Source organism: Seriola lalandi, unplaced genomic scaffold (assembly GCF_002814215.2).
Source record: "Seriola lalandi dorsalis isolate HSWRI2012SDOR001 ecotype SW California unplaced genomic scaffold, Sedor1 jcf7180002054736, whole genome shotgun sequence".
Taxonomy (NCBI): domain Eukaryota; kingdom Metazoa; phylum Chordata; class Actinopteri; order Carangiformes; family Carangidae; genus Seriola; species Seriola lalandi.
Genome location: NW_019525289.1, coordinates 1,732,375 through 1,859,176, shown reverse-complemented (window position 1 = coordinate 1,859,176; position 126,802 = coordinate 1,732,375). Strand labels below are relative to the sequence as shown.

Sequence of the window (126,802 nt, the reverse complement as noted above, 5' to 3'; positions counted from 1 at the left end):
GGGGGGGGGGGCGGAGACGGCAGAAACAAAAAAGTCTTTTGGCAGCAAACAAAGCCGTTGCTGGCAAGTCTACACTTCTGTCGCTGTAAAGGATGTTGTTGTGTTGTCTTCTAAAATATTTATGTGCGGCTCCTTGAATGTGTAAAAAGATTCAAGCTTCAAGTTGAGGGTACACAAAATCAGGATTTCATTGAAGGAGAAGAGGGGAGGAGTTGCTCCGCTGCTGTGACTCCAACTTAAAGACTTATGCCAAATATCTCCTCAGCTCTTCAGCTGCTAAACGCGTCACCGTGTTCAACAGCGAGTCATTAACTGTGACTGCTGTTCGGTGCTGAGCAGGTAGTGTGCAGCGGGTTCATCAGAGCTTTTTCATAGAAACAGCTGCCTGATCTTGATGAGGATGATCAGAGTGAATCAAAGCAGCAAAAAAAAGCTGAAAGATGCTAAAACTTTTTTTTTGTAGCACTTGCGTCAAGATTGTTCCATGACAGTTTCATCAAGTGCAGCTAACCCTAACCCTTTTTTACAGGTTTCATGAATGTGACAGCCGACTATATGGAAGTTGGACAGCATATTTTCTTTTCACTGTGATGGCATGCTCAGATGTTAGTGTATAGTTTGTGCGTGTGAGAGTGTGTATGTTACAGAAATGCTGTCCCGGGAGCCATCGGGCCTGTACGTCCAGGAGAAGGTGACGTCCTCCGAGGTCCAGCGCCAGGAGAAAAAGGAACAGGACAGTCGGATGTCGGAGCCCACCAGGGCGTGGCGCTCCCAGCCGGTGTAAATCACTATGGCCTGGGACTGCTCAGGCACTGGGGGAGACACAAATCAGGTGGATGGAGTTAATGCAGTTAATAACACCCACCTTCTACTGTAGAAAATTAACTGCAAAAATGCAAATACACAAACACTTGTTTTACGATTTTGCTGTGAACGCATGTAACGACTTGCATTTTTCCTTAAATCACCACATTCCTGAATATTTTTCAATCCCTTCTGTAATCAGGAGATATACAAAGCAGCACACCATTCATTAGTTTTCTCCTTGAAATCCATAAAACAAATCCCAAATACTTAGATATGCACCCAGACACACATGTTAAACTGCACATTTAGTGGTGTCAGATCCACTATTGATTCAGACATGCACTCAGAAAATATTTGGTTTATTACTGGAATATTGGTGCTAGTCTCTAAAAGTCAAAGGGGAACATCATTTTCTCCATTAATATGGATTATGTTGGCTTAATCATGCGCACTGTTTATGCTTAAATAATATTAAATGATCAATGTTAATTTGGTTTTGGCTGCAAAATCAATATTTTACTTCCATAGAAAATGCACTCAGCATCTCAAACAACCCACCAAAGCCCCCGGGAGCTGCACACACCTGCCACTCTAACATTAGCCACAACGCAATTTTTTTGTATCGTTCAGTAGAACTTGAAGCATGTGAACAGATCATGACTCACAGTATTCTCAACTACATTAACACTTATGTCCTAAGTGTTCATGAGTTTTTTTTCTTTTTTTTTTGCCTCTGTTGCCACCCAGAGTGTAAAGTTCACAGCTTTCACTGCACGCGTCCTTGAGCGATTGGCGTTTGTGCAGCCACTGCAAAACGTGTCAATGAAATCACGCTTGGCATTTTTAATTAAAATTCAGACAGAAAACTGCAAATATCTGACAGGATTGGAAAAGGCAAAGCTACTGCATCTGCTCGAGAGTAAAAACTCTGCCAGCCCTCGGTTTAAAAGTCATAATAGTAGTGCTGTTAAACTAAAGATTGGAGACACCTGCTTTAGAAGAGGAGCACAGATGGACACAGCTGGGACACACAGCATCTGAAAAGGAACTATATTCTCCACAGGTGTCCTAATGGCAAATTTGGATGAAATCAAAACAGCAAAGACCATGACATCAATTTAAATGCTTTAGTTTAGTATTAATCCAGTGTAAAGGAAATGTTACATATCAGTGAAATTCACTACTTAACCTACTGATCCTTTTTATTAACATCAACTTCATTAATTTTCAGGTAAACATTGAAGAGGAAAACAGAAAAAGCTCCTCCTCTTCATCCTCATTTAACCTTTAACCTCCACCATCTCTGGAAAAATTATTTCTAAGTCTACACTTTCAACAAATGAAATTCAGTGTGGGCTTCTTTAACACTTCATCAAAAATAAAATAAAAGTTAAAAGAATATTTTGGAATTTTAATTAATTAATTTTTTTTTTTTTTTACCTATTCCCAGGAGGACGACCGACGCCAGCGCCAAAAACGTCAGCATGGTTTCAGGCTTCTACGGAGCTCCCAAAAGACTGATGCCGCAGACCTGACAGGAGTCTGTCGAGGAAGAGTCCCACTCTGGAGGGAGTGCGAGTGGAAGGAGGAGAAAGAAAGAAAGAGAGAAAAAGAGAGAAGAGGGGTGCAGGATGCCAGGGCAGAGGGCTTCAAAACAAGACAACAACAGAAAACCTACTGTCCCCTGGTTTATACCCAACCACACCCCTCGCCAAGGCCCGGCCCGGCCCATTCCTCCTCTCCACACATACCCCCCTCCCTCTCACCCCTCTCCATCCCCACCTCCACCCTTCCTGCCATTTCATCCCTCATTGAAACAAATTACACACATTATCTTTTGAAGTGGAGGAAAAACGCAGGCAAGGGGCACCTGCGCTGTACAGTAGCTGGTGAATTAATTGGGTAAACAATGGGCAACTTGGGGCGAATTTGCAAACTCTGAGCAGCATTACGCCATGATGAATGTAATGTGTTGGATTACACCCTCACCATGATGTGATTGAGTTGAGAGGGAGTGCTAATCAGCACTTAGCATGTAGGCACGAGCGAGGGCTGTGTGACAGGGACTCATGACCATCTGCAGTCGCTCCCTACGTGATGACTGCTCATATGTAAATATTACATGGGGAATGGTGGGAAGTTGCTCGGCCTGTGTCTGTTTACAGTGAGGGGGATGGGGGGGGGGGGACGTAGGGGATCCTGCAGCGAGGTCAGCCCAGTGCTCTCTCCACCATCCCCATCCCCTCTTTCTCCTCTGCCTGCACTTTCAACGGGTCTGAGGCCAGCCGCCCAAACAAAGCCGCGACTCTTCGCACTCTCTCTCTCTCTCTGTCCTCCCTCTCTTCAGATTCTTGTCATTTGCTGACGTCTAGCACTTAGAGACAATGGAGAGAGGGGGGGACAGGGGCTGACTGGTGTTTGCCCGTCTGTCAATGGCGCTTTCTTCCTCTCCGGCCTCTCCCTTTCTTTTCTCCTCCTGCCTTGGACAAAGCTGTGTATTCAAAGTGCAGCGCCCACTCCTCGCCTTTCCAGTAACAGAGACAGCGAGAGTGTGGGGAGAGACCTGCTATATATAGATGGGTTGATATGAGGACAGGGCAAGACAAGACGCACAGACGTGAGAGCAAGACAGCAGCAGATACAGAGGCAAATGCAGGGGGGGAGAGAAAACGAGCAAGAGAGGCAGCAGTGTGAATGAGCGGACACGCCGGAGTGGAATTTCTGCAAAAGCCTAATTTCTGCAGGCCTCATTCCATCATTTTGTCACACGTCATAAATATGCATTCATTTAGCCGCCGGCATTGTAATAGTGAATACATGCACAAATTAATGGTCTGCGGTACTCCTCCAGCTTCAGCAAACACACAGGCTGGATTCACTTATACTCAACGATGAAGTGTGAGCCATATCAATCATGAAGTGACTCCACCTACCCCCCAGGCAATTTATTTATATATATATATATGATGAGAGTGAGAAGAAGAGGAGGTACTCAACAAGGATGCCCACTTCATCCACTTCACGTTGTTATTTTATTGAGCCTACTTATCCAGGTTTCCTGTGCTACAAATCAAGGATCTCCTGTGCAATGGGGTTCTTGGCCAAGACAGCGGCGAAGCATTTAGCGATAGATCGACTTTTGCTTACATTTGAGACCGCAGCATAAATTTTTGCCACTTGTGACGAATCACAACTGCTCATTCTTCTTAACACCTCAAATACCCCGCTGACGGATCAGCTGAACAAAATGGACCATCTGCCAACTTGTTGGCGCCATCAACTGTCTAAGCTTTGGCTTGAACGTCTAAATCGCGACATCCTCAACAATTATGGCAGATCCTGCCTTCAGGCCCCAGAGAAACAGGGGGATTCTTTATGAGCCTGGCAGGTGCAGAATGTGGCAAGCGCCCAAACTCGTCAGCACCGAGTGACAGTGGCGGCAGCAGTGGCTGAGCTTGGCAGGCAGAAACTGTATCACATATAAAGCGAAGGCCTCCATTCCTTTAGCTGGCAGTGATATAGCACACTAATGTAGGAGAGGGAGCGCTTATCTGCTGCTAAATTATACAGAGAGGAGAGTTAGAGGAGAGGGGAGAAAGGTACCAGAGAGAAACAGACAGAGAAAACTCCATGTGTAGAGCCATTTAGAGATTTTTGCGAAATTATACATGAGTCCTCAGCTGTACTTTAGCGATATTGTGGTGGACAAGGCTTCATATCAATTGGTGTTATTAGAGATGACTGAATACGCAAAGTACCTCAGGCTCCAGACACTGTGTGAATGAAACCATCTCAAATGTCTGCCTGTATAACTCATCAAGCTTGTTTTCACGCGTTGAGACAGTGGCCTCAGTTGCATTTGGTGGGGGCATGTCATTAGACACCCGTAGAAATTAACAGAGCATATTTTCTTCTGATATTGTAATTTTCTTTGACGAAGAATTATTTCCAATGGGATGAAAAAAAACATATCAAGCATACAGTCAAAAGACCGTGGGATAATCACAGTCTGGGAAAGCATCCCGAACTGTAGATGTTAGGGGCTCTTGTCAACTCTATCCATGTCTAATTTTTCTGCAATGTTGAGTATGTTTGTCACAGTTGAGTGCAGCCCTGATCACAAGGCAGGCTGGCAGATGTGCAGAAGGGGAATGGCTTTCTCAAAATGTGGAGGGCTTCTGTGAATGGAGAGCGCCTTTGAGATGGGACTGCTGGAGGGATCCTCGTCGGTCAAGACGGGGAGAAACAGAAGAGATACACACCACAGAGGCTGGTTCACACAAAGGTCATAAGACTAATGACCGTCAACAATGACCCAATGGAGTGCACTGCAATCTTGCCCCCCTTAAGCACAAGTCTCTCAGTGTGGGCCCAAGTGAAGCACTTAGAAGTGGGGAACAACGACCACCGCCATCACAAACCAATCATAAAGTAGTCTCATAAACGACTAGATCGGCTCACAGTTTTGCTGCAGGGGTTGGATAATCAAGCGAAAAAATTTCCATAACCAAACAAGGCAAATGAACCATGGCAAGAAATTGGCCAGAAAACTGTCCAAAGTTAAATGCTAGAGGGCAGGATTAAATATAAATACAGCAGTGTTATACCAGTTAGGGTTCCTAATAGGACACAGGTTAGCACAGACTAAAGAAAACAACACAACTCGAGTAGGAAACTGCCACAAAAAAATATGACTGCAGAGCATCTGTATCCAGTTAATATCTTTTCAGCATTTAGAACAGTGATTCCCAACCAGGAGTACTTGAAAGAGGTACTTGGAAAGATTGTGGAGTAGCTCAAGTAATTTGAAAAGACAGAAGTAAAAATTTTAATAAAAAACAAAACAAAAAAAAAACAATATTCAGTCAGCTGTAACACCTGAACCCACTAGTTAGCAAGCGAGCAGAGAACTTGAAAGTAATGGATCAACACTTCAAATAGCTAAAGTTAATGGATAAACGGTTGAAATAAATGGTGGTGTCACTTAAGGGGTACTTGAGCTCCCCTGACGGGGCTCAATGGGGGTTTTCAACTGAGAACAAAGCGGTGGAAAACATGGCTGTTTATGAACATGGTAATATTCAACAAGTAATCACTCCTCTTTGGCATCCTGTGAAAAATGTCTTTTCACAAAGTCCAAAAATGAGACATTTAAGTTCAAGTGACATAGACCTCCAACAGCAACAGAAATTATGACTCTTGTCTGTTGGAAGGAAAAGAACATGTGGGATGTTGTTATAGAGCCGTAAAGTCACCAGAGAAAAGAGGGGTCATCAAAGCAACGTCCAACTTTGACATGAAGTTGTACTGTTCGTTTCCTGTCAACGTTGGGTTCTTTTAACTAAGACCATTACCGTTCGGTCTGTGTGGCTGGCTTAACCAAACCTTAACCACAGAAACCAACAAACCAACCAAGAAACGCTCTGGAAGTCAGTTACAAAGTATGTTGTCATGTAATTCGGAGGATTTGTTGGCACATCAAAATGCAACTTGTACTAGTTTAACTGAGCTGATGAAGTGCTCCGATGAGTCACACAGTGCATACAATTCTGTACTGTCTCTTGTGTTGAGGACCTAACACCCTGTTGGAGTGGTTACTGAAGGACGAGGGAAATCATATAAAGGGCCCGAAAAAGAGGGGGCCTGACATCATCAAATCTGAAAGGTTACTGGCCAACGCTCGGCGCTCCTGCTCAAGAAAAACACTATTGATATTCCGTGGGTTCGGCCGGGGACAATGCAGGGCCTGTCCCTCCCTCTCTCCCTCATGGCCTGGCATGGCAGAGATGTCACAGAGAGCACCAAACAAATGGATGGAGGGATAGAAAGGGATGGAGGGATGGGGAGGAGGAGGTGGAGGAGAACAAACGCATTGTTCTCAGGGTGGAGAAAGGGGTATTGTGAACAAGACAGATAGCTTATGTGGGAGAATGGGGTGGGGTGGGGAGAGGAACACAAAAGGACAGAGAAAGGTGAAACCTGGCTTTTTTTTTTTTTTTTATAGATGCCCCACTTTTTTCTTTGCAGTTGAAGGTAATCCATAACCCTGCTTTAGGGGACACCTCCTAAAACTTTAAAGGGAAACACAGTTGGAACAGTTTTAGCACCAAGGAGCCATAGTCATCTTGCCTCTCATCTGTCACAACACCACAGATCAGTTCTGGGGCATTTTTCTTTTTAAATCATGCCCCACACTCCAAAGCCCCCGGCCACTTTCTAACATGTAGCTAAGCAGAGTTCAGAGGTGGTGAGCAGGTAGGTTTGCAACTGCAACTTCCCCCTGCGGGACCCCGGTCTGAACGGGTGACTTGATGTGAACTAACAGCACAGCTGTTTGAACACGGGCTAGGACCTTGGTGGAGATGGAGGCCGCTGTGCTGCAATGCCCCGCAGGCGCGTGATGTGCGCCAGCTGCTCCCTTCGGTAAACATCAGTGACACATATATACATACACATGGACAGTTAACCAGGCACACGCAGTTTCACATGGAGACAATAAAAAAAAAACAAAAAAAAAAAACAACCCTATTTACACATGTACAAAAGAGGAAGCAAATAAAGAAACGTCTCAGCATGCAGGCACTTCACCCAACACAAAGGTACACAAAGATTCACAGACTTTCACGCTTCCGCTCCACTTACACAATCACACGTATACAAATTAAGCAGAGACGTTTGCCGCAGTCAACCTTCAGAGTAATTCACAACAAAAGCCTGGATCATACAGCACACAAAATATGGAATAGAATTCATTACATATTTGCATTTTCAATATTTCATGCTCTGTTGCTTGTTTGATTTCCATTAGGGCCTTTTCCATCCCTCACACTTGCCGTTTCAAGCCAACTTCTAAAACAATAGTGCAGCTGACAAATGCTATTTGAAATTCAGATTTAGTAATACCAGGAAGTCCCTTGCTTCTATTAAAAAAAAATAGACAAGATATGATGATGATATTCAAGATGAATGTCAGATGTAACAGATGTAAAGAAGTCTCATGTATTTAAAAAGACAAACGAGAGGAAAAAAAAAAAAATCTTCACGAGGGGGAAGGAAGTGGAAAAAGAAAAGATAAAGAGTACGGTACAGAAAAACACTGGTAGACGAGAAGGGCAGGCAAATTTGGATTTGGAATTTCCATGATTATTCTACCACAATGGTGTCCTTCTCAAACTCCCCTTCAGCAGTTACAGGACACAGCCCACACACACAAATAATAGGCAAACCACCAACCCTGCAGTATGCATACTTGCATACAGAGATGGCATAACAAATAGTGATCTCACAAGCTCTGGAGTATAGGAAATACAAACCTCTCTGCATGTGAAAACGGTGACAATGGTGTGCCACATGCTGTGTGAGTCACCACAGAACTGGCAACATTTTACATGTAAATATCCTGCAGCCAAGCCAGTGCTATAAAACTGCAGAATTGATATATGCCCCCTTGCAACCGCAGGAATTCCAACCTACCAATTCATACGATTTATTTCCTGGATCTCATTGTGTTTCAGCACAACTTCCTGCTGCTTCACTGGAGCAATGCATTACTGATCACCTGGTGCACACCCCCCCCCCCCCCCCCCCAAGAGATCAAAACAAGGCTGAGAGATCAGAGCCGTGCTAACAGCTGTGAGGCTGTACACAGCCTTGCTTTGAGCGAAATGTTAATGTCAGAAAGCTGATATGCTGATATTTAGCAGGTATGTTCAACCACGTTCATGATGCATCCAATAGTCGTTGAGAGAATTCTCCTGGTGGCACTACAGGAAAGGTCAGGGGATCACCAAGGCCACTGGGATTCCTCCTCTGGGGAGCACAAATATCTGAACTAAATTTCATGGCAATCGAGTAATAGAGATTAACAGTCTTGACCGAAATGACTGATGACCAACTGACTTCCTCGAGCCGATAGTGTGGCTCAGAATAAGTAAACACCACCACTACGGTGCTGAAAGATACAGTTTATGGGAGTTTATTTGCAGAGATAAGAGCAGTTTCCAGTCCAACAGTTCTTTGTGTGTTTAATGCAGATCTGTTGCTCTTGTATGATGTGTACCTGTGTGCAAGAGAAAAACTCTCAGTGAGTCAGTGTCTGTCAATGTCAACAAAATATTCCCTGCACATTCATGCTTGGCATTTAATGCGCTTTGTGAGTTGCTTACGGCTCACATCGCAAACACAAAGCGCTTCAATCTATGTTGCAAGCAGACTTGCATCCTCACATGGCATCACTGTAGAGGGAACTCACAATCCTCTTTGCTTCTTCGTGTAATAACCACCCGTCCTTGGCTCTTAAATTGACCCCCCCCCCCCCCCCCCCGCCACATCTCCAGCAGTCTCTGATAGATTCAGGCAGGACAGTTAGTGGATTTCCATCATCTAATGCAAGCTGTGAGTGCTTCTCTTTTGTCCTGCTGTTTGAGCAACTGTCAGTTCCTGCGTCTTTTTCTACTTATGTTTCAGGCAGCCGGCAATCTCCTTGGCTTGTCCTCTTATTACCACACACGATGAATACACTTTGCTGCCACCTTTTGAGTGGCCGGGCAGAAATCAGGGCAAGCTGGAAGTATTGGTATGCTGTGCATACATTTCATGTTTTGCTGGGTGGTTTTGCAAAGTGAATATTTGATAGAGATCTATTACCAGCAGGTTTGCTGTAACTGCTGAGTCGATCTGGGTTTTTTGGAATCTATGTGCATCGTATGCAGCGAGATATTTACGCAATTTCGGCTCTGAAATGAAAATCGTAGTCAGCAAAGGAGCAACTTCAATGAATCAATACAACAAATGATAGGATGCTTAAAATTGGCAGCAGCCTTTATTTTCATTCAACATTACAAAAAGAAAGAAGCTATTTACAATTACATTGAAATTGCCATTATTTATTATTCCCCTGCCGATGACTACAGATGATCAGTAGTAGTCCTCTGGGTCAGCTTTCTCCCCCTGATTCTGAATCTGCTGCTGCTTCTTGTACAAATCCGCAATCTGCAGAGAGCACATGAGATGGACAGAGATTGAGCAGAGAAGAGATATTGAGAGAGAAAGAGGGAGGAGAGAGGGAGAGCATGCATGAAAGAGAGAATGCAGGATGGGTGGATGGATGGATGGACGTAGGGGAGGAGGGAAGGAGATCATGAAGTCAGGTCAGTAACATGAGGAGGAAAAGCTAAAAATAACAGTTTGATTATTCATATCCCGGCCTTTGAAGTCGGTGACTCCCAGCTGCTGACTGGGAGTCGGAGGTTGTGTTCACTCGAGCTCACCAGGGTTTGGGGGCGAGGAGATGGAAGGCGGGACAATGAATAATGTGTGAACAGCAGGCATAACAGGAATCAGCAGTATCAGTACCAGTGCAGCAGGGTGGCACAGTGATGATGGAAACAATGAAACATCGCATCATTTCTCCTACACAGGATCCAGGTAAAGCTTTGATTCTCAGCTGCCTGGGTCCAAAATGTTCAGTCTCCACGTGTTCATAATTCCATCCGACGTGAATGAGGTCAAGTTTCATTTAAATTCTCTGCTAAATCGCACAATGTCAAACGATGTGTTATTCTAACAAGCGTGCGTGTGCATCCTCACAGGTAATAACCTACCCGACAGAAGTATCATTTAAATGCAGCCGATATCCTAAAGTGACTCTCAACTCTAACAACCACAAATCCAGACTCTGCAGTTAGCAGGTGGCTGTTGATTCATGTCAGTGAAAATCCACATTATAGAACGAGTCACATCTAATGAAGGAGACAATAGTTTGGGCTTTTTTGGGGTTTCGTTAAAATTCAAAATCCCTGCGAGAGCGATGCATGTGTGATACCTGGCTTTGATTTTAGAGGAAGGTGTTGGAAGTCAATCAGTCAGAAGCTCCAGGACAACTTCTTGATGCTGATGAGCACATATTATGTTGTTTTTTTGGGGGGGTTTTTGTAGAGAATCAAAATGGTAGCCTGTGGTCTGACAAAGCTCTAGAGAGTGCACATGTTTACAAAGCACAGCCAAACATTGCCAGCATTTGTCTGGCTGGAGGTGGTGGCTCGCTGATGGATTGATTTTTATTTTTGATTCACAGACAGACACAAAATCATCCTCAGATATTTAGTGATCGTGGACGAAAGCATGCTGTAATACTGATTGCCACTATAGACTTCTCTACAATGAAGGAAAGTGATTTCTCAGTATTAATGACTGAGAATGTCAGATTCAAGCTGAAACTATTTGTGGATTCACTAATGTTATTTATTAAGCCAACATGCCAAACATACTCAAGTGACAGCTTTTCAGTTGTGAGAGTGGGCTGCTTTGCTGAGATGGACTGAATCCCTCAGGGTCCTGGACTGTTGGTCGGACTAAAAAGGCAATCTGACGGCGTCACCTTGGACTTACTGTGATATGCATTTATGTTTTATGTGGCAATATGGAAGATTTCAGTCCTGGGTGATTTGGCGACATCTGTAGTAAATGGTTAATGCGGTTTTATACTCCAGGACAGAGAATTGTGGGGGCGGTTCAACAAACTGCTGTTTTAATAAAGAAGTCAGACAATAATTGGTCTTTTTCCGTGACCGAGTTTGATGCTGCACACAGCACGAGTCTGCAAACAGCAGGAGTTTGTTACATCGCTGAGAAGTTAGAGGTGTGCTGCAGCTCACTCTTACTGTTACTCTGGCAATATTTCAACCTGATCCGCTGTCCAAAAAAATGCAGAGAATGCCCTTCGTAGACGCGTTTTTGATGAGCGACAGCGTTAAGTGCTAAGTTGACTGACAAACACATGGCTCTTCCTGTGCCTACTTCATAATAAAAGTCAACTCATGTTTTGCCAGTTAAATGTCTTTAATGTGAAGCTGCAATAGTAGGAAACGCTTGGTTTGCATTAGTATCAACTTAATAGAGTCTTTCTTGGGGGGAATGTCGCCAGACTGAGTTTGTAATACTACAAATATATAAATATGGCAAAAAAATAAATACTGCAATACTTTCATGTTGTGTTAAGTCGTTTGAGTCATTATCCATCACCAGAGATTTTAATTTGAATAAATCTCAGTTAAGTCACATAACAGACCAAACAATGACTCCATTCGATGAGAAAATAAATTGGCAGATAAATCAATTATACGAAGCTCTATATCAGATTAAGGGAAGACACATTTTAAAATGCTGAAAAGCCCATGTACATGTTTTTCTCCACCTCCACCTGCAAGTAAAACTTTAAATGGAAAAACATTACTGATGCTGATTCCTACAAATACTTGAGGGTAGGCTGTCATTCAAGATTCATATTCAACATTTGATTCAGAAATGAAAAATCAAACTAGGCGTCTTGTGTAGAATGAAAGGACGTCCGTCTTCCTCCAGCTGTAAAACTATTTTGCAGTCAGCCTTCATGTCTATTCTTGACTATGGAGATATTCCCAGCAACACTACAGAGGTTCAGCCCTGTGTATCACAGAGCACTCGGCTTTATCACAAACGAATAATACTGTTCTCTGCATCACATGGTCGGTTGGGCCTCCATACAGTCAAGAAGAAATAGCCATACCATATAGCCTCTACCTTCACATCTCTTCTCTCATTTAAATCCAGTATCCACAGTAACTACTTAACCTTTGCTGTCTCTCATGTTCGCACTAACGTTGGCAGAACTGGTCTCAGGTACTATTTACCATTTCAGTGGAATGAGCTGCAAACTGCTCTCAAACTACAGTCTAACATTTCCCCTTGAGATTTTAAAGCTTTATTATTTGTAGTATGTTATGACCGTTCTGTTTTTCTTGACTCCTTGTTTCTTGGTTTCTTGAATTGTGTAGTTGTGATGTTTCTTGCTCTCAGATCTCTCTTAAAAGACATCTTAATGAGACTCCCTGATTAAATAAAGATAATAATAATAATAAATATGTGGCCACAGGTCATCACAGTGGCTTCCTGATTGCAAGTTCAGGAAAAATAAATTGTGCAGCCGTACAAGAAGTAACTTTGTGTGTTGAACAAGTTTGAACTTTCTTTTAATTAATCTACCGTTTTTACCCTTTGATTGATCATTTACTCGATCAACTATCAAAACAACATAAAATAAAATACCAGGACAAATTCCCATCACAACCTTCCAGAGCCCAAGGTGATATTAGCCTTTGCCAAAAGAAAAAAATCGAAATGCTAAAATAATTAATTTTTATTGATGTGGCTGGAACCAGCAAAAATGTTTTACTTCATAAATCAAAATATAACTGCGGATCATTTTCAGAGGTGGAATGATTAGCTGATTAATCGATTCACAGAAAACAAATCAGCAACCATTTTAATAATTTATCATTTTTCATACATTCTTTACAATTGTCGTTTTACAGACCAAATGCTTAACTGATAAATCAAGAAAATATTTTGAACATTACTAGAAAATGAAAATAATTGTTTGCTGCAGTCCTATTTTTTTCAGCACTATTAATATGTACAAAGAAAAAAGTGGAGAGCAGGGCGTATTCAGTCTTTCTATTCAAAGAGAAGAGGTGGTTCTTTTTATGTATTTGGTAAATGTTGCTGTCATCGAGGCAAGTGTGGTGTCGTCCATTCATACAGTGATCGAATAGAAACCCACTGATTAGATTTATGTGTTTATATTTAGTATGAACACAGGCTGGCTGGTGACTGGTGTTGGGTAGTTGAATGTGTGTATTCAGGTCAGGGCAGAGCTGACCTGCACATCTCTACTGTACAATACAACTCCCTGCTTGCTGCATGACATTATATTTCCCAGACTCCATCACTAAACTCGGAGGTGCTGCTGTACAGCTGTGTTCGACGTGCAGTGGGAGGACTCTACATAAACCAAAGCATAAAAAAAGAAAAAAAGAAAGACCGTCCTTGGAGAGCTACTCACCCTTGAAATTTTACAGGACAGCTATTGTGAAGTGACCGTGAAGATGATGATGATGCATCATCTCTACATGACACTGAGACATGGCCCAACAAACAAAAAGCCCACGTGTTTGACCTCACGCACACTCTAGAGATAATATTCTATAATTAAAAAGTGTATCTGACAATATTCTGTACTTTACTGCGCTGATGACTTCACACCCCTGCTATATTTTTCACTAGGCTTCTCCCAGTGCAGCAAATCTGACGTACCTGAGCTCCGGTCGTAGCGTCCTCGGGTTTTTTGTCGTCTCTGATCCGAAGGAAGCGGGGGAACCTCAGAGAAATGCCCTTCTCTGGATCCACCTGAAGGCAGGCATGTAGACAGAATCAGAATCAGTAAACAGAGAACTGCGATCGATCGGTATATGTGAACATTCGTCCTGAAAATGGTAGAGGTGTGTTGAATTAATTTTTTTCACTATCAGGCTTTGAAAGCTGTTAAAATCCCTTTAGTTCAAGGTTCTAAAACATCATTCCCTCTCAGCTTCCTGTTACGAATAACTGTACGTTTTTCCTACTTCAATGTATCTGCCTCTCGTAGTCGCTTATTGCACTTTTTCCTCCTGAATACCTGGGGTGGTTTAAAAAGGAATGACTGTATGTAAATAACTGTATGCAAGATTTTTAATGGATTATATGATATGTAGGATCAAATATAATAGCTCACTACATAAATGTAATCCATCTCAGTGAAATCTGAGGTTACTGGTCAACAACTATGGGTTTATAAGAGCCTCATAACCAATCAAACTTGGAAAAGTGCATCTCATGTGCTTAAAAATACAATTTAAGGATAATTGACACTGAAATGCAACAACTGCTAACTTTACATTCAGATTTTTATAACTTAAAATGGTCAAAACATTTAAAAACCTAAGCATTTCCTTCTATTACATTCATCATACATTTTAGACAGACATTACTTGTCCATCTCAGAGCCATTTTCCCTCCACGGTGATTAAAATGAGTCGTATACTCTTGATGTTATGGCAAACACTTTTATGTGCACTGTGGGACTCTGTGTCAAACATGCAGCCAATAAACAACTATCTGTTCCATTAAATCCAGCATCTTTTACAACATTTTTAATAACTCAATGAAGAGCCACTAATTGTGACTTCTCTTCATAGGCAACAGACTGTAACAGGCTGAATTTCAGTGGAAACACATGGGGGGGGGGCTGAACTGACCATTCCCATGGCAGCCTTGTAGATGGGCGACAGCGAAAGGTCGGCACACTTCACTTCCCAAACCTGCACGGCGTCGAGCCACATGTCGGGCTCTGCTGATTGGTCGACGCGGTAGTAGGCACGGGGCTTCGGCAGAATGTGGTCCTGGAGAAAATAAAAATAAATAATGACAAATAAAGGGAGTCATTTATTTCCCAGTGGTCCACTGGCAAAATAAAAAAAATGACACTACACTATATTTGATCAGTTCTCTGTAGCCGTTGTCTTGAGTTTGAATCCTACAAGATTGTATAAAGTTTTTTTTTGGTCTTGTATGGCCATGATGGTTGAAAGCCTGTCCTTCCATGCTCTCAGGATCAAGTTTGCCTGCCATCAGCAGCAGAGCCGCTGCCATCCTCATCACTGTCGCCAGATTGTGTGCATTTAAAAAAAAAAAAAAAAAAAAAAAATTGCTGATATTTTGTCCTGATGTTCAGATGCTTGAGGTCGACTTCTGCCCATCTTTGGTTTCAGAGGGATTTATAATGCTCGTTGAAAGGCTTTTATTGCACTTAATGTAACGAGTTCTCAACCTGTCTCTGCTCTCCTCCATGTGTGTGTCATAGTCTCTCCACACACACACACACACACACACACACACACACACACACACACACACACACACACGGTGCAACAGAAAGCAGAGGAGGAGAGAACACGACTGTAAATGACGGTAAAACGCAGTAAAGACTCTCACACTGAGCTGAAATGTAACAAGTTCACATAAATTAAGTAAATAACATGAAAGATTTTGTATTTTTTTTAATTTTACTTTGTACGTTTTTTTTCCCTCCTTTGGTTTCTTGGGGATCCCGTTGCAAAGTTTTCCCTGGGCAACGGTAGGGGGAAACACTGCTGTAGATACATACAGACATACACAATGTAAAAAAAAAAAAAACACAAAAGAAAAAATAGGGCAACGTATTCACAGAGAACCTGAATAAACAGACAGTGACAGAGTGGCTGTGGATGCCCTGATGGAGCCTGCTGCTGCCTTACAATCACGTCCCAAGAGACGGCACAGAGTTCGAATACTCTCATATTCAAATGACACCTTCTTGCCTGAGGGGCAACATGAGAGGGTGATTTCCAAACCACATTATCACACACCAACATGAAAGGTTTCATTCAGAAACACATTCATATACATGTTTTTGTTATCTGATTATCAACTCTTAGGATAAAAAAGAAAAAAAAAAAATATAAACTAAACCTAGCAGCTGAGCTCAGGACTCCACCAAACTCTCCTCTAAGCAAACTGTCAACTTCAGTATCTAATCGAGCCTTTTTTACTTTGACACGACCAATCATTCTGTCAGCGTAGGTGTCACACTTTTCACAAAATAATACCCATCCCCTTTTGGTGTAAAACCAGCATTTGAGCGAATGAGGCTCTGAAACAGTGTAATGTTAACTACACTGCTGCAGTGGCCACAGAACTGGGTCATAGTTAAGTAATGCTGGGGAAAGAGGGCTCCAGCAGTAGTGGTGCTGCTGGTTTTCTAACAGTATTTATTCTGTAGGCATTAAAGTGACACTCTTATACAGAGAGAATAACAATGAGCGAGCGGGTAGGCGTGTAGAGTCTTATAAAACACTGCTGCTGATACACGCAAGAGTTCTGTCAGAGCTCAAACTTGTGGCCACTCAGTTACACTAAGTGATGCTCTGATACTCTTACAGAGTTTATTAGACAGGTCAGGTATCAATCAGAGGGAACTGATCCACACTGTTTATTTGTCTTTATGGTTATAAAATGTACCAAACGCTAATTTAAATACAGTGGAAACCACTTACAGTGATCACGTCAGTCAAGTCAAATTGATTGCTATAAGTGGATGATTATTATAACCAAATTATTTTACTTTATCTCCATTTCTCTTGCAGATTACCATCTAATTGACATCTGTATATTCATTACATGAATGTAAAGTAATAAAACGGGCAGCTTTGACTGATATAAATATAAAATAATAAACTGCGCCGCGGCCCCCTCCTGCTCATGCTCAGTCTGAACGGTCAGGGTGAATGAATTACACTCCACTCACGTAACGTACCTGCTGCTGTGAGAGAACGGGGACGATAATTACGCACTGTGAAAGTCCCGAACGCGAGCAGAGCAGGACGGGGAGGGCAAAATAACTCACTGAGTCACAGTGGTGAAGATATCAGGTAGCGTACAGCGTGCGCGCTCACACACACTCCCTCGCACACACACAGACTCGCTCGCGCGCGCACACACACACTCGCTCACACACACACACACGAGTGAACTGGTGTTGGGACAATTGTTACACACTATGGCTTGAGTGAATAGTTAGTAAGAGGAGAGTCTAAGCATGTGAAAGATTGCAGTAACAGTTTTTAAGTTTTTGCTTTATATGTTGTCTCGTATAAAAACACCCATAATGAACAGTGTGAGTGGACTGCTTGATTACTATAAGCCAGTTATTTAAACAACATTTCTATAGGAAAGATTCTGCTTTGAGCTTTTTGAGCCATATGAGCGCTCCATCACTGTCACCATGATCACAGCAGTTTCCCTTAAAAACAATAATTAGACTTTACACAAACCTAAAAATGTGAATGTGTAGGAGCCATTTCAGTTATTTCCAACTATTTGTGTTATTTTGAATAGATTCACACCTCCAAGCACCAGGTGAATCTTGAGGGCAAATATAAAGAGACTTGGTAGAGTAATTACAATCAACGTACAGGTGTTGCTGGGAAAACACACTGTTTTTGTACCGGCTGTCAAAAATTTTTGGTTTATTTCAAATGAAATGGATCATTTGATTATGCAGCAATAATGGTGAGCAAAAAATAAATTCAACTTCTTGCTCAAAAGGAAACTGATAGTTAAAGGCCAATTCTAGTTTAGTACTTCTTGGGTCTTACTTTAAATTTTTTGATAAAAGAATTTTATCATAATGAAAGAATTTTTCACAAAGAAGCTTATATCATACAAATAACAGCAGAGAGCTGGCTTTTAAATGTGACCGAGAAAAGTTATATGCATAAAAGCTATTAGAAATCAGCAGTGATGAAAAGAGTAACGCCTGCACAATGACTATCGGTCGTGAGCCGACAGAAAAAGACCTGACTGGGATCAAAATGTTTTCTAGTTCAATAAATCCATGGTTTGGAGTCAGTGTACAGGTGTAAGAGAAGCATTATGGCACTCCAGAAATGACTAAATGAAGGCAAAGAGAGAAGAGGGGGGGCCATCACTCCAGCGTCTCACAGATGGAGAGAACTGTGATATCTGAATGCGTAGGTTGATTTCACATGAAAGCAGGTGATGAGTGGCCATGTTGAATGTTGCTAAAGGTTTAACCATCTGCTAATTGGAGCTAAAGGGGAAGTCTGTATTTTCAAATTCTGGGCTTTTTTCTAGATTTCTGGCCCAGCTTTAATGCTGTGGAGTAAATCTAATACTGAATTTATCATTTTTATCAATTACAGTAGCACTGTATTGTCCACTGTAGTGTAAGTTAATATCTGAGATATGGGGAAACCGGCAACTAGGCTGAAAAGAAACAAACAAGCGCAGCTAGCTAAACTGAAATGAACATTTTACTTAAAAACGTATTAGTTGGGAAATAGATTTTCTGTTAATCACCTAACTGATCAATCGCCTCAGCTGTTGAGTAGTTCCAGCCTTGTTACCAAACACATGCAGTAGAGGAATAATCCCCATAACATCCACACAATGAGCTAGATTTTGAACAGTGAAAGAAAATAGGAGCTCTGGTTTAAGAGCTGTACTTGCTGAGTTCAGCTACTGTATCAGAATCAACATCAGGACAGAAAAGAAAAGGGATCAGTGTGTCCCTTGTTAAAAGCACAGCACCTCAGCACCCAGAGGTGTGGGAACAGAGCCAATCGTCTCCCTGTCTGGAGCCCCGCTGCAACTAAAGCACCACGGCCACACCAGCAGCAAGCCTTAATTCACCATCCATCACTTTCAGATGGAGGGCTTCATTACAAAGCACTACAGTACAGGCTGTATTGGTCTGGGGAGGGAAAAAAAAAAAAAAGGTTACGCCGCCTTTTCAATCACTGTTTCACTGTGATTCTGTCCTGAGCAGCAGTTTGTACAACTGAGGGTATACCCTTCACCTTTAGAATACTTCTTTAACGTTATTTCATCCCAAAACACCACAGCGTACTACATGTACAGGTAGTGTTACTTAACACTTAGTCACTTTAATAAACTGATTTTAAAAGCCTGTGCTCTTATTTTGCTAAAAGTGGGTCTAAGTTTAGCAGATAAAGTCAACAATGTACTCAAATGAATCCTGGCTCCGACAACAGCTATGATTTTCAGAGAGCAGTTATCAATTTCTTCAAATGCTGCCACTCTGGAACAAACCTCTTCAGATGTAAATTGAAAAAGCAATTCATTACCTAATGTCAGAGCGCGCCTGTACAGTTACTCCAAAAGCCTGTTATTATTGGTGAAACAGAACTGGTTTATGATCTCAGCCCAGTGTTTCCAAAGCAGTGACTAAATTCACACATTCGCAAGCCAAGAAATTTATTTCAAAGCGTACTCTGTCGTATTTCTGTCATTTCTTTCCCGTGGCATATAGCACGTTGCCAGTAACAGACAATATGTGGACAAGCCTCAGGCGGGGGAAAAACATACCTGAGCTTATTTCTATGACTTCTCTCATTTTGTCAAGTTAAAAGTTCCCTGAGGCATCGCTTACAAACAACGGCATAATTTGAGTTGTATTTTTGGAGGATTTTTGCACACTGGTCATCCTATTTCAGTTTATAAATGTTTATTATATGTGAAAAGAGGGAATTAGCGAGTGATTATTTGTAGAATGAAGGGCCCCAAAGACCTCACACTCATTCTGGTTCTTAACCACAAAACTGAATCTGATTCTGTGTTAAATAAAAAAAAAATCAAGCTGTAGCTGCTGAATTTCAAAAGCCCAGACTATGATTTTACCTTTAAGAACTTGTAATGCTGCTCCAGATCTTCATCCTTGAAGCCTGTCCCGATCTGAAAGAGACGAAAGGAGATAAGAAAGACATACACTCAAGACATACACGTCCACATATTCCCTCATGGTGAGACAGCAGACATTTGGCAGCGAGAGGCAGAGCGCGGAACAGCAAGCAAATCCACCCCTACGCCATGAGCGCCTCGTCTGCCTGCTTTGCCTGAAGCGTCGTGTCACCTCTCAAAAGACCTGAACCCACCGAGACACAGGAATCACCTAATGGGCTGACATGCACTGAAAGGAAAAGAAAAAAAGGCTGGCATATCATGCAAATATAGAATTTTCCAGCTCACAGTATGTGTTCTAAAAAGGTGTATTCTGCAGGTGTCCACAAGGTCTTTATGTTTCAAGGCTGCATTCAACACAAGAAGGTTTAAAGTGGTTTCATTCAACTGTGGTACCTTCATGCATTTAGCTTTATCTATCTCGCCAGGCCAAGTCCTGTATCAAACTGACTTATATTCTTAGAATTTCTTGTTATTTGGTTTCTATTGTTTTTGAATGGATGCCTTTGAACACGTGTTTTTTCTGGAATAAGTTTCTTGATTTTTCTACTCTGAAGTAAAAACTCATAGAAGCGTTGCTCCGAGTCATTCCTGCCTCCCATAATATCAAGCCACAGATGTTCAATAAACCCCATCAAAGTACATAAGGAGACTCATCTACCAAGAGCCCAAGCTGTTAAGTCTGTTCTAAGGCGTCCCACTGAGCTCACCCAGAAAAAGCGTTTAACGAGATGGGTGCTGACATAATACTCTGTACTCGTGATAGAAAAACTAAGCATGAAAATAAAATAGAACAAGCAGTTGCCTTGATGCACAAGTGCTGAAGTGACAGGGATTTCATATCAGGGCGTGTCAGTGCCAGTGCCAATGATGACCAGATGTCCAGTGAATTAGCCTTTTGTGGGTCTATGGGAGTTTTCCAACTTCACCACTGTAAAATGGCAAAGCCAAATAAACAGAATACAATATTGTCCTGTAAAAGTTTAAGTAATGTCGTGACTCCAAACAACAAGTTGCTGCTGTGACTGTAACCTGCAGTAACTGTCCTTTCTGTTTCAGATTTACTCCTTTGTTTCTGGGAGGGAAGTCTGCGTGGACTTCGCAGCAGCAGCAGCAGCAGCAGCAGCACTGATCCTGGATCTGCTGAGAACTCGCTCAAGGACGTTTAAGCAGGACAGAGAGTTGAAATTACATTTGGGAAATGGAAACGTGACTTAAATTCTGCTTTCAGCTACAGAAGAGCCTCTCAAACCGAGGGTTCTTTAAGTTTACCATGTCAAGGACAAGATTGTTTTTTTTTTTTTTTTTATATAGATTTAAGCCTTTTTTTCATGGCTGACATTGAAGATTGAAGGAGAGATAGAAAGATGACATGCAGCTCGCAGGAAACGTGATTGCCGCAGTCATATGACACACACCTTTAACTGCTGTATTGCCATGATGCACCACAGTAAAGATGAACGTCACGTCTACACAGGACATGTTTCAGCTGCATTTCTCAGTCGTCCATCTCGCGCACGTCTGACAGAACAGCGACGCTTCTATTTTAAATCCATTTTACACACACGTAACTACAGTGCATGTGTACTGGGCAAAAGCACAGGTGACCTACACTCTACACTGTTCCTGAACACATCCCATGTTAGAGGACTTTGAGTTTCTGCTCATGTGACGCCTCCTGTGTAGACACAGTGTAATTGATAATTGATTCCTGTTATCTGGGAAGATTTTTGATTTTGTTTTGAGTGATGCTCATCTTAAAAAAATTCTACTACGGCATTTATCTAGAATATTCAATACATACAATCGTCCAGCAATCTTCGAGGTTTCTTTCCCCTGTACCATTTTTGATTGTCAATAAAGGCACACTAAAAAAAAACAACAACATTGCCTGCAATATCCACAATGTTTCATGCTGAGCAATATGAAAAACATAGCCCACTGACTGCCATTAAGTATGCCAAGTGCCGAAACATCAATCAGCCTGCTACTTAATTATGACATAAACTGATTCTGGCTCTGGTTTTTGAAGCCTGTGAGCCTCAGTGTGCTTTCTAAAATATTGCTAAAGTTGCTGTGCATGGGGGAGGAGATGCACCGACTCAACTTTAAGAAAGCACAAGATGTAACTGCCAAGATATCCACACACAGCTGAGATCAAAAACGGATGCCATCGAGGACACCTCAGAGTTTGAGACTTGATCTTAATGCGGCCAAGATCTGAAGCGAAAGTGTGAATAATAGATTTGATAAAACTTGGTGTGACTGGATGCACCGGGTCACATGCTGCGTTTGAATCCTGCCATTCTGCAGTTCAGTCTGCGTTTGATTAGAGCTGGAGACCTGAAAGTTTAAACAATGCTGACAGTATAAAATAAAACTCTTGTGTTGATAAAATATCTGGAACCTGAAGGACTCGGACACACTGGAGCTAGCAGCTATACAAGCGCAGAAACAGATTAACATGAAAATCAATAACAGACAAAAGACAGGAGTTATTCATCCGCTGTGTGTTCTGTTGTGTAATTTAAACTCACATCAAGACTAGCCACATTTTCCAGGTCAGTGTGACAACATTTTACATTGACATTTTCTTTATAGAAGAAGCAGTGCGAACATGAGAAAACCACTAGAGTGCCTGAAAAGTTAACAAGGTAATCTAATGGGTGCTTTAACCTCCATCGGCTCCACTGAAGCTGCTCAGCGGCCAACAGCAGAGCGCTGCGGTTCTACCCGCCAGATCCCAGGTGTGAATGTGTGTAAGTATATGAAAGTGAAGCGGGCGGTTCTGGGAAGGGAAAAAAAAGAAAAAAGGTATGTGCTCGCTGCTCACTAAATCCCTTTTCCATGGATAAAGACATAAAAGTTACAGAGGGGGAAAAAAAAATGCAGATAGAAGCTTTTTGCAGGACAGACAAGACAGAATTTATGCTCTTTGGTGAAGTCGTACTCTGACATGTTCACGCTCTGATTATCTCAAACACGTACACACACACAAATACACACACTCAGGTGGTCACGCATGCTCCAATACATGTTTACCACTTATTCTAAGATGCACCCAGTCACGCCTCCCCACACACACACACACACACACACACACACACACACACACACACACACACACACACACACACACACAAGCTACAAACAACCATAAACAGCAAACTCTCACACTCCATTAACACTCTATAGCACCTTAATACAAAGATCTAAAATACATATGGCACAGAAGAGAAACAAACAAGTTGAAAAACAAGTCGCTCGGGGTGTAACAATACATAAAATACAATAATCTGGCCGTTTATTAGGTACACCTACATAAAGCAATAGTCTAATACAGCGGTCCTAGAATAAATCTTACTGTCATGACGGTTATAATGTTTGGTAGAGAGGTTTATGATCGTTTTGGAGGATGTAGTTTGTGGTGCTGTTGATCTGTATTGTTTTTTATGGTCAGATGTTTGTATTATTTTTGATGAACCCGTTTATATGAATGAGGGTCAGCTGAATAACAGAAACACCTCTCTGGTCGCAGACAGTTACTCATAAATGAACATTATAACCATCATTTATTGCAGGACTGTTCTATTATTATGTTCTATTACTACTATTAGTTTTATCCAGGTGTAACTAGAACTGAATCTTGGAGCAGAAAATTGGGCGTATTATGAAGTTATTTTTTATCACTCTTGCCTCCCAGTGGTTACATGTTTATACACATGAAACACCAAAAGGGCAAATTAAATTACATCGATTTTTTGAATTCGACATGTAGGATTCAACTGCTGCCTGAAAATGTTGACATACGTGTCCAGTCCAGAAATATAAAATCATTTTCTCTGGGTTCTGTGGTTTAGGCCAACTCAAGAAATGCATTGGAGACACTGGACATTTAAAATGTGTTTTTGAGCACTACAGCTATGCTAGTAAGATGTGGTGAATATAAGGTAAAGAACAGCATATTGTGTGAGTGAACATTTATATTTCTTTTTTTTGCTGGACAACAATATGCAGCTAGATCAAAGCACACCTTCATCCAGAAGCTTCAGCAAAAGTATCATGCTTCAAATGAAATATAAATACAATAAATAACCATTTCTTCTAGGTGACACGTCTGTCTTAGTCGTTCTGTGGTTTTCACAGAATGAGAGAGGGGATTTGCGAAGCACACAAAGAGAAGAGAAAAAAGTCTGAAAACATAAAAACTCTGTAAACACTTGTAGGATTAACAACTTGTTGGACTGTTTCCAAACAATTAGAAATTAAGGATATTGACACTGAATCATTTTTTATTCTTCAATACATCTCTCCATATTGTGGAGGAGTATGTGTAAAAAATAAAATAAAATAAAGAAAAAAAGTTGATTGCTCTTATTATTTCACAGATTGTATTATGTGAATCTTGATCAAAATGATAAGATAAACTACTCCAAAGTCTAAGAAATGATTAAACTTGAAAACATCATTTGCGCATTTCATGCTTCAGGAGGAATAAAAGAAAAAAGGAATTTTCTGCTGTAATTTCTTCTCAGTGAAACAAACCAGTAGCCGTACGTTTTTTGTTTAGACATGTTTATACATGCACTGTACAGACACACACCTTGCAGATGGACTGGAACTCCTCGTTCTCATCATCATAGCACGCCAGCAGGAAGCCCCCGTAGGTGCCCGTCCTCTTGCCTTTCCCCATGTAGGCGCCAATCACACACAGGTCCACTGTGTCGCCCACCCCCTCCAGGTAGTCTTTCTTCAGCTGGGGGGAGAATAACGTTGTGTTAGTTAGTACTGTGTATTTTACGATCAGGGGTGTTATGCATAACTGGAGCTGAAAAATACAACAAAATCTCATCAGTTACAACTCCTAAAAAAGGTACTGGTTTTCTTTGCATAAGTTTAAAGCCAGAGGGCACAATTAAACGCCATTTATTAATAATGTGAACTGTCAGAGGTCTCTAATGCTGCCTGGAAATGATGACAAGCTAATAGTCTTGAAAATGTTATTGTCCTCCAGAAATCTGAAGCCAGTTTGGCTGTAAAGCTGAGACTCTAATCAATTGAGGTATGTGAAAAATGTTGTGTCTTTATGAGGACTCATCATTCTTTACACTTCAGAGCAGCTTTATGTAAATCAAATCCCTCTGCTACAATAAGCTGCTTTATTTTGGCATTTTAAATATTCTATTATTTGTATTTTGCAATAAACTGGAACATTTAAAAGAACAAGAAAACAGCGTTTGCATGTTATAGCAAGAAGTAACGAACTCCATGGTCTTGACTGTCACTTTATACTCGTATGTGTCTGTCATAAACAGACAAAGTGCTTTGAATTCTGTAACACACATGTTGGGGTCAGTGTGTCTCCACATTAACAAGTAGAGTGCGTAAAGTTTGGGCAAATTAACACTGTTCACAAGGCCAACCCCATCAACACCCACACCCACACCCACATACCCCCACCCCCACACACACCTTGAGCCAGTTATGAGAGCGCTTGGCAATTTCGTAGGTGGCATCTTTCTCCAGAGTCTTCACCATCAGGCCCTCACAGGAATCTACACACGCAAACAAACACACACAAACACATTAATATACCAAATCACGATTCTTCCTGTGCAGAAAGGAAATGAACAGATTATCTCTCAGATACACAGACGGTCTTTGTCTCCCACTGTGACACACACAAACAGACACACAAAGAGGTGCAGGACCGGGGCTCCAGACTTGAACTTGATGACCATGTCATTCTCCTCTGTTGAGTGATTACTCTCATCTAACCACTGAGAAGAAGCAGGGAGGGGCTCAGTGCTGTAGGTGATGCATCGCTCGCTCCAAGTTTTGTGTTTCTTACCGTCGTTGTGTGACTTGAAAATCCCAAGATTTAACTGTGTTGACCCGGTAACAAGTTTAGAGTTGCCTGCAATGGACAGGCCACATAACACACACACACACACACAGCATTCCCCATGTATCACCACCACAGGTACTGCGTCAGCCATTGTGGTTGAAAGTAGTACTTTTTCTTCGTCACAGGCTCAGTCAGTCTCTCCCTGCCGGCACCTGCGCTCTCATCAGTTGTGTCTTGAGTCAGGACCGTAGACTGTAAAGATAAAGATGGACGTTGCCTCCGTGACGTCACCCATAGGTTTCTGAAGAGCGGTTTTGAAGCTCAGAGTGGGCTGTTCCACCGTCGTCATCTTGCCAGTACCTGACTTCGCCGAACTCCCGGCTAGGGGAGAGTCGCGTGTCAAGCCAAGACTTGGTGTATGCCGAATGAGTGAGCTATCTAAAAATTCCCCTCCCGTACAGTTGTCATGAAGGAGGAAATTAGCTACAGAGACCAAAACTGATTTTGTAAACAGTTCTGTAAACTTGTTTATTTGTGCTGTAAAGTTGGGCGTTTTAACATGGGAGTCTATGGGGATTGACTCACTGTTGGAACATTCGAAGAAGTGCAGTTTTTGGTACTTCAGTGTTGGCTTCATTTTTTTTCAGCCTCGGAGGTTCCCGCTTCGTCGGGATCTCTCATTGGCTGTCCCCTCTCGACCAGCCTCTTCCCCCTCTCCTCATTGTGTTCTTTAAAATAATCAGCTACAGGCCACTTCATCTTTGGAACATGGTAAAAGCTAAATGGATTGTTTCCCGAGTTTCACTGATGCTAAAAGTGCAGGCAGGGGAAGAGCAACTGGCCAGCAAAGAAGAAAAAGTACTACTTTCAACCACAAGGGCGAACACAGTACCCGTGCTGGAGGGACACCAAACCATCCTCGTGATCATCATGTAACACGTGACCACATGAAATTTTAATTTGCACGCTCTCTAAATGGTTGCACATGTGACCGTTGAGATGTCTCAGTCTGGAGCCCCGAGGACACAAAGGCAGATAGTAGACAAGGACACAGGCTATATAGCTCATATACACAAGGGGATACACACACAGTCAGAAACACAGGAAAACTCAATTACACAACTCACAGGTTCCATCTCTGTGGCACACACACACACAAACACACAATAATCCAAACAACATCCAGGCCAAACAAAGAGTCAGAACAAGGACACAACTACTACACACATCTCTCACACAATCTACACATGAAGGCAGCAGGCAAATGCACAAATGAAATGAAGCTCACGCAACACACCCACACACAAAAAAGGTTCAAGATGCACAGGGACAGCAGGCGAGGAAACAACTACACAGTTAGTACACAGTTAGTACACATTCAAAGTTCAAGACACAAAAAGACAGGAAGAAGGAAAACAAGTAAGTAAGTCGCTCTTCATCTCACACGCACACCAACACACACCTCGGACAGACTGCTCCAGGAACTCAGCGATGGCGTCTGTGTTGTCAGAGTCAATGGATCGGGCGAACATAAACTCTCCCTCCACCTCTGAGAAGCTTTCTTTCAGCAGAGCCCGACGCCGACTCAACGGCTGTCGCACCAGGGACTACACAAACACACATACAAAAAAAAAAAAAAAAAAAAAAAAAAAAAAGCCACATGCATCATTACAAATGGCAAAACTGTGCATCATTACAACCATTTCCTCTTCGTAGCTTGGAGCCTTGCAATGACAAGGATGAAATGCCATCTCAACTAGCTACCCACACAAACACAATCACACAGTCTCAGAGTATACTCACAGAAACAGTCACGACAGCTCTGGACACACATACAAACACCCCCACGCGCATGCATGCACATACAGTCTCAAACCTGCAGCGCACACACAAAAAGACAATCACTATGAGCATGTTTCCAAACATCCACTGGAGTTTTTGGGGCATTTGTCCATTAAAAAAAGGCCACTAACTAACTCAAGTCTTTCAACACTTGGCTAAAATAGAAAAGCATCTACATAGAGAATTGATGACAGGGTGATGCACTAAAAGTCAAAAGCTGCAGATTTTTCCGCTGACACATTGCTGCGTTTTCTATACTAAAAACAGCAACGAATTAAAACAGCTTCTAACGCACACTACTGACCATATGCAAGTGTGGAAAGCCAGTGAGGGATCATATCTCAGTCCAAATTTCCCTCAGTGCCACCCCAAACCACTGAGAAAGTTTTTGACAAGATTTACATTTTGTGAGTATTTGATTCAAGGTTTTTTGTGCATTAAGTCATTTAACTTTCTGATTATATTTTATAACTTTGCTTGACAGTTTCAACTGCAGCACACACTGTTAATGTTGCAGAGTGTGATTTGACGTGTTACTGTCGATGCCCACAGCACGTATCAAATACATTATACAGACAGTCAAGATACAGCAGCCGGGAGAGGCCGATCCAGGGAGTGAATTTGATAAAAGCTGTGCTGTTCTGGAGAGTTGATGAGTGCCAGAGCTGGGAAATAGGACAGTGGCATATTCTGACACACTGACATGCATCAAGACACCACCGCTGTGCAGGCTTATATAAAAAAAAACACTGGCTGCATATGTTTTGACACATGTCATACAGATACATCAATGGTCATGTTGCCACAAAATCCCATTACTTCAATATAATTTCTTTGCATATGTGTAGCAAAGTCCTTCTTAGGTCATAAAACCTGCTGAATTCCAAAAAACAGCACCAAAGACATGACCTTGATGCCCTGAGTGGTAGCTACTGCAGCTCCTGCTGGTTGGTTTGGTCCTAAGCAGGAAAGTATGAGGCGGGGACAGCATGAACAAACCGTCTCAGGACACAGGGAGCTAGCAGTGACAAGTACTGCAGTGTACAGGGAATTGGACATTCCCAATTTGTAGGAAAGAGAAATAAACAATAAACAAATAAAGGGCAAGAGCTGATTTTTCTAAAAAAAAAAAATTAAAATAAATAAACAATAAAAAAGGACATAAAGCTTGTGCTTCCAGAGACAAATTAATTCATAAAATTTACATAAATGCCATATTAGGTGGGATACAGCAATGAAACGGTACAACTAAAGAGTCACTGTTGCTTTTTTAATTATGTATTTTTGTTGTCGTCCACTTGGGAAAAATTCACTTTGCAGCAGCTGATGGAAACATTCAGTTATTTGCATTTTGGCTGACTTTTATACATTTGCTTAAAAATGTGCATTATTTGGATGTGAAAATTCTCTCTCATATATACCCTTACTCGGAGACAGTCTCAGACAGACACACACTCAGACACACTCCACTGGAATTACAATGAGCGTTACAATCATTATCTAGTTACGGCCTCCAGTAGCACCATCATTGGCATTCAGGGACGTTGTTGGCATCTCAGCGGGGCGATGAGCATGCGAGCACACTCACAAACAATAAACACACGCACACACGCTGGTTTTAAATGACAACAGGGGCGTTGAGAACGATCTCTGGGTAATATTTTTCTCATCATCTCATCTTACCTCGCCATTGAGATAGAGGAGGTCAAAGGCGTACACGCACACTTGCACTTTGATCTCCGTGGCATCCACGTCCTGCAGAGAAACATCAACAAACACACACACACACACACACACACACACACACACATATATACATTTTAATATTTTTGCCTTGACAAAAATATGCAAATAGACGCATCTTATTCACAAATCGGTACAGCCAACCTTGGGAGTTGTTACAAAGAGCTCTTTGATTTCCCTCCCGTTCATCTTGAAAGTTAACCACCCCGCCTTCCCGTCTTCTCTCTTCTTTTTAACAGCATTGCACCTCCTCGCTGTATTTATCCCACTCTTCCAGCATATTACTTCCTGCTCCTCGACTCACTTCACTAACCTCTTCTACTCCTCCATTTCCTACTCTCACCTCTCCAACACCTTCTCCTGCTTATTCTACTCTTGTTTACTCCTGTCAGCCTCTACACCCTCTAGTTTGCCTTATTACCAGGTTTCCACCGTGGCCCTGATGTAAAATTTCATGACTTTTCAGTTACTGCGCAGAGGTGATATTGAATTCCTAGAATCGAGTTGCTCGTAAACCCACTGCGAGTTTGTGTGTTAAGTCTTTCCTCCCTAGCTACTAGTTAATTTCAAACTAATGATTTACTAAATTATGTGGCACCATTACAGCTTAAAGGTATCCTGCGGAGTCTCTGACCATCAGTAGCACCAGGGAGCAATGTTTTTTCTAGTGAGTGATGCGAGACACAGCCCTGCCAATGGTTTTACACTCTCCCACCAACCTACAGGAGGAGTTAACGCACAATGAAATGCAGCAATGCACCAACAAAGACAGAGAGGAAAAAGACTGCTAGCATGTAAACATGGATGTAAACAATGTAGTTCTCAAAATCATTTTTGTGAATGTTTTGTGACAAAGAAAGAATTTGTTCGGGGGTTGGTTTCTGTGTTTTGTGATTAACACTGAACGTAAACAGACACATTGTTTACAAGAAAACTCCACAGGGCACCTTTAATGTGTAAATCAGTTGCTAGGAAACAAAAGCTTTCAATTTAAAAGCAAATTATATGTTAAATTTTCCCTCCGATGGCTTATAAATGTAGGTGCCATTTCTTTTATTTGAATATGTATATACAGTAATGTGCAAAAGCTTTGGGCACTTCAGATGTTTAGACTCATGTCCATCACACAAAACCATCAGAGAGGCGTCCGATCGGTCCCAAATTGATTCTGCAGCAGGACAACCAGCCCAAACACACTGCCAGAGTCATGAAGAACCATCTTCAGAGACAAGAGGAACAAGGAGTCCTGCAGCAGATGGTCTGGCTCCCATAGGATCACTTTAAGAGACAGAAGACTGAGACAGCCTAAATACACAGAAGAACTGTGGGAAGTTCTCCAAGATGCTGGAACATCCAACCTGAGAACTGCTGCTGTTTTAAAGTCAAATGGTGGTTACAGAAAATATTGATTTGATTTAGTTTTTTTCTGTTAAATAATAAATAAAACTATTCATGAAGGCATTCTCACTTTATTTTTAATGCCCAAAACTTTTGCACAGCACTGTGTGTTTCAGAGTTAGTAGTATCAAGACAGTTGACATTTATTTGTGCTAAGCTAATGTTAGCTGATGTTATTATGTCATCTAACAAAACGTTATCGGCATAAAATATGGTAATTTGAGTTATAACATAATATTCTCCATTTCATATTCACAATTATTAAAGTTCATTTCATTAAACATTGTGTGAGATGTATTTTATTCTTCCTGATAAACACACAGAACTAGCTTGTGTGGTGTGACTTTTTTCATTAAGTGATGTGTACATCTCCACTTAGTACACAATTAAGTTATAATTAGGCTCAGTTTGATGTCACAAACAGCTGGTTTGATGATATTCCAAATCTTTTATGACCATAGGTAAAGGAATGTGATCAGGCAGACATGACAAGCCAGCGTTTAAAATAAAACCTCTGCAGTTCTCAAACCTGAAAGATTTTTCACCTGATTTATCCCTGTTCTCCTTCATTCTCCTCATTACTTTTCCCCTCCGCTCATTAATGATGTTTAATTAGTCCATATCTGGCTCCATCTCCTCGGCTGAAATATTTAATTTCTGCAAGAATGCTTGTGGTAGTGAAAACAGTGGAGATGTTGTTGCGAGATGCCAGAAGGGCAGTACAATCAGTTTGTGCATCAAACCATCATTACAACTAATCATGATTTCGTAGTGGCCGTAACAGTATCCAGCAAAAAAAATCATCAGGATAATCATTTTCATCCATTTTCATCATCACGTTCTCCACATTTGCACTCTCATTTCTCCTTTCCTAATTTACTTGGATGTCATCATGCATACAAAAAGACAGGGTAAGACAGGGAGCAGTTCCACCCTAATGTGATTGCTGTGGTGGAAAAAGGCCATTACTCTGATCAAAACACCTCGCTGACATTTTATTCTTTTTACACCTCCTCTCCACATCATACCTTTCTCTTACGAGTGGTGAGGACCTGGAAGGGCTGGATCTGTTTCTTCTCACGATCCCAGGCGACAGCCTCTGTGTCCAGGACGCAGGATACCACTGAGTCCTTCTTCACCTGTGGGAAAAAATGAAGAAGACACAACGAAAACCACAGAGATTATACTCAGAGAGAGATGAAGAGGGTTTTTCATGATTAAAAAAGCCACATGATGTTATTTGCCAATCTGCATATAAGCAACATCTGCTGTGGCAAACAGGAGATTGTCTGAAAGTTTCACTGAAGTAAATCCAACAAACTTAGATTCAAACTTGATATGAGACTTAACTCAGAGCTTTTAAAAAGACATGAATACAGGCATATAGACGTGTTCAGGCTGTTTCAGGACCTGCAGTTGCCCCCAATTTGTTGCCAAATGCTTTGGAAGTCAACACATTAACATTCTTTTTTTTTTCCTCCGCTACATTTATCGCTCCTCTTGAGTAGCCATGGCTGTTGCTGTTGTCTCTTATGCACAACCAGTTACCAAACTGTTCAACACACCCCCTCGCTTGGTCGGACGCCCACACTGTGCCAAAAGCTTGTTTGTTTTTTAATTCTGCACTCAGTAAAAGGCTTTGGCAGCTTTCAGTTGTTTCCCTGTGAAGGTAAAAAACACTGACAGGGTTTAGACTGTGGATAAACCGTCTGGGTCAGGGGCAGATTACATTGACCATCACCCCTGATTCTCAACATCACACTGAATGGCTGCTAATTATATAAGCCAACAAATCCTGTGTGTAAGGCTTAATCTCTTACTTCCTGGTCGATTCGGGGCCACCAGGATGCTTTAAACGTTTGAATTTACAACCTGAACCAGACAGAGATGATCAGAGAAGCAAAATCAGAAAGGTCATCAGAAGAAGCCAATCAGAGTTCAGGGTAGCAGACACATTAGAGGTAACAAGTTGTTTTGAAACAGTCTAATATATCAAACATAACCAGTTATCCCCATAAGGTCATTAGGCTAAGTAATGCATTAATTATGAATTAACGTATTTGAATTAATATTAATGCGATAATGTATTACTATTAATTCATAATTTAATGCATTAAGGCACTATGGTAGCTTCAGGAAAATTAGTTTTCCCTCATTAATATGCAAAATAATGCAGCAAGGTGCTGTAAAATCTAATCAGACCGTCTCCTCTATGCAGCGTGCGTGTGTGTTAGTGTGAAGTTTCACTCAGGCATTGTTCATTTATTGTGTTCACATGAATTTGTGATGCGCACAGCCACTGCCTTGACAACATAATGTCAGGCACGGGATGCAAATTTTCATCTTTTATCAACTGTCTGCCACATTAATGGTCAGTAATCGATATGTGAGATGAAAGCTTCATTTGAACAGCTGACATTGGCTGATTTCACAACACCAGTAAATTAAAAGTATTAAATTAAGAGTCATAAATTACATAAACACAGGAAAATTATTTCAGGCACAAATTAAATAAAATGAAATGAATGCCATAATGTAAAAATACTACATCTTTCTCGGAACAATCAAATTAAGCAAAAACACCCAAACTTTTCACACTGCTTATTTGTTTTTCTGTCTAAGCCCTTACAGTTTAGGCAGAGAAAATGACAAAAGAAAAGACAGAGACAGCAAAGGAGAGAGGTACAAAAAAAAGAAAAAGAAAGATGACAAGAAAAACAGGTTAACGGGTATAGAGAGAATGAGGGGAAGGGAGAGCAGCAAGGGAGAGAAGACAGCAAAAAAAAGTGAAAGAAAAGGTTTTAAAGAAGGAGAGAGATGTGAGGAAAAAGAGTGTGAAAGAGAAATGGTGAGAAGGGAGATGGGGATTTAGAGGAACTGAAAGCAAAAACAAAAAAGGTGAGAGAAGACAGCAGACAGGAGCATCGACAGACAACGAAGAAAAACAGCGAATATGTAAGGAGTGTAGAGGGAGAGAGAGAGGAGTGGTGAGAGGGGAAGGGTATAAGAGGCAGAGAGACAGACCAGAAAGGTGAAACTGCAGACAGGCTGTATCAAAGTGCTGAAAAAAAGATGAGAGGAAGAGACAGACAAGAATGAATAAGACAAGAGTGAGAAGAGAGGAGAAGTAAAGGTGAAAAGAGAGCAGCAAGTAGTGAGGAAACGAACAGGCATCATCAAGAAGTAATGACGAAGAAAGGAGAGGAATGATTAGACACAGCGACATGAGAAAGACAAGTGGACGGATGGAGCAATGAGGTGAGAGCGAAAGACAAAGAACCGTGTCGCTTTTAAAGTTATGAAAAGAAAAAAAAGAAGAAGAGATGAAAGTCTTTGTGAGAGGGCAGATGCCGTGTGAAATGATGAGACACAGGGTGTGAGAGAGAGAGAGAGAGAGAGAGAGAGAGAGAGAGAGAGAGAGGACGAGTCAAAAATGAGAGGAGGGGAGGGTGGTGGTGAAAAGTAAACTTTGTACTCATTTGCCGTCATGAAACTGAGCTGAGCCACGAGAAAACCACAACCATTCAAGTCTCGCTGTTTCTGGTTTTCCAGCAAGGCGAAGTAAAAGATGTTTTTCTGCCTTGATGACATGTTGGGAGTTGTGATGGGTCACACACACACACACACACACACACACACACATATACACACACACACACACACACACACACACACACACACAAACACACACACACACTACACACTGTCCGTCTGTTTCTTCTATTACCATTCCTCCCTGCAACATCTAAAACCAATCTACTTGAATGGTGCCAAATAAATCCATATCTCGTTGTGTAAACCTACTTTTGGTGCCACTAACAAAGATAACATCATGACAAATACACTGCATTTCCAATAGCTGCTTCAAAATAAAAGCCTGGTTTGCTGTTGGAAAGAGTTTTTTTTTTCAAAGTATTTTTGGGGTGTTTTTATGCTTTTAGTAGAGTAGAGTTAATGGTAGGTAAACATCAGGAAATGGAAAATACGCAACTTAAGTCCCTTATTGGACTTGACATTGCAGTTCATGCTCATTACCGAGGCCACCAGAAAGCTCCATCAGTGGAAAGTTTTTAATGTGAAGCAGCAGGAAGTGTCAGTTTGCAGTCACAGTAAAACTTAATACAGCTCTAACACAGCTGTACAAGCGATGGGGAAACAATTAGATGAGCCTGATATCTGAAAGAACGACCAGGAACATAGAAGTTAAGATGAACTTACAAGTCACAACAGCACTGAGAGTTGAAAACAGCGACTTTTAAAAACAGAACCAGCTGGACCACAACAGTGTGGGTAGGTGTTTATCCCCTGCTGTGAGACCACATGGGCCATAGTGAAAAAACAAAACAAAACAAACAAAAAAAAAACCCAAACTACTTAGACCCTCCATGTCAACCAGTAACAAAGTGGTCGCTTCGCTGCAGGTGTAGCCTCCCACCATCATCATTTCCTTCCTACCTGATTCTGAAAAGGACTAAACAGATTCACCAGCTAGATCATTGCCAATTTTTTCCCCAAATCTAATCTTTCTCTGGGATTAAACTCATGACACCCTTGACAGCAAAAAATACCATCCCCAAAAAGTCATTCAAAATCTGACTGCTGATTTCTGAGATAGAGATGCAGTCCAACTGATGTAGACCAGCAAACGTTCACATGCTGTACTGAAATGCACCATTTCTGCAAAAATGGAAAGATTGTGATGAATTAAAACACGGCGCTTTGTTCCCTATAACAGGAACAGTATTCCCCTTTGGTTTGTTTCTCAGCTCAGAAGAATTTTTAAGTAGCAGTAGTAGTAAGTAGTAATAAGTGTGATTCACTAAGGATTGGTTTGACCTGAAAAACTACATGCATTGTAGAAAAATTGAACTTTCTAATCATTATGTGAGACATGTTGCTAAGCAAACCTCAGCAGTTTTGTCAGCATATTACTTCAAAATAAAATTCACCAAAATGATCAAGACAGGAGGTGATTCTTTCACTTTCTTGTAAGCTCTGCTGTGCTGCCTTTTTCCTGCATTCATTTTCAGGAACAAATAATGTCTAGTCCTTTTTTTTTTGAAGCAGGCATCAACAGAAAATTCAGTGCAGGCAAAGCACACCTGTTTCCTCTTATTACCTATAAATTATGTCTTAATAAATTCCAGCAAAGGGACCCATTAATAACCTTCATTGACTGTGTTGAGAGTTTATCTGATTCAATAACCTGCCCTGATTAATACAGACCAGATGGGAATATCTTTTATTCCTATTATTGATGTTTTAATAACGCTTGTGTACTCAACAAAGTCTTGAAAACAGCAACTGTGAACGACGAAGGCAAGAGTAGAGAAAGCCAACTGATACAGCTTTATTTGCAGTTCCTCACTACAGCAGAAAAACACTCAGCAGGTGCCGAGCAGTGAGTGTGCTTAGATAACCCCAGGCCAACTGCCAAGGCACCAGGTACCGGTGATCGCCTGCTCTCTTCCTGTGCAAGCAGATCCTCGCTAATTTGGCGAGCCTACCCACAGCTCCAACTTTCAATTAAATGATTGGTGTTTTTCACATCTATTGGAGAGATGAAGTTTCATGACAAGCTGGTTTAACATTTCTGTCCTTAGAAAAAGGAAATTTAATGGCGAGCGGTGGCTCTCGACAACTGAAGGGGGACCAAAGGACAAGGGAGGGCAACAGATAACCAAAGATAACTAATAAGCTTTGAGGAGCGGGTTTCAAACTGAGACAGACTGAGACAAAGAGCAGAAGTGGGCGCATGAAAACCAGACAGATGATAGATAGGTTGAGAAAAAGCGGCAAAATGAAAGACAGAGTGAACGAGACGACTGTGTTGCAGTTGTTATTTGCACACTGTAAAAGCCGTCGGTTACCAATCACGGCTCACAGCGACTCGCCTCTCTCCCAGGGGCTGAGCTGCAGTGCTCTGCGTGTTCTGAGTGTTTTACCTTGGGAATGCGAGAGATGATATCGGGGTATTTGCTGGTGTTGTCTTCCTGGTTGCGGCTGAATATTCGAACCTCGCCGCTCTCCAAAATGTGAATCTGTGGGGAGAAATAAAGAACAATAAATAAATAAAAACAAACTAAAGCAGCCTGTTTGTATTACAAGTGAAACCTGATTGATCACAGATTGAGATTAGGAGATGATGGAGTCATATATATTCTCAGTTATGACAATCTTAAAAATATGTTATGCTGGGATCAAATTAGTGAAAACATTTGTCTTTTATAGATGCTCACTGTGTTAAATTAGCCTGTCAGAGTCATATATTCTTACTGTGACTTGGCTGAGAGACACCCTGACCAATCATATCTTGCCATCTTTTACGACTTCAGTGGCGTACATCTGTGATTGTTAAGATTATCGAAGTCACTGTTCCACCTGTAACTAATGAATATTTTCATTATAATTAATCTGGCAATTATTTTTGATTAGTCTATTAATCGTTTGGTCAAAAAGCAGTGGAAAAAGCAATCACAATATTTCATAGTTGTAATTTTCCACTGCCCAAGGTGACTTCTTCAGATTGCGTGTTTGGTCCAACCATCAGTCAAAACCAAAAGGTATTCAGATTAGTTTCACATTGAAGAAGCTGAAACCACAAAATGTTTTACTAATTTTGCTCGAAATGTTACTTAAATGATTACTCAACGGCAAAAATAGTTGCTGGTTTTTCTGTCAATTAACTAATTAATCGCCTGATCGTTGCCATTCTGCATGTATGTGGTCTTCGTGGTAGTGAGAAGGTCGTCTAGCTCCAGTCCTACCTGTCTTGGCGGTACTTGGAAGCTGCTCAACTGCTTGCCTTAACTCATATGTTTGTGATCCATCTACCCAATGTTGTTTCTCCGTAGCTCAATTTCACTATTGTTATTTGCGTCATTTTTGAATCCATTGCATGTCTGTCTGGTCCTGGAAGGATTCCTTCTTTGTTGCTCTTAATGTGGTTTCTTTCTTTTTTCCCCATTTAAGGGTTTTTGGGATTTTTTCCATATCTAAACTAAAGGTCCCTTATTGTTCTTTCAAACATGTGAAATATTGATTGTCTTTGATTTTGTCATCTTGATCAGTCCTCTGCTGTGACTTTTATTTTTTTAAACATTCATTGTTTTTTATCTATGCTCCCACACTGCCATGTGCTTTACAGCTGCGCTGTCCATACTATATTGTGCTGTCTTTTGCACATTATTTGTTATTATGTCCCTTTGTACACATTAACTACTTACAGTATTTTATGATGCCATTTGGCCAGGACAACAGATGACTGTCTCATTTAGAGGGTTTTTTCTACTAATCAATAGGCATCATTTCTGATAAACAGTCATATTAAATACACGCCCAATCATTTACTTGACCGATAGGATGGGACACACACTCCATGAATACATAGTTACTTTTGATTCATCAACTGACAGACACTTTCTTGTGGCTAGTCCCCAAATCTGAACAGCCACACTCATACACAATATACTGTACACACACGTACACACACACACACAGTGTTTAAGTGAGTGGTGTACCGTGAGTCCCTCTGCTGGCTGTTTGAGGTAAAGTCCACTGCAGTGAGTTGAGAGAGAGAGAACTGAGAAAGAAGAGGAGGACGTCATAGGGTTTGCTCTCTCTCTCCATCCTCTCTCTGTTTCTGTTTCTCCCTCCCTGCTCATCTCTCTTCTTCTCAATTCAACTCAGTTCAAAGGCACTTTATTGGCATGACTGTCCAAAATTAACAATACAGCTGGAGGGGTTTACATTACAGTCTCTCACTTGCTGTGTCCCTTTATGTCTCTCTCGAAATTTCCTCATCCCCACTACTGTCTCCCGTCGTGTCTTCGTTTTCATCTCCCTCTCCCTCTTATGTGTCTCGCCTTCACTGTCTCTAGCCGCTTTCCTCATTGCTCTCCATCACCAAGCCCCCCCCCCCCGGTCCACAATGACAGAGGTAGCTTGCTCTGCCTACAGGCCCAGGGCAAAAGCAGCACTACTGTTTATCTTAAAAGAATAGGCGCACGCACACACACATCATGCAGGAACGCCATGCATGTAGTCACACGGTAAGTGAACACACAGCGAGAGTCACAGAATGGCAATACCTCAACCTCAAAGAACATAGCCGAAAGGTATATGCATACAAAATTCAGCAGGCATATGTTCGCTGCCAAAAGCACGCAAAACAAACGGTCCCATTCTGTCACATTACCACCTACATGCACATAGACAAATACACACCTGTGCACGCTCGCCGTCGTACTTGTACTCGCAGGTGAACGCCGCCTCGTCAAACTTCTTCATCACCTCGCCGACACCCTTTGTGGGGTGTGCCAACATGGGTCTCAGCGGTATACCTGGGAGCGGAAAGGTGGCGAGAGAATAGCTGAAAACAGCAGGATATCGAGCAACCAATACAAAAAAAAATCGAATATATATAAAAAAAAAAAAAGGCTGCTATGAATTCATGAATTCTAAACAGTTAAGAAAACTAATTGTGAGTCAGCCCAGGAGAAGTTTCCTTCATTTGACACTTTCTGGTGCATGTGGAGAGGAGGAGGGGCCGGCGTGGCGCTAACAGGCCTCCAGGTTACGACAAAGAGGCAGATCTCGCATCCATTTGCAAGAAACCCAGAAGCTGTGAAATTAGCTTCAATGACACATTCCCCGCATGACACATCAGCATCACACCCACAACTGTTTTTGTGACAAAACCACAGTTGAAAAATTAGTTTGTTTGTATTTTCATTTGGCCCTAATACGAAAGCTCTCTGACTCGCATACCCTTGGGCTGCGCTGCTAAGTTAAGCTTCAAAAGCAGCAGAGGAGTGATATAAAGAAATATACCAAACAAATTCCTTTAATTGCAGCTTACAGAGCACCGAGCCAGATATGACAGGACAGTAATGTTTTGTCCAAACCAGCTGGTTTGATCCAAAAGAAAATTCACCGGCTCCTTTAACTATAATGCATTTCAGAACAAAAAGGGGTTCCGATTATTTACCTGCCAAAATAGCTGCTAGATTTGTCTAACTAACCAACAACGGCCAATTTAGTTTCCCAATTTAGTAGTGTTCAGATGGTGGCTGGTATTAATTTCCTGCCTTGGTGCCAAGGCTCCTTATCACAAATAGCTTGACAACAGTGTAATTGGGAGCTAATCCTTAGTTTAGTGGTATCTTATCTTTGTGTGATAAATGACTCAACTAAAATAACTGAGTCACCTCCACTGAACCGATCAATAAACACACACCAGTCACCATTTTGGATTGAATAACCTTTCTGCCTCCCGATTGGCCGCTTACCTGGAGTGAGCTTGCAGTGATTGGGTAGCTGGTCTATGCCCTCTTTTAGCAGAACAGGGATGAGGACGTCGTAATTGGGCATCTCGCTGGATGGGAGAGCGTGGGGAGTGAGTGGGAGACAAAGCCAAGTGTTTGGGAAGAAAAACAAAAAAAGAAAGAAAAAATCAATATCATCCAAAATGAAAGTGAGCAGTATGAGTGAGCGAGAATGAGGGACAGGGCTTAAGGGGAATGAGGCATTGTAGTGGCGCCGAGGAGAGACTGCAAAGTGAAACGAGGGGGTTTGTTTAGGTTTCAGTTACCAGTAAGTCTGTTTGAGAATGAGACTCTTCTCTTCGATCCAGGCCCGCTTGCTCTCAGCGCTCATCCCTTTCCCTGCGTCGATCACAGCAGGAGGGAAACCTATAAGGAAGGAGGGAAAGATGCATTTCAAACAGATCTGTGAGTGTAAGAACATTTGTACAACCGAGTATTTGTTGGATGGAAGTTCACAGGCTCTTCAAAGGCAATAAATGGGAATAAGAAAGGAAACATACAAAGGCTGGAGCAGTGCAATTACTTGTGTATACCTGCACCTCAGTGTTTTTCTACAACAGACAAAACCTAAAGAGCCCCACTGTGGTCGAAATGTTTAAGATAATATAAGCTTGAAGGCCAGATTAATTATTTTGCTTAAATTACAATGAATTATTAATTGTAACGATCCACTTGAGTCTTACAAAGGAATTTGCTTTTAGTTGACCTGCCTGATAAAATAATGGTTAAATAAATAAATAAAATTGCTAAGAAAAACATTTCCAGACCAGACCACAGATCAATGCAAATTTCCCCACAGAGCCTCTGGTCTAATTGACTCTTATTAAAGCATACCTCCAGTGGAGAATAAGGCACGAATACTAATAAGTCAGAGATGAATTTATTTAATTTGGCGTTGGTGGTGTGAGAACGGGTCAGATCAGAGCTGAAGGTAGATAGTGAGAGCTGTAAAACTTATTATTATATACTCAATCTTGCAACTTATTGAGAGGACGTTGCCAGTTTCAAACACTGTATTACATACTGCATAACTGCTGCTTTTGTTCATGCTTTTTTTAATTTTTATTTATGCAGGACACATTTGGCCATAAGTTGGTTTGTTCAACACATCTAATAAATCAAATTTCATCCATAACAGTTCTAATCAATGCAAAGAATATTTTAACACCATTTAACACCTTCTCTCTTTTAGTGAGACCTCCCAGTTGGGTTCTCAGTTGGGTTCTTAAATAAATTTTGTGAGAGATAACTGCATCCTACCACAAGTACAGAAGCATTTCATTAATAGGCGCATCAGAAAAAAAAGTCTACAAACTTAAATCTAGATACAGAAACTTGGTGAAAGGCCAGTTTTTCCACAGATGGGGAACAAAATTCACAGTCCCCGATCTGGGCAAAAGTATATTTGAAAGTTTATCGAAAGCTAATGCAAGGCTTCAGCAGTCTGCGTTGAGACAAATCAAGTGGATATCTTCCAAAGTTGAAGTATTTTTAGTACAATATTCTGTCCGTGTTTGCCTGGCTGAGCTGTGGTGGAGGCATTGTATAACAAACAGGGATTCTGTACTAAAAAAAAAAACTAACTTTGGAAGGTACTCACTTGTGTAACTCAGACTGTTGAAATCTCACATTAAATTCAGATCAACTTTTGAATCATTTACATTTAAATCGCTTTAGGAAGGGGTCTTTTATTGTCCAGTAGGAGAACAGGAGGAGTGATAACAGCAAGCAAAAACTGGTTCAGCGTACATACAGGCACTTTACTATTGGTTCAAGATGAATGTTTTTTTTGAATATCCTTTCAAATTCAGGGCTACCTTGTCCAGGTGGGGTCAAACACACAGCCTGGCTGAGTGCTGATAGGACACTCTGCTCGGCCAGGCCTATCCTCAGCTTCCCAGCAAGAGACCTGTCAATCAAAACCACAAGACCAACCGCAGTCAGTGTTGATACCTGCTGCCCATGACAGCAGCTACATGCTTGCTCATTCACACATGGAGGTAAGAAGGCACTGCAACATCCGTGTGTCTATACACATGCAGATGTGGATGCGTGCATGTGTGTGCAAGTGTGTGTGTGTGTGTGTGTGTGTGTGTGTGTGTGTGTGTGTGTGTCAGAGTGTTATTTTACCTGACTATGTAGCGGGCCTCGGAAAAGCGGCATGCCACAAAGAGGCCTTTGATGATGTCGATTTTCTTATTCATGGCCTGAGGCAGGCGGGAGGAAATTGAGATTCACAGAAGAAGAGCGAGAAGAGACAGAATGCAAAAAGACTGAGGTCACCAGCGAGTACAAACTCCATGTTCAATCCAGAGCATTAAAAAAAAAACAAAAAAAAAACACAGACCCAGTAGCAACGGGGAGGAAAAAGGACCTAATTGCTCGAGATATTCCAGCCAGGTGATGACTTATTCACAGCTGAGAAATTACTCCCCTTCCTCTGAGGTCCCCAAATAAACTAATAATTCCTTTTTCAATACACAATCACATTAACATTTCCTTTGTTTTCCCTCCTTGACCCCAATACTGAGAGGCAAATAGAGTGAAAACAATATTTTCTCAAGCTCGCTTTCCTCTAATGAAAATGTTATTCCGTGGCTCACCGAGTTTCCACTCATGCTGGCAATTTCCTTCAATTTCCTGAACACGCCCCCTGCTGTTAGACTGGCTGGTTGGAACATCATGCGCTGGTTGCTACGGGAACTCTCGGCCACTAGGCCCAAATCTCCTTTCTCCTGAGCCTCTGCTTTGATTTTGTCCAATTGTCGCCCTGGAAACAAGAGCGAGACGGTAAATAGCAGCCGGCTCGCTGGCTGATGAGCAGAAGGGTGGCACCAGCAGTTAGGCTGGGAATGCACAAGCAAGAGATTGGGTGCAACAGAGTGGTTATGCTTGTGTGTATGTGTTTATTTATGTGTGCGCCTATTACCAGTAGCTTGAGCAACAGCTTTCATCAGCACCGTCTCTCCAACGCCAAGCTCCATCCCCAGGTATGCAGGACCCAGCTGGTTCAAACACAGGTACACACAGCACAGCAGGTCGTCTGGAAAAAGAACATAAATAAAAGGTACACACACACACACTTTATTACACAAAATACATAAGCATGCACAAATACAAAGAGAAGCACAGTCACGCAAATAAAAACAGACTCCACACAGAACACACTTTCAGTTGTGACACACACATACTGACAAACACTCAAGACACAACCAAACATGCACACACACACACACGCGCACGCGCAAACACACACACACACACACACACACACACACAGAGAAGGAAACACACTCTCAAGACACCACCATACACACACGATGGATAGATACAAACATGGCCACATACACTCAGACAACAACAGACACAAAAACAGAAGCTCAGACACACAGACTCAAAAGACACACACATAGACACAGAGCAACACATCAACACAAATACATCATCGGAATCCCACAGGTACATGCTCATACACACGCACACCCACCTACAAACACACACACACACATCAATGAACTGACTTATCCTCCCACTTTTATGTGCAACCTGGCTTCATCATCATCTCCTGATAGAGTGGCTGGCTGCCAGATGCCTGTGTAGCTACATCAGCATGCATTATGGGAGAGATAAAACACCATTTACCTGGAGAGAGCAGCAGCACAGAGCGAAGCAGGTTCGACAGCGTCTCAATGTTTCTCAGCCTAGGAAATGACATTGGGATTGCTTTGAGACAAGGAAGACGAGTTAAACGAATTTTAAAGCCATTCTGTAAATACTGGGAGGCAGGAAATGAGATCTGTCTGGAGGTTTTAATCGGAAATGGAAGTTCAGGAGGCAGACGAGCAGTTCATTTATGAAACGCTATACATCAATTGCAGTGGGTGGGAAAAATACAAGTCATTACCAGGACGTTTGTCATTTAATATCCTCAAAAGATAAAAACACTGTCTGAAAAATGTGTTCTCAATTCCTTGGCAAGAGCTTTCAGTATCAAATCATCCTTTAAAATGTATGCATCTAGATTCCTGAAGCTAAGAATCAGATACGTTTCCTTCACCAAAATCTGTATTCGCTTCTCCTCTTGTTTAGCTCAAGTTGTAAAACAATTCATCATCCAGGTTTCCAAAACAATTGCAGAGAACAAAAATGTGTAAAAATGTGTTAAAATACATTCTTCAACATTCCTAGAAACTGACCTATTTGTAAAAATTTCTTCCTGTTCCCTGCCCCCTCCAGAAAATTAATCCAATTACCTTAGTTTCCCTGGCTGGAACACACTTCTCTAATTACACTCCAGATATTCCCAGCAGAAATCCTGAGTGCTAACGTTGTAAAAAATGCTTTGGTATATGTATATCCTTTGCATATTTAGCGATCGCTTTCTCCCAAATGGCATTTACCTCAGCCTGCGATTAAACACCTTTTCTCTCCATATGGAGCTCTTACCTGCCAGAGTCCTCTTCAATCTTCTCAAAAGTGCGAGCCACCGCCAAGTACGGCACTCTGGAGAGTGATGAGCATGTAGTTAGCAGGAGAAGCTGCCACACTGACAGATTTTTTCATTCACTGCGTTTAGCTGAACTCAGAACATCTAACAATTAGTACAAGTAGAGTGAGCTTTGATTCTGGGTTATCAAAACTCCATGAAAGCACCAGCGAGGAGAACAAAGGTCAGAGCTGCCACGGTGGGAAAACTGTGTCCTTACAGTGACTTTTGTTATGTAAAAAAAAAAAAAAAAAAATCTATTATGCTCCATATGGTGGAGAGTTTGTCTTTTTTTTAGAACAAAAGCCTCCAAAAGAGAACTGCAGCGCTTTGAGCAGAGGAACCATGAGATTTAAATGCATTTTTTATATTCTGAAAACTTAAGTCTATATAATATATTTAATAACTATCAACATTGTTTCTTATTTGTCTTTGGAGTAGCAGATGTTTTGTTTTGTTTTGTTCAGTTTTGTTTGCATAGAGTTGGGAGCCAGAATATTTATTTAATTATTTTTAAAATAAAAGTATTTGAAAGTCAACTCAGTGACTTTTCTGTGACAGACATGTTGTCGTCACACTGTTTAGATGCAATAAACTTCATCTGCTATTCAAAGCAGGTTAAAAACAAACCACACATAACTGTACACAGGACAGTAGTTGACTCAAGTCTAAGCCTGGTTTAAGCAGTATGATTTGCACCATGGCCTTGATGTAAAATTCAACAATTTTTTCATGACTTTCCATTTCTAAGTCAGAGCACTTCCCTGAGGTGAAATCTTTATTTCTTCAGAGTGTCTTGATGTTTAACTCAAGAAGGCTGCTCAGAGAAAAATCAGGATGGTTTTCACATCAGTTTGGCTCAGTGAGAAAAACAAAACACCACTAATACAATGGCGACTTGTCACCACTGTTGCATCTCAAATCTTAGCTGTTTGGTGGCTAGATTAGCTTTGGGCCTTTTTATCTTTATTTGACAGTCAGACACAAGGGGTGAAAACTAACACTGGCAGAGAAGAAAGACTGGAATTACATACTGCAATAGTCCCTGTCCACACCGGCATCTTTAGCTTTGTAATTACCGGAATTGTCATAATACATTATGATCAATCAGACGACATTCTGTCAAAATAAAGGTCTATGGCACGCAGACGAGCTGTGATGTATGTATTTACTTCAGGGTCTTATTCTCCTCTACAGGACTTACATTTAAGCCAATAAATAAGGTAATTTAGCACTCCCTATATAGAGCCATTTTGTTTCCTATGACAGTGACCTCTCTGTCATATTACAAAGGTCTTGGCTTTCACTACTTTACTGGCTCGACACCTTATCACCCTGAGATAGAAACATGTTTTCACCCCCTCAATTTGAAGGGTGGATCAAGGGAGCACTGACCTGCATCAAGCTTGAGCTTATTATATACAATGCTATGGGCTATCTACAAACATTTTACACACTCTGGCCTCTTCTGGAGCAAATAAAACACTATCTTCTCCCCCCCTCTTTTTTCGTTAATCTCTCATGTTCGAGAGGTTGGATTTGGTGGTAGATGGTGTTATCTGCATGGTTTTTGTTTTAATGTTTGTAAAAAGGAAAGCTTTTATTTTGGAGACATTTTGACAGCAGTAGCGACATGTAAAGTAAGTTTTATAAAATGTCCCTGAAGAAGATAGGTATGCGGTCAAGATATGTCTCTTTTTAAATTCTGCATCTTGACTGTGCCTTGACTTTTTTGTGAACACTGACTGAGTTCCCGCGCAACAAGAGCGCCTGTTTTGTGTCACATTGTTGTCAGATCCAAGAAGCGTTTCCTTAATTATTTTTGTCGTTGGTAAAAAAAAATTAATTTGAAAGATTTCTTTAAAGTGAGCACCTTCTAACATCCCCACATATTCTGTGTGGTGAGTAGGGCACGTAAAGAGAAGGCTTACTTTTGGCCCTGCTTCCAGCAGGCGTGGTCCACGGGATGATATCCTGGCCGGGACGGATTGTAGTCTGTTTGTCCTGAAGTTGGCTCGCTGAGGAAGAACACACCGAGAAAGAGAGCAAATTAGTCTCAAACTGAACAATGGTGACAGCTGTTACACTCACTGAAGCTGACTCAGAATTCTTTGTAGACAGAAAGTCGTGCACACTATTATCATAACAATGAGATAGTCTGAAATGTAATGAGTGTTTCTGAAGATATTTTAAAAGTTGTAGTTGAACTACGGCAAAGTTCGTCTGAAAAGAAGAATACCACTTCTTATTAAGAAAAGTTCAGCATATTTAATAGAGGTGAAATTCCCACAAGACCAATGTAAGAAAAGTAAATTTATTCTTGTAATATGTATAGTATATATGTAACATGCACAATATGTTAAGTGTTTCTTTGCCTCATGCAGGGCGCAGAAAACCAGAGTCAAACAAAATATCATTGCCTGAATTCATTACAGGGAGCTGTGAACTTTCCTTTTCATGTGATGCCTATCACTCCTACACTGACGCACACGAGGCAGTGATAAAAAAATAAATAGTTAGGAGGATGAAAAATGCATTTCCTCTCTTCTAGAGCTAAAAATAGCTTGTGGATGGAATAGTTAACATGACCTCAAAATGACAAAGCAGTAATATACTACTGCTGCTGCTGGTTTATTCACGTGTAATGAAAGCACTGCGCACACCATAAGCATTATGGTAATACTAATGAGTCATACATACAAAAATTGATTGCCTTAAAGCACTTATAGAATACATACAGAGAGACTCTGCAGAGACTGCACTTTTTTAATAACAAACCTTTTGATCTACATCCACATACACACAATCATGTGATGCACTGGCACTTCTGTGTGCAGCTACTTAACAACTGTCTACTGATGTGGACGCAATTTAGATGTGTAACTGTTGTAACTACAGAAAATAACCTGGGTTTCACTTTCCCTCATCACTCGGGACCAAAAGTATTTTTCAACCTGAAGGAATCACTGGATATACTTTATGTAGCAAAAATCAGGTGAAAATATTTCAAATTTGACAAAAAGGTTTAAAAATATCCTATTGTACAATCTGTACCAGAAAAAGATCACTTCTTCCTGGGCCCATAATCTTAACCTCCTGCAAAATTTAAGGAAACTCTATTAATGCTGAATTCAAACTAGATTTTCTTTTCTTATTTTATGATAACTTTGATATTTACTCCAATAATGGCCCGACCCGACAGCATTGAGCACTGGAAACCAAATTGAGCATCTGGAACAACAGTTGCTCGATTTACTCCGTGTAGTGTGTCACAGGAGAAGACAACCGATGCAGCATCTGGGACACCTCACAAGGTCCTGACAAAAAAAAAAATGGAATTCTTGCCTTTTGCCAAGTTTGACAATTACAACATGTTTTGTGATGTTGGCCCACAAGAGCACAGATTGGCCTTTGTGAGCAACTGTAAACATGGTGAAGTAAAAGAGGAATTGTGGTTTATTTCATTAAGGAATCTGTAACAATACAACCATCACCATCAGGTCAGGTCAGGAGCGTAAAACCAAGTTAAAAATCACACCTATGGTCATCGCAGAGTGAGGTTGAATGGTTCGAGGTTGACTTTTGCTCATTAAACCCTGGTTATGTCTGCAAACATACATTGTTGTTGCTGTCAAGTAGAACAGTAAAGTCCATCCCTATCGACTTGATGATCAAGTGTGTTCATCACACAAGACATGAAATTTTAATAAAGTGCTAATTGGTCTGCATTGTCTCTTAGCCAACTCTCAACAAGAATTTGTGACTCATGTGATTCACTTGTGATCATCTCAAAAAACTAGAGCTTCCTTGATGGAGGTAATTAATCAATGTGACCAAGTAAAAACATGGGAACAATGATGGATATAATCATTAGTGATAGCCCTACTTCAACATCACAGTTTCAAATTCATTTCTTCTCATGTTCCTTCCTGACAAGCAGTGCATGCACACAACATGAGGGGTCAGAGGTCAAGGTCAGCTGAACAGTGCACTATGAGGATGAGTTAAGTGTATCAGATGCTGCCACTGAGAATGAACGACATACCTGCTCAACAACCGTATGTAACCACCAGGTACATAGACGAGAAACAAAACAAAGGCTGAATCCAAATGTCTTACAGACTTTTGTCATACGTACAGTGACATGTTGACTGTGCTATGAGACAGGACTTAAAGACCTTGTGTGTTTCCATGGAGATAAATTGCAATCTCTGACGATGTAACAGATCTTATTGTATCGAATTGAAGGTATTGGTGTTGGCAACCTGTGCATGATATTTGCAAGGCCTTGCTAACGACCCTACATAGGCCAAGTACTGTACCAGGGTCTCCTGGCCGAGTGGTCAGAACTGAAGAAGCCTCTCAGATGAGAGGTGAAACATCTTCAAGTGTCTAAAACCAACTCCAGTTGCCCTCGACTCAACTTTTCTTGGAGATCCATATTGATGTACTTCAGAGCAAAGTACTGTGAAGCCTGCAACCACAGCAGACTCTCTCCACAGAGAGTCCACTTGAGGCCCTTTGTGGATTTGGACAACCCTCAGCACTCACGGACTTTCCGAGAACACGCCGGTTAAGTATGACGGTCTGCGAGTGCGGTGAAGTTCGGACATTCAGATTCAGCCAGACCAGAAAACAATATCAGGAGTCTGTGACCAACCCTAACCCAGTTGTAGTTTTTCCTTACCCTTTTGTGTCTTTACTCTCCTCCGCTGAACTCTTCCTCTCCGCACTTGTCTTTTTCTCCCCTTCATTCTTCTCTGGTTTCTCCGTCTTCACTGCAGCTTTTCTGGGAGCTGTTAAAAAAATAAAAAGAAAAAAAGAAAGGTGAGGGTGGAGCAGGGGTTGGGGCAGAGCAATATGTTGCCATCTTTCCTAACTGATAAAAGCATAAAACATTTACAGACATGTTTTCTTTTTTTTGTGCAAGCACAGAGCTATGCAAATTCTTCCTCACCAAAGAAACTGCTGATGGGGGATTTCTTGGCTGGCTCCTTATCTTTCTGCTCTTTTGCTTCTTTCTGTTTTTTCGCTGTTTGACTTTTTGGGCTCTTTTCTCCCTCTCGTGTGTCCTTTTCAACCACCTCCTTCTTGGCAACGGCAAGCCCTTTCTCATCATCTGTCTTCTCCTTTGCTTCATTTTTCTTTTCCGCCCCCTCAGCTTTCTTTTCTTTCTCATCAGAGCTCTTTTTCTCCACCTGCTCCTCCTCCATGGCCTCCTCTCCTTCTTCTTTCTTCTTGTTCTCCACCTCCTCATCTGGGCTGTTAGCCTCGGTCACTGCCTTTTCAACTCCTTCTTCCTTTGCTCCCTCCTCCATGGGTTCACCGGTGTTCCCTACACAGGGTGAGACAGAAAGGGAGTGGAGTCATTGAAGAGATAAATGCCAGCAAGTTTCCTGAGGGCGACCCAGTTTTTTTTTTTTTGTGAGCCAACGTTTGAAGATGATTTTTGAACATAACAGCCTTCTTCAATAAATGCCGCAGGTTATATTTTTGAGGTTTCCCTTTCACCCAAGAGAGTCAGGTAAGAGAGAAATTACTATTGACAAACTTGTAGCACCGAGTCCCTGCAGACAGAACAGGGGTCATGATACCGACTGGGTGAAGAGCCAGACATGAAACTTTAATTTTCTCATCCATAAGTTAAAATGACAAGTGGATTGGACTGGTGAATCCAGCAGTCACTTTTGCCATTTTACCAAACAATTTTAGAAAAGAGACAGGGGCCATTTCCCTGCCTGCGGCGCTACTGTGGATACACTTGCCGCTTGACAAACACCAGGTTTAAAAAGGTGCTGACTGTGGGAAAACTCAGTAAGTTTGCTGAAAAGAAATGGTGCTGCCTGCTTTTGTACACACATTACTATAATTTCTTCACGAATAAGACATCATGTCAAAACTTGAACAAACAAATCCGACAAAGCCAAAGTAGCTTTGGATAACACACATCAACCGCAGCATTTGACGTCAGGGCTTCAACTAGGAGAGGGCTGAACGATACGCAAAAAAAAAAAGTCATATTGCGATTATTGTGGCAGATATTGGAATCGTCATAAGTCACGATTTCAGGTGGACTGGTAATTTTTACATTTGATTTTCACTGAAAGAAAATCTGAAAATGATGATGATGTGATTTTTGTTGGAGTTTGTTCCAAACAAGGATGTTCACTTACGTCTGGAGAATATGATTTGTAGGCCGGGGCATCTCTGTAGGATCACAATGTTTATTTATAATATGTTGTGACACATTTGACCTTTATAAAAAAAATTTCAGCTCCTGCAATTTGGATATTGCACTTGGCCATGTTATAATTTAGATGATATTTTGGAGCTGCAAAAAAATAAAATAAAATAAGAAAAATCACAAGAATTGCAGATCCTTTGATAAAGGTAAAAAGGTTTTTCCATTGAAAATGAAATGCAAAAACAATCATTCAGATTGAAATTGTAACTCATGAAAATTGCATATCTGCCAAAATAATTTTGGAGGATGATTTTTTTGCACATCATTCAGACCTAGAATCTACTCATTATTTTTTTCATCATCAAAACATGCCTGAGAATAAAGAAAAATACAATTTATCAGTGACGACAACAAATTGCTTGTTTCATCCGACCATCACTAAAAATCAATTCGCATCTAACAGAGAGAAAAGTAGCAAATCCTCATGTTTAAGAAGCTAGAACAAAAGACTATGACATTTTTACTTTAAAACTTGATTCTTGAATTCTTATAGACTAATTTTCTCTTAATTAATCCACAAATTATTTTGGCATCATCTGATATCCATAGCACACACTGCTGCATCATATGTACAGGTCAGAGGTCAGGCTATAGGAGCCAGGACGTGCCAATCTGTGGAGAGAGTGCATATGATGTTGGTTTTGATTATGAACAGAGTGTTATACAATCCTGTCCTATGTGAATTTAAAAGGAAACGTTATGTGTCTAACAAAATGTTAATGACTGCTTAATTTTACTGCAACTGTTCCTAGCTTTACTTTAGTGCTGCTGACAGACAGTCCAGGGATCTTTGTCCACCTTACAACACTATGTCCATAGGGCTTGGACATACAGCAAATATCAGTATTTAACACTTGAGAGTGTCAGTGTTACAGGACTATAAGAGGCATGTTGATGTGATATTGTAGAATGCTTTAATACTGGCAAGAATTTTACAGATATTTGACATTTTTATTGTTTTTATTTTGGAAATTGATTTCATTTTGGAAATAATAAAATAAATTACTTGATAAGTTGTTCGTTTTTTTTTTTTTTTTTTTTTTTTTTTAAAACCCTTTTCACCATGTATCCAAGGTGTTAGTGAACTTCCCAACACCCTGACAGGCTCCAGGTAATTTTCCTTTCACACAAAGACTTTCCAGACCCCTGTAGGAGCTGTACTCTGTTATCTGACTCATACCAGACATGAAGGCATACCTGCACTGCTGGCACTGGTCTCCACACGGGGTCGTTTATTTTGCTGACCCTGCTCCTCTTTGGCCTCGGCCTCCTCTCTCTGACTCTCGCTGCCGCTCCTGCTCTCATCAAGCTTCCTCTTGGGGAACATCTTCCTCGCTGCATACGTCAGGACAGGCATTCAATTAAAAGAAGGGAGGGAGGGTGGGAGAAAAAAAAAGAAGTGAGAGGCATCCCAACTGAAATCATGCCATGATCAAACAGAAAGAATGTGGAGATGAAAACAGGACGAGTCTGCTCTCTTACTGCAGATGTAGGGCAATGAAAAAAAAGAGAATCATAGATACGTACTTTGCTAATGAAAACACTAATTCCATCCTGAAACATATTATGCAGCACAGCAGCTTATGGTTCCAGTGTAATTTCCTCCGTAATTTTATGCAGCAGTTGTGCTCGAGGGTAATTTTGGTTTAGGTTCAGCATCCGCTTCTGTGCTGGTCCTTGTTAAGGTTCCAGCACAGGTAGTCCTACTATTTTTCTTTTTAGATATTATAATGAAAGCATTAAACCAGGACATTAGGAATGCAATTTCTGGTCAAATTAGAGCGTTACTTTAATGTGGTGTTTTCTTCAGTGGTGATGGTGGCAGGGCTCTTATTGTGGCAACGCAACCGCTGCTGAAAGCAAACGCTGCTCTCATCAGACACAAAGAGAATGGGATGATGAAAAGAGAATGAGCCGCTTTCCTTACTGCAAAAGTAGGATGAAGGAAACAAAGTGAGAAAGGAGGTGCTTCCCAAATCAAAACAAATCTGCAATTCTAGAAAACTGTGCAGCTCCAAGTAGCTTAAATTCTCAATTCAAAATCCTACATTTCTGCTGTGACATTAAAAAAAGAAAGAAGTAGAGCCTCACTTAAATTCCCTTGGCCAGTCTATTTATGTTAACTGTAGATAGTTACTCATAGATCTCATTTAGAATTTACAGATAATGAACATGTATGACAGGAAAACCGCAGCAAGCAGCAGCAGCTCTCTTTCACTGGTATCCAGCATGTCTGAAATGTTCGAGCTGTCATATACAAGATGCAGCTATAAAATAATAATGGCTACATATGTACGAGCTTTTTTTTATCTTTAGTTACCAAAGCCTGTAAACCAAAACTGAGCCAAATAAACACTATCAGCCTCGATAATAAGACGACTTGCTCTGCTGGTTCCATTAGCAGTCAGTGGAGTACACCTCAAGACAATGTATCAGTAATATTATTATCACAATGCAAATACACTCAGGAAAATAATGATATGGGCTCGAGAGAGAGGGTGCTTGTGTGGTTCAGTAGATGAGATAAATGACAAAGAGTGCAGCACCATCTAGCCTTGTGGTTGTCAATCTGAAAGGTTGCGACCCCTCCAGAGAATCACGAGAAAAATGGAACAACGGGGTGGAAAGTGTACTTTGCTGTTTCTGGTGAAAAAACTTCTTGTGCATTCAGTTTGTGATAAATGTTTTGTTTTCCCTCATTGTGAAATAATGAGTATTTGGAGCCATTAGGCTCCTGCTAACAAGTAATCAAGTAAAATAGCTCCAGGCGCAAAAACTATCAATCCTCAGCTGGTGTCAAAGTTCAAAACACTGCAACTTTGGAGGAAAAGTTGAGAACCACAAATCTGGTTTAACTCTGTGGTAAAAAAAAAAAAAAAATTCAAGAAAGACACAGTAAATTAAATCTGATCAGATACTGACCAGTCTTGCGTTTAATGGCCCCAGTCGGGGAGATGGAGTTAGGGGTGCTGGGAGTCCCTGGTGAGGCTGAGGAGGCCGGGGTGGCTGGAGTGGCCGGTGTTACAGGAGTGGCTGGTGTTACAGGAGTGGCTGGAGCTGGTGGTGGAGACATGGGGGTGGGAACTGCCTTAAACACATCATCCTTCTGAAAAAGACAAGCAGAAGTATAAGTGATCTATTTGCATGTACAACCGATATTGAAAATGCAGGAAATGAAGGTAGAAGTTGTCCAGCTGTCCAGAACACTGTGATTTGGACCACTGTGGTCTGTTTGTATTTCATATCCTCAATGTGGCATCTTCTGCCAAAGCAAGTGAGAATATTCACTTTTTAATTAGTTGCAAATTATATTTAAAAAAGGAGAATTCATTCATTTATGGACAAACACTGAGCTGTCCACATGGGACAGCTGAAAGCAAATGAAAGAAAGGCAGGAACGTAAACAAAGTCTGTGAAGCAAAATATCTCAGCATTTTACACAGCGTTGGACACTGCAAACCCTGAACAACACAAACCTCCATCAGTGGGGAAACAAGTTTGTTGCTCAATGAAGCGCATCGTTTAGTGAGGCCTGCTAGAGAGAACTGTAGGCAGGCTGGCAAAAATTTCTAAAAGCAAGTATTAGACCCTGTACATGAAATGTCTCAATACTCCAATAAACCAATTAAACCATGTAGCAGAGTTGTTATTCCTCCATTATCCCTTTTATAAACTATTAATAGTAACTGTTAAAGCATTGGTCACAAAGAGATAAAACTCCCCAGATGAAGAACACACACAGAAACACACTGGTCTTACAATAAAGCTGCTATTCATCGCACTGATTCTCGAGTAGAGGAAAGACTGGGTACGTTCAAAGACTTAGTAGCTCAGATAATTTGAACAAAATAAAAATGAAGATTTGGTAAAAGTGTATATCCTCACTTTTGTGTTTAGGAGGGAAATAAAGCACAGATTTGATTCAAACTGTTGAGTCTGTGCTGATTCTCATCTTCAGTATATTTATCGTCTCAATAACAAATAAACTACCCTCTAAAATAGGCGTACAGCGCCGCACATGTCTCCCACCAACCTCAGCCAGTTCTAACACCTTAACATCATGTGTTGCCACTGGGAGAAAACTACTTAGAAAGATAAACATCAAAGTCAATGGTTATGTCATTCTTTGTATGAGGATATGATGCTTTTCTTTGCCACTTTTAGCAGTAAACTGAATATCTTTGGACTGTTGGACTAAACAAGACATTTGAAGCCCTAACCTTGGTCTGTAGGAAATTATAATTTCATGTCATTTTTCTCTATCTCTTATCATGTTGTCGACAAAATCATTTATTGAAAAATAAGCAGCAGATTAGCCAATAATGAAAATAATCATTAGATACAGTCATAGATAAAACGTCCAGCTTCTGCCACTTTAGTTGCTAGTTGTATAAATGAAAAACTGAAATATACTGAAATAAAACATCTAAAACTATTTATGGGTCAGCATATGAAACATGACAGGTGGCATCAATGAAGGTGTATTTGAACTTATCTGATTTTTTGTGGAGTTGGGACCATTTTTGTTTTGACCTCCCTCAAAGTAAGTGAACTTGCGTCAGAAATGCGTTCTCTAATGCGGCTTGTGCTGCTCTTCCAAGTTCCTTCAGTTTGTAATAACTGTAACAGGATGTGGAAAAGTTTAAACCCATCCAGGCCTCGACTACTGGTGGGCATTTTTCACAGTTGTTTTACATTTTATGAATAATAAAAAATAAAATAACAATTAATGATGAAAATAACCATTAGTTTCTGCCCTGCACTTATCTCCAGTGGAGCTGCTCTTTGGCTTTAGTCATGAAAAATGCTCAAATCATTGTAATCATTGTTTTGGAGGTTCGGTCATGGTGACAAACATCATGCATCTGTAACAATCTCTTCCCTCAATGAACAAATAATGAAACATGACTGACATATTACAAAACAAAATGATCAGGGCGGTAAAGAGAAGTGTTTATCAAACAACAACAGGTGGCTCAGCGACAGCCAAAGCTGATAATCAGGTCTTTTCATTATGTGACTTATTAACGAATGCATTCAACATTGTGAGTCACACATACAATTACTGTACCTCTGTATTTACCCTCCATTGAATAAACAATATCCACAGATCTGCCTACAGGAGCTCTAATAGTCTTATTATATCCTGCTTGTGCATGTTGCAATGGTTACCTGTTGCTTGAATAACTTTGACATTGTGCAAGGAAAACGGAAGTCTACTGTTATTTCTTCTTTTACAATTATAACATCGGGCATTCGTATATTAAGTATTTCTGCTTTGTTTCTTTGACACAATATCCCTTCAAAATGTCAATTTGTTTTGCACCAAGTCCAAACTGATAAACTTTTTTTTACCTTTTCTTTTTTACTGGAGGTTTCTTTGTCTCCTTGTCCTTTGGTGGCAACTTGCTCTTTAACTATTGGTGCCTCGTCGTCGTCGCTGTCCAGGATTTGACGGCTGCGCTTGGCAACCTTCTTGATAGGTGAATCAGTTTCAACGGCACCATTCTGCACCTTGAGAGGACTCTTGACAGGTCTGGGGATGAACACAGACACTCTGTTAAAACATCATGCAATTCAAATAAATAGAGCCATTAGCCTCATATACACCGCCACAAGGTTGTACAATATGGAATTCAAAAAAAGGATAAAAGTCTTTAGAAAAAGCAATATAAAAAACAACTGCGTCATAAAATCAAGGGAGGAGTGATAAAAGAGAGACAAAAAAGCAATGAAGAAAAGATCATTACACAAAGACAAGTGTATTAAAGTGAGTTTTAAGACATACTTTAAAGATGATACAGAGGAGAGATAATGAGCAAGTTATCATCAAAGCAGCTTCAAGATGAGAAACGGAAGTTATCCCTTTTCATCATCACTTTTGATAATAACTACTGGACACAAAAAACTTTTATTAAGCAACAGATATCTCAGATTCGGAGTGATTCAAAGATAATTGCACACACTCAAACTGTCAGTGAGGTCTCAGTGCAAAAATGTGTTTAAAAAAAATTAGCTCATGCATTGATGATGTTTACTGACTTCTGCGCTTACAGTCAGTATCTCCACAGCTATATCAGCCAATCTCAAATAATATTTCTGTCTGTGGATTAAATGCAGGTATTTTTAAGTATTTGTATAGACAATGATGCATTCATTTTTTAGCTAATCTGACAGCTGTAATAAGTAGCACTAATATCCTGTAATCAGTGAGTTCAGTCATCTGTGTCAGAGTTTTTCTAACTTGTGTGTGACACCAGCGACAAATTTAACTCTAAATAGACCTGATTTTCTGGAGTTGATGGATTTCTGTGCATCTATCCTTGTGACTGGTATAATAAACCCTTTCATACTGCAATAACCTCAAATTCTGAGTGATTAAAAAGTAAGATGATCTTACTTTATCACTGGCTCATCTGCAGTTTTCTTCTGAATATCCTTGTCTCTGCTCTTGGGCTGGAAGAAGGAGCTGATGGAAGAGGACAAACAGATACAGACAGCTGAGTGTTAGCAGGATTGAGAGTCAAAAAAATTAATTTCCACTTTAATAAACTGGACTCAGCTGGCAAATTACAACACAGCCGAGCTGTGTGTAACTAATTCAAAGCAGTGGTGGTAATTGAAAATGAGCAGCTAGCTTTGAATCATAGTTTGGTAACAAAACAAGCCTCGTGCGCATTACAGAGAGTTATGCTAGATGATCACAGGATCACAAAGTTATTCTAAAACCTTTACAACCGATATAGTAAGGTTTTCTCTGCCTGGACTTTAATTTGATAATAGTTTGGTCACTCTGCACTGTTGGATAAAAACTGAGTCCTATCACCAAAACAGATGCTGTAGACCAACGTATGCTAACGCTAACTTACAGGTAATGTAGCTAACACTAAAACTCAGCGACACTTTACAGGCTAACACCCTCTGTAGGCGCTTTAAAGACGCCTAGCATACTGAACTTAGTCAGTTAATGCTAATGCAGGTCCAAACGTCACCAAGCTAATGCTACGTCCTCGTAAGCTAAACAGAAACTGTTACCGGCTGTCGTTACTTTACTTACGCGATGCTGCGCTGCATGTTGTCTTTAAACTCTTCCTTCACCTGACAATGAATTAAGACTAATGGTTAATATATAGCACAGGTCCAACATCCACGAACGATAACTCAAAGTCCCGCGCTGCAGAATGACAAAATAGTTGGAATATTCGGCGCCAAAATTACACCTCAGCCAAAGATTGTAGAAAGACAAGAAGGTTCACTTGTGAGCTAAAATCAGGCTCCGTTTTTGGCCTGCAAATTTAGCCACTATGATTCCCTTATTTTTTTTTCTTGGACAGGTTTTGGCTATCCTAGTACAGCTGACTTGGCACATAGTAAGAAACGAATACAAAGCAATATGGTGAAAATGGCAAACATATTATCCAAATAACTGAAAAACCATAGAAACACATAAAACCCGTAGAAAAACTATCCTTACATTATGCTAGGTGATCTGATATAGGCTATTGTTATATTATACTGAAAAATAATATTGCCAAAACTATATTGTTTGTGTATTGTATCATTCTTATGGACACAGAAAATAAAAGTGAAGTGTGATAATATGGTGTATCGCTATGAAAGAAAATGCCTCAAAAGTAAATACTTGTATTAGTAAATCACATTTTTACAGCTTCCCAAGTAAGCTGAGGCTGATGGTACCCAAAAACTTGTCAGAGTGGCACCTCTTTAATTTTTGCACATCTCAGCGCTCCTTCTCTCCCGGGAAAAGCGGTGCCGTGAAAAGTTTGTGGGATGTCAAAGGTGCTACTGCCCCCTGCCGTGTCGGAGTGCTACCCGCAGACGCCGACGGCTGGTCCTGATGCTGCAGAGAAGATTATGATGGCTCCCTTCATGAAAATTTCACAGTGTCTGCTTGAATGCATCATTTATGCAGCTCTTATTATTTTCATGAACTCATGAAATGCAAGACAGACAGCTGAATAATGTAACTTGAGTGCACTTCTTTATTTACTCAAACACAAGTGCCATGATGTTAATGTTTACAAGTGCAATTCCCCCACTGAGGCTTGAAGTACTGACAGAAGATAAGCCGGGTTTCTCAACATGTCTATTAAAAAAAAACACACAACATTGTCCAACTCAATAAATACAAAGTCTGCATTATAAATCACACAGCAGTGAATAATGAACTACTCTACAATGAGCTCAAAAAGACACAAAGAGAGTGTGTATTTGAGAGATTTGAGGAGGGAAAGCAGTCCATCTGTTGTAGTTTGTTCCTCTTCTTCACTCTCTTTCCCCCATGTGTGCGTCACTCCCCGTTCTCCTCGCCTCTCCTTGAATTTCAGTCTGCTTCACTCCACCGAACAGGCTTCGACTGATGTGGCTCAGATCCCACCCTGCGGGGCTCTTTTGTGGCCAGCCGTTAGCGCTGCCATGGAGGGCCGAGGTGAGAGGTGGGAGGCCCGACTCTCTCAGCTCCCTCAGGTTGGCCCCTGGACGTGCAGGGGCAGAGATGAAGGGGAAGGGGCCGTGGAGAGCCCGGGGCGTTGGGATGGGCTTAGGGAGGCAGCACGGGAGCAAGAAGGGGTGAGGCACAGGCTGGACCACTGTCAGGGAACAGAGAGAGTCGAATCAGTCACAAACTGTTCCTTCGTGATGTTTCATGGTGCCCACACAGACATGTGGAGAAGACAACAAGAGCTTCATTTATCAATATTCATTAATTAACATAACAAAACAATTTTCCATAAGGAACCTCAAGCGCTGAATAAAATCAAGGTAACGTCATTCAGAGTAAAATGAAAACTGTCTTTTTGACCTTGTTATCTGATGCAGTATAAAATAACTTGCATATATTTGACATTTTAATGTAAAAAGTAATTAAATAAAAAGAAATCTCAAATGTGAAAGCACATTCTTGACCTCAGGAGTTTAAAAAATCTGCAGCATAAAGCATTTAAATGTGAGTTATGTGATGACAAACTAATTGAATGTGAGGAAGATGGAGAACTGAAAAAGTGATCGTGTTCTTCTTGGTGTTTTCCCTAAATTAGAACAGCAAAATTATAGGTGAATAAATCAAAGATCAATCAATCAAGTTGCATGAAAAGACCAAACTGATCCTACTAACACAAGTACTGTCTATGTAGCCAAACCCCTGAAATAGCTTTGTGCCATAGAGCTTCATCATCCTGCTGCTGGAAATACTCACAAGAATACCAAATGTGTATTAATCCGCTGCTGAAAATAGTCCCCAACAATTACTAACTCATGTGATAAAAACTACAATGCCCAGCTATTATAGGAAAATTATAACCTTTTTTAAAACTGTGTCTGCATGTGTGTATTAATGCGTGAAACAATGGGCGATGCATCGGGTGCCACAGAGAGGGTTTACTTTGTTGGCAGACTCTGGACCTGGTTCATGTGGCCTACCTGCTGCACAGGGGAAGTGAACCACTGACCGGTGCGTTCTTACCTCTGTCCATCACTGACCCTGCTCCTCCACACAAAGGAAGGCCACTGTCAGCGGGGAGGAGAGGGAAGGGAAGAGCACCACTCTGTGCCAGCTGGGGTGGGGTGGTGGGGTGAATGCATGGAGGATGAGATGGAGGGATGTTTGAGATGGGAACATGAATCTTTCAGTACAGCACATGTGAGCAAAATATTAAGAACACCAGGTGAAGTTTCGGATCTATTACTGTTTGTTTGACTTATTAAATATACTGCAGATCAAAGATGATGAGGCTGAGAGGCGGCAGAAACGTTAAACACTTAAATACAGGATGATTAACACATTAGTCACCTTTGCAGCAGGAAGGTGTTCCTGATATTTTGAACACTTTCATTAAAAACTGAAAATGTTAACAACTTAATTACAGCGTATGACATTAAGAGTTTTATTACTGACTAGGATTTCCATTTCCAAAAGCCAACCGTATATTTTTAAATGGACTGCACTTATACAGCGCTTTTCTACTATTACCAGACACAGCACATCCCTATACTCTTCCCTACTCGTACAGCATTAATCATATAGTTAAAAAAAAAAAGTATGGTGCTTTCTAAAGAACAGTAGGTAACCTAAGCCCTTGCTTTGCCTGTGAATGTGATATAACTTAAACACACTGTCTCCCCTCGACATAAGAGGATCAGTCAGTTGGTCAATTTTATATTAAATGATAAAGTTTCACTAATGATTTCTATTCAAGTCAGTCAAATTCGTATTAAATGATAAAGCTGAAGTAATTGTTTCTGTTAAAGTTGGGTAAGTTTTTAAATATTAAATAACAGTGTTAAGGTAATTATTTTTTCTCAAAGTGTTGTGGAATAAAACTCTTCTTAAAGGACCACATCCATGTTTTTGGAAACTGGACAAATAACAGTTTAGGGGATGATTGGAATGACACTTAAAAATAAAAATGAGCAAGAGTCCAGTGTCCCACACAGTGAGATCCTTTAAGTTGTGACATGAGATGTAGAGGTGTGGTAATGACCTGATGGCCGGGCGGTGGTGGGTATCCTGGGTAATTCACCAGGATGAGTTTGCTGAAGTTGAACTTGTAGGTGAACCTTTTCCCTTTGGTCTTGTGCAGGATGCGTTTGTTGTAGTAGTATCTGGAAATGAAATGTTTCCTGTGTCAGACTACACTGACTGTATGTTTATGGTATGCGCTGAACGTTGCTGTCGGGCACTTCGGATAAAAACGACGTGTGTTGCATCTGTTTGTTTTTTTTTTAGATTTTCAGAATTTAAATTGACAGCATATGTTAGGGAGTGTGTGTTTTTTTTATTTTTACAGCATCAGCCTGAGGGAGAAGCTGCACGGAGATATGATTTCACACATTCACACTTAAAGAGCTGTAACTCATAGTTATTTATGTGCACAGTGCATATGCGCACGTCACAATGAATATAACAACTTCACTGGTTTATTTTGAATTACCTGAGCGCCCGGCTGAGCTTGTCATAGTTCATGTGTGGTTTGCCCTTCCTCTCCCCCCACAGCCTGGCCAGCCTCTCAGGGTCCCGTATGACGAATTCGCCCCACTCCCCTCCCCAGCCGATGGCCCCGCCCTCGCCCCGCCCCAGCAGCTCCAGCAAGAAGTGCCAGAGCTGTACTTGTCTGGAGCCTGGAGACCAGGCCGGCTTGTAGGCCCAGTCGGGGAACAGCACTGCTGGAGACACAAGAGGAAGTATTGTCAAAATTACTCCTTGTGGGTTTCCATCCAAATGTAGAACAAATTTGAACTGAATTTCAAAGAAAATCGCAAAAGGAAAAATGCTAATTAATGCGCATCCACTACTGTTGTGCTAATATTTGGTTGAGATAAACAGCTGGTGGCGCTAACTCTCCAGTTGGATACGGGAGTAAAGCAGAATACCAGCAGAAGAAGAGGGCGCAACAAGATGACACAATTAAAAACAACCCCAGTAAAAACCTCAAATGGTGAAAAAGAAAAAACATGATAGAATTATGGCATTTCATCTACTAATTTGAAGAATCTTAGAATCTCCTCACGGATCTGTTTTCGTCTCCCCCCGCTACTTTTGGTCGAGCAGAAGCTTCAGTGAACGTAACATGCTTCATGTACGTCATGATTTATTCAATACGTCTTTTTCCATTGTAGAATTTGTAGCATTTTGTTTTTATAAATACACCAATTCTTCCACCTCAGACAAGTGTAAAAACATTTTTATGATGTTTGGAGATTTTTTTTAAACTTATTTCCAGCATTTCCACTCAAATTGAAAATCTGCATAAAAACAGGCGGAGGGAAACCCAGGAGATGAGCTCCTGCCTGTACGTTTATTTTTTCATTTATTTGTCAGTTGGATGCATGTTCTCTGGAAACCACAAATCAAATTCTGCTGAAGCAGGAGGCAGTAAGAGGTTCAATTTGACATTTTGGGGAATACACTTACAGAATGTGCCTTCATGGTGAGAATTTAATGAGAAGCTCGATACCACTCTCACGTCTGTATGGTAAATATGATGCAGCTCAGCAAACAAGACATAACCTGTTAATTAGTGAGTATTAGAGGAGCTGCTGGGTGGATTTTGTTTGCTTCGGAAGAAGCCAGGTTAGCTGTTTGTCTCTTAGTGGAGATGAAGAAACATGAGAGTGATATTGATCTTCTCGTCTTAACTCATGGCAAGAAACTGAATTTGTGCATTTCCCAAAACCTTGACCTGTTATTAGAAGTACTTTACTTTAGGCGGTTATTTTATGCCTGTATTAGAGCCACTGTCTAATACAGGCATAAAATATCCACTATAGAACATTTTTTAACCTGCATATTTGCATAAAGTCGTCAGTGCGACCTTAGATGATTGGTTGTTTCACCAACTGTACACATTCATGACCTCTGAGACTAACCTTCAGACTCCCTAACCCTGGGAAATGATTCATCTCACACAAGCTATTTTTAGTTTTAGATATAAACTACTGTACACGTTACATAAAGTTGTCATCAGCTACTGTATATGTCCATTTGTCCAGTTTGTCCATAAATGTCTCACACATGTCTATTTTTTGGGAAATTAGGAAAATGAAACATTTTACCACTCAGCACAAAAAATTAATTGTTGTTAATTAATGTTTTGTTTTGTTTTTTGCTAAATATACACCTCAACAAGACATGTGATGTAAAACACTATCTCGGGTGACAGAAGAGTGCATGTGTAATTATTTACCCGTCTTCTTCCTGTGATCAAGAAGCTTTGCGTTCCTGTGAGCACAAACTAATCATTCCTTCATTATGAGAAAACAATTTCAAGCTCATTACGCTGCGTTCACAACGTGATTCTCTGTTACAGAGGTTTACATTTCTCACTGCAGAGGAGATACCTGCGATGACATCTCGTTACATCCCGTGACATTCCTGAGTTTTGGTAACATGCACCTCACACCCTGCTTACTCGGTTTAGCTTATGAAACAAAAGTGGAATTTCACATGGAAATCTTGAGTCTTGTTTAAACATTTTGAGAGACTCTGCGCTCAGCGTGGCATCGTATCGAAAAAATAAATCTCTCTCAGCTCTCCACGAGTAAACGAATAAACGAATTGAATTTCGTGTGATAAGGAACAATAATTTTGTAATGAAAACGACCTGACTTTGTGATCAGGAGAAATAAACAAAATCACTATTTTTAATCGCCCCTGAAACTCCGTACAATGTAGGGACCATCGCTGCTTTGATTTAAGTTCATTTAAGTAAATACAAATTACAACAATTGTGCCAAAGTGGGGGCTAAAATCAGAGGTCGGAACAGGGCAACTCAGAATATTGTTTGCTGATTTGTTATGAAGGAGACTGCATCATTTGTCAGGGGTGACATGTTTATTGTTGCTTTGTTTGTCATGACTATTTTTATCATGGTGCTGTAACACAGACAGACGCACACTGCAAAGAATGAATATATAATAACTCTTACATAAAAACGAAAAATTCTCCCACACAAATACCAACCCACACTCATGTAAATAATCAAGATGAATACTCATACGCACACACACACGCACACACACGCACAGTCTTACTTCTACTCCAGTAAGGCGATGGAAGTGGTCCGGCCGAAGAGCTACAGCTGCACTGCATCTGAAAACACATCATTTGTGGTTTCTTCATCACTATGATCATCATCATCATCATCACGGTGAAGTCAGAGAGGTGAGAAAAGAGGGAGGAAAAAAACTGCTCAAAAGAAATTTCAATTAGCTGTTATGTGGTGTTAAATTAGCCATCACAACAAAGCACCAATGTACGGTAACTGACTGCAGCAGCTTCTGCTCCCAGTGTCACTTATACGATTAAATCATGTTCACACATATTAATTTAATGACAAATCTAAACCCAGAACAAAGACAATCTCCAGACTCTATATTGCATCAATATCAGTATAATTGTCAGTTCATGATGCGCTTGGAATTACATTTACTGAGGCATCAGCTGATTTGATTAGAGCAAGTCCGAACCTTTCGCAGTAAAATAATTGTGTCAAAGCATCTTTTTCCCTGCAGAGCCTGTTTAGTATTTTTCTATATTTCTTTCTGTAATTTCATCCCATAAACACACACACATCATCCACCCACGGATGCGATGACCTTCCCAGGCAATTCGAAGCAGTAGAGACACCCACCATCTTCCCTGGAAGGCTGAAAACTCATCTCTTCCAGAAGTGCTTCACATAACCCTTTTCCCCCACTGAATGATGTCTCCTCTCCTATAAGCCCTCTTCCATGAGCTGTAATATCCTCTTATCAACAGCAACAACAACAACAACAACAACAACAAAAAACCAACCATGTCTCCCCTTTTTCTGCTCTTATTTTATTTCCTTCTCCCATGCAGCACTACACTCACACAGGATCACTGCAGGGTCACAGGGACATTATCAGGAAACCAGGAATGCTGAGCCAGAGCTTTTTGCCCATAGACAGAAACTTAAAGAAATAAACAGATGACAAATTAAAACACGAGAAAAGGATAAAAAAAAAAAATGCAGTCATGCTCCAATAAGAGTGTTTCCTGTGCAATTCAATACAAACACTGGCTCTCGTGTGTGTGTCCCTCCCTTTCCTTTTTATTGGTTGTTTTGTTGCTTAACTACAAATTAAAGCTCATTCTACTGGATAAGAGAATCAGCTGTGTCCCTAAATATGCAAATCTAAGTGCACCGTCAGTCTAATGAGTAAAAAAAAAAAAAAAAAAAAAAAAAGTTGAAATCATCATGCCAGTCAAGCACAAAAGGGTCGACAGAGAGGTGATTTTCAAAGTAGACTTTCACGTCTAATTTAACTAATCACTAACAAGAACTCTCCCTTACAATCATCTCGTTTACAAAGAGTGGGCTGATTAAAGGCTCCGGTGTAAGTGTAATAATAATTCAATTGGTCGTGTTACCTTGATTTGAGCAGGAGTGGAAAAGGCTTCGTTAGATGAATAACAATGATCTGCTTGTCTGTCGGCCCCACTTCAAGTCTGGGAGGACTGAAGGATGGATGGACCGAATCTTAAACCCTCTATCTCATCTCCCCCCCAACCACACACTCCCCCACACTGCCCTCCCCCCAACTCCCTTCCCCTCCCCTCTCCTGTAACATCCCTCCATCTCTACCCCCCCACCCCTCCATCCCAGAATTAGGGAGACTAGGTCAAAACTAAACATCTTATGCTGATTACATTGATCAAGTCTTTGAGAAAAATAGTCCCACTTCTCAATGTAAGTCACACAGAGCGTTGAGACAAGTTAAAGTGGATGTTTGACTTGGCATCAAAATCTGAGAATTTTTTGGTGTTTTTGCTTGAAAAATGACCCGAAACGATGAATCGATAATAATAATTTTCTGCCAATCTATGAATAGATTAATCCACTAAATTTTTCAGCTCTTCTTGTCATTAATCATTAATCAAGCAAAAATATTTAAATTTGAAGCAAAGAACAGAACTTACATTTATTTATTCAGACAAAGCAAATAGGCCTTATTCAATGACATGGACAGGGAAATTATGAGAGGCTTTAATCACTTTTTCCTGATAATGAAAAAATACAGTTGCAAGATTGATTTAGAAACCTTATTTGCAGCCCTACATGTGACTGGGAATATTTATAATAATTATATAAAGGAGTAGTGATGAGTGTAGAAAGAGAAAAAGCCAACAGTAGAATAAGTTTAGATGACCATCATTACAAGTGAGGGTGTAAAGGGTTCGACCTGACATCAGCTAAAGGAAAAAAGAAAAAAACCAAACTGGGATGAAATAGGTGAAGGTGCTTTTCTTCCACGTCAGGATTGGAGCGTATTACAGCGAGCCGAGGGGGGAGATATGATTGAGTGGAGTGAAGGTGACTGGAGGTTTTTCCTTTGCTGAATCAAAGAGGTGATGAACTCAATACCAGAGCCACACTTTATTCCACTACAGCTGCTTTTCACTCGACAAGGGGTGACTTTCTCCAAGGTCAACAGGCTGTTCAATACTCTGCCGCACAGGCTCAGGAGGCTGTTAGTGGCGGAGGCAGCGGTGACACATTTTGCTCGAGCTGACGTCCTGCTGACTGTCCCTCAATTACTCCAGTCTCAAGTGCCTGTGTCACTCCAGTGAAACTGAGGATGAATTCCTGCAGCCTGTATCTCTAGAGGAGAAACTTCTTACCAAGTCGTGATGCTTTTAAATTCTACACATTTAGATGAGACGTAATGAAATATCTTCATCCTTTGATGGTCATTTGTGCAGGAAATTCTAATAGCACATTTAATGCCACATTAAATCTTCTTCAAGGGGGACATTTTTTTAAACTTTGGGCATAGAAAAACATTTTAGATTTCAGTACACTATAATTTTACATTCAAAAGAGGCTGCTTTTTCCAAAACGATCTCAAATCCAAACGTTGCAAAATACTGGAAGTAAAAGTTATAATTAAGTTTCAGATGCAACCGTGTTGATTTACAAGTAAAAGTATGAACGGAATTTTCATTTTTATCGCAATCAAGTATTTTAAGTATAAACACAGGTATGAGTTAAGACTATTTATATTGATAATGTCGGTTGCTTTTCCTTTTTAAAAGAGGACATTTTTATTGAAGCAAAATTATATGACTGCTTCTGTTTGAATTCAACATTTTCAGAGATGAGCTGATTCTTTTTCTTTGTTGTTGGATGAGGATATTAACACCACTCTCATAACTGTGAAATAAACAGGAAGCTACCGCCAGCAACCGCGTACTTAGCTTAGCAATAAGGACCGGAAAAGGCTAGCGTGGCGCTGTCCAAAGGTGACAAAATCCACCTACCAGCACCTTTAAAACCTCATGAACTCGTATATATCACACTCGTATCACATTTTTCAAAACTGTACAAAAACCCGGACAAATTATTGGCCACACTTTCTGGAGTTTCATTGCAAACTCATGGTGATAATGACTGGACAGAGCTGGGCTAGCTTATTCTTCATGCTAAGCTAACCTAACCGCTGGTTGCAGCTTCATATTTTCCCTTCACACAATAATGGTATCAATTACCTTATGTAAATCGAGGAAGAAAGCAAATAAGCGTTTTTCCCAAAATCCTCAATTAACATTTGAGATCATTGTTGGCTTCTTTAGTTTAGTAGAAAGGTTTTGTAAAGAAACATGTTTATATTTCTTCAACTGTAGTATCGAGAAGAAAATGGTATTATTGGTATTATTACCAGAACTCTGTTATTGGATCAGAAGTCTTACTGTAAATTTTTACAGCATAGCTAATCTGTCATAGCTGCATAGCTTAATGGAGTCTAATATGTGTCACAAAGTTTTTCAGTGAGAAGTGGGTTACAAGTTAATTCTGTGCTTTAGTAAAACTCACTGTGTGTGTGTGTGTGTATGTGTGTGTGTGAATGTGTTTGTGTGTGCGTGTGTGTATTGTTGCGTTTGTAGGTGGATTAGCAGTGATTTAGTTTTCTCTCTGCAGCAGAAAAGGAGACAGAAAGAAAAGCCTCCAGCAGTAATCCATTTAGGCTTATGACATACATGCATCCCTATACATTCCTGCCATGCTCAAAAACATGCACACACACACACACACTCACACTCACACACACTTATCGTCCCCCAGATGTGATAGCTGACACCGGAGGCTTTTAATTCCAGTGTAAATACAAATACTCTCCCAGACAGCTATCAATTATGCATGCTGCTAATTGAGTTGAATGTTGTGCTTTTAGCAGCCCAGGGACCCTGGGTCACAACCAACCAAACACACACACACACACACACACACACACACACACACACACACACACACAGACTAATATTTATATACTTAAACTCTTGCACTTGTGAGGACTCTGATATCATTCACTCCCTTGCTTCTAACTTTAATCTTAATAGACTGCAGCAGTGATTTTGCATGCTTCAGTCCATTTACTTTACATTTAGAAAATTTTACATCACTGATGATGATTTTGCTCACACTGCTGTGGAGTTTCCATGCTGCGCAAGGGGCCATTAGTTTCCATTAATTTCCATTTGCTATGAAAACCAGTTAGTAGACTCTTGAAACATGCTTGAGTCGTGTAAGTGGATGTTTAGTGCGCATTAATTATGGTCAGTTATATCGTTGTTTTGTAGTAACAGTGTAAAAAAAACAAATAAAGCAGGTTTGATGTTCACTGTGATGGATTTACTCAGTTCACACTGGTTTCATAAGCAAATATGAAAATACACAGAAAGAACAGCTAAAACACCAGTGTGGTCCTTTAACCATCATGTAAGCGCAGTTAGCTTAGCTTAGCATATAGACTATAAACAGAGGAAGATAAAACATACTCCTATTGACAAAACTGGACAGATGCTGAATGATTTTACTGTCGTTGTATGTGTGTGAACTGACACTACACATTTTTCTGCAGGGCCAGAACTTTCAGTCTCTCTGCTCACACGGTACGGGTCAATCGACTGTCCACTAAGCAGCGCTCACATAGGCATGGAGCCCCCAGTTTCATTTGTCCACTGACATTTCCAATAAGGTTTATTCTGACAACATGACGGTGTTCAAAAGAATTATACGGAGCTGTAGATGGCTGGAAGATGCAGACATTACTCTTTCTGTTCTCCAGCGAAGTTTATTTCACAGCAAAACTCAAAACTACAGATTTAGCCACAAGATGTAAAATACTACTCCACAGCTCTCTACAATTTATAGCAGATATTTTGAGCGCAGCCATGTGGGAAATCAGACTGCAAGACAGCTGACCAAAATTTCCATCATGCCAAAAATCTATCCGATTGTCTGGGAGCCAGATCACTGATCGTCCAGGTGATTAATCGGGCACCGTGACCCCCATTAAACTACACGTCGAGCGACAACCAATCTGGCAGAAATTCAGCCCACTTCTAAAATTACTCAGGGGTGACCGATTCAGGGAATCCATACAGCGTCTGCCCGGCTTAAGGCTCATTAATTAACACAAACAACAATGTAAAAGTCTTAACTTGTGGCTGTAGTGGGAGTTATGTGCTCTAACTGTTATTGGCAGCAACAGATGAAGAAGAGCTGACAGATAAACACGTGTTAGTCAAGAAACATTCACGACACATTTAGGGGGAAATTCATGAATAATCTTATCAATCAAGTATCAATCTTCTCATATGACTCTTAAGAATATTTCCCAAAATGTGAAACTAATACTTTAAATGTTGCGTGAACACAAACAGCCATGCAAAGACTTCGCTTAAATGAAACAGTCAACAGCTAATTTGATTTAAACTATCTCATTAAGTAAACAATATTTCCCCAAATACACTTTTACCTGCCTAAAAATGTAACAATATAACTATCCCAATCTAAAGACAGTTGTTGGCTGTGTATTTGCAATGGTGACATCATTAATTCAACCACAGTCCTGACGAAGCAGATTAGCCATAATGAAGGATGCTGTTAGTTTTATTTTTGCTTGTTTAATCACAAATATTTAACAGTAAGGCTGCAATGAATTAATATTTTCAGTGTTAATTAATGCTCCCAATTAGTTTCTTCGTTAATCAATTGGTTGTTTTCTCTATACAATGTCAATAAGGAGTGAAAAACAAACATCACAACATCCAGAAGTTTTCATGTTTGTTTTGTTTTACCAACAGTCCAAAGCCCCAAAATACTGAGTTTATCAAAGCAAGAATTAATTACATTTGAGCAGCTGCAGCCATTAAATATTTGGCAACAACCGAAACTTAAATGACTGAAAAAAAAAAAAAATACTGAAACTAATAATTTCATCTTGATTTAATATTACAAAGAAGAAAAGGTTGAGCCTCAGACTTCCTTCTTAACCTTGGACACAATAACAAAATCTCCACTCAGGTTCGTCTTTGTTGCTTGTTCCGGAGCTTTTCACCGCAGTCACACAGTCTTCATTAGCAGATGAAGTTTGCTCAGTTGCAAAGTTGTATAACAAGCTGTTCCCTCGGTTGTTAAGCTCGACTTCCAAAGCAACATGGACCAAAAATAACACAAGACGTCAGAAAATCTATACTTACACGACAACTTCATCTGCTGATGAAGGCCATGTGATGTGGATGAAAGCTCTAGAACGTGCAACTCCAGAGCATCAACATTGTTTTGTCAAACATTTTCAGGTGCTTCAACCCCAAAAACCCTCAATTTGAGTCTGAGAGCACCAGCAAAAACATCCTCACTTCCCCAAAATGTTCTCATTCAACCACCACAATCGGAAATTGGTCTCCTCAAAGACAGAAGTACAAGTTGTTGCACACAATAAAAGACACTGCTGCTGCTCATGGATTCACAGAGGCATTTCTTTGTACACACACAACGCACAAAACACACATCCACAACAAAAGGAAGAGGCCTCACACTGAGTATAAGAGCTGACAGTTTGGAAATTGAGCCTTTGGACTGATGGAGCCGCCCAGGCAGCATCCACACCCAGATGACAGGAAGAGAGATTTAAACAAACGGGCTGAATATTGAGGCGAGCAGCGCTGTCAGGGGAATATTACTGTAAAGATGTAATATAAACACTGAATTGGGAAGGGAAAACTCCCTCCTCTGCCTTATTTACTCTTCACTGTCTCTCTGCCAGATATTAGCCCGGGCTAACACCAACAGAAGCAGTGCAGGGGGAAAAAAACGAATATAATGAAGGACTTCTGCCTGGGTATAATAAGACTGCACATTCCCTGAGGGGCAATTTAGGTAGCGGCACACAAAAACGGGCCCTGAGACGGGAATTTGCTTTCCACCAAGATTGTCATCCTTTTTTCTTTTCTTTTTTTTTTCCCCCTCCCCTCCTTCAGCGAGCTCCATTATCTCCTCTGTGACGGACTGTGTGTGTGTGTATGTGTGGTGCGTGTGAGGATGAGGATGAGGAGGATGAGAGGGGAGGGAGTGGTGGTGATGAAGGGGGGGTGGGGGGTGGGGGGTTAAGTCGGGATTTGATCCCCGCTAAAAGGACTGTTTGTTTTACAGCTGACGACCCCAGAGTTTAATCTGGTGCTTAGCTGCCTGCTCAATCTCTCCTCTCCTTCGTCTCCCTGCATCCTCTCCTCGTCCCTGCCTCTCTCTCTTCCCTCTTCATCTCTCTTTCTCACTCACTCAGTCGTATCATCCTCTCCAAGCGAGTTAACCCACCCACCCCTCACCACCACCTCTCTCCATCACCCTCCTTCTCTCCATCCCTTGTCATCTCCTTATTTCTCTCCCCCTTTTTTTTTTTTTTTGGAGCGCCAGGAGCAATTGTACGCAATTCACATTTAACTGGATCCATCAAGTTGTGTGTTATGCGTAAAATTATGCGGCGTTACATCATACAGTGCAGTGGGTGCATGTGTGAGTGTATGTGTGTGCATGTGGGAGGACGGTGGTTTCGGGCCCTGAAATGTTTCCATGCATGTGTGTCAGGGCCTCCAAAATGTGTGTGTGTGAAACTGTGTGTGTGTAAGTTAGGAGGACAATAGTGAGAGTGTATGTTAAACAGGATGATGGAACTGCAGCAGATGAGGGTCATGCTCCAGGTCTTAAGGGTCAAATCCTGTTAGAAGTAAGAGGGATCAAGGCTTTAGCAAGGCGCTGCCTTTTTTACTGCTGCAATATTCACTGACAGTGTGCAAGAGGGGCTCTGTGAGTGTGTGACAGACGTTTGGAAAGAAAGTGTGTGTGGCTGTAGAGTGGCTTAAAACTGCTTAGTTTGATTTGGTTGAACTTAGTTACATATAATAAAAAAAAACTGTGGTAGAAGAGACGAGAAAATGACAGGTTGTGTGAGTGTGAGATAAAAGAATAACCAGAAGAAAATAGTGCATCAAACTTCGATACTTTCACAAACCGACTGAATTTGTTGGTTTGATACTACTGAGGATTGAAAAACGTTTTGTCATTCAATACCTAAGGAGTAAATGAGTAAATCTCATCAGCGTCAGTGAGTCGATAAGCACCAAGATCCACAGATTGGCTGTTTATTTACACACATATGTTTGAGTGTGTAAAGAGACCGAACTTAAAAATACAAGTAAAACTAAAATTTGGGCCGTAATGTGTATTGTAATTTTCTTTTTGTTAAATGGATTTCATTAAACTGGTATTGGAAAAAGTATTGGTAAGAATCGTCAAAGGTATTGGAATCAGTCCCGGGATCGAAAGTTTTTGAACAATACCCAGCCCTAGTAGCAAAATACCCCTTAACATCGCCTTCGCTCCCTGAATGAGCACCATATGTACACATTATATATCAAACCCAAGACTGTTTCTGGAAACATCGAAATATTCTTGGTGTCTTGAGCATCATTTTATAGAAATTTCCTGAAATTTTAAACTTCACGCTTTTGGTATCTACCGAAATGTTCTATCTCGAGTAGAATTTAAAAAAAATTTTTTGTAGGTTTGAGCGATGTTTGAGGAAACAACATGAGTTTGTACTGGCTGACACTGTTGGGCTGCTTCACATGCATTGTGGCAAGAAATTGGCAGAAAATTACTGGATGACATGGGACCAAACATCATCAAAAAGGTTGAAAACGTGGACTAAGTTGCACCAGCTTTTCATAAATCCATAACTGAGTTTGAATGTACTGTAAAGTCCTCCCTATGCTCTTAGTAACTCCTAGCTAGTTTGCAGCATTAAAACGTAAAGAACGTCTCGGCAAGTAAAGACTTCAATAATGTGTAAATGGGTGTGTAGTCAAGAGCGATGAACATTGTAAACAGGAAGTGTTTGTTGCATCACAAGGTAGCATAATGTCCAAAAATTGAAGTATTAGAGGGACAAATTATATATCTTCTATAAATGTAGATATGACTTTGTGAAATATGTTTTTTCTGAGTAAGTAGAATTCATACATTTGAATAAGAGAGAAATATCCAATTACAATAACCAAACTGATGCTGTCATTAACAAAATGTTTCATAATTTAAGGTATGTTGACATCTATTTTACATCTTCAGCGTTTATATCACAATTAGACAGCATTAAATTTTCAGGTAAGATATGTCGACAATATTGCAATTCATCTCTCATCTCTCTTACTTTTCACTTAAACATGAGCAAGATGTGAGCATAGTTTCACCAGACAGACTCCACATTAGCTTTCTTTGAGCTGCATTAAGTCTTAAAAATGAATTGAATTGCTTTAAAAACACGATCAAAACAGAGCACGTATTTAAGTAATATCATGCAAATAAATCTAACGAATCATAATCATATTAACCTGGAGATTTGGGATAATTCCACCGTATAGTCTGCAGACTTGAGCTGGAATCGTATCATGGTTACATCTCACACAGTTGTTTCAAATCACCCCATCAGGAGATATTTGGGGTTCAATGTCTTGCTGAAGGACACTTAAACATATGGCCACAATTAATGGGCAACCTGCTCCATCTGAGATTCAAACGCCTCATAAAGTAATGAAATGATGATTTTGTGTTATCATTTCAATAAGTCCTGTTAAATTAAATTACTGATTCACAGCAAATATTAATTAAAAACTAAGTCGTTTAGTTGTCAGACAACTCTGTGGATCACACAAACACTGAGTATTGATTTGATTATTGAATGTATGTTCGGCCTAGATTTCTCATTTTGTGATATAAAGCAAAAATCAATAATATGATAATGGGAAACAGAGATTATGTACAGTTTGTTTGTGAGAGGTTTGAGAAAATAAATATATAAATTACAAAGAAGTAGAAGTAATAAAGAGAAAACATTATTAATATTATAATTTCAACCTTATTGTTGAGCTCTAATTCAACCTCACTTTATTTATTCACCAAATTTCCCTCTGAAATTTAGCCTCAAAATCATTCATAGCATCCAAAGTAAAAGCAGCTTTGTCAAATGTCTGTGACGCTAAAGCCATTACCAGTCACGTGCTGGATTTATTGTTTTGCTGCCTTTTCAATGGTGTTAAAAAAGCAATTCTCATCAAAAAGAGCATGTTTCCTAATGGCTGGATTAGTGAAATTGTAATGAGCGAAAGGATTCTCAACCGTGAAGTGATCGGCAAAAAGCATTGTCTGCAGCAACAACAATCTTACAGTACAGTAGATACTGTACTTGGCAGTTGTACAAGGCAAAATAAATGTAGTTGTGACAGTCATGATCCAAGACAGACAAAGACAGAGATTTATACTATATGAAATTTCCTGTCTCCTTCCTGCCTTATACCATCTGAAGAGTCCCACATCGAATGGAATTGTCACTGATGTATCTCACGAGGGAAAACCATCAAGATGGCAAAGAGAACGAAAACGGAGAGCAGAGGCAGCAACGCTCCCTACGGAGGTGAAGCAGTACAATATCATGAATGAAAAAATAAGGAAATAAAATGATAATAAAATGGACCTGACGCATGTTGAGTAGGATTGTGTGTCCATGTGAGAAAGAGGCTGAGTATGTGTGTGTGTTGTGTTACACAATGAAAGCAGGCAAATGCCCTCTCACCTAAAACCAGGTTATAGGACCAATTGTCTTCCTTGCTTTTTTTTTTTTCCCTTTTTCCCCTTCACTCAGCCTCCCTGCTTTGTGCTGCTCTCCAGGGAGCTGTGGTTTCTGAAAGGTTTCTCAGTGTCCTTAATCCCTCCATCTCTTTGTGTCCAGGCAAAAAATATATCCGCATGAAACTCAAGAGGCCGACAGGGGCCAAGTCGTGTGAGAGGAGCTGCTGCTTAAAACTGTGAAGGTAGAAACTAATTTGGCTTCTTTTTAAAGAACAGCACAATGCTTCAAATTAGTGGTTACTTAAACTGGAGCCTTTCGGGTTCAGCAAAAACAGGAATAGCTTGATTTCTCTCATTTTAATAGCTACAAATTATACGAATTAAGAGAGTGGATGCCGGCTTTAATCACTGCTCAGTTACCAACATTATAAAATCAAAAATATAAACTATCACAGATGGGGGTACGTTAATTGGAGGGGTATGTGGAAAGATTGTACAGCAGCTCAACTAATTTGAAAGATAACATATATTCACATATTCAAATTTTTTAATTTAAAAGACAATTTAGTCCAAGGCAACGTATAAATGAGGTACAGATTGGTGTGATGCGCATCTTTCATATATTTACGATAACCAATAACCAAAAATAACCAATAACCTGAGTCAGCTTTAATAGCGATCAATAGTGTGTACAAACTAGTTAGTAGCAAGCAGAGAAGACAAAATAGCTCCAAGTAGTGTCTAAAATGTTGAATTAGCCAAGAGTAATGGATAACTGTTGAAACAGTCAACCAAATGTATGGATAGTTGATTGATGACTCTTGCTAACCAAGAGTCATCAATATACTGATATAATTATAATAATTAAGCTAGCTAAAAGCAATGAATACATAATAAGTTGGCTAAAAACAATAAGTAGCTACATGGTGGAAATAGTTAGTTCAGAGTAATGGAGAAACAGTTAAAATAGCTAAAGAATAAATGGTTGAAATGATTAGCTAAGATACATTACAACTAGCTGTAACCAAGTGGCAACCCTTAGCGATAAGTAATGGATAAATGGTTGAAATAGTTAGGCTAGCTTAAAGTAATAAATAAATAATTGCAATAGTTAAGATACATTTTTTGAACTAGTTGAAACTGTTAGTAATGGATAAATGGTTCAAATAGTTTACTAAGAGTAATGGTAAAAAGCTAAAAAGTTAGCTGGTAACATAAATCAGTTAAATAGTTTTAGACAGTAGGAATAGTTAGGCTAGCTAAAAGGGATAAATAGTCGAAATGTTTAGCTAAAAATAATGGATTAAATCGTTAGTTAGAATAGATAATTGAAATAGCCAAATGCAATGAGCAATCGAAATAGATAAAAGTATAGGATAAATGGTTGAAATAAGGAAGGACAGAAAGAGTTAAAAAGTAATGCTAGTAGTGCTAATGCAAACTTGACAAAACCCACCTAAACACCGAGATTTCAACAAATAATTTTAAGTTAACATCAATTCAAAGCACTGGAAGAATAGAAACATGGCAGTGATGTCATTTACGGCCGTGGGTATAGGTCACACAAAAAGGTTGGAGAGCCACTGGATTACACATCCAACCTCAGTTTGGTACAGGTGCTGGACAAAGCAGCACATAAAGTATGGAAAAGAAAGGTGGTGCCAACACTGAATATTGCAAATTCCCATAATATTTATGATTCAACATTGATGATTGACCTTGGAGATCTTAGTCAGGCATGTTTTCTTTGAAATGCTGCATTATAAAAATAAATCATACATTTTTTCATATGGCATCTTTCAAGTAGACAAGTTCCCTGGTTGACATTTGGAATGACAGCAAGTGTGGAAATAATAAAATAGAAAAATAAATGAAATGTACCGGCATTCATGGCTTTATCAGATCCTGTGTGTCGTTCAAAAAAATCAGATATGAACTCGCATCAGCTGTTTTGTACATCATCATGTCTTTATTTGTGTGTAAACAAACTCTGAAAAGAGCATTAGCCAGGTTCTTTATCATTGGCATTAACATGATTGATTTCTTTTGCAGTCATGGATAAAACATGATCACTCCACTGCAAAAAAGGTCTTTTTTTAAACAGTCATATCACCTTAATTCTGTCCTATAATCTTATCTTTTATAGTTGTTTCCAACAGTCTAAAAAAAATTATGCTCTAAACATCACTTGCAGAAACTGGCAGATCATTGTACTGATTTCAAATAAGAAAAAAAAATGCCCTTGGACCAGACTTGAAAAAAGTGAAATAATCCCACTCCACAACAGACTTTTTCCACAACAAATAAGATTTAAGGACTTAATAAAATGACATAACTGTTAAAGTAGCCCTTTTTTGCAACGTGCATAATAAATAATATGACACTTCCATATGAACTGTCCGCGACCTCAGTTCAGTCTAGCAGGGTAACTTCATCTCATCTTACTTGGTGTATGCAGTGTTTCTCACTACTGTTTAAGGTGCTGGGTGTGTGTTTGTGTGTGTGAGAGAGAGATAGAAATGTCATTGCTTGGGAATGTGATTCGGTCGTAAATGTTGTTGGTGTGTGTATGTCGATGTGCTTGTGTTTGTGGTTAAGATTTGGACACGACCAGGTGTCCAGAGGCTTATTAGGTTAGTAGTTCATCAAATCATTAAATATGTAACAGGTGAAGAGTTGCAAAAATAACCTTCTTAAAAATAAACAAAACATCTGCAGCGATCACAGCAGTAGTGTTAAGCCCGGAGTGCAACATAATTCACTTAGTCACTTCCAATGTACATCAACAACAAATATATTTACAATCAAACAAAAATACATAATTCATAAAATAAGAAATGCCACCACATTCAGAAGCACAGACAAGTGAGAATGTAACATGTAGTGTGTGTTTGTGTTTTTTACTGACCTATTCTGACTGATATCAAGCTTTGAGTTGAGAGGGTGGAGCTTTCCTCTTTCACAAATATTCAAATGGCTTTGAGGCGAAAGCACCATCTGCAACTAACAAAGTAGAAAGCTCAGGATCAGCCTCCATCTTCAGTGACATTAAAAGTCATATTTTCACCATGAATGGTCCCAAATGCAATGAAAAGGCTGACAGAGTTGAGCAATATGGTCTTTTCCAGCCAATTACATGATCTTATTTGAGCGATGATGCATTTAGATACACCCCAACATTTTAGGATTGGTATCAGAAGCTACAAATGCCTCAAGTACTGTATTTTTTAGCTTAGTGTTTTCACATATTCAACCTCTGCTAGCAAGCACATACAGACAGGTCTGAAAATTCTGTTCTTAGCCTTCTCCCGAGGATGAAAACGTACAATTAATGCCAGAGAGCAAATCTAAAACACTCCTTATACTCACAGGGGTTTTGTGGGTATGAGAAGGCAGATATCGATGTCTAAAAGCCAATAGCTCTTAGTGTTTTCGTTTCATGTTTTGGTCTGTTTTGGAAAGCCGAGCAGAATAAAATGAACTCGGGTCAAATCTCCTAGACGTATGTAATAAAGTAAACCCGTCTCTTGGATTTCAGAGGAAGAGCTTTGCCACACGTTGGTGTTCATATCAACTGAATTTATGTGATAGAAGTTTTTATTTAGATATACTTTAAAAATGAAGTTTTAAAGTAACCTTGTTGCTATAGTTTGGATCAAAGAAAAGGAGCTGGAGATTGGATACCACTCTTATAGGAGCAGGACAAATTATCCAACTTTTACACAAAGTGGCATGCATGTCATTTTTTCCAACAGTATGGAGAAAATGTGTTCACCAGACATCTTTGAAGAGAGAGGCTGGGATGTCTTTGACAAACTGGTTTCTGAGCTGTTGCAACTCTAAAAGAGCATCCTGCTTTTGTTGTGTACAGCTATCCATTCATGTGGTTGTGGATGTCTGTCTGTGTGTGTGTGTGTGTGTGTATATACGTGTGTGTTTTGAATCCTTCTATCACACCTCCTTTTAAGGCTTTCAAGCTGCTTTGGATCAAAGTCAGTCCCAGGGGATAATTCAGCATAAACACCGAGTTCAGACACATCATAGCCTACCTTCACATACTGCTGAATTCAATTTTTCAGACACATTTCAGCACCTACTTGATCTTTTGATTCACAAAAGGAGGCTGATGTCCCTCCAGTCACTCCAGTCATCTTCTACTGGCATCGATTTTTTTTTTAAGCTTCATCTGACTTCATCGCCGCTTTCACAAAATAATTTGTTTCTCTGTTTAAAAAATGTTAAATGCTGGAATACTAATGTCAAATTAGGACTGAAAAGGGACAGTCCCCTCCAAAAAAAAAAAAAAACAAGGGCTATATTCACATCTAAGACGTAACTTGAAGCCCTCGTCTCAGAAGTTCCGAGAGTGCAACAGATGTGCCACAGACTAAAGCCAAAATTTATAAACAACAACAAAGGGGGAAAGAGAAGACGAAAAAGTGTTAAAAATGTTAAAATGAACCCCACACTGGCCATGAGATTAGAATAGATTAACAGTACATTAGGCTATACGCATCATCATAGTTATCTTTAGATATATAGCAGTCGCAGCCACCGCCATCCAGTTTTAGAAACACGTTTGACTAAAAGGGAAGGAACAGGAGGAGGAGGAGAACCTTTTCTTTCTGGAGTTGGGTTTAAATAAATATTCTGTTTTTTTGTGTGTTTTTTTTTTCTTTTTTTTTGAGCCATCTTTCCTCCTGCCTGGTGGGTTGAGAAGAAGGGTGCCGCAGAGTTGAAAGGGACTCTATGTGAAGTTCTGGAGGGGCTGGCTGACCCTCATGCAGGCCCAGTAGAAGGCCCGAGCCAGGGTGACGAGAACCAGGAGCAGCAGCACTGCCCACGAGGCGTAGATCCCCTGGTAGGTCTGAGCCTTCACCCACGTTCCAGCCTGAAGAGACGCGGCGACACAAAGAGGAAGTTTTTAGGAATTCAGATGATGCTCATAAAGCCATTCAAGGGAATTGCAAGCACATTCTGAGTGTGTTACAGTGATTATAATGATCCAGCTCAAGTCTAGCCAGGCTAAATGAAAGCAACCAGAGAGCTAAAGCTATAATTATGTTTGAAAATGTTTTCTACATCTATTATCTGACCCATTTATGATGTTTTAAATGGCACCAAATTCCAGCCAAGTATCCAGCGATTTCCACAGAGTAAAGATGAACAAGCATGGTCACTGGTCAGCATTACAATAATGCTTATTCCTATTAGGGCTGCAAATAATGCTTGTTTGTATTTATTGATTAATCTGTTGATTATTTTCTCAGGTTTATAATTCACCAAAAGTATGTAAAGCCCAAGGTGATGATATCAAATGTCTTGTTTTATCCAAACAAGACAGATAATCAATTCAATATATTGTAAGAAAAGATAAGGCAGCAGATTCCAACATGTGAGAAGCTGAAACAATCAAATTCTTTAGCACTTCTGCTTGAAAACTGATTAAATGATTGTTCAATTAGCAAAACAGTTCCTGATTAATTTTCATTTGATTGACTAATTGTTCCAGCTCTAAATCCAACACAAATCCACTTCACAAGAACGTCACAAAGACAGCAACACAGACAAAACACTGAGTTCAGTTTATGTATCTATAGTGAGCGATTAATCCACATGAACCATACTAATGCAATGACACTGAATTGTACGGCTTCAAATGCGCAATTTTTCATGGAGGAGCTCATATTCAACACTGAAGAATGAAGAGAGAGCGGTAAGAGAGAAAATGGCTTTCCCATCAAGTATTAAGTGTGCAGCTGCTCAGAAGAAAATTATTTAATGAAGATGGCAAAAATGACTTTGAGAGAACCCATAGGGATTTTCTGAGAATATGGAAATATGAATTTGAACGCTTTCAAAGTCACAGCATGAGAGCAAAGCTAATATGGATATAAAAAGTAAAAAAAAATGTAATGAACAATGATTTAAGAAGCATTTTGTCCAACATATTGTTGTACTGCTCATTCCTGTAATAAATAATGTTCTCTCCTGTTTTGACACCCTATAGGACTATAGGGAGATAAGGTTTTGGGTTTCAAAAGATATTGGAAACACTTATTTAAGATTCTGCTCTGTGTTGACATGATTACATCACATCACTTCTGCAGATTCAAGCTGCCAATCTCCTGTTCTACCACATCCCAAAGGTGTTCTACTGGACTCACATCTGGTGACTGGGGCGGCCACTGAAGTTCACTGAACTTGGGTTTGAGACCAGTTTGAGACAATTTTTCTTTGTGACATGGTGCAATATCCTGCTGGAAGCAGCCATTAGAAGATGGTAAACTGTGGCCATAAAGTGATACACATGGTCAGCAACAATACTCCGATACTGGATGTGGCATTCAAGCCGTGATTGATTGGTATTGAAGGGCCCGAGTGAGCCGAGAAAACATTCCCCACATCATTACACCAGCAGCCTGGACTACTGACACAAGGCAGGTTGGGTGCATGGATTCATGGATCCTCACTTACATAAGAAAAGAGGAGAAAAAAATGAAACACACTGAACTAAAATCTATATTAAATGATTATTTCATTTGTCAATTTGACCTTGTACAACCGTTTTCTCCTCACGGCCGGGTCTTATTTTCCCTCTGTTTCTGCCTCCTCTAAAGGTTAAGACGTCCAAATTATTTAGTTATTTAGCTGTTGGCCTCATTTTCAATCCATTTACTCCAGACTCTTGGGAATTCTATTTTCGTGATTTCTGATTGTAGAGGTTATTCTTTCCATTTCTAATATTCATTTACTTTTGACTTCAATTTTTAAATAAAGCTGGAGCAGGTTGTTTCATTGCTGCAACTCTAAGTATCCTGGAAAGGTATTTTGGACATACGACTAAAAGTAACACATTCTGTTCAACTTTAATTATTTTGAAATTAGTTACCAGGATATTTTAAGAAGTGGGCAGTAAAAGAAAACTTGTGAGTGTTTCATATTCTTCTCAGCAGATACTTCTCCGACAGTCCAACTGAATAGATTTTGTAAATTTGGACGGCATTGTGCTACACTCATTTCTTAACTACCTTCATTTAAAAATCTCTGCTTTTGTATTTATAATTAAATTCTGTCTGGAAATGAAGTTTCATCTGTTACTTGTCTCGGGATCTTGCTGTTAAAGTTTATTGATGCAGTGCACACCTCTAAGGATTAAACTGTCAAAACACCTGCTCTTGAACCATTCTTATAATTAAAACTGCCTTTTTAAGTCATGTTGTGACATTTATTGCCACCACACCACCATTATGCAACGCTGTCAACACAGAATATTTATTGTCTGCGCATTGTTTACTGTTCTCCATGCTGGCAGGCACTATGCCTCTTGTGTTGAATGAGTCTTTACTGATTTACGCTGTTTGGTGCTCATCTTGCACCCTCTGCTGTTCATGAGGCAGAATGTACCGATTATCCAGTTCTTTCTATGTTTCCATGTTTATTTTTAGACGTTTGCTCATTTACTCCCTCTTGTCAACAAAACTGATCGACTGTATAATTTGACAATATTCTACTGTTGCACTCTCATTCGAATCATTTAAACAAGAGCAACAACTGAAACAGAAAATAGAAAATGCATTGTGAGCCTTGACAGCTTGTGTACAGATCAAAGTGAGTAAAAGAAGAAAACATGGAAAAACTGAAGGTCATTCTGTTCTGCTGTTCAGTGGGTGTTGAAGCTGGTGTTACAGCCTGAACACTGCTTATAGTAGGCTGTTTGTGCTGTATCTCACTGACAAATAGAGGCCTGTTGCATAGTGTCTGGGAAGCTGCTGCGAGGTGCACATCCTCCATGTTAAACAAGTGACAACAAAGGGAGAGACTGTAAATGCATTTCTGCTGCAATGAAAGGTTTTCACATTGTAAAGAAAAAAAGGAGGACAGGTTTAGAGAAGATGGGATAATAGTTTAACAGTGTTCTGCTATTGCTAATCTTTTTTTAACAATGAACAGGTCTAAGTCTCTTGGATGTTAGAGCGGCATCCACTCACCATCAGCCCGGCGGTGGAAATGCTAAATAGCAAGCAGAGTAGAAAACACCACAAGCTCCGCCTCCGGGGATATCTCTGACCAATGGAGGAGCTTCAGGTCCAACAGAGAAGAGAAAAGCAGACATTTAGTTTACAAGGAAATGGAATCAAATGCAACACAATTTATGAAAAGCAGAGGTGTTATTAAGTGTCTCAGTAAAACAGGACAGCATGACAGTGAAGCAGCATGAACAACACCTGGACCCTGAAATCAACGCAGCTGAATGGAATTCAGCCTCCATTCATTTTATTATTTAAATGATGTTCATACTGTTAAATGTTAAAATGTCTTCTGTCCTATTAAATAATAACAATGGGGTTTAAAATTAATTTGCCTTTTTTAAGCATAATGAAAGAAATACGCATAAAGGATAATAATGATTCACCTGCAGAAATTTTACTTCAAGCAGCACCTGTCCAGATTCACTCCAGGTTTTGGGGCCATTTTGGATGTAACAAACTGAAATCTCATGACCAGAGCTGTTTATGAAGATTGGTAAGACACACTTTTGTGTTACAGTGATACAACAAACACACTGGCAGAACTCTTTTCCGCACCTTATAAAGCTAAATGCTGAGAAAGAAGGAATAGGGCAACGAGTTGCTCTACATGCCTGATAGATTGGGGAAAAATCCCTGTAATGAAAACTTTAAATTTTGAAAAGACATGTGTCTTCTCTTTTCAAAATGTTTTTATCCAGTATTCTGCATTAGTTCATAAACAAATCATCATCAGAAATCACAAATAACCCTATCCTATGAAATTGTAATATTGCAGATATGCCATATTTTAAATAATTGCAATAAATAATGGCTTAATAAGATTTGATTATGCATCAGATCTGGTTATGCCTGATAAGTCCCATACACTTTGCTGACCATGTTAAGAAGCTTATGGAGCTAGTGATATAGGAATGTGGTTAGTAGCCAGGCTCAAAGAAAATCCTGAGGCAACAAAACACACATGGAGTAAAATCCCACAGATCAGAGACCTCATGATGTTATGAGACATGTGTAAACACACTGTGGCTGCTGGGAAATATGTGGTGTAGCAGCTGAGGTTAGAGACAAAGTCACATAAACAGGATACCACAGGTTTGATTCACAGAAAAACACAGTTTGTGTTCTGTCCTTGAGAAAGTCTCTGGAGCTCCTTCCTGCTCACTGTTTGTTAGGTTTCTCTGAACAAAAGCTTCAGCTGAAGACATAAATCAAAAATGTAAACGTACAGTGAGAATGAGGTGGTGTAATGGATGAATTGCTTATAAGTACTTACACTTTCCTGCAGTGTGGGCACCTGGCCAACGTCCGGTCTGTGAACTCTGTCCACTGAAAGCACAAGGAGAAAGAGGTTCAGCCACAAACCAAGAGACAGGTTTGTCAAATTATCAATTATAGTGATGACAGAACGGTATGTGCCAGAAAAACATTCACTGTCATTGTCAATACCACTGTTTTTGCTGGTGCTAACACTTCACTCATGGATGCACAATCAGAAAAACATTATTGTCTATCAAAAGGCAATTTAAATTTGTCCTTGACATCGCTCACAATAAAAGCATAGAGCTAAAAATTAATCGGGGAAGATAGATAAGGTAAATATGGCTGTGCAGGAAATAGAAAAGACGAAAAATGTGCAGGTGTCAGAGTGCGGCGTCCTTCACTGCTTGTTTATAATGTGTTAATGGCAGTTGGAATGAAGGATTTTTTTCAATGTGTTTGTCCTGGCCAGAAGGTTTTTATATTAGTGACCTGACTGGAGGAGCTGGAGTGAGTTATGGAGGGGGTGTGAAGGGGATGATGAGTTGTTTGCCATCCAACTGGCTGGATGCAGAGAAACCTGTATATTGCATATTGCAAGATTATAATATTGGCAATACTGTTCACCTGACATTCATGCCAATTGAATTCATTATCTTTAGAGACTATAAAATGTCAATAGAGTAAATAATGCCTATCGCACTTTCCCTGAGTGCAAGGTGATGTCTTTTTTTCTGACCAATGATCCAAAATACAAAGATATTCACTTTGCAATTAAATTAAAGAGAGAAAAGCAACACTCCTCACATTTGCTGGAACCAGCAAATATTTGGCGTTTATGCTTGATAAATGACTTAAGTGATCAATCAAATTGTTGATAATTTACCTTTACCAATCAATCAAATAATAATTTGTATAAGCAAGTTGATGCAAAACTGCACTGATGGGGCAAGCACTTCGACTGCACATACATGTACATGTCATGTGGAGGCAATACACAACTTTGGGACAGATTCCCTTACAGATGGCCTTATTCAAAGATGCCTGCAGTTGCACGGATTGATGACACTTTCCACGAAATTTAATACAACCATCCCAGTTCTTGCCAACAGGTGCTGCGTGCCACATAAAAATGAGAAAAGAAAAATAGCCTTCTCTCCAGTTGTAGACATTTGTTCCCTCCTTAATGTTGGGGTGTGATACATTTGTAAAACCTGCAGAGCAGAATACACTGCCCATGCTGTATATTCTTCTCATTCTGGTAGAAACACTCTGTATGGGAAGCACAGAGAACATTATCACTAGATCTGTGACTAAAGGATCACTGCAACGCCACCCAGGGCACAGATTTGTATTTTCATTCAGCCACCCTGTCTTTAAGCAGGTAGGAAAGGTCCAGCTGAATGCTAAACACCCTGTACCATCCATCTCCCCTCCTTTCACAGCTCTATTCTTCTCTTTCCCTGGCTGTGCCACCCTCCTTCCTTTCACTATATATCCAAACCATCTTTACCTGTCCCACACATTGTTATAGAGCAGTAAGTTAAAATTTTACTTCCCCTTTCGAACAAAAATGGCCAGAATATATCAGCAGGGAGTGGATAGGGTTATTGATCTAAACCAATAACTCAACATTTACTTGGCCTGGTGCAAGAATATTTTTGGCTTTTCAATAATTCACTTCTCTGGCTGGGTGACAGTACATCTCACAACAAAAACCTTGCAGGCCTAATGAAACTGTCACAAGACATTTCAACTACAGATGATAAAAGCCAAAACAGCAAATGCCAGGGCAGTTTTATTATTCAGCTAGTCTGCATGGTAATGCAAAAAAAAGTGTTTAACTGGATCTTGGCTCTCTGTACTGTATGTGACTTTATTGGTTGTGTCTTTTTCAGGGTTATGTCATTCGAAGAGACAGAAGAGGTGGGGACTTGTGCCAGAGACTTAATAAACAGTGGTTGTACTGATGTTGTAATTCTGATTGCCATAGAGGTTGATACGGGTCATCAATTAATGTCTTTTCAAATAAAACCCCTACTATAGATGCTGCAGTTAATCCTTTGACAGTCAAATTCTTTTTCTTTTTCTTTTTTAACTTGGAAATGTACAGTAGTTTGCTCTTCTGAATTTCCGCAATACATCTTAAAAACGTATGAGAGGAATCCAGTGACATTTAGTGAACATAAACAATACATTAAGAGAACATTCATTAGATTTTGCAACAAAACTCAAAATCAAGATCTATTTACTAGCTTTTGGAACTTGAGCTGTCTTAAGAGTGAAGCTTATCATGTGATGACACCTTAGCCTGCTCCATTTGCTGAATAAAGACTATGAGATGTGACTGAAGGCTCCAGAAGCCAGGACATGGACTATTTTATTACTTGTTCTGTACTCTGAGGTCCAGAATGAACCCCTTTGCTTGAGTAATTACATTTTGTTTTCAATCCAAATCTGACATTTTCACCTCTTTTTGTGTGTTTTTTTTTAAAGTCTGAAAGCTCACGTATTAGCCAAGTGTTAAATGAGTGGGTCGATACCACTCTGATATCTGTGCAATCTGTGTAATTGATCTTCTCTTTTAACACTTGGCAAAAGAGCTAATACTCTTCCTTTAACTTTGAAACTAATATAAATTGTGAGTGTGTGTGATTCCAAATCCTGTGGGGGTGGGTATTTTTTCAACGTCACAAAGAATGAAAAGTTTAATCTGATTTAGCAGAGAGAGTGTGGTACCAGGAAGGTGTTGCTGCAGTGTCCACAGGAGACCCGGGCCCCGGCTGGCTGGGGGTCAGGACTGGCTGGACCAGGATGGACTGGACCCAAATTTATTATCCTCTTGCTGTAAAGAGACAGACCCACACAAAGTCAGCATCCACACCACAAATGGTTCAAGATATTATTCAGCATTTAAACTAACATTCACTGCCTGATGTCGTGAGCAGTCGCCTCATTATGCTGGTGTGGAAAGGCTGACGACTGATTTCACTTTTTCTGGGGGGATCCATCAGCAGCCAGTCCTCTCATTACCACCAACACTGCTTTTTTCTACAACCAACCTCCTGAGACAACTCCAGTAGCTCAGGATCACTGATCAGACAGCAGCACTGAGATGTGTCTGGTTCAGTCAGCATGTCTGGATTGAATGCAAAACAGTGACACTGGAGGTAAACTCTCTAGAGCAATTTCATGCAGGAAAAGTTTCTACACTTAGGAGTATTTACAGTCTTTTGGGATCACTTTAACAAAATGGGCAACCTATGGTCAGGTGTAATAAAACCAGGCATTGTTAAAATTTACATTAGAAACATGCAGAATCCCACCACTCAACTATGAGAGTAAACGTTATGCCAAACAATTTCTGCATCTCTTCCACTGTTAAGGACCCAGCTGATACAAATTCAGTTCAGATACAGCAATCTTAAACAAAGTTAAAAAGAGATTTTTTTTTTCTCTCCTTATTTTGTTTATTAGGTTTAAATGTGCAATAATGTCAAAGCAAATGGCTGATTACAGGGTAAATTATGGAATATTATTGTTTAAGACATTAGGACATTGATGAAATTTTTGCCTGCAATTAACATTCAAACCCTAATTAGCCTTGAGCCTAACTTGATGATCTGCACTGAAGCTGACAGATGAATTATGGATTTCAGATATTTATAACAAGAGATTTTGTAATGTACAGTTTAACATCATACATATTTAGATAGCAGCAGAAAATTTAAAAAAAAAAAAAGAGAAAGAAAATGGATGGCTAAAAATGTTGCTCTTGCATATTTTATGCCTTGGGCATAAACAAGGAATCTTATCTTTCTGAGCAATTACACGAGGCTTCAGCAGCATGATGTTCAGATGAGCTGCCAAAGCGGTGCATTTTCATTGACATCAGCCTTGTGTTTTTGACGATAAAAATCCCAACACAATGGCATCTCTTTGACCTGTAAAAACTGTTCTATGGTTTTTTAATTGAACAAGTTTCCTGACAGGGGACAAGAGAAACTTCCCCCTCCAAAACTGTATTTGAAGTGTCAGCATCCCTGTAATGTTTTCTTTAAGCCTTGCAATATAAGAATTGCCACACAAGTGACATTTAGTGTAATTTGTGGAACTTTCCCGGTTTACTTTCAACTGCTTTTGTTCTAAAGAGGGTTCTGTGCTGATTCAGCCCTCTGATATTACTGTACAATATGAATGAATTTGCTAAGTGTGCATTTGGTTGGTATCTACTCTGCGGGAGTTTAAAGCAGATACATACTGAATAAATTTTGAGATGTTTTTTCTAGCTGCCATGTGTAGACTGTAAATTAAATCTATACATAATCTCCATCACTGACTAAAATATGGCCTACAAAAACTCACAATACATACAGTACATTACCCATACAGACACACCTCAAATACTGAGGACATGCAGAAGTGAAACCCATGATGTGGCTCTTCTAATGAGGCTGTTATTTCCTCATCCGGCTCGCTGAGCACCGCATGTAAACTGCGCTGGGAGCACAGCCTTAATTGAGGAACCGCTGCTCCCACTGCACCTTGTTTCCTCTGCTTCACTTCTCTCTCACACAGATACACAGTGTTCTTGCAGTCTCACAGTGGTGTGCACACAAACACACACACAGATATCATCTCTTACCAGTATGGCCGGGGACAGGCGATCCTCTGGGAAGTGACTTTGCAGATGAGCAGACAGTTGCAGGGGCAGCGAACGTACTTCTTCCCTGCTGGGGCATTCTTAATGGGCTGCAGAGGGAGACAGAGGCACACAGGAGGGGAGAAGATAGTAGAACAGCGAATTAGAATAGGAGCAGATAACAACCCAATTATTCTTGATGGACGAGAATTAACCAATACTACGAGAGGAAGAGAGGTATTCTGGGAGATATTGGAAATGGCTGTGCAGTAGTTGTAGTTAAGGAGCCGAGGGACGGCATTACAGTAAAGTAATACTTATGGTGCCGCTTGTTGCTCTACAAATGACATAAAAGACATAATTTTACAGCTCTTGAGTAATTAATAGGCAAGGTAAGATTTTAACTCAAACATGCATGAAGCACTCGCTCCATGTATTCACAAATGCATACTGTGAGGAAAAAGGGCAGCTCGAGGCCATCTCCAAAGCAACAGGTCTGTCTAGCACTTAATATTAATATTAATAATACTGAGGGAACTTAATATGAATAATGCAGAGGGAAATACAGACAGAGGCTTCAAAAATATTTAGGCCACAAACTTGCATTTGATAAGGAACCGTTCCAGAGACTTGCATATTTAAAGATTGTTGTTGCTGTATGTAATTGTGTTCAAAATTCTTAAGTCTTATGTCTAATTATATAATTATACTCTTTATAAATTGAGTAAGTACAAAGCATTATGATTGCTGGAGCTGCTCACCTTGTATCACCTCACTAGGTCACATAATACTGCAAGGCAGTTATAAAGGCCATTGATTGAGGTCGCCAAGAGAATGGAAATTTGAATCTGTGCTTTACCACTACATGAATCACACACCTTCCTCTGGGCTTAAGATAACATCCTGCTGTCAGACCGCTGTCTGTCCTGCTCACGGTTCTCTCCACTGCATCATTAAACTCTTACTAACTAGACTGAGACCCGGGTGTTTTCTGCTCCATTATCAATTTCAGATGCAAAGTTATATCAACCATGTAAGGAAGGAGATAATGGTGAGGGTTAATTTCCAACTTGGTGGAACCTGATAGACTGCTGATCTTTATAATTAAATTCATAGAAGTTTTCATGATGTTTAAACTCTATCTATACACACTATATTTAAAAGGGTTGGTTCAACTACAAAAAAGTTTAATTGGAACAACTTTCTACTGAAGTATATTCTGATAGGGATGATAGGGACCATTAGTGACCTCATTGTAAACTCTGTGGATTATCCAAAGTAATAATAATAATAATAATAATAATAATAATAATAATACATTTTCTTTGGCAGCGCCTTTCACAGCACTCAAGGACACTTTACAGAAGATTAAAAAGACAATAAAAATAATAAAAACAACAGACAGTTTAAAGGAAAACAATGAAATTACGGCGAATATGCATATTGAAACAGATGAGTTTTGAGTCTTGATTTGAACTGGGGTAAAGAAACAATGTTACGGATGTCTGGTGGGAAAGAGTTCCAGAGTTATGCAAAGAGATTCTGTTGATTTGTTTTTTTTAAATGTCATTTTCCTTTGCTTTGCGTACCATACATTATGTCATTTTTAACAATATAGAGGTAGAAATCTCAGAGATGCTTATTGGAAAACCTGGGCAAATAAAAAAAGAGAAAAAGAAAAAAGAAACACTCCCCCTAAGGCTAGACATCACTTTTAGTCTATGAGAAAATGTTTTTGTAATTTTGTGAAACAACCCTTTAACAGAAGATACTGGTGTTACATCTGAGTGTACACATTCCTCTAGAAACTTACCGTAGCTTCATTGCAGACCCCACATTTCACCACATGTTGGTGGATCTTGCCCTCCACAGAGATCAAGCTCTGACACACCCTGCAGCTGATAACAGGGGCACTGCCACTTTCCGGGGAGGTGAGCGGTGAGTAAGGAGGAGGATCCTCCCCTAAGAGCACTGAGGGCTGAGTTGGGCTGGGGAATGGAGGGAAGCCTGAATGGTGGGAGACAAGGAAGGGAAAGAATGATGAATACAATAGTAGTAGGAGCAGTGACAAATGAAGGATTGTTGAGGAAACTTAGTCACAAGAGTTGCCTCAATTCCCATGACTAGTAACCTCTTACGTTACAGTTAACAAGGTAATAAGATTTTGTCTTGAGTTCAACTGAAAGGAGCTTTAGAAGAAAAACACTCCAAGAATGCTGAGTGGGGTCAGTTTCAACAAATAAGAGTCTAAATAGTTTGTCTGAGAAAAAGAGAAAAGCAGAGAAAGTAAGTGTAACTAAATAGAACAGACTTCTATCTAGAAATCTGATGCAACAAACAGCATTTCCTGCTCTGCTCAAAGCATATCTGGCAAGCAGAGTGAACGAATGTTTAGAGCAGTTTGTGAGAGCAAAACATAATTATAAGCCTTATCTCATGCCTTTTCCATTAATGTCTTCAGACACAGTTCCTCCCTATGAGAGCTGCCATTGGTCACAGCTGTATCTTGCAGCATCCATGAGCAGCCCCAGTAATGGCTTTCTCGTATGTCAATCAGATCAGGTGTTTCTCAGATGCTAGCTAGCTCAGCGGTACATGTACCTAGCTTGTGTGTACAGTGAGCACCACTCAGCTGCTGAAATACATGCAAAAATCTGTTAGCAGACCTACATAAAATATAATTTATTAAGATTATAATGGCAGTATTACTGAACTGCAAAACTGAAGCTTTGCCGGTGCTAAGTAGAGCTTGCTGTCAAGCTAATAAACCGGTTGCTAGGTTAGCTAGCTAGTTAGCATAACGCTGATTCCCTTCAGCCTCTGCTACATTATTATTGCAAAACAGTATATTTTACCCCTCAAGGGGTGCTCATAAAGAAATACTCTTGAACCTAACATTATATCCTGTACATACACAGTCACAACAGGCCGGTTCTTTGTCGCTGTCACAGCTGAGCTAGCAGGCTAACCAGAATGCCCAGTCAGTGGAGGCTAACGTCGGCTAGGTTAATTCAGGCTGGAGTCGGGCGGAAGAGAGCGCACCATGGATACTCACTCTGTGGTTTGTTGGGCACACCGTAGGGCGCTGCGCCGGGAGACACCCCGCCGTTACCGCTGCCAAGAGCACCATCTCCCAGATCTGATAGTAACGGGGACCTCTCGCCGTCCGCCATACCGAGAGCGAGGCGTAAGGAGGGGGGGAGACAGTGGGAGCGTGAATGCAGACCGATACGGTGTTGTATTGTTGTGTCGGAAATGCAGGCGTCACATGATCACACCACCGCTGCTGCTGCTGCTGCTGCTGCTGCGGTAACGGTGCTCGGGGGTGTGGCACTTACTGCACACCCAGGGATGCTCCACAAGTTCCCCTTAATATGTGTTAATAGGTTCAATTACATGAGAATTATGTTTGAGTTATTTGCCAGCAATGACCACTGTATTTCTGTAAGGTAGTGTTAGGCTACTTATTTTATCTTTAGCCAGAGGTGGAGAGAAAGTATTTACTAAAGTACTGTACTTACAGCACACCTGGACAAATTAGATATTTTGCTGATTTCTGAAGTGAAAAGAAGAAAATACAAAGACATACCTTTCCTCCACCCCTGCCTTAAGATAAAGTTACTCTTAAGCTAAAGTTGCTCTTTAGGTGCCCAGGATGTTTTTCAGATATCGTACTTCACATTTTAATACATATTAGAAACACAAATTCACTCCTGCAAGATGTCCAATACAAACAAAAGTCATTTTTTCACTTTTGCTAGGGTACCAAAGAGTTACTCAATGACTTGCTTACTTTTATACTTGTTTTACAAGCATGGTTTCAGGATTTGAAACACACACACACACGCACACACAAGCACACACCCAGGATCACTGTATGGCATATGGTTTGTAGTAATAATAACTACTACTACTAAAGCACAACATCAATTGACATGATAACACACTAACCTAATCACTAACCCCATCAAAGCTGTCATATAAAAGAAGTTTGATTTAAATTAAAAATAAAGGCCAGAAGATTGGTTCATATTTTATCACCCAATCAGAAAAGGAGCCCTGTGTAAGAATCTTTTCATGATATGAGTTAATATTGTGCTTGTATTGAGCATAGTCCTAAATTAGTTTGTGTTTAATTAAGTTACCACAAAGCAAATTTGGAGCTATGTATTATTCCATCCAAGGAATACTGTATATAAGAAATGGGCTCCCAGCATAATGAGTTCCATTATGTGTAGTAAGTATGGTAACGTTTATCTGGATTTACTCTCTAGTTATAGCACGCATAATCAGACAAATATTTATAAGAAACCCATATCTTAATACTAAGAGAATCAGTGGTGAAACATAATATTAGCAAGAACTGAACATTCACATTTTGTGATTTTCAGGAAATAAACAGGCTTTAAACTGATCCGTTTCCAATCCCTTTTTTCCTTGACCTATAAACACGGCAGTATCTATAATCTCCACTGTTTGTGTCACATCTTTTCTGTTTCCTCTGAAGACTTGTGGCCTGTTTCATTCTTTTTTATTGCACGCTGATAAAATCCATGGAGCGGTTCAGTAGCAGAGTCACCTCCAGTTCCTCTCTCTCACTGAAGAATTGAGCCTTGCCCTCGTGGCTGTGGATGGGATGTGGGAGATGGAGACCCAGTTTACTGCAGAGAGGGGAAAAGACAGGTTAAATAGATGGAGAGAGTATAAGGGAGAGCGTGTGTCTGTGGTAACCAAGAGAGGAAGATGTTAAGAGCTGTGTGAAACAGCAATCAAAGCTCAGATCATGATGTTAAACTCTGATTAAAAGGAAATGCCTGGAAATGGGAGCTTTTGGTCTGAACTGCCGCTGCTCCGTCTTGAGGGGATTAAATATTAAAGAGAAGATTTTCAAAGCATCTCTTACTATTTTGGCGTTCGTAGATCAAGGAACTTCTCTTTTACATCCAGGACCACATCTGTTGCTTTAGTATCTGGCAGTTTGATTTTCACCTAAGAGTAGGAAAAAGTCAGCATCGTTAATATTTTACACGGTGTACATAAAACATTCTATGTTACATTTATAATAAGAGAATCTGATATTTCCACTGGTATTTTGCTATCCAAGCAATTCGTTTTTCTATTTTCTTTACCTTCTGTTCAATTCTAATACTGCTTAAATAAAAAGTATGAACAACCTTGTTAAGGATGATATAGTATTAAGATGTCTTCCTCATATCCAAATCAGTGCATGGTGATAAAGTGAGATTTGTAACATTATGCTTTATTTAAATCTACACTAATTCATGCTGCTTAAGTTGGATTTTGTGTTCCTTGTTCTGTTTACAAATTGTGTCAGAACTTTTATGCGTCATAGTTGAGGCTCAAAGAGTCTTAAAAGTCTTAAAATTAATTTACGGAATCCTTCCCATATTTTGAATGATGTTATCATTCCTGGTTGTTTGTTCCTGATCGCATCTTTGTTTTTGTCATTTATTGTCATCACACTAGTATATTTTGTGACAAACAGAAATCCTGTTGAAGTTTGTTTAGTTTACGTACCAGCATGGCTTCACAGCACATGGAGGATGGGTCCTTTCCACTCAAGCCCAAGAACAGATCCTCTGTGCCCACACTCTGCTTCAGGATTATTTCATACCTGAAGACCAAAGGTTATACACACTAATGAAGGCACATACAAAAACACACAATCAATGCAGTATTCATCTCGTTAAAATAGCTTCACATTGGGATGGAGAAAACAACAAAAAACAAACAGGCAGAGGAGGGTGTTAACTGAGGTCAATGGAGTGTGGAAAATGTTATAAGCAACTGTAATAAATAGTTTTCTACAGGCAGCTTCCCTCTTCCATTGTATTTCTATAATTAATTCTATAGCACAATGGTAATAATGGCCAAGTGTTTATAATAATTGAATACCTGGTCAAGGTGGAACAAAGTCTTATAATGAGAAAGTTTTGTTAAACCTTACATGGGAAAGTGTGGCTTTCTGGTTTTAAGGCTTAAATATTTTCAAAAAGGTGAGGATGAGTGCTTCTCTAGCCTCAGTGGAAGGTGCAATCCCAATTAGAAACCAGGTGAAAAAAAGGACTGAAGGGGGCCCATCTGTGTTTCCCACTGTTTGACTCCTTTAGCAGTGAACCCCTCCTTTAGCAGTGTTTGTCGGTCTTACTCAGGCTGTGGCCGTGGGTCAGCCAGATCATCATACTGGGAGCCCTCAGCCACCTCTTCCTCGCTCCAGATATCTTTGCTGTTCTTCTTCACATAGGCAGTTGACTCTAAATAAACACAAGCAAATAAGCACACAAGCACACACACACACACACACACACAGTTTGTACCTCCTCTGTGTTACTATAATGATTTGGGAGTTTTTGTCTGCAAGACATTCAAAGTATTACCTTCTTTATCTTTATCTTTCTTGGGTGGGGGACCAATGTGACCAGGACCCAGCTGTCCGCAGGCTGTCGCGTTCTGTTGAGAGTAACTGACGTTAATGTAAACTAATACAGTGTTTATGCCTTAACTCAAATACACACAAATGGCATCCAGTCGTTCAGTTAGCAGTCATTATAAGGCAGTTATCAGAACACAGTAAAAGAACAAATCTAAACAAACTCATCATATAGATTTTCTCTAAAGCATGCTTGTCTTTTAATGACTCTTTATGTCCATTTGATATATATATATATGTACATAATGAACATTTACATTTCCAGGTGGAGTGTAACACTTACTCAAGTAGCCTACATTACGCAAGTACAGTTATGAGGTACTTTACTTGAATATTTCCATTTTATGTTACTTTTAGCTTCTACTCCACCACATTTCAGTATAATATGTTGTAGTTTTACAGATGGTAAACTTATACAATATGTTTAAAGCCATAGATTAAAGTCTCCAACAGCATAGGCTATAAAATAGTTAAGATTAGCGTCACCTCAACCAATGATCTTTAAATCCTTATTGTGTTTATGCGTTAGTAATAATAATCCAATAATATGATATAATAATAGAACAGTCTCAAAAGGGTTACTACCGGTGCTTTTACTTTTGATTAGTAAATGTTTCTTCTTTTGCTAAAGTAAAAAACATGAGTAGCTATTCTTGTTACCAGTGAACATATCATAACTGAGTAAAATAAATGAACGGACTGACTTGAGATCAGTTCACTACCGAGAGCACAATATCTTACTCTTCTTTCTTCATCATCATCATCATCCTGCTGAGTTGATAACAAGGCAGACAGAGCCTGTAGGTTCTGAACAGACGATACTCCAAGACAGTCCATTCAGACACTGTACAACTGTAGCTACTGCTAACTGAACATTTGGACCGTTACTGTTGACGCTTTCCGTTTCCCCGGTGACGACCACACTTCGGGCTGTCATGGGAACCAGGAGAGAAGGAAAAAAAACCCACATAATATAATAATAATAATAATAATAATAATTAAAACAGGTACAACGTACAACTATAACGTTGTGTATTACATTTAACTATTTATCTGGAAAATTGCAATCTAGGTTTCAGCTATGAGCTATGACCTATTCAAATAAAATAAAAGACGAAATAAAACAACAAAATAAAACAAACAGCAAATTAAATAAAACTAATAGAATTCTGTATGAATTAACATGCAAGAAGAATTTAATGCTGAAATTGGTTTTTCTATTTTATAACATGATTACCTTTTGTATTTAATCTTTAAGCTGCATTGAGTCCTTACTTATTAAATAACCTAAGTAACTAAATAATGGTAACATAGTTAATGCGTATTTATAGTAATTTATAAGCCACACTTTTCGAATACAGTTTGAGATGTCTTGCCATTGTACTTTCAAATCATATAAAAAGGTTTTGTCAACAGTCATCTGAAAGGCGAAGTGATTATCCCCTCGAATATGCATGTCTCTCCTCGGACACCGTAGTGAATGCATGGCCCGCAGGGATCATGTTGAAGGTGACAGGTAGTGCAATGCCGGGGACTTTGAGTCTTTTGCCGATCACCGTCTTTGCTGGTGGTGACGAAGAAAAAGAGACAACCACCCCGTTACATCTGGATGAACTGTCTCTGTACACCGCTCCTCAGCAGAAGTCTCGGTATGTGGAGCCCGAAGCCGGTCAGCTTGAGCAGAGTGTCGCCACCCTCAGGAATGTGGTGGAGCCATACACGACTTGGTGCCAGGGCACTTACAATAAAATTAAACCCAAAGTTCAAAGTTTCGTCCAGTGTGGGAGTGACACCTACGACTACCTGAAGAACCCTCCGAAGGACTTCTACCCCCGGGCAGGAGTAATTGGCTTTACCGGTGTCCTGGGAGTACTGCTCGCCAGGGGCTCAAGGATAAAGAAACTCATCTACCCGGCTGCCCTGATGACAGTGAGCACCTCGCTCTACTACCCGGAACAGGCTGCCGCCATCGCAAAGTCAAGCGGGGATTCCGTGTATGACCGCGCCGTGCAGAGCTACGCTGCGCTGGAGAAGATGCTGAACCCCCAACGCAAAACTGAGAATGGTACCGACCCAGAACCTAAACCCTGATGACCCCTGCGACCACTCAGCAAGAAGAAATCATACAGCAGCTTTTTCGTGATACTGTAGTTTGACATGAGCTACCTAGACCGGCTGTGATCTGTGTGACTTTCTCATGCCCACTTTTTGCACTAAGCTTCACGTTTCTCAGGCCGGGCATGGCCTGTCACAAGGGGTTTGCAACCTGAATGATTTACTTCTGCTTCTGATTTGAATGTATATTTATGTAGAGAATTAATAAAAATCGATTGTCTTACATTAAAATCTTAAGACATCTGTTGTTATGTACTGCCAGTTATTAGTCTTAATTCTGTCTTGAACAGTCAAGTCATGTAAATTAAGATGAATTTTAATCAACTATTTGAAACAAAAACAATTTAATATCAGTTAATTGTTCAACATTTCTTGCTTGAAAATGACTGAAACATACAGAGCATTTACAGCTTTTTCATCATAGTGAACTGAATATATTTGATTTGGAACTTTCAGGTCAGACAAAACCAGACATGAGTAAGACAACTTGTGCTCAAGATAACTATTTATGGAAACCTTTTACTTTTATGATGTTTTACAGACAAAATGATTTGATTAGTAGAGAAAAACTATTGGTTAATTGATTGATAATTAAAGTTATCATCCACTGCAGCCCTAAAAAGCAACTTTAGTCATTAGCCATTTGTGGAGACCAAGCTGTGTTATTTGTAATTACAAAATTACTGAGGACAATGCCTGGAAGGGAAAGGACCACCATATGACTGTTAAACATCTTTATTCATCTCAGCCAAAAAAAAAAAAAAAAGTGTACAAAAATTAAATATGAATCACTTTCAAGAACTCCCCTCAGAGCAGCACCAACTTCTCATTTAGAGCAATCTGTGCTTGGGTCAGGTTGGATAGGTAGGTCACCATCAACAGGTCCTGCAACAAGAAAATAGAGCATTGAAATTTTGTTATTAGTCTTATTCATAGTCATGTAAAATGAGATTAAGAGTAAAACATCATGACAGTATTACAAGGAAATAAAAGTCAAGGATTACACAGTCAGTAAAAGTGTCCTACAGATGTAACAACTACTCCTATATTTCTAAAACATGTAATGTGTAAAGTAGTATGAGAAAGGGAGCCAGAAGAGAACTAACAACATAAAGCAAAGTCTAATTAAGTGCTTCCTGTAATCAATGACACCCTCCCTGTGCTAAGAACAAGCCTTAGTGCAGCACATAAATGGAAGGCACGAGGAGATGCACTAAATCTAAAGAGGAAAATCAACCACCAGCAGCAGCTGAAGTCGTTTTGGAGCTGATGAAAAGAACTTACGTTGATGTTGGAATTGAGCATGTTCTCAAAGTCCTCAGCTGAGATGGTCGGCACCTTGTTGACCAAGTCCATCAGGAAACGGCCCACGCTGTTATCTGCTGTCACTTTGCCAGACTGAGACAGATTGAACACAATTATAACCATCGTTAGTGTTAAACTTAAGTACTTAACAAATGATCTCCACAGAGACAGCTGATTCATAAAAAATTAAATAGCAGGAATATGACCAGGAAAACAAACAGCAGCAGGCAATGTTTTATCATTGGAGATAGATAGATACACACACACACACACATATATATATATATATATATGTACACACACACACAAACCTGGTTCCTGGTTTGAGTCACACTATCATTACAATATCTTTAATGCTCACCAGCACATCTTCAATGTATGCAAGCATGGTGGTTAGCATGTCCTGTATCCTGGCTGCAGATCCAGCCACCTGGGACAGATCAGAGGTCAGCCCCTTGGTGCGATTGGGAGTTACACGTGTCCTCTGCAGAAGGTCCACTGCAACACAGATATGGGCAGTTACAGTATTACAGAGAGCAAAGAGACAGCAAATACATAGGCTAGCTAAAATATTATTAGCAATAACTTTGAGTACATTGTAGTTAAGACTGAGATTGAATATTTCTCTTCGCAACAAAAAAAGGTACAATTTAAAGATCACAGCTATTTAGTCAAGAAGCATTTGTTTTCATACAGCTATCCACATTCATTCTTCATATTCTTACCGCCTATCCTCTCAGTGTCATAGTAGATATACTTGACACTCAGTGGAGTGAACATCACACCAACTGTCTTTCCTGGCACGCCCATCTGTGCACTGTGTGGAAGAAATAAACAAGCACATTCAAACACATTCTCAATTTTAGTTGATCACACAATCAAAGAGTCACTGATGTGAAGATCAGCCAACCTGACGTAAGCGCGGATGTTCATCTTGCCACTCTGCAGTGCTGAGTCCACAGTCAGGTGAATGGGGTTGGAGGCCTCACGGCTGTAGTACTCATGAATGAGCACCGAGTGTTCTGTGATGTCAAAACCTGTGGCATACCTGTGAGCAAAGATCACGGTTGTGAAAAAAAGTTTTTTTTTTCCCCTTTCTAATTCCAACTTTGAAATTCCAAATCTGATCTACTGACGCACCAGCCGATGATGACCTCAGTGGGGGAAACCCTCTTGTGGAGCTCGTACATGTTCTTGGCGAACTCCATGTCCACAGCCACCTGTTGTCAAAGAGGATAAATTTTACACATGGCCACTTTTATACAAAACCTTTTCTCTCTTTTATAGTATTCAATATGAGGCAGCCATCTAAGTCTAAAAATATCTACAATGTCTACAGTTCAACAATGTTCATTTTCCTCATTAATTATTATCTCTGCAACTTTACTTATATAAAATAGCTACCACTCCCTAACATGAACGTCCCAAAGGAATATGTTTCAGTTGTGAAGGAGACCTGCAGCAATAATATAGTTATTGTTGAGGTGTTACAAAATATTTTGCAGGATAACTCATGATCTTCCAAGAAATTTTGAGATATCCAATGTTAAATTTCACTACCTTACAGCACATACAGTACTTTGCAAAAGTTTTAGGCACTTGGCACTTCAGCTGTTTAGCTTTATAACCATCACACACCACCTTCAGGGAGGCGTTTGATCACTCCCAAACTCATTTTGCAACACAACAACACCATCCATACAGGCAGTCATAAAGAAATATCCTCAGCAACAAGAACAACAAGGGGTCCTGCATGACCCCCACAGCACCCCAATCTAAAGAGTCAGTCTGGGGTTACATAAAGAGACAGAAGTCACTAAGACAGCCTAAATTGACAGAAAAACTGCAGCAAGTTGTCCAAGATGCTTGGAACAACCTGCCTGCAAAACTGTGCAAACGTAGAGTAGTGTTTTTAAAGACAAAAGGGTGGTCACACCAATTATTGATATATATATAAATGTTTTTTTTTCCCTGTTTACTGCACGTTGTATAAAGTTAACATATGACTAAATCCTGTTTTTTGGATTGTCTTCACTCAGTGCCTAATCCTTTGCACAGAACTGTATTTACCTTATGAGGCAAGCTCCTGCCATAACAATACAACAACATAAAGTATGTACTTTGTAGTTCAAAAAGTGTGTAGTTTAAAAAAAGTTATGTATATTATTTAATTTCTTATCTAACTCTTCTGTCCATTCAATATTTGAGAGTGATGTAACGTGGCTGCTGTAGCATTACGATTATCCACTGGAGTTGATAAAAATATTCTATGTGGAGATGTCCCACAGAACAATGACTGTCCATTCACCAAAAATGCGTCAACATAACATTATCCTGTGAATAAGTCCAAAAACGCACCTCGTCTTCAGACTCATTGTGAGGGACAGAGAAGCAGTTGGTCACCTCAATAGAGTGCTTGTCAATGGTACCTGAAAAGGTTAAACGTTAAAAAAACAGCATTAATACTTAGTCGACTTAGCACTGTTAGCTACGTAGCACCCAATAGACAGATAGATAGATAATGACGAACCATCGGCACTAGCTAACATCAACGCTAATAACAATGCTCAATGCTATATGTCTTAACCGTACAGAAATAATGATAACAGGATAGATAATCTGGCAAACTTGATTCACATAGTCATGGTCTTTATCAACATGATCATTTGAACGGACAGCCAGCTGTTACAAGTGATGCTGCGAGCTGTTTGGGTAGCTAATAGCAGCTAAGGCTAATGCCAGCGTGCGTTAGCAGACAAGCTAAAATTAGCTAGCGACCCATCACCTGTCCTAACCGAAGGCGGTCGATCCAGTGGAGGACAAATATGTCAACGTTCTACTTACCCAACAGGGTTCCAATCACACGGCTCGCTCCTTCATTTCTCCGCTCGTAAGAGTCGCAGATAGAAGCGACAACGACGGGGTGAATTTTCACCACTGGCCCGTACACCGACATCTTGGAAAAGGAGGATCGATCACCGGCTCCAGGGGACACGTATACTACCTCCTAGAGGCCGGAGGGCGAACAGCGGTTATTAAATATGTTGAATTTAAGCCTAATTATAATTAAATCATTGATACCGCTGATGATACAATGTAACTTACCTGAGATCAGCAGAAGTTGTTTCATTACGGAAGCTTAATGTATTCACTTGAGAAAAAAATGCTTGTCCTGTTTTTCTGAATTAATGAGATTATTATGTCAAATATATGAGATAATAATCTCCTCAAAAACAAGAACTGTTTTTTTCCCCATAAAAAAATCTCAGAATTCTGACATATGAATCTAATTAATTCAGAAAAAGGGAAAAAAATGTATTTATCAATTCTATGTATTACGCTTCCGTATATAAGGCCTTTGCATTTCCTCATGTCTGAACTGTGTGCAGATACTGAGGGTCTGACAGTCACTCAGAGGAGGGAGACGAGCGTCCCTTCTGTTGTGGAAATGACAAGGGTCTGAGGCAGGCAGGGTTGATAGGGGCTGGGCTGATGACAGCATCCTCTGCCGCTCAGTGGCTCCACACCTGACTGACTCCATCAGATGCACAAATGATGGAGCTCCCCGCGCTGCCGGGTTATCCTGTTGCCACCATTTCGTACGTCTCCTGTCCGACACATGTTCTCCAAACGCCGTAATCATTTTGACTAGAACTGTTTTTGCCGGGGTCTTTATCTTTTATGCTTGATCATTCAGTGGATGGGCTGTTCCCGTTTTTATTTACTGTGAATGCTGAGTGGTCGGATCGAGGTGGTCTTTGTTTTCGTGGAAAAAAGCGAACTGGAGTGGACTGATGCTGCGTCGCTGGTAAACACCAGAAATGGGTGTCATCGAACCAAGGTTGCAAATCCCGGTTCGTTCTTGGACCAGATTTTCATTTTTCTTATGATACAACATCTGTCCAATCGAGGTCTTATACATCTACAAGTTGCTACACTGAGCAGGTAAGATTATGTTCATTCCCAGCTGCCTGACGTTAATCCACAATCTTAGGCTTATGGTTTTTGTAGCTTGTCGGCTGGCTAACAGACTCTCCTTAACAGAGGCTATTTCGGATCCATCCATCAGGCGTAGTGCGTCATCTTGATTGTCACCATCAGTCTCCTCTTGCGTCCATCCGCTAATTGTCCAAATGGACGCACATCATCCAAGGCTACAGAGGTCTAGGACTCCATTTTACTGTGCAAATATTTCAGAGACACAATGTCTCACTGCCCACATACATATTTAACTCTGTTTCTTACACTTACACTGTGGGACTTATGTAAGAAATCTCAGCAGGCCTGTAGTATAAATCCACTACATTTAACATAGCAGTAAGCGCACTTACACAACACACACATACACATGCATGGGCCACACACACCAACCCCAAGGCATACATGCAAAAGAGTGAAAGTGACTCTAATGTGTATATACCACATTCTGCTCCAGGATTAGTATATCTCTCTTGCATATTTATGCTCCATTCTTCTTCATGTCTAATTCTAACAGTTAGAAAACTATGTAAGATCAACCTCAAAACTGTGATCTCCTTTTTCATGTTGTTCTCAGTTTGTTTTTAAAAGGGGTGAAATGATGAAACAGTCAGAGACAGGAAGTCAAATCTGCATGGCAAGCAACATATAGGCTTTGTTAATATGTTAAAGAAAAACTTGAGAGAAATTAAAGGGACATAGGAGCTGAAAAGTGTCACTGTTTGTCAGTGAATAACTGTGACTGCAAAACAGCTAATCAATTTCATGACTGCATTCGATAATCATGTTCTTCTCTATTCTAGGCTTCAGTCAAGCAAACAAATGTTCCAATCAATAGCCACTGGACAGAGTCTGCCATAGGGAGGATATCAATAACACACTAATACACTTGACACACACACACACAAACACACACACACACACACACACACAAACACACGGGCCATGGCACTGGAGAACTCGGTCTTCCCCTCTCGCCCAGATTCCCTCTCGCTCCCCGTGGAGGAGAAGGGGGAAGGGGAAGAAGTGGAGGTGGCCACTGAGGCCACAGCCTCCACGGGAGTCTTTAATCTATCAGAGGAGCTGGGCCACGTCGTAACCACAGAGACAGCACCGTCCCCTCCGCCCTTGGCCAAGGTCAGCAGGTCATTCCAGGCCAAACTGGCTGAGAGAGAGGCCCAAGCCAATCAGCACAGGAAGAAGACCCAGGGGACGGAGAAGGAGAGGGGTCGATTCGGCTGGGGTGAGTGACCCTGAATGGGACTTCCTGTCTTGGATGGCCCTCCATTTCAGGGCAAAGACAGTGAACCTATTTAATGATAGAATAAATGTCTGTAAAATCTCATGACTGCTTTCTAGTCACTTCATTTAAATCTGCTCATCTTGCAAGTACATCATTATTAGTATTTATTTAACTTCTCCAGAGATTGGGACTCTGGATCAACATCCACGCACACATACTGGGTATCAGCTGAACCTGTGCACCTGTTTCTCCTCCCCATCTCGCTTGCAATGATTGTGAATCTCCTGTAATTTGGACCGTGCTGCGGTGCTTCACCCCTCAGCGACTTTGACAGTCATGCGCATCTTTTTTCATTAGGCCTCTCCAGTAGCTCTGCTCTTTGTTTGCTCCAGTTTCCCTTCCTATTTGTTCATCTTTCTGAATTAAAACCTAAAAATACTGTTAATGAAAGAACTAGGTCAATGTGATATTTCTGTGCCCCTTTGGTTGTTAAGATATTTGTTGTTTTTGTGTGTTTATACCACAAAATATGAACATACAGAAAGAAATGTATCATAGAAAAGGCAGTAAGACTGACATTTAGGGCTAAACTATTCCTTTAGCTATTGATTTAGCTTCACAGTAAAGGATATCCATTATTGTTGTCAGTGTAAGTGACAAAACACCAGAATAGTTTTGTGTTTTCCCTGTGTCCTGAGAGTTCTGGCCGAGTGCACACACAGTAAAAAAGACTCTACAAAGAAAAAAAAGAATTATATATTGCCTTCAGGGTTGTCAAGTAACTAAAGTCCAGTGTTGTAACTTTTCTCTCCTCAGTGTTTGATGACCTGTCCCGTCGCACTTCATCTGCGTTCTTTTCCTCACCTGTCTGTCTTCATTTCTGTTATCCCGTCTTCACCAGCCTAACGCTGTATCTCTCCAAGTAGTTTTGTCCCCTGGCACCTTCCTGTGTTTATCCTCCAATCTCTCTATGTGACTTCATTCAACTCACGACCTTTGACTGCAGTCAGAGTTGTAGCTTCAAAGAGCAAAACTTTAGAAAGGCGTACGTGTTTTTGAAGTACTCTGAGGGGTTTTTGAAAGGGTTCCTTAGAAACCAGGGTTGTGAAACTGAGATGCCTATGAAGATTCGTCTTCAACAATCCTGCTTCAAATATAGAAAAGTACTGTTGCTGCAGGTGTTTTCCTGAAGAGCGAGATCTCACATTTCTCCAGCTTCCATATTTTTACATGTCTAACTCTGTGGGGTTCTCTGAGCAAATTCTGTTGCCGTGTCTTTTTCACCAGCCCGGACTCGGCGTAAGAGGCAGCGCTATGTGGAGAAAAACGGTCGATGCAATGTGCAGCACGGTAACATGCGGGAGACTTACCGCTACCTGACCGACATCTTCACCACGCTGGTGGACCTCAACTGGCGCTGCTCACTCTTCGTCTTCGTCATGGCCTACGCTGTGACGTGGCTCTTCTTCGGGGCCATCTGGTACCTCATAGCCTACTGCAGGTAAGGTACATGAGGATAGAAGTATATTTATTTGGATGTCTTTGGGCCTGAGCTATGCAGGAGTCCTTTGTGCTAACTTCAGCTGTGGCTTAAACATATTTAACAGAAACATACGAGAGGGGTATCAATCCTTCCATGTAACTATATTTCTCAAACTGTCAAACTCTTCCTTTAAGGAAATCACCACGAGGCGGCTCCATCCTTTTTTTAACAGCTCAGAGATGAAGATGATGCTGCGAGCGAGGGACCAGCGCTACAAGACATTTCTGCAACGAAGGCTTAAAAAGCCCCATTTTTCAGCCAAAAAAAGCAGATGACAAAGCAGTATTAATATTACAGTGTATTTTATCTTGATGTGTTACGTCCTCACTAGATGTGTCTGCTGGATCCCCACTCTAATTAGCTAACGTATTCGTCTCGTAAAATCGTGACCTTTTTATATCAATTACAGGCCACCATAAGCGGTGCCAGAAAGCTGTCGGTGTTGCTGCAATTCCTTGGTCACCGACGCAGGTCAATAAAAGTCATAGATTATATAAAATACTTAACGCCACTTTCATTAATTAGCCCTCCCTGTCTGGCTGAAGCTGTGATAATCGGGGATGTTTGCCAGTGTAGTGTGTGTTTGGAAGAAAATTCTGCAGACTCTTTGTGTCGCAGCAGAACGGATGATACCTGATGATATATGTTGGAAAAGTAGGTTTTCGCTGCATTAAGAAAAAGTGACATCTTGAATGTTAGGTTAATCATTATGTTTAAATATGATGAATTGGATTACTTCTTATCATAAGAATTAGCTGAAAGGAGGTAGTATATAAAGGCAGAGCTGAGTCGTCTCGTCGTACATACTGTGTATTTCTGCGCCTCCATTCTAAAGATATAAATCTTCTCGCCCTCTGTCTATTTTTTCCCTCTTGACACCCACGTTGTCACCCTCCCACCTCCCCTTTCTCTCACATTCTCCTCCTTTTCTTCCCAAGGGGTGATCTGGACCATCTGGAGGACGAGACGTGGACGCCGTGCGTCAACAACGTCAACGGCTTCATCTCGGCCTTCCTCTTCTCCATCGAGACAGAGACCACCATTGGCTACGGCCACCGTGTCATCACTGACCAATGTCCAGTGGGCACGATGCTGCTGCTTCTGCAAGCCATACTGGGATCAATGGTCAACGCCTTCATGGTGAGCACTGGGGCAGGTAGAAACCATTGCTGGTCAGTAACAGTGAAAATGACAGTTAAGACTAGTTTGTAGATACAGCACTGTGATGATTTTAAAGATACAGTAATTTGGTGATAAAAAAGATTTTTATGTTTTATTGTGAAAATAAAATACGCTTCCTGCATCTTAGATTGTATTTTTTTTTATAGTATTAGTATAGTATAGTGTTTTTTATTTGCGACTAGAAAACTTTGAGAATTTAATGTACAGATTAAATTTTAAATCAAATGTTAAAATTTTCTGTTATGAAACCTAAAATTACAGGATATAATCATGTGTGGTGATTTGTGCAGACTTATTTCCACATTTAACTAATTTGAAAACATTACTCTAGCATATTATGATAATGAAATATAAATTAAAATTCATGTCATGGTGAAGTCTGTATTCCATAATCTTAGTATCGCTAATATAAAACCTGTCTTTGTCATACTGACACTGAATGATGCCGACCTTGGCGAGAACTTGAATACTGACTGTATAAAGCACATTAGTAGGTCAGTTTGAAAAAAAAAATAAAACAAAAAAACTGTCTGTCAGATTCTCAGTCAAAACTTCAAATTATCTAATTTCATTGGGCAATGCTCCACCTCTCTGAAAGGCGCATAAATAAGATAAAATAAAATTAAAAAAGGACATGTAGATACCGTTTGACTCGAGAGTGTTTGATCAGAAAGAGGCCTCCTGTCACTTCAGGTAAATCAAACCTAAAAAAGTACATACATTTTTTTTCTTGCGCCTAGAGAGAGGAGTGAATGCATGAAACTATGCAGACCAAACGACATTAATTCAATGCAGATGGTATTCTTGCTACAAACGAATAGATACTTTGAAAGTGCTAATGGAGCTTGATTTTTTCGCACCAAGTAAGCACTCTTTTGATGAGGACGCATCCACACATTGACGTCCAGGCAGGATCATGTTTATGCATGTTTGTGAGCTGGAAACATGCCATATTAGCAACTGATGGAAATGTGGGCTGTTGTACTATGCATATTAAAAAATGATTGAGTCTGAGGTTAATTCAAGTGTCACTGTTGTTTTAAACATTGAAAACTGGAAATAGCAGGCTCTATTGAAAAAAACAAACAAACTTAGCCTGCGTTCAGCTCTCACAATGAATGTATCCCAGCTGTTCAGTCTACATCAGGACTGTTCGGCTATTTAGCTGACGTTCATTATGAACACTGAATAACAAGAGATGTCATTCATTTTCCTATAATCCTCTGCTTTTCCAATTAGTGTAAATATCTCTCCAAGTTTTGAACAGAGCCTCAGTTTCACACCCCACCCCCACCCCCTCCCTCGCCTCCCTCCCATTCAGGTCGGCTGTATGTTCGTGAAGATCTCACAGCCCAACAAACGAGCCGAGACGCTGGTGTTCTCCAAACATGCCGTCATCTCCCTGAGGGACGACAAGCTCTGTCTGATGTTCAGAGTTGGTGACCTGCGCAGCTCCCATATTGTAGGGGCCAACATGAGGGCCAAGCTCATCAAGTCCAAACAGACTCAGGAAGGTGAGACTGCCAGACAACACCAATAATGATGTGATTTCTACAACTACAACTTGTACTGCTACCATTGCTGCCACTATGGCAGCTACCAGGAGTGTTTTAATATATATATTCCATTTTTGAGCATATAATTATAAATATTATAAAATCAGTAATTCTACCTTCACTTAAGCAGATTTTGTGTTTACCTGCTTTAAGATAGTCAAGATTTATAGCGTTACGAACCAATCAGGAGAATCTTCCCTTTAAATTCGATGTGATTGTTGTTTCGAACTGTATTTTTCGATAAAGAAAATCTCTCATCTGAACTCTTTCTCCTCCTTTCCTTTTCCTCACCTCCCATGTTCTCGTCTCCCTCAGGCGAGTTTATCCCTCTGGACCAGACGGACATCAGCGTGGGCTTTGAGACAGGCGATGATCGCCTCTTCCTCGTCTCGCCGCTGGTGATCTCCCATGAGATTGACGCACATTCACCCTTCTGGGACATGTCCCAGGCCCAGCTGGAGAAGGAGGACTTTGAGATCGTGGTCATCCTGGAGGGAATGGTGGAGGCCACCGGTGAGGAATGGGTTAAACATACTTGTAAAGTAATGAGAACACAAACGAAAATTTTTACACACAAAATTGTTAATCTGTCTCTGGTAAATCACTATCCTCAGTGCTCCATGTTAAAACGTGACCAGTATTATTTAAATGAGAAATTAGTGAGATAAAGAGGAACTTTTAGATTTGCTTAAGGTGATGGGTAAGTAATCTTAAAATACTATATGTACATAATTAAATCTGGTAATTTTGTGCGCAAGATAGATAAAATAATCATGAGTGAGCAGGAATACATTTCCATGTTTGCATATGAAATGAAAATGAGGGCAATGGGAAACCATGTGCTGCTAAAAATCACTGTGCAGGGAGTGAATACACCGTGACTCACTGCAAATAGTGACAAAAACAAATGTAGCTATATTGAACTGATTAAGATTCCATTTCAAAATTTATGAGGGTACAAGCTACAAAAATAATACCATAAACAATATTTTATTACTTGAGCGTTTTATACAATTCATTTAGTTTTTTTAAGTTTAAATTTGTAAAAAAAACAAAAAAAAACTGTTAAAACATCATATTGTATGGAAAGTAATACCTTGCAATTTAATTTGATTATAAAGATCCAATGGCCTCTATATTGTAAATGCATGTTTGGCTGCAACATCTAGAAATGAGCATTAGGATATTAATCTTGCAGATGCATATAACTATCTGATATTACAGTAATATCATCACTGTTTTTCATGAGGCACACTCTTTGAAACTATCCATTAGAAAATGAAATTCCTCTTCCAGGATGTAGAGGAGTGTAGAGCTGCAGTTTTTTGTTGGACTGAACGCTCATCTGCCCTTGAGCAAGGCATCAGTCAACTGCGTAAAATGTGAATGTGTTTTACTTGCTTATAACTTTGCTATGGCTTTGGATTTTTGAAGCTCAAAACACTCCCAACTCTCAAGAGTTTTTTTTTAAACCATATTTATCAAAACTTGAGGAGCTCTGTATTTACAGTATGTTGAGTGGGAAAATCATTCACACCAGATGGGAAACACACAATCTCTGCTCATGGATGCCCTCAGAGATGACATATTTAGAAGTTGAGTTTAACACATTTGTTGTATTCATGGATATATTTCATATTGTTGACTGAATTGACTTTTACTTGTTTTACTGTCCGAGAACTACAAATCTAAACTTTTAGGAACAAGTAGCCAGGCAGCTGTAGGGACTGTATGGACGGATTTGGACAGGCCGTGCTTATCTCTTTTCCTTTATCCCCATTTCATATCGCCTATGTCAAATTCATTTTGAGAGGATAATATACTCAACTGTTCCTCACTGTCTGGCAAGAATTCAGTGTATCAGCGCTATTCATGATGCGTCTCCATGAGGTAAAGGTGGCCTCTCTCTGCCCACTCCGTATATTGATTCCCTTAGTCAGAGTGCTGTGGAGAGTTACAAAGAAATAGCTGACAGTCATAACTCTGCCGCAGAGAATATTCATGTAAAGACAGCTTGCCAATTATATTGTTTGTGTCTAAATGGGTAAATTAATTATAACTGCATCGGAGTTTTAGGTGTGGTGCTTTGACTTTCTGCCACATCTAAGCGCAGACAATCTTAGTTATTTCCTCTTGAATATAAACCAAGGGGCTGAATAAGTGTGCTCAGGCATAATGTGTATTATGAATTAATGTTTTGTGTGTGTGTGTGTGTGTGTGTGTGTGTGTGTGCAGGGATGACGTGCCAGGCGAGGAGCTCCTATCTAGCGGAGGAGGTGTTGTGGGGTCACAGGTTCAGCCCGATGATGTCTCTGGCAGAGGGTTTCTTTGACATTGACTACGGAGCCTTTCATCACACGTTTGAGGTAACGTCTCTCGAAGCTGGAGCTGTGATGCAGGCTCACTGGAGGCTAATTATAGGGGTTGTTTGATTTCGCAACCTGGGTGAGCTGTCCGATATGAAATAGGAATCAAACCATGATGACTCACTCCATGTCAGGGACAAAAATTTTAATATATAATAATAATTCAATATTTTGTGACTAAGTCTTTGTATTATCTGAAGTCTTCTGAGAGTGTGTTAATGAAGAATTTAACAGTTTTTATGAATGTTTTTCAAGGAAAACTGTAACTCTTGATTGCTGTTAACATAAGTATGTATTCTGTTGGCGGTGTGCCTTGTCTGTCTGGGTCAGTCTGTGGGATTTTCCTCACTTCTAGACAAAGACTACATGACACAGTGTTCAGATAATAGCACAATGGAGTTTGGAAGTAAAAAAATGTGTCAAACATTTCAAACATCAGCACAAATGTCAGATTTTGGCCCCAGTCCATCAGAATCAAACACCACTGGCTTCTTTCTGCCATTTTGCACTGTTGTTAAAAATTTATCGACACAAGACAAGAATGGACTCTGCAAGAAAAACTGGAACAACTCTTGCTTTGTTTTCCCTATTCCTGTCTCCACCTACATGTGTAACCAGCAGCTGAATCCTCACATTCTCTTGGGGTTGCTAAAAAGGCATGCTGGGAAATGTAGGAACTCTGACTACAGTATTTATATCATGTTTATTTTTGTAGGGACAAGCACTGTACACAGCGTGAACCAGTGCCACATACCAAAGCTTTTAGAGCCCTAACTAGTTTGCAATTCCCATCCCAAGATGAGTCTTTAAACACATGCACACAACGTCTTGGGATGTCTGATCCCTTTTGAAAACGGTTTCAACTGTAGTTAAAAATGATCCCATTCATATTCCATTGAGCACCTAAACAGAGATGACAGGGCACTGTATAATTTACCATAGATGCAGCCAGAGTTGTAGAAATAAATGAGTCAGATGGAACAAAGATGCGTTCACTTACAACGTAAATTCAACAATTTAACTGTAGTGGCTCTGTTCGGCTTTGCGTTGCCGTTGTCCAACAGTGGCGCTTTTGAGCTAAATGCAAACTTCAGCATGCTAACATGCTCACAATGGCAATGCTAACATGTGGATGTTTAGCAGCTAGAACGCTTACCATGTTCACAATGAGGGTATTTGGACTGTCATTAGTTTTGCAGATATTTGGTCATAAACTGAAGTGTTGGACAAATGGAAATGTTGACCTGATGATGGTGCAAGGTGAAAAGCTAAGTTATTATAATTCTTCCTGAGTTTAATAGGTGTTAAGATATTTTAACAAAATCCAAAAATGTCATCCTCTTGTTGGTAGTAGAAGAAAAGTCATTAAGATTCATCCTCTGGGGACCATGAATGTCTCTACCAAATTTTTACGACGATCTATCAAATAACCAAAGTGGGGGACTGACCGACCAACATTGGTAACGCTAATATCATCAAATAGACATCTAAATTGAGGGTTTAGTGATTTTTACCAGCTCTCATGTTTCCCCTCCCCTAAGGTGGACACGCCCTCCTGCTCAGCACGAGAGCTCTCATTGGCTGCAGCCAGACTCGACGCTCACCTCTACTGGTCCATCTCCAGCAGGCTGGATGAGGAGCCCACCCTGGCCAACCAGGCAGCCAAGCAGCAGGACAGCTGCTCGGCCAACAGCAAAGGAGGGGAGCCCACCTTCATTGTCGGGGAGATGACTGACATTCAGGAGCAATCAGGACTGGGCGAGTTGAACGGCAGCGTCGCCACCGACCAATCCGAATCGGAGGCCTAGAACATAGAATGTTTACAAAGACCTTCAGTATATCACCACCACACCACAGTTAGTGTTTGCAGATCTTTTTCTTTCAAGGCAAAATTAATAGTTTCATTAGACTCAGTTCTACAGTATATGCCATATCTTGTGTTACCATATGAAGGAGTTCAGTTCTTGATACTTGTCTTTTATTTCTATGTTGATCTTTGTTACAAGTGTCCTGTATATGTGCTATCTCTTTTTTGATCTGTTGTGTTAGCTCCAATCACCCTTGCCTATATCTACATTTAAATGACAATACTATGCTTCAGGTGGGGTCAACTATAGTGCATCCTTTGGACCAGAGGAGAATGTTAAACAGACAGAGGTCATTTGTCTTGCTGGACAAAAAGATGTGGATTTATGTGATGATTTAAATGATGGATTGTTCACATTTAAAATAGGTGCAGTGCATAGACGCTTTAATTTCACCTGTGCATGAATATCACTAGATGATATTGAGGTATGGACTGAAATTGTAGAAACCTCAACTTTCTTTAGATGCAAAGATTTACTGTACATCAATCAGACGTTGACAGGGTGGGAAAGTAACACCAGGCCAAATGTGTCTACTCTGCTAAAATCTTAATTTAGCTACAAACCATGATTTGGTGCTAGAAAAATGTACAACAAATCCTATTTGGCTGATAAAAATAGCAACAGTGGCCTGAGAATTGTGGCCTGTGGACAACAAAGCTGGTTTCCTGCCCTTGAGGAGGCACAGAGTATAATGTTTGTTGGTAACACTATAAAATACATGTGATGACATTCCTAACTGCACTCAACACATTATGGTGAATAGGGTATCTATCTAGAACCGTTAACATAGAGACAGGTTAACACTCGAGTGTGTCTGTGGCTTCGTTTCACGTACGATGTGTGTAGCTCAAGGATTATCTATGTTTTGTCCCAGGCCAAGTAGAAATTAAAAGCACAACAGTGTCCTGCTCAGTTCAGCCCTAACTCCTGCTTCTGCTGCTGTGTATATATGTGGCCATTTTTACTTGATGTTTTTAATATTTAATAGAACACATCGATTAGAATTAATAAACTATAGTATATTCAAGAGCAACTGTCTGGGATTGTGTGTGGTGTTCTGAGGAGGGGCTGCATGTATAAAAACCAAACTATATATACCATACTGTACATACTGTATGTGGGGTAAGAAAATCAAACTTTAATCCAACAAGGCAGAATTTATCTTTATGTCACTTTATACTTCTAATACTATTCTACTTTTTACTCTACTATATTTATTTGAAAGCTGTATTAACTAGTTACTTAGTACATGTTAAAGTCGACACAAGTCATATAATCTTTTTATAAAACATAATGAACCGTGACTGATTAAACTAGTCAATAGTCACAAAGTAGTTATAATTAGCTTCACCTCCACCAGCTACATTAAAATGCTGCTCAGACAGTAATGCAGCCATAATAATGAATAAATAATATCATCTACAGGAACAATTTTACTGCATAACAAAGTACAAACAACAAAGTTTATATCTGATACTTTAAGGACATTTACTGTAGAATATTTTTACATCATGGTGTCGCTGCTTTCTGAAAACCTTCTACCACTCTATAAACTACAGAATCTCTTTTCAACTTGCAGGAAATTTACAGTAATTCTGTTGTTGTCTAGAATCTAACAAGCCGTTGGATTGTGAAGTAATCCACCAAATCTCAACTGGTGTCCTATGAAGTCACCACTCTCATAATCTTCTGACACCTATATGGGGATGTAATTAACATGAATTATGACAAGTTCATAGATGAGCAGATGCTGAGAGGCAACCGGCTGATTCTCATTTGACTACTTTGTAGTGGAGGGGTTCAATTTTTATCCTTTATCTTCCTCTGTCAAAGAAGATTTGCATTGGACCATGGACCCCAATTAATTAAATGTAAAATTGTGTCCTATAAACCTCATAAGATCTTTATGATATGTAGTACAGTACAGAAATATAATGAATGAGTAGCAGTGGTGGAAGAAGTATTCAGATCATGTACTTAAGTAAAAGTAGTGATAACACAATAAAATACTCTATTACAAATAAAAATAGGGGATTACAACTTTAAAGGAAGCAAAACCAGAGAAGCACTGGCAAGAGAATGTGTTTAAAGTATGAAAGGTTTTTTTTCTTTCTAGAATGGCCCTGTGAGTTTTATGTAATTACATGATTGAATAATAATTATTGATGCGTTCACATATAAACACGACTTTAATGTTGTAGCTGCTGATCTACTTTTAACCGTTTTATACTGTATACACCTTTATATACAGCTGTGTAGTTTATAATAGTTCTGCATATTTTTTAAAGCTAATCATATAATTTACATGTAAAATCAGAAACTGTAAAAAACAGTAGCAGAGTAAATGTACTTAGTTACTGTTCAGACAGAAACATGTTTTTATAATTTATCTCTTGATGTATCATCACTCTTTTAAGTGTGATCATTTGCTCAGCCACAAGCTTAATCAGCCTGACTGCATTTGAAAAAACCCCACACATTTTGTACAATAAATCACTGATTATCACTGACTGTTACTATCTGACTAATGGCCCATATAAAACTTTTTATCCGTGTCTCATGTAAAGCCTCACAATGCGATGTATCTCATTAGGAATTCAGGGCTGGATCTTGGCGCCAGGAGAAGTCAGCATATTGGGTTACTAGGCAGAATCTTGGCGTTGAAAAAATGAAATGTCTTTCTCTGTTTTGGTTGCTAGATGGCGATAAAGATCCCAGGCTTCCTCTTCCAGCCAGTCACACAGCTCTATTGGTGTGTAATGAGATGGGGTCCCCGTCTCAGCTGTCTCCTAGGCAACCAGGGCTGGGGACAGGGAGAGGGCAGAGTGTGTGTGTGTGTGTATGTGTGTGTGTGTGTGTGTTTGTTATTGTGCATTTGAAATGGACTTCACGACTGATGGGGGAGTTTGAGGATTGTCAGAGTTAAAGTGACGTTTGAGTTTGATATTTGTGTGAGAATAGATGACGGTGATGATGCACAGCAGTGACCCTCAGATGGAAAAGAATGAATGCCCTTGACATTGAAAAATAAGTCACAAAGGACACTGACATGTTTTGATTTTGTTTTTACCTGTCATAATAAAACTAACTTGAATATCACATAGAACTACAAGTTTTAACATCTAAATATATCTTTTTTTTTGGGGTCACTAAACAGGATGAAACAAGACAGACTGAAGAATGTATTTAGTGTATTTCTAGAGTTAAATAGAAATACAGAGAAACTCAATCTAATGCTGGAAAGATACAGCTTCAGCAGACATGACGCTGCGTTTAGCTCTCACCTCACGTTGTACGAGATGTCACAACCGGGATCAGACATGTTTTGTTTGGGAGTGTAAGACTCAAGTGCAAGTTTAATAGTTTCCAGTGATTTTCAGTTCGCCACAGAGTTGAACCCTCATATGCCATTTCTGAACACCCATGTGCCATTTCTAAGTTCTAATTATGATTTTAATGACAGGCTGTTTTGCATGATCCCTGCTGAGCTGAAATCAATGTTTCTCCTGATGGAAGGAAGTCATGACAGTTTGGTTTCAGTCTAGGCAGATGGAAAAATGAATAGGAGAGAAAAAAAAAAATTTAAAAATAGAAAAAAAATAAATAAATATTACCCTAACCCATTACCTACAAGACAATGACTTCCAGTATCCAAAATAGAAGATTTTATGCAAAACAAGGCTTTTAAAAAAGTTTTGAAGAGCACAAAACTCCCCACACAAAATCCAATAACAGTAAACGGTTAGTTGTTTTAGAATCTGATCTTAAAGTATAATTGCTTTATATACAGCAACATGGACACACGAAACCCATGACAGTGGTGGTTTTGAAGATATTGGATCAATAGTGGGTCATCATTGTGTGGTGATGTTCCAGTGAATATAAATATGGATAGATCAAGCCTGAAACAAACTGAGAATCACTATGCTAATGTATTTACGACTATTGGTGCAAATCATTGTTAGTTAAAGCTGCTCTTATCAACATTTTTATGTTAACAAAGATCAAATGACTACAACATGTGGAATGGATCACTCATAGTGATGAACCCACAGAGGGTTACCACCTGTCTCTGTCTCTTTCAGCATCTTTGTTTTTGTATTTTACAGCCTGCACCTGTACTGTATTCTCATCAGTGTAATTTTTAGCAACAGCAGGCAGTTGTTTTCAGCACAGAAGCTCCACTTGTCCAACGCAAAACAACTGACAGACAAGTGTGAGCAACTAATTGGTGAAAATATAAAGGAGCATTTGGCAGCTAAAGAAACCTGATATTTTCCTCAGGAGTTAGTGGAGACCAAACCCGAGCTAAAAACCATTCTCCTATATCATGCATCATTACTGGTTTTGATCACTTCAGTACGCCAATGAAAGGCAGATGCAGTGTAGGCTTGTGTCTGTTTCTTTAGCATCCAAGATAACTGAAGCTCCTATGAGGTTATAACAGTGCATCTCAAAGACTCCTGGGTGGTGTGGTTGTGGAATACTAATACTGTTTAGCAGCCTGTTAAGAATATGAACAGAACAGCCCAATATGGAAATAGATAAAAATGGAAAGCTGTGTTTTTAGCTCAGAGATCCAAACAAATGTATTTTCAGAACAATATGACGTGTCTGTGATTTACAAATATAAAACCTACATGTTGAACTGTTGTTTCAAATTCAGGTATGGAAATGACTACATGTAAGTGATGTCAGTCGTAGGTTCACAGTACTCGACTGATTATTTTTCCTGCTGATTTTATTGCCCATATTCAAGATCATTTCCTCACTGTATGAACCACAAGGCTCCACTGCAACGCTCTGGAGCCACCGACCTTCATCGAGCCTCCAACAACTTAAGTCAGATGTTTCTTCCTGCTGTACCGCTGATGTGAAAAACATGCAGCAACACCTCCTGTATGTGTAATGAGTTCAATCTAAAGTGAGATATTCACCTCCGGGTAACAGCTGCTCTGAGAATAACCACAATTAAAGCACAACATTCAATCAATGTACAGAATCATTTAATGCAACGCTTAAAATCTCAAACCATCTTTTTTCCAAGCGGTGTATACAGAAATACAGTATTTAATCAAAGGTCACCATTTGATAGAAGAAGAGAGCCTCCCCACTTCCACAGTTGTCTTGTGGCTTTTTCTGTCACATATCTCTGAGCCCTTTAGTTGATTACTATAAAAGCTGTAAATTAGAAGCAAAAGCCTCTATCCAGTAAAAGTCAGCCTGCCATGTAAAGTAGAACAGAGCTGATAAAGGTGTTAGACCACACACTGTAACATGCAGCAGGTTATGAGACGGGGCTATAGAAATGGCAAAGTCATTTTCCGTCTGCCAAACGACATGATTCTATATCACCCTGCCGCAGCAGGCAGATATAAACCAAGGACTCTTTCTAGGTAAATCTCAAGACCACATCCCGGCAAACGACAAACTATTTCTAAGTAAATCTCAAGACCACATCCTAGCAAAACTGAGGTGATCAACAAGAAGTCCTGATCAGACCTAAGTAAGTTAGAGTCTTACTTAAGAGCAAGACCGAGACATGCATTAAAAACATGAAGCTCCTGGCAAAGCAGAGCTCACCTCAGAGACCATTTAGTTCTGTAACCTTCGCTCTTTTAATCCTTATGGTGCTCAGGCTGAGATTATTTTTATGGCTGATTTCAAGTTCAAGTAAGAATATTGAAACTCAATGTACAGCTCTTTTTAAATGGCAAAAACTACAAGAATTTTGTTAATTTTCAGCAGCAATGCACAGTATGTCCATCTGCAAGAGCTCAGCACACTATCTAATTAGCCAGTGCATAGATTTTGCATAGAAACCTACTAGTCAATGCATTAATGCATTGAAGTTAAAGCCTGTCACACCACTGAGACTGCACAGGTGAAGTCCCGTTACTTGGTTATAGTACTGGGGAGAAAATATGACAAACATAAATAGAATAAAAAAGTTGAGACAACTTCCGTCTCTAGTAAAGACAAGTCTAAGTCAAATTCAGCACATCAACAAAAAAACATAATTCAAATGTTTTGTAGATGTTATGTTTGATTATGATGTTTTGATACTGTATCTGACTCAGTGAAGTTCAAAGATAAAATTAGATTAATGTGAAACAAGTTGCAAATTAATAATTCAGTGTCTCTCAGGAAAACCATTCGACAAATATTGACCCTCCCTGTGATCAGAGTCTGGCCTTCACCTCCCTTTGGGCAGTTTTTCTAAAAAAGCAACATGCACTGAAGTACCACAAGGCTTATAAGCGTCCATCAAATGGCATAACGGACTGTATGTTACCATAGAGATGGGAATCACTGGCGGTGCCTTGACAGTATGACAGGAAGCAGGAGAGGAGCTGATACATATAGTGGTCTGTGTTTGAAATGACCAGACATCCAACACAGGGCCACTGAAATCCTAACATGTACATAAAGTGTATGTGAAGTGGTGGAATTCCTTCATCACACGTAATTATTAGAGGCCTAAAAATACACTGCCTCTGATTTTATTGATTGATTCTAAACGTCACTCAATATGCCCATAAAATCATGACCCATATTAACATCTGTACTGGCTATGTTTGAGCTTGCTCATGTGTTAAAATATGTTTTTTTGAAGAGAAAGTGAACTTTGTATAACGTTAAAGTTTTAGCTCAAACAGGTTTTAGAACTACTAACTTTAAAGCTCTGTTTGTTTGTCTTTTGCGTGTGAACCTGTGATCTTCCAGTTAACACCTGAAATGTCAACAGATTCTTAGGGTCTAGGAGAATAACCTTGAATCAATGAAGAGCAGTGGCGGTCATCCTGAAATTAAAGTATTTTCTTGCTGTAAATTGTCCAACAGCTGTTAAAAGATGGCATCTCACCCTTTCATGTTCTTCGTCAGCAAAATTTTGCTAAAAAAAAGCCTGAAAAAAGCTAGTAAGTGAACCTTGAGTTAAGATCTTTTTATATCACATCAGGAATTTCTTTGCAGAAATGACAAAAATGGCAGTTACGAACATAAAGGTTATGAGTTAACTGCTGTAAAATCTGGACTGGAAATTAAATGAATGTCATTCTGTACCTGAAATCTGAATGTTTCTGCAACTCTTCTCCAGCGGAGATGAACATGGAATCATGTTTAAACTACAGGAGGAAGGACAATGTAGTATTGCTGAACATATGTTGCTGAGTTTGATGCATGACAATGATGCACAATGTCTTCCAAGTGCAATCAGCCTGGTCAGCAGATTTGGTTGTGTATTGGCACTGGGGGACCAAATGTGAGCCGACTGCAGCACATGTATGGCTTGCACATTCAGCTGTATTGAAGATGTGGACTGGATGTTAGTAGCACTCAGGTTAGCTTTAGGCATTTATCATCAGTCTGATAACCAGGTGTCCTAGAATAAAGCCTGTATTGAGTCTAAGCATTTTGCCGACTTGGGTTCACTTGAACAGCGCTGCCTCCAACCTGAATAGATTTAATTTGCTTTGTTAAGCATGGATGAAGTAACAACAAACTATTCATAAATCCATTACGGGTACTATCTTTAACTTAGTGAACTGCTCAGTAGCTGGAAACCACTGGGCAGCTCCCAGATGTCGATACATGTCAGCTTAAGCCGTGTTTCCACCGCAGGAACTTTCCATAGGAACCAGGAACCTTTTGGGGAACTACTTGAGGTCTAAATTTATTTCCGGGGGAATTGATCGACCCCCAAAAAAGTCCCCGGTCGGGGGGTAGTACTTTCCAAAGGTTCAGGAACTTTGGGGGGTGTGGTCTGCAGTGCTGAACATTTCTGACTGGTCGAGTACTCGCTGCATTTTATTTGGTGTCTGCTTTTTGCAGGAACCCTTGAGGTCAGCCTTCGACACTTCCTCATCAGTGAGTGGATCTCTGGGATGTGCATGTTGCCAGTCACTCCTCCGAACGAGGGATCCCTCAGAGTGCAGCATGTCACAGTTGGCACAGGAAGGCCTGAGCCCAGCACATTTAATTAGCCAAGCTGTCTTGGCATTGGATGGGAGGGGGGACACACACAGTGACGATTCATCAACATCACCAAGGGCGCGGCACTGCTTGCTGCCATACTGCACATCTAAAACTTAACAGGATGGGAAAGGGACACATGGGCGTTTATAGAAATTTGGCACCTTGAGATGAAGGGTTTTTTTTCAGCCGAGTAATGCAGCAAAAAAAAAAAAAAAAAAAGAGCACAAGCAGTGGCCGAGCTTTCTTGCAAAAATACATAAGGTGTGTTCCTGTCAGGTTTTTATCTACCAAACATGTGGCAGAGCTTAAGACACAAAGAGATACAAGGACCTCACTGCTCCACATGTCTGTAGTTATCATTCAAGTCAATATGCCAGATTGAAAGAAAAAAAAAAAGACTGTTGCTATGAAAAAAAAGAGCAAAGTTAGGAGAAACTGTTTGGAAGGAACCATTCTGACATCCCTCTCTATGGCTGCCTGCATGTGAGGAGCCCACCCCACCTCAGCTGTAGTGAGGAGAGCCCAGTCCAGGCAGCCAGCAACCAGCGCGTCTCTGCCTACCAATAGGCATGCTCGGCTCAGGCTCTGTGCAGTGCTCTCAGTCTCAGCAGCTGAAGCTGGGCGCAGGGGAACTGCGACGGCCGCGCCAAGCATCTTCCCAGGTATGCGTCTCTATGTCGCTACGCCCTTATTCCTTTTTGCAATGTTATGGCATCCTTGCTGCATGCTGTTTCCCGCTCTGCCGACTCTGGCTTATTTCCAGGGAGGGGTTGCTGTGTCTTTTTTTTTTTTTTTTTTTTTTCTTTTTTTTTTTTTTGTGGCTCACGTAGCCTCCACAGTAGCGCAGGGCAGCGGTATCTTGGTAAACACTCACAGTCAGCGAAGACGCATCTGCAAAACCTCCTCGTTAGCCGCGCGTCAACTTGCACACACCTCAAAATGTTCGCCCTTCGACAGATCAGCGCCGAGCCGCCGCTCGTTGGAGGCGAGGCGGGGATGTGCGCTCGCCGCTGTGCTGCGTGCATTTCTCGGGGAAAATTTGCAACGGGGTTATGATTTGGCCAAGCGGCTTTTAGTCAAAACATGACCGCTGAATTTTCAACTTACAGTGCGTGCAGGTAGAGGTTGTTTTTCTTTTTTTCTGATAGGCGCTGGACTTGCGGCACTGGGCGAAGCAGGTATTGGGAGCTGATTTGAGAAATCATTTCATAGCAGTCAATTTTATGTAGGCTGTGCCATATAACACTGCAGTAGGCTATAGCATGGCTATAGTAGGTCATACTGTATCTATGCACAGACAGCGATTCCTACAACAGTGATATATTATTGATAGCTATGTGTTATGATACAACGGATCTCTTTCAAATCATTATTCATTCATACAGTGAGTTATCATTCAGGGGAAATGATGGTGAGGAAGATGTTTTCAAGAGGATCTGATGGACTTAGTTAATACAAAGTGCTCTTAATTATAAATGTGCTGAACTTGTGCTTTAAACGAGTTTGCATAAGCAGTTTTTTTTTTAAATGATTAGCCTGATCTGTGGCGCTCTGTTTTCCCTGTCACTAGGTAAGATGTAGGTACACTCCCTTAGCAGTTAGGGTGGTGCTGCCTGCTAGTGCTGATGTGTTACAGTGGCCACTACCTGTGCATGCAGTCTGCTAGGCCTGGATGTACATTGGGGGCCTCCCTCCCTCAGTTCCTCAGAGGGTGCTTGCTTGGTTGGGTGATGGTCAATAGAATTCTTTTTTTTTTTTTTTAAGTTTTAAGTAAATTTGGGCTCAGCCTCCAAATTAAAGTTGATGCTTTTAGGGCTGCACGGGAAAGTTACCAGTGACAGCTTCTCATACAAAAATGAATCTCTGTTTCCAAAAGCAGAAACAGACTCAAACTCTTAATAGCACTTATCTGCTAATGAATGTCATTTACAGCAACTTTTAAAACAGCTGACCTTATCATTAGTTCTTGCAGCACGCAAAGAACTGTCACATCCCTCAGCATATCAATAATGTGCATGTGAAATATACTGGTGTTGCATTTATTAATGGTAGTTTTGTTGTTGCTATGCAAAAAAGGCTCATGTGCCATATTTCCACTCCAATCATTTGAAGCTGTGACCTTGTCAAAAAAGGGCCACTGTGCGTCTGGTTCACTCTGCTTCTCTCTCATCAGACTCTTTGTTAAAGGAAGCTACTTTTCTATATGAGTCCATCTTCACTGGTCATGACTGGATTTGGCTAATTCAGGAAGCCCTTGAGTTGATTTTTGCTGCATTTACCACACTATCTATTCGCTCCACTTGAAGAGCTAGGGATAGTTGGAGGACTTATACATCACAAGCTCTGATTTCAGCATGCTGATTTGTTTAATGTTATTTTAGGCTCTTTTAAAGCTTGTCTACTAAGTGAAGTTACAATGACATTCATGTATTGGATAATCCATTTTCACATGTGTTGTCCTTGAAAGTATGGTCACACACAGTGTGGTCTTAAAGTGGAGATTTTCTGCTGAGCATACATCTGGATAGTATTAATTATCTCCAGGCTATAGACTGATCTCAAGTGTTACAGTGAATCTTACAGTATGAAATAAGCTCCCGGGACAGAGGCAACGCCGAACTGCAAAGTGCACAAAGTTGTGGAGTGAGAAATGTTAAGGTCACCTTAAGGTCAAGAGAACGGGAGTGAACATTTTTCAAATCATTCAAATGAAATGATCATTTATAAAATAAATATTTTGCATCAGTGATAAAAAGTGGAGCAAAAAATAAATTAATAAATGTTTTAGGTAAAGTTTTTTTTGGAACTTATTTCCTACGTGATCCTGTGATCCAGTTTAGAGTTGCAGTGATTAGTCAATTAATGGATTAGTCGACTGAAAGAATAGGAATAAGCTACTAATTTGATAATATTGTTTCAGCAAAATATTTGCTTCTCATATACAATGGTTTTCCCGCTGGTCTTTGTCGTATATGATAATACATGAAACATGTATTTGTTTTGGGCTGTTGGTTGAACAAAACAAGCAGTGTGAGGATATCACGGTGACCTTTTCCTTTTTTTACTTTTCATGTATTAATGATTAATCAATTAATCAATAAAATAACCATCAGATTAATTGATAATGAGTCACAGTACTAGTCCAGTTATTTTTAAACTTTAACATAAGTTGTAAGATTCATTTCTCATTTTTAATCATTCTTATATATTGTATTGAGAAGTCTAGTAGATGTGGAGTTTACCGTGGAACGGTAAAACGTGTTCAGACTGTGTTATCTTTGGTATTACATATTCTGTTTGCAGAATACCTTGAGATACACCATAGTTCTGTCACATAATCACCAATAAAAACAGAGATGGCGTGTTATAGTTTAAATAAATGTAAATGTGTTTGCTATGAACAATTTTGTCAAAGCATCACCCGAACTTTGAGTGAGTAGTGGTATGTTAAGTCTTCTCCAGCGCTCACGTCTTTGATTCAACAATGTACTCGTCCTTTAAGTGACACCTTCATAATGGAAAATGAATAGCGAGCCACTATTCAAGTCCAAACATGATTAGCCAAAATGCTAATGTGTGCAAAGCCTTTGATCACTGTGTTACTGTTTTATAAGCCATCCACTGTCATCTCCAGGCAAGACAGACTGTTATAGCCACTAATTAATATATCAGACAGGCAGGGCTGGTTGTGCATTCACACACACACGCACACACACACACACACACATACACACACACACACACACACGTAAACACACAAACAGCAGAGGAACTTAGCAGAATATACTCTTCACGTTAGCATTTTAGTCTATGTTCAAGTAAAAGAATAATTTCAACATTTCTGCCCTTTAGTTGTGAGGTTTCACTGCTTTTCTTTATCCTTTGTGATCATATACAGAACATAATTTCAACTGTAGGTTGAAAAAAAACAAGCAATTTTATGACATCTCCTTTGCTTTAAGAGATTTTGATAGAACTTTCCATCCCTTTCTGACATTACTCAGACCAAACAACCAAGTAATTGAGACAGTAATCTGCAGATTAATCAATTAGTCAATTATAATTTAACAATCCAGTATTGGGGAGTTTTAGCCAAACACCTAATTGTCAACTGCCTTACTTACTGAGTGTTAAAGACAGCAGTCGGAGAGAAAAGCTGAAAAGCTTTGTTGTTTGATGTTAATCATGTCCACATTTAGTGTGGTGGTCTGCAAAGCTTTGGTTTGGTTTTTGTCATAGAGTAGGTAAGTCAATAAATACAATGTGATCAGAATGTATTTTTACAGAGGTATGCATACATCAGTCTTTTGATTACGATGAATGAATAGTGAATATTGTATATACATGTCTAGAAATAAGGATCATGTTACAATATAACATGAAATTTTTCCTAACCTTAACTAAAGACAAAAGGAATTACAATCATACAAGTTAGGTTTTGTACCATTTTAACTTACACTTTACTTTTTTTCAGTTCTTCTTATACCTAAATTTTGTGTTCAGTATAGTTTTTTGTTAACATTGCAAGTTAGACTTGAAACTATCACCTGGATTATATGAATCAGGGGCTGAATCCCCTTAATTACTTGTAATAAATGTACCATATTTTTTCCTGATGCCATTACGACACAATAAATACTGGCAACTTTCACACTTGCACCATGCATGCCGGCTCACAGCACAGAGACAAAGGGCAGCATATATTATATTTAGTAAATTATACTGAATATTCCATTTTCCTGTTCATGTTCACCAGATATTTGCAACTCTATTAAGTTAGCAGGAGAGCAAATGTATGATTATATGTATTAGAGATTACCTTACCAGTGTTTGACACAGATTGAAAGTATGGTGGGGTATTAAATCTAGAAGAATTTATTTATTGTTTCTGTTAACATACACACAGTTATTCTTGTTTATTGGAAGGCACCCTGGTCTGCAGAACAAAAACTGTGATTGTACTGACTGATGGCAAATGTTCCTCCAAGAACCTGATTGTGTTGAGGATAAATCACATATTTCACCATATTTATCCCACACAAAGGGTAGAGAAATCATTTATGTAGGCAGTGGTTTAATGGACAGGAACAACTCTCAGTTTAGCAGTTCCTGTGTTCAGACAAATTTTCTGTTTTACACACTTTGAAAGGATGGTAATATGTCTTTGGGAGGAAAGGAGGGTGTGGCTTTTAACTTAACAGTTTTTGGTTTCTAAATTTGAAGATTTCAGAGATTCCAGTTGAGAATATTAAATCGAACTTTACACAGAGTAAGAATAAAAAATATGATCTTTTCAATTGTGCATTTCAGAGTTGCCCTTGGAGACACAATAATGTCTGAACAAAAGACTGAGTTATGTTTAGCACACGTTCATGTTTAATTTAGGACAAACTGAGCTTTCAAAATAGCAGATGAAAAAGTAACGTATTAGCACATCTTTAAAGGTAATGCAAACATCTGTTTTCTGGCATCAGCTGGTGTGTTAGGAATGTCACATCCGCAATTTAGGTGCATGCAGAATTAATCTGTTCCCATGTTACCTCTTCACTCCCCTGTCCTCTCCTTAGTGATGGCCTCTGCTGAGCAAACGAGCTCCAGCTTCCACCAGCAGCACTGCGCATAAGGCAACACACCCACCTTTGCCCTCCTGCCCAGAAGTGAGAGAGACACCACCATGTACAGTGTGGAGGACCTTCTCATTTCGCATGGATATAAATTGCCCAAGAGCGGCCCTCCGTCTGCCACGCCTTATGACAAGCGCCCTGCTGATTGCCAGCGTGAACTTGTGGACAACAGGGCTGGCCGGGGGACACTGAACGGGTATGAGGCGGACCGGGGGGCATCTATCACAGGCATCTACGGCAGCAGGCAGGCACTGGTGAAGGGCTACCCCGCCACAGACAACGAGAGTGGGGAAAGGAACCAAAGGAGAAAAGAAGCCGGCATTGGTATCCTAGGTGACGCTCAGCCCTTGG

General features: G+C 40.1%; 9 protein-coding genes across 10 annotated transcripts in view; 3 read left to right on the top strand and 6 right to left on the bottom strand.

Moving 5' to 3' along the window:
* The window catches only part of mpz (myelin protein zero), a 14,215-nt gene extending 11,740 nt beyond the window's left edge, over positions 1-2,475 (bottom strand). For both annotated transcript variants that reach the window (XM_023424463.2, XM_023424462.2), the window contains exons 1-2: positions 2,248-2,475; positions 646-812 (exon numbers count right to left, since the gene is read on the bottom strand). In XM_023424463.2, the coding sequence (XP_023280231.1) occupies positions 646-812; positions 2,248-2,293 (213 nt within the window). In that variant the 5' untranslated portion in view covers positions 2,294-2,475. The remainder of the gene's footprint in view (positions 1-645; positions 813-2,247) is intronic.
* Positions 2,476-9,609: 7,134 nt separating this feature from the next.
* On the bottom strand, positions 9,610-58,089 carry lig1 (ligase I, DNA, ATP-dependent). The gene is made up of 27 exons (XM_023424517.2): positions 57,925-58,089; positions 57,268-57,336; positions 56,223-56,403; positions 53,790-53,973; positions 52,065-52,202; positions 49,581-49,958; positions 49,311-49,419; positions 46,555-46,641; positions 44,584-44,640; positions 43,780-43,838; positions 43,067-43,180; positions 42,741-42,907; positions 42,268-42,344; positions 41,955-42,046; positions 40,404-40,503; positions 40,102-40,187; positions 39,038-39,153; positions 36,757-36,852; positions 31,840-31,950; positions 29,354-29,425; positions 27,291-27,435; positions 25,453-25,535; positions 24,584-24,736; positions 19,921-19,974; positions 14,919-15,062; positions 13,939-14,031; positions 9,610-9,798 (listed from the first exon to the last, which is right to left on the bottom strand). The coding sequence occupies exons 1-27, from the start codon at positions 57,939-57,941 to the stop codon at positions 9,724-9,726; spliced, it is 3,057 nt and encodes a 1,018-aa protein (XP_023280285.1). The 5' UTR covers positions 57,942-58,089; the 3' UTR covers positions 9,610-9,723.
* A 758-nt stretch (positions 58,090-58,847) lies between these two features.
* LOC111668426 (ETS translocation variant 3-like protein) lies at positions 58,848-64,474 on the bottom strand. Its single transcript, XM_087178834.1, has 5 exons — positions 64,417-64,474; positions 61,817-62,048; positions 61,367-61,487; positions 60,335-60,439; positions 58,848-59,468 (listed from the first exon to the last, which is right to left on the bottom strand). Exons 1-5 carry the CDS (start codon positions 64,472-64,474, stop codon positions 59,154-59,156), a joined length of 831 nt encoding a protein of 276 aa, XP_087034960.1. The 3' UTR covers positions 58,848-59,153.
* A 12,784-nt stretch (positions 64,475-77,258) lies between these two features.
* pip4p1a (phosphatidylinositol-4,5-bisphosphate 4-phosphatase 1a) lies at positions 77,259-92,513 on the bottom strand. Its single transcript, XM_023424524.2, has 7 exons — positions 92,299-92,513; positions 91,057-91,250; positions 89,247-89,353; positions 87,341-87,446; positions 84,618-84,670; positions 83,303-83,393; positions 77,259-80,202 (listed from the first exon to the last, which is right to left on the bottom strand). The coding sequence occupies exons 1-7, from the start codon at positions 92,414-92,416 to the stop codon at positions 80,059-80,061; spliced, it is 813 nt and encodes a 270-aa protein (XP_023280292.1). The 5' UTR covers positions 92,417-92,513; the 3' UTR covers positions 77,259-80,058.
* Positions 92,514-92,923: 410 nt separating this feature from the next.
* dnaaf6 (dynein axonemal assembly factor 6) lies at positions 92,924-96,827 on the bottom strand. Its single transcript, XM_023424516.2, has 6 exons — positions 96,436-96,827; positions 95,642-95,714; positions 95,413-95,518; positions 94,782-94,878; positions 94,147-94,232; positions 92,924-93,904 (listed from the first exon to the last, which is right to left on the bottom strand). Exons 1-6 carry the CDS (start codon positions 96,529-96,531, stop codon positions 93,775-93,777), a joined length of 588 nt encoding a protein of 195 aa, XP_023280284.1. The 5' UTR covers positions 96,532-96,827; the 3' UTR covers positions 92,924-93,774.
* A 344-nt stretch (positions 96,828-97,171) lies between these two features.
* Positions 97,172-98,052, top strand: LOC111668441 (MICOS complex subunit MIC26-like). Its single transcript, XM_023424515.2, has one exon. It carries the CDS (start codon positions 97,195-97,197, stop codon positions 97,783-97,785), a length of 591 nt encoding a protein of 196 aa, XP_023280283.1. The 5' UTR covers positions 97,172-97,194; the 3' UTR covers positions 97,786-98,052.
* Positions 98,053-98,136: 84 nt separating this feature from the next.
* Positions 98,137-102,109, bottom strand: eif3f (eukaryotic translation initiation factor 3, subunit F). The gene is made up of 8 exons (XM_023424514.2): positions 101,959-102,109; positions 101,473-101,543; positions 100,255-100,334; positions 100,025-100,162; positions 99,840-99,931; positions 99,476-99,612; positions 99,094-99,207; positions 98,137-98,694 (listed from the first exon to the last, which is right to left on the bottom strand). Exons 1-8 carry the CDS (start codon positions 102,068-102,070, stop codon positions 98,617-98,619), a joined length of 822 nt encoding a protein of 273 aa, XP_023280282.1. The 5' UTR covers positions 102,071-102,109; the 3' UTR covers positions 98,137-98,616.
* Positions 102,110-102,516: 407 nt separating this feature from the next.
* Positions 102,517-113,877, top strand: kcnj9 (potassium inwardly rectifying channel subfamily J member 9). The gene is made up of 8 exons (XM_023424521.2): positions 102,517-103,059; positions 103,896-104,335; positions 105,623-105,836; positions 106,817-107,018; positions 108,382-108,574; positions 108,932-109,129; positions 110,852-110,982; positions 112,524-113,877. The coding sequence occupies exons 2-8, from the start codon at positions 104,038-104,040 to the stop codon at positions 112,788-112,790; spliced, it is 1,503 nt and encodes a 500-aa protein (XP_023280289.1). The 5' UTR covers positions 102,517-103,059; positions 103,896-104,037; the 3' UTR covers positions 112,791-113,877.
* Positions 113,878-126,405: 12,528 nt separating this feature from the next.
* The window catches only part of jcadb (junctional cadherin 5 associated b), a 9,193-nt gene continuing 8,796 nt past the window's right edge, over positions 126,406-126,802 (top strand). Inside the window, exon 1 of the mRNA XM_023424485.2 lies at positions 126,406-126,802. This exon is cut by the window's right edge and continues 25 nt beyond it. Coding sequence (XP_023280253.2) covers positions 126,502-126,802 — 301 coding nt within the window. The 5' untranslated portion in view covers positions 126,406-126,501.

Coding starts and splice junctions, on each gene's coding strand:
- lig1 (XM_023424517.2), bottom strand. Junction 42,345..42,740: donor CCAGCATGAGTGGAAACTCG/GTGAGCCACGGA, acceptor CGCCTGCCTCAG/GCCATGAATAAGAAAATCGA. Junction 15,063..19,920: donor AGCATTACAAGTTCTTAAAG/GTAAAATCATAG, acceptor TATTTTCTCCAG/GACCACATTCTGCCGAAGCC.
- LOC111668426 (XM_087178834.1), bottom strand. CDS start 64,474: ATGCAGTGCAGCTGTAGCTCTTCGGCCGGACCACTTCCATCGCCTTAC. Junction 62,049..64,416: donor ATCGCCTTACTGGAGTAGAA/GTAAGACTGTGC, acceptor TTGTGTCTCCAG/CAGTGCTGTTCCCCGACTGG. Junction 60,440..61,366: donor CACCACCGCCCGGCCATCAG/GTCATTACCACA, acceptor ACCCCACCCCAG/CTGGCACAGAGTGGTGCTCT.
- pip4p1a (XM_023424524.2), bottom strand. CDS start 92,416: ATGGCGGACGGCGAGAGGTCCCCGTTACTATCAGATCTGGGAGATGGT. Junction 91,251..92,298: donor TGTGCCCAACAAACCACAGA/GTGAGTATCCAT, acceptor CCCACCATTCAG/GCTTCCCTCCATTCCCCAGC. Junction 89,354..91,056: donor GGGTCTGCAATGAAGCTACG/GTAAGTTTCTAG, acceptor CTCCCTCTGCAG/CCCATTAAGAATGCCCCAGC.
- dnaaf6 (XM_023424516.2), bottom strand. CDS start 96,531: ATGGACTGTCTTGGAGTATCGTCTGTTCAGAACCTACAGGCTCTGTCT. Junction 95,519..95,641: donor GAAAGATAAAGATAAAGAAG/GTAATACTTTGA, acceptor GTGTTTATTTAG/AGTCAACTGCCTATGTGAAG. Junction 94,879..95,412: donor GACCCACGGCCACAGCCTGA/GTAAGACCGACA, acceptor TTTGGTCTTCAG/GTATGAAATAATCCTGAAGC.
- LOC111668441 (XM_023424515.2), top strand. CDS start 97,195: ATGTTGAAGGTGACAGGTAGTGCAATGCCGGGGACTTTGAGTCTTTTG.
- eif3f (XM_023424514.2), bottom strand. CDS start 102,070: ATGTCGGTGTACGGGCCAGTGGTGAAAATTCACCCCGTCGTTGTCGCT. Junction 101,544..101,958: donor TGTGATTGGAACCCTGTTGG/GTAAGTAGAACG, acceptor TAACCTTTTCAG/GTACCATTGACAAGCACTCT. Junction 99,613..99,839: donor TGACACTGAGAGGATAGGCG/GTAAGAATATGA, acceptor TCTGTGTTGCAG/TGGACCTTCTGCAGAGGACA.
- kcnj9 (XM_023424521.2), top strand. CDS start 104,038: ATGGCACTGGAGAACTCGGTCTTCCCCTCTCGCCCAGATTCCCTCTCG. Junction 105,837..106,816: donor TACCTCATAGCCTACTGCAG/GTAAGGTACATG, acceptor TTTCTTCCCAAG/GGGTGATCTGGACCATCTGG. Junction 107,019..108,381: donor CAATGGTCAACGCCTTCATG/GTGAGCACTGGG, acceptor CCTCCCATTCAG/GTCGGCTGTATGTTCGTGAA.